Source organism: Amphiura filiformis, chromosome 13, assembly GCF_039555335.1.
Source record: "Amphiura filiformis chromosome 13, Afil_fr2py, whole genome shotgun sequence".
Taxonomy (NCBI): Eukaryota; Metazoa; Echinodermata; class Ophiuroidea; order Amphilepidida; family Amphiuridae; genus Amphiura; species Amphiura filiformis.
In genome coordinates this window covers 14,772,067-14,898,334 of record NC_092640.1, presented here as the reverse complement: position 1 = coordinate 14,898,334, position 126,268 = coordinate 14,772,067, and the positions used below count along the sequence as shown (strand labels likewise).

Below are 126,268 nucleotides of genomic sequence, written 5' to 3'. Positions count from 1 at the left end.
TGCATTCTGTCAGAAGTCAAGGAGAGTTATCACAGGGAGAATGCACGCTTTCATAGTGGTTCGTCTGTGTATTCTGCCAGGAGTCAAGAGGAGTTTTCAAAGGGGAAAATGCATGCTATCAGAAGAGTATCGTCGGAATGGGAGTGTACGCTGCACACCGTCGACGTCCTATACGATAAATATAAATTTAATACTCCGTTGGTGAGCGACGGGCGAGTGGTAGTGAGCGACAGGCGAGTGGTATTTCACTGAACGCAAGAAAAGGAGTTCTATCTGATTGGCTAGCAATCGATCGCTCAGTAGTCAACTACAAACTCATGCATTCAATTCGATTGAAATCGATTATTCTATTATTGACGAAGATAAAGAGCGTGATAGTGTGTCAATAATGTACATTGTATTGCACCTGGTTTTACCAGCATTCCTTTATAAAATAATTTTCTCAAAGAGTTGAATATTATCAACATTTTTACCCAGGATTTCAAATTTTTTACCGCGAAATTGCAGTTAAACATATCCACAGCAAAATACCGGCCCTCACTAATTAGTACATTTAATTTCCAGTTAGTACATTTAAACGAAACCTGTGATTTACGTGACAACAAATAAAATTTTCTTACAATAGAAATATCATATGGGATACTGATATGGTAGGCCGCAACCGCCACAACGTGGAGCTGCTACGCGTAGCTGACTTTTTGTTCCGTGGAGCCAAATTTACCAATCATGTTAGAGTTTTTCATTACTCGGAGGTAAAACTGACCAATCAAGTACGACTTACTCATTACGTGAAGCGAATTTAGTCATTAAGAATTTGCCAGACGAGCTTCACGTAGTTGCAAGATATCCTCGGTCACGATAGTACAAAGTAATTTATGAAAAGTACGAACCGACTTATTATTAAGATGGACATGCACTCACAAGAAACTCATACAGTATTGTACATAACTATATAGCTAGGCAGAGTGGTGGTAAACCATGCACACAATTCTGCGATCTGCATGCAGTGTATCGCCGGGAGCTGATTTGTACATCTTGCGCGGCGTGGCCTGCGGAATTCGACCTTCAGCAAACCAGTTCGGATTTACTTTATATACTAGTAGTAGGCCATACATACTGTAGTTACGGTACTGCCCGTTTTCCTATACACAATACTCAGTGCGCTCACCATTGACGCGTGACCTAGTGTATGTTAGAAGTATTATGCCATTGCCTATATGACGTCACTGTGTAAAAAATAACCAGTCAATATTTAAAGTATTCTCTGAAATTCTAGAAAATATAGTTTTGTAACATTTCCTAAATTTTTAGCTAATTTAGGTGTTTGGAAATATTGGTACTTTTGTGTTTTAGGAAGGATATGTAAACGACAGATAACACCAAAAATATGAACAAATTATTTCTAAACCGTGTTAAGTCTGCAAACCATTATGCTTCTCATTTTCAAGAACGCTGGTTAACAATAAGCAGACTATTGTCTCATTTCGTAAACAAAAGCCCAGACAGTATTGTTACCTTGCGTTCGCTTTATACTCATTCACCCAACTGAAACTATAATACCAGCTCATTGTTCATTGCACAGGTAAAACAGACACAAGTGCAGTGTGTATTTAACCAGAGAAGATCTGATGTAACATAGTTGAGCTGTTTTCATTGAGTGTTATCTTGGTTTAATAGCTTTTAATGGGGTTTAATTCCTTCAAAGGTCGTGGTGAATTCTACTGTAGACATGACTGCATCATGATTATTTTAAAGTCAACAACATTCAACAATATGATCACCGTGATAGTATGACAGTATCAGTACCGTGGGTGTCAGTGATCCTGGCCTGACACAGTAGACAAACAAACAAACACGCCACACACATGGCACATGCATGCAAGGTAACATTGACTATACACTAATCAAACAATGGTATTGATCCTGTACAACTGTTTGTGGTTTATTTACATTCGATTCATTTAAAATCCACATAGTAAACATTAATTTTGGCAAGAGTTTTCTCTCTCTGGAACGATGATGCATCAACTGGCTCCGCGTAATGAAAAGATCTAACATGATTGGTCAATTTAGCTCCGCGAAGCGAAAAGTAAGCTACGCGTAGCAGCTCCACGTTGTGGCGGTTACGGCCAGCCATATACTGATCATGCGAAAATCGTAAAACATAGAATAGAAACAGTGTGGCCGGCTCTCAAAATCTCAAATTGTATGCATAGCCTGAGTCGCACGGCCTATCTCGAACAAAATAGCTCAAAATCACCATGCGTAGTTGTTGAAAAACGTGAGGATTTATCGTACTACCACGGCAATTTTTAACACGAAGATATAGGGATGATGACGGTGTGCGCTGTCAGGGAGTTCGCCGGTACACTCCATCAGTGGGATTAGTGAAATTCATAGCAGGAGGTGGAAGCCATTAAGGGTTTGCAATGGGGAACCAATTGGAAGTGGAGCATTTAGTTACAGGACGATTGCCCAGCCGAATCACTCAAGTCAATACGTTGTAATATGGTTAATTATGCATGTAAACATTATTTTAAGATCTTCCTTGTTACTTGCTTCTATATTCTTAAGATTGGTTCGATATCATGAGTACCCAGTCTGTTCAATAGTAACAACAATAATATATACTCGCACAAGTATCCGTCAGAGCCGCTCACTGCGCAACAACGGGAATATGAACACAAAGGAGAACATGGTGAATAGAGCTTAATACAGAATATAATTATACAAAATACCATATTAAGAAAAACCTTCTACACTACAAGTCAACAGCAAAAGCGATATTAAACAGATGTGTTTTTAACAAAGAGTTAAAAGTGTACAAAGTAGTCCAGTTGCTTGATCTTGGTTCAAGTATCATAACAGCCTCTTTCTCTCAATCTTTCTGCTACTTCTTGGTAATTTGGTGAAAGCAAGGAACTCGGTACCGGTTGTTTACCCGTTGTTTTAAACGCTACTATACTGGAGAAAGAAGTTACATACTGCAGTTACTGTCCATTTTCCTTACACGATACACAGTGCTCTCACCATTGACGTGTGACCTCTACAAACAGTGTATGTTATAGGTGTAGGGCATTGCCTAGTTAACGTCACTGTGTGAAAACTAACCGGCCAATATAGTTTTGTAACATGTCCTAAATTTTTAGCTAATTAGGATGTTTAAAAATATTCGTACATTTGTGTTTTAGTAAGGAAGGGTACGACATGGCCTGCAAAATTCCTTGTGTAAATCGAATGCAACTTTTTATCACTCATTTTGTGGACCGCTCTCTTCCGAAGGGCATTAAAACTAAACCACTAGACGGATATTTTTTGTACTTGCTGTCAATCAAGAATAATGTATACATTACATGTAAGCTAAATACTGAGTAGGTGGGGCATCTGCAAATGGTCGTACCTCCCTGATATGTAAATGACAGCAAAAACAACTCCCAAATCTGTCCATAAATTTGGTCAGTGGAGAGAGTCAGATGATTTCAAGTGGGTGATTATTGATTAGCAAGTGACATATTTGGGCATAAGTGCAGCCCACCATTCAATGTGGAGGATGGACTAGACTTTATAGATTGATTTTGCTGGAGTAATTCCCTGTTAACCTGCTTTTCCTGTTAAGTACTGCAAAGATCGAATCATGCTTCCTGTGCAGCTTAACTGCACTATGAAGGGTTAGTTTGAGATCACAGTTCTTCCCGACTTTTCCTGTAAGATATTGAGAAGCTAATAGACATGATTGTTTTGATTAATGATTAAATAAAGATTATACGATAACTGTGAAAGTAAATCAAAGTGTCGCTGCAATTCCTTTTGGGTCCGCTCATAGTCTCCTCAAGAGCTTTGCTTGATTCCAGCTCCAGCAAAACCCACTTACAAAATCACTTGCAACGAACATAAGTACCAAGACGCTCGGTACCGTCACAATATTTTAACATATAGAATTTCGTTGAATATTAACAACACATCAACATTTTAAAGAAAAAAAAAATTAAAATTGTATGCGTATTGCCTTTTGGAATTGTTTGTATCTTAATGAGTACACAAATAGGTTAACGACCGAATTACACACAGGCAAAATGTATTTTGAGATAAGAAAATACCTGTAATCCAATGAAAAGGCATCAAAATAGTTAGGGAAATAGTCAAAGAAAAGCGACACTACTTGCAATGGTGTCAAGAAGGCTATGAACAAAACAGTGACAATAAGGAGATTGCTGAGAATATTCTGACGCGCGTGTCGAATATTATTTGACCTCTGATCAGACGTAGAAACGGTTCTTATTGTTTTTAAACTTGCCAACATTCTAGTGTAGAGACAGACAAGCGTTATAACTGGAATTGCATAGCTTATACAGAACTGTAGTCCAAAGAGTGCTATTGTTCCTGACGCATTCACCGCCTTTTCATACATGTATATACACCCTTCCGTTTCTTCATCATGATACAACACAAACACCGCTTTAATTTCAGAAGCTAGTGCTAATATCCACTGGAAGGCAATGCAGATTCTTAGTCGTTTAGAGGTAACAATATAACGATAATGTAGTGGATAAACAATGCCAATGATTCGCTCACCAGACACTAAAACAAGAGCGAGAGCTGATGAAGTTGTCGAAATCCAGCGCGTCAGTCCCGCGTAGTCAAGCTTGCATAGTATTACCTTCCCAAAGGAATTAAAAAGTACCCAGTTCTTTATAGCAAGTCTGAAAGTGATTACTTCCAAAATTGCGAATGTGCATACGAAACAATCAGTAATGGCGATAATTTGCAATAAGGTAATTTGTATTCGTATGAAGAAATGTTGTCTTCCAGATAACGTAACAAACAAAGATATTACCAACTATCCCGATGACGCTTAGCCCTACAGTACAATTGTCTAGGGTCAGGAATTGCCCCTCTGCAATGAATGACGAGTTACTCATCATTCTTAACGGCAGTGTATTTCATTTGAAGTAGGTTCTCGACTGTTATTCAATCATAATCTTTTAACTGCTATGGCATGGGTTTGCTTTTTTCAAGTTTCAAGCTAGTTTTTTTCAACTAGGAATACTATAGAAAAATCACGCATTTTAAAGAAGTTTAACAAATGAATTTCCGGGTGAATTTCTCACTGCATGCAATTTAAATCATCCAGACAGGTTGTCTGTATCCTGTGGCTGCCTTAATGTCAGAACTTCAGCTGCTGTCATGATGCAGTCATGTCTACAGTAGAATTCATCTCGACCTTTGCAGGACTTAACCCCATTAAAAGCTATTAAACCAAGATAACACTCATTGAAACAGCTCAACTGATTAAATCGGATCTTCTCTGGCTGTGCACATGTGACTGTTTTCATGTGCGATATCGCAATAAAGTTTGCGTATTATAGCTTCAGTTGGGTAACCGATTATAAAGGAAACGAAAGGAAACAATGGTATGTGTACTTTTGTTCACGAAATGAGACAAAGACCTGCTTTTTGTTAACCAGCATTCTTCAAAATGAGCAACATAATGATTGTTGACTTAACACGGTTTGGAAATAATTTCTTCATATTTTTGGTGTTATCTGTCGTTTACATATCCTTCCTAAAACACAAAAGTGCGACCCTCTCCAAACATCTAAATTAGCTAAAAATTTAGGACATGTTACAAAACTTTATTTTCTAGAACCTATTTAGAATAATTTAAATGTAGCTTTTACCGTTTTTTGTGGCATCCTTCAGAAGTGAGCGGTCCGATACAAATATTTTCGGTCAAATCTCCATTCAATTAACACGGGGAGTTGGCTAGCTATGCCTTGCCCTCACTCATATTTTACAAAAGTGCGACCATTTCTGAACATCTAACCTAGCTGTAATTTTAGGTCATGTTAGAGAAATATATTTGCTAGAAGTTTTGGAGAATAAATAAAATATTGGCTGGTTATTTTCACACAGTGATGTTAACTAGCAAGTGTCCATTCTCCCAACATACATCATTTGTACAGGTCACGCGTCAATGGTGAGAGCACTGTGTATTGTGTATAGGAAAACGGACAGTAGGCTGCAGTATGTATTACCATACCACACAAACGCGTTAGACCGCCCAGTTCCATTCTCAGAACGATTATAACTAAATTTGAAGCTTACTACAAAATATTTGTTATGCTTCATTAGTATTTCCGCATGTAATTCAGGCAAATTTGATCATTATTGTGAAAGACGTCATTTTAGCGAGTCCTATTTTTCAAAATAAATACGCAGTGCACCCATGTAATTGATGGATATTAAAAGCTGCGTGTTGGTAATTGCATCTATTTTTCTACTCCGTGTATCGTTTTTATTCTGAGAAGTAATATAGCGCTGAATATCACTAATATAGGATATTTATTTCTACTCAAGCATTTTGTTTAGCTTCATTGGAAAATTTAATAACACTGAGGTACGTGATATGAATAAAATGAAAAATACCAATTTTTAGTTATATATAGGTTAATGAACGGGTATTTCTTGTTGCTCGGGGAATCATACAAAATAATGCACTTGCGCTGATGTTGATGCGTCTAATGCACGAGCCCCGAATTTCTCGAGCAACAAGTAATACGCCTTCATTAACCTATTTCATACACTAGAAGGAAAATACACGTGACTTTTGCTGTTCACTAAAAATGTTGAAAATAGAACCAAATATAAATGTATCAACCCGCCCGAAAAATGGATCAAACTTACGTGTCGCGCACCCGTGCGAAAAGCACTGCGCGTAGTACACGAAGTGCACATTATAGACAATCAGTGCACTCCAAGTACTTTTCCAACCTCTTTTCTGATTGGCTGCTTTGATATAGAAGTGTCTGAAAGCTTGAATACTATCTAACAAAAAATGGTTTTAAAATTCTAACAAAAAGAAAAAAGGGGCAACTTTCACCACAGAGTGATATAGTATATATATGGCTATCAGCTACAGAGAATCGAGAGCCCACAGTAATTTTAAAGGATTTCATGATCGGTGTTTTAAAACAAAGACAAATTCAAGGTTTTCAATCTCATAATTCATTGTACTTGGTATCATTTGACGTGACTATCCCCGTTAAATAAAAGTAAGTCAAACAAATCTCATCACTGGGCATGTAAAAACAATGATGTAAACGGCTAAACAACAAGTCATGTTATAGCAGATTCGATTCATCGTGGGACGTTTTCCCAACAAATCCAGGCTGCCGGTCAATCTGTGCCTCGTCTTTAGCGTGATATGCATGATCGCCCGGTAGCCTGAATTTGTTTGGAAAACGCTATAATAAAATTAAAGGTTCAACTGGAAATAGTAGAGACATGTACGAGGGTCGGTCAGTATGTAATGAAAGTTTATATATTGAACATTTTAATTTTAATTTCAATTAGACCAACCGAGGGTTCTTCTTGGTTTGAAAATGTACTTAGATGTGCCACAGTTTAGGGGTACCTTTTCAGCAATTATGGTAAATCGATGGGTTTTCAGTGGAGACCAACGCGGGCGCAGTTGGGCAAAAGCATGTGTAAATGGGGGGGGCGGTGGCACGTCAAAAATTGGGGCCAAAGGAGGGAGGTGCCAGCGATTTTTGGCAGACCATTTTAAGAATACACCACCCCGAGAGTACACATAATCTGGCCAATGGCCAATCTGGACGATTTCGACCTAAATACCACTACAGCATTGGTAAAGGTTACTGATGACTGGAAGAAAAATAAAGGTAATTATATAACATCTGTATTTTATTGACCTGAGAAAATTCTTTGATACCAAAAAAATTACAATATTTTAAATGTCAAGTTAAAAAAATGACAGTATTAAATACGCCGAATTGAAATCTTACGATAATTCAGTATGTTGTTATTGATAATGTTTTCTCAAAACCATATAATATAAACTTACACAGGCGTGTCACAAGGATCTATTCTCGGACCAATATTGTTTCTTCTTTTCATTAATGAGTTTTAATTGTAATATTGAAATGTATGCTGATTAGATCTCAATGTATTTTCATGGCACTGATTTAAATAAGATAAAACATGCGTTAAGCAATGAACTCAATGGATGGATGTCAATGTATCTAAAGCTAAAATAATAATGCTACTTAAAGATGGGTGACCCCCCCCACACACACACATTTTTTTCCTATCAAAATAAAGATTTTGACATCAGAAGAAAGCTCATTGTTTTTCTCATATTCCCGATGAAACTCAGATAATATGAACGAAAAAGAGATAGCCTCATCCCCAATTTATGGCATACCACACATACCGTTCTGTGGGCTGTTGGGAAACAATATCAAAACGGCTATTGCAATTTACCAACAAACTTGGGAATTGGATTATTTTGGTACAGGCTTCAGTGTGAGGTACAAAATACAATACGAAACAATTCTCGCGATTCCAAATACAGCGCGCCACCAACGACGGCAGTGAAAATTGGCATTTCCCGTGTTTGGGGTCGACATCCTTTTTCATCAACCATAGCTGACCATGTTTGTGATTACCGGTATTACTCTAAAAACACAATGTTTTGTAGTACTTTTTGACATTTTTTGAGATTTTCTGTGTTGAAGTGAAATATTGCAGTTTGATATTCACAGATGTCCTTTTCTAAAACCCGCAAACTTGATGTTGATACTAGGTGTTAACTTTTTGTTATCCCATTTTCTAAAACCGCCTTTTTTGTTTTTAAACTTTACGATGCTTTTCAGCCCGATACGCGCGAGCCTAGTCAATGCGAAGTAGGCCTAGGCCTGTCCTTTTTTTTAAATGGAAAACGCATAGGTTTTATTTTGGTCATTAGAATAAATTGTTTTAATTCTTTCTGAATTTATTGTTTGTTCAATACGATAATAATATAACACCAGCATAGGCCTACTTTAGAACATCCATACTATTATGTGTTGCGTTTTTGTAATCGGCCTACATTGTCTAAAAATGGGGGGTTTTTTTGCACGAAGGCGCTTATAGCGGCCCGCCGCGCGGGATAGGCCTACAGCAAAGTAAATTTTTAAAAGATTCTTTTCTTATAAAATGCATCACATTGGTTTGCCGTTTTTGTTATTATTGTAATTGTTTGATTTGTCCTTATTTTATTTTATTTTTAGCCTAAATTTGTATTTTTAATTATATTACTATCAAACATTAAAAAAATTACGATCATCGCAATAAAAACACTTTGTAGGCATAGCCTACCGCATAAAAATAACATTTATTTTTTGTTAATATTTCAATTTGAGACTTTAATGCATAAGTTCAACAATACCTCATAGAATTCTAGCATTATAATAAAGATGAAGAAAGTTTCAAACTGCAAAAGAGTACATGAATTTTAAAAGATCATTATTTTAAGGCATATCAAGAAAATATGCATGAAAAAACTTCATAACTTTAGAACCAAGTATGCTAGACCTTTGGTTGTTTTCAGTTTAAAATGATAGCCTATTGTACGTGTAATGTATAATAATTACAGTAACAGTTAAACACATTTTTCAAAAATGCCTCCTTTGGCCCCCATGAACCAGATTGTGTCACAATTAAGGTTTAAATTTGACAATTGTCATGCCCGATTTAATATTAATTCATGTTTCTTTTTCATATTTTATTTTTACTTCCGCTTTCTTGCATGTCATACCATCTTTATTTCATCTTTCCCCTTTAACAATTCATAACACAAGGAAATTTACTCTTAATGTAGGCCTAGGCCTACTCCCAAATAGCACACGTTGGTTGGAATGAGTTTCTTTTTAGTCATATTATCGGTCGGCACAACATTGAAAAATCAAAAACTTTTTCGACTAAATATTCAATTGGACAATTTTAAACACCTAGGCCTATACATGTTTTTTAAAAAGAAAAATTTCTCATGAAATTATAAGTCAACACTGTGAAAAGAACGGAACTGTAGTGTAGCCCAACCTTTACGGCAGTGTGGACTTTGGCCAAATTGGAAAGGTTTAAATTCGGAGGGTCGACATTTCTTGCATATTAAATAATGGATCAGGCCCATGGATCAAGGACTCAACCTACAAAGTAAAGAGGTCAAATCTGGGGATGGACTTTATTGGAGGCCGGGTGCTTAGGCCTGCTTCATTTGAGACTGAAGGGGCGAACCGGGACACCCCCCCACACACACACACAGATTTACGGTGAAGGATATAAGGGACAATTTGCAGTTGATGTTTTTGACAAAAACAAGATAACTTAACATGCTTAACAATGTAGTTTGGAGGCCATTATAGGCCTAAATGAAAATGAAAACGTGCCCATTCATAGGCCTACAGAAGGGTAGGCTTATTCGAGCCCCCGCACCAAATTTATTGAGGGGGCTGAGCCCCCAGCCCCCGGTTCATAAGCCTATGTAATTTTGTTGACAGAATTGCACCACGAGAGTTTATTTTAAAAATTAACAGGTTTATTTGTTTAGTGCAAGTATATATTTTCTCCCGACATTATACATTGGGGCCAAAGTGTTTTGTTTATAGGCTATATAGAAGGACATAATTATGGCTTCTAAATTTACGACCTTTCGTGATCATACAGTAGGCCTACATCATGCTACAAAGAGCGTTTCAAAACGTCACACGAAAAATGCTTTAGAACAATTAATTCATATCTATTCAAGTTTGTAAAAAGGTTATAAATGTAAAACATCTATAGGCCTAGGTTAGGAAAAAATAATAAAAATAAGACAAGCGTTCAAAACATTTATGAAAACCAAAAGCTTTTATCTTAATCATGTATCACGCATGGTAGTAATTATGGGAAAAGTTATCCAAACAAGAAATAAAAAAGGCACAAATTTGCGTTTTAGATTAAATTTCCTGTTTGAAATTTTCTTGCATCAAAAGCATAATTTGCTATTATAGGCCTCCCCAAACTCGAAAATTGACATTTTGACATCGGGTTTATAGGCCTAGATGGTCGATCAGAGACATCAACATTTTTGACATTGAGTTTTAACCGTAGATGGTTGAATAGGAATAGAGTGGGCCTACATTTGAAATTCGAAAACGTTTTAATCGTATACATGTATTTAAAAAAATAAATGCTTTACGCTGTCCATGCTGTTAAAATATGTATTGAATATTTCGTTATTCTAAATATTGAGAATTCGGCCTACTTTACTTAAAACAAACAAGGTTTAAAAATTAGGTTTTTTTTAAGGATATATCTTTTCTTGTAAACGAGAGCCTAAAGTATTTTCCCAAGCGCCTCGGATCGGGTTCAGAAAAGTTTGAAAATAAGGATTTAATTGATGCCCATTATTTTGTGTGGGAATAGGGCTAATACTCTGAACATTCACAGAGGTAGGCCTAAACCATGACTGTCGAAATTAACTTTAATAAGGAGGCAGAAAAAAACCGCATTAAAAAAATAAATGCTTTAGGCCTACGCTGTCCATGCTGTTAAAATATGTTTTGAATATTTCGTTATTCTAAATATTGAGAATTAGGCCTACTTTACTTAAAAAAAACAAGGTTTATATATGCATGAGGGTCTAAGTAGGCCTATCCCCAATCATATTTTTTTAAATTAAGTCTATTATAGGCCTACTTACAATAAAGCTTAAAGACCTGAAAGTGTTTTCTTTTCTTGTAAAGGAAGCGCCTCGGAAAGTTCGGAAAAGTTTGAAAATAAGGGTTTAATTGATGCCCATTATTTTGTGTGGGAATAGGCCTATAACACTCTGAACATTCACAGAGGTAGGCCTCATGACTGTCGAAATTAACTTTAAAAAGGAGGCAGAAATGAAAAAAAAAAAAATCGTCGAAGGGTTGGATCAACAGCTGATCATCATCAACGTAAAGAAACAAATTTGAGTAATCGATAGCAACACTCGTTTCCGTTTCCAGGGTCGATGGTTCATCGATCGTCGACGACCACACGGTCGACGACTCATGGATGTCGACTTTTACCCATGATGCTCTGCGCGAAGTAGATCAGCCAGGCGTGATCGTAGGTGGCGCGCTGTATTTGGAATCGCGTCAATTTGACCACCGACCTTTAATTCAAGAGAAAAAAGCGTAATACAATGGAATTTCATATATTTAAATAATATAAGACATTATTCTAGCCTTTGGCAAATTTTCCATAGTAACAGCTACACACTATAGTTTGATCAGCTCCCAATCGGCGGGCCTTGTGAAATTGCGGATTAATATTTTCATTTCAAGAGTTCACTTGTGACATCACATAATTATTATCAATTAAAGTCCTATACTTTTGTATACTTTCTTTAACACGCAAAATGTAAACCAGACAAGTCAACTTTATCACTCTTCGTGTGGGTCTACTTTTTGGCGTAGTAGTAGTAAAAGGGTAAGTCCATATGATATCAAGGAGGTCCCCACCTGACCCCCTCAGATTTGCTTTATATTTTAGTCATATGTTGTACCTGTAAAAATATTAAAACCTGCAAATTTGAGGTCTGTAGCTCTTACGGATTTTCTGTGGCAGCCATTTAAAGTTGAAGTATGGGGTCTAAATTTGGACTCAAAAGTTGCCCTTTAAATAAATGTCATCTTTGGGAGTCTGTGACTTCTTTACAAAAAGAGAGAGAGGTCTGAAACCTTGTATACACACTAACTGCATGACAATTTGTCAAAAAGTAAAAAAAAAAAAAAATCTGTAATTGCGCGTTGTGTCACGGGGTCATTAAATATGCAAGAAAAAATGTAATGTTTTGTAAACTGGCAAGTTTAGCCCTCTAAATTCACATTTTTGTCAGATTAATTATTTTTGTTGTCACTGATGCTAAATATAGGATAAATACAATACATATCCAAACAATTGAGGTCACAACTCATTTACATTTCGAACAGCGCCCTCACGAAGATGAAATTTATTGCAAATTCAACATTTTCAGGGGTCCAAAGTCGATGTGGTCCACCTTCAAAATTTATAAAACATTTTTTTATATGACTACTAGTCTTATATTACAACTTTGCAAAGTCTCAGTAATTGTCTAGGTTGACTTCATATAAAACGACAAGCCCAAAGTTGACCATTTTCTTATGATTGCATGTACTGCAAAGGTGCCGAATTTGGAAGGCTTAAAGTCAAATTGGCCCCAATATTGAAAATAAAATGGAAATTAAAGTAAATAGGGCCAATAACTACGCATCTAGTCATTTATTTTCAATATTGTGGCCATTTTGACTTTTAAACCTTCCGGCAAATACAAACCTTTATACAGAAAACTTTAGAAACTGTTTGCTTTTATAACACGTTTATAACGTTTTAAAAATATGTTGGGGCCCATCAAACGCAAAACACTGTACAGAAAACGTTTAAATGTAGGGTAAATGTATGGTATACAACGTTTTAGAAACATTCAACAATATTTCAAAAAAACATTCTAACATAAATGTACGTTATTAGACCAACACCTAAACATGTGAATAATACGTTAATAACGTTTTTACAACATTTAAGGGGCCATTTATAATTTTGGTAACATCTTGAATGTGTTCAAGGTTCATCTAATGAGTCTTGGTTGGATTTAGTCCAGGGGTGCAAAGCATACTTAAAGGGAGTTTCCGGCAATCATAACATTATGCCTTATATGTTAGAAAAATAATTATCAAGCACGAACCACGTAGTTTTATTTAAAACAAACTGATATTGAGCATAAAAACGAATAAAAACAGTCGGGTCTAAACACGCGATATTCAAAATTCCCGCGCCGAAATTGTCTAAGTGCAATGACGCAATGGTTTGTGCTTATTTGTCGTCAGCCTTCTATTTGAGTTTGTTTTAAATAAAACCATGTGATTCGTACTTGATAATTATTTTTCTTACATATAAGGCATAATGTTGTGATTGCCGGAGACTTCCTTTAATCAAACAATCAACTCAGTAAAACACAACTACTTGGTGTTGCCAACAACGGCTGGTCGTTGCTATTCAGCACGTACCAGGTTTGGGCTATTTAAAAAAAATACAATAAGTTATGGATCCCATTTCAGGGATTAATGCTGGTTTCATACTTCCTGCCGCTTGCCGCTGAGCGGCGTGACACTTCATCATGTTGCTTACACTTTTCTGCAATGACTCTGAAAGCCAATGTTGCCGCTCTACATAGCTCCAAAATCGTATTTTAATACGTCAGAGCGGCATCGCTCCGAGTTGACTTGAATTCAACTCCTAGCGATGTTGCCGCTTGGGCAAAGCGACGGAGTGATAAATATACCGGCTTGCCGCTGGTCGCTGTCATCGTCAGAGCGACAAAGCTTCAGGAAAGTATGAAACCAGCATAAGTCAAGGCAGACCTACGGTCACCTACCCAAGGCAGCATATATGGATTAGTCCTATATCGCCATCCCTGTACTGATAGGTACCGATACACATCGTCTACACTAGGTAAATAATTCTTTTGTATAGGCAGTGAAACGAACCGGTCTATAAATGCTCCGCCAGCTGCCGAGGCCGAAAATAACTCCACGCGGTAAGCGATTTGTATTGGTATCTCATTGGCTAAAAATCCCGGCTAAAAATTAATCTGTCTTTCAAAACACCCAGGCAATATTGATTATTCTATTGTTGAATGTCGGACAATAAAGCTTGTATATACAGTCTCTATAGAATTGATAACTCAATGAATAGTCCGAATCGACTCGCATTTCTGAAGCACATTATAATTCTACATATATAGCTACATAGGCCTGTGCTAATGTGTTTACTATTGATAAAATCTCAAATTCTTGAATATATTTCGTTATTTTTGCTATTTGAACAAGATTTTTGTAAGGCTTGCACGTGAATATATGTGCTGAAAGAATCTGATAACCTTTATTCTGCGTATTGAATTTCTTGCTTGCGTCTTGAAAACATAAACTGGCAAAAAAAATTGAATTTGCTTGAGTTAGAAACGTTAAAAGGGTTATAAGCATGAACAGATTGCAGCGGAGCTTGCGTATGTGCGTAGTGGAAAAGAAAAGTTATGTATCTATCATACAGGTGGTGTTCGTACAGGTACAGGTAGTGTGTTATACTTTGCCTGGAGTGCTCGGCCTTTTATCTCGAAACTATTCATAACTCTACATAAACAAACAAAACGTGGTGTCTAACTTATGAAATGTCACTGGAAAACGTAAACAATTAAAAAAAGAAAGAAAGTAATTTGTACTTAATATTTATTATGCAATTTCCATGCACTACCCTTCAACATGTTCAACGCGCCCCAAAAATATCTAACTCCCTTAACCCTAGAACTACGAAGGGGTGTCCCAAGGTTTTCATCCGTCATAAAAAGACGCGCGTGATTACGCCCAAACGACCTACTCTAATCGTAGATCCATCCTTTGCTCTCATTTTAGTGACAAAATTTTACCCCAGCACCTTACTCGGGGGTAATCTTTCATTTCGCTCTTATAGAAGTATTAGCTGCAGACTTTGTTTTACTCCTTTTATATTAAGAAGAAACCTGTTGACTACAATTTTTAGCCGAAAATCAATTTTGCTTATACTTTTGTAGGCTACATAGCCAGAATTTCCCAATTAATTTGCACATGGGCGTTCTCACATTATGATGTCATATCGACATTATGTACAGAATGTTTGTACATAAAACGGCATATGAAGTTTATAATTGAAAATTAAGGGTGGTTGCAACAACCCCCTTCGTCATAGTCCGTGTTATGTATGAATGATATAAAAATAAATAAATACAATTTACACTACATGCCTTCATTTGATTCTTTAGTTTAAAATATGGTCCCTAGGTGCACGACCTCAATAATGGCAATGTCTACTATTACTATTACTGTACAGTAACAGGCCTGGGCCTATAGATTTAAACACAGTCTTCGCGCTGCATTATTTGTATAACATTTAATACCAACCTCATTTTTAGTTCCGGCCAACTTCAGAAGAGTAGAGAACGTTTCAACGTGGAAAACATGTTGGTTCAATTCTGGTAAGGCAAAATTGTAAGATTTGCTAAGACAGACGCTCTCATTTGTTTAATTATGATATTTACACGATTGTAAATGTAAGCTTTTAATGAACTAAAATCACCCTGCGAAACACAAGACATTAGGTGCTGTTTTGTGGCAATATCTTGGCCGGTTCTTGAAACACGAATTCACAAGCGGTCTTGGAATTTCATCTCATTCGGTTGGCTCAACATTAAAAAGGGTACATAGTAAAATGCAGCTAACATTTTATGAAAAAACGCCTTGTTTTACAAATCTTTACACTATTGCTTTAAGGGGGTACTACACCCCTGTCCAAGTTTGTGCCAATTTTTGCATTTTTCTCAAAAATTATAGCGCATTGGTGACAAGTAAGATATGTATATTGTAGGAGCAAGGACTACAGCTACTGCACTGGAAATTTTTATTTCAGCACAGATAACAGTTGTGGAGTTACAGTCAAAAATGAGGGAAAACCAATATTTGATCAATAAATCAATAACTACTTGCCTTGAGTTGCTTAATTTTCAGTGCATTAGTTATAGTCCTTGCCCCTATAATATACATATCTTACTTGGAACCAATGCGCTATAATGTTTTGAGAAAAATGCAAAAATAGGCACAAAATTGGCCAGGGGTGTAGTACCCCCTTAAGGAAGCCATTGCCCAAATCAAACAATGGCTGTAACATGTGCAGATGTGTAATACACATTGTGTATCGTCTTTTCTGTCTATGATGACACAACTAGCTTGTTATCAATCAATATCTGCATGAATCGCCTTCTTGTATCGTTCATCTAAGTCCTCGTACTTCTTTTCTAGATCCAGCTTCTTTTTCTCCAGCTGTAAAATAAAAAAAAAGATTGTAACGTTTAATCAGACTCTTCGAATCAGACTCTACTCTTCGTGCAGTATCGAAGAGTAGTGGCGAACCTTACACAACGAATTGATTAAGGGGAGTCTAGCATCAACGCCAACATGGCCAAGGAAAAATGAAATGGGTAGCTTCAATCTATCTGCGAGCATTATTCCGGGAATCACAAATTACCATCAACTTACCTTTACGTTTAATCACTCACTGAGAAGAGCAGCTTCCTCTCTTTACATTTTATAAGAAAGAAGGTGACAAAATACTTCATAACCAGAATGGACTAAAACTAATGGACTCGTTACGATTTCTTTTACGAGAAATTTGGTGTTAATTCGGTTTTATTCAGTGTAATAATTATCCGACTGGATGCTATAAAACAAGCAGCATCAAAACATTCAATAATAGACATTTTAAGGCTTAAGGGGCCCTTGAGTAAAACATGAACACAAAGTTCTTTTAACATGGATGAATTAAAAAAAATATGAACTGGTTTCAACGATTCAAGGAGATTCCTTTAATCGTTGATACCAGTTCTCATTTTTGGAGTAAATTGCAAACCATGTGTGTAAAACGGAAATTGAAGGGTTTGGAGAAACGTGTTTGACTTGATGCAATGCCCATTGACTATGTTGTAAGAACAATCCCGTCCACAACATATTTGCCCACACAAACTACATAGACTGATAACATGGATAATGTTACATTAATCTGAGTGAATTCATGTATACTACATTCACTTTGATATAAACAATTCAAAATGTTGTTATTAGTTATTCAAGCAACACTTTTTGTCGTTCATTTTTCAGAAACAAATGATTTGATTGATTCAACAATCTGTTGAAAGTCAAAAGCAATAATGGTCAATATCTGACCCAGCCAGTTTAATCGTATCACCATATAAACCGTTCAACCGTTAATGTGAAATAGTTTATCAAAGTACCCACCTCTTTTCTGTTAACTCTACGTTGTCCCCTGTTGTGCCTCTTTGATAGATTATTCTCGGTTTCCTCCAGCTCTCTCTTTACTTTTCTCATCTGCATATAAAGTTGCTGGGAAGATTCGGATGGTCCACTGTTTGTTTGTTGCCTCGATGTATTTGATATAGTAGGATACGGCATGTCGTAAGACATCGGTTTCTTCTCTGGACTTTCCATTCCACTGATTTGAACGTTGTAGGCAACCGGCCCCTCAAAGCTGAATCCAAGATAAAACGTAACCGCTTCTTGACTCACTGGTGAACTCATAGGCCTTGATAGCCTAATGTGAATTTTTTTACCAACGCCAGGTGAATAGTTAAGAGAATTTCTACTATACAGAGTTCCCTCTAGTACTTGAAGTCTTTTCTCCAGAGTTGACTTTTTCCAGAAAGCGTCTCGATCCATGTCTCGGTCGAACTTACTGAGTTCAGAAATGTGAAGAAGCCGCTGAAGGCCTTTTCCCTGTGCTAAAAAGAAATATGTAGATGGCTTCTTCTTGTAAGGGAAATATGTTTGTTTGCTGTACTGATGTGAGCGAGATGTGTGCGGCCTGGTATTTTGAAATCTGTTTTCCCAGCGGCCCTTGAGTTCAAAAACTCTATCCGGGATAGAACTCTTCTGCTGGAAAGGTCGTCTTGTTGTTTCAGAGTAAGCCCATTCGAACATCAGCATAAAAAAGGCACTATATAGGTCATTCTCCCTGCTCTTCTCGAATAGGTCTTTCACCATTGTATGAACTGTTTCAACTTCCGGCAAGTGTTCTCCGTGTACAGATGACAGAGCTAGTGTAACGCATATAAGAATAAACAGGTCAAATCTATTTTTGGGATCATTTTTCTCCAGTAGACCCTTAACATCTCTCAGGTTTTGAAATCTTTCTCCTAGTTTCCTTTTATCTGCCCGTAAATGGTCGAAGACTTGATGGAACGTTTGTGCCCCCATGGAGATAACCTTTCGTCGACGTGCTTCATTTTTGTCCAACGGTGACTGGACTTCCAATGGCCGATAATCGCCAAACCATTCTTTGTAGGATTCATAGAATTCATCTCTCTTCTTGATGTCTTGCTGTTGTTGCGGTTTATCTCCTCTGGTTAGAACAAGGTAATCGTCGATGTGCGATAAAGCTGCATACACTCGTTCCTTGAGCTTTGACATGTAGTTGTGTATTTCATACCACGATTCATTCTTTAATAGTAGAGGAATTTGGTCGTCCAACAGATACGCCTTCAGTTGGTTGGCTCCGTTTTTCTCATTATTGAAGGGCCTGATGTAGTTTTGCATGAACTGCAAAAGCGTCAATGCGACAGAGACTTCGTTGAAAAATCCGGCATTGTTTTCATGAGTTTCTGAAAGAGCGATAACTTGGGATTGGTGGAACGTATCCATTGCTTTGTGGGCCAACAGTATAATTTCCCTCTCTTTGTTTGCTGACAACGGTTGATGCTGCACATTCGTTTTAAGGTCGGAAACCGTGGTAAACATCTGACTCTTAAATATCTGGCCTTTTGTATCCCATAAATATGAGTTCCTTTTGGCTAAATTCAACGCCTTCTCGATGTATTCAAGAGCCTTACCGTAATCTCTGTACCGTTCTCTGATGTAGCAAAGACGAGCTGCATGTTGAGCAACCATCGGATCTTTCAAGGTTTCAAATCCTTGATCTAGAATTTTGAGTGCATCATTGCCATTTGCTTCATCTGTTTTTTCGATGGCTAGTATAAGCTCCGAAAATCTGGTATTTTCTTTGTCACCGTACTCTACTTTTTTTCTTCTGATAAGGAGTTGCTTTACCATAAGATCTAGGTACTGCTTTCCATGCGAACGGGAGCGCATCAATTCCGAAGACAGAAATCCCCTTGTTATTTCATACAAGGTATGCCCATCTTCTTCAAGTTGACGAAGAATTTCTGTAGCCAAACATTTGTGGGCTAGTACAATTCCATTTGTGTATCTAATCTCTGGAAGACATTTCTCAATAAGAAGCATTCGAGCAGTAGCAGACATTGCCTTCTCCCACAACAGCTTTCCACGATGCGTACGTGAGTACACACCGTATGATTCCACTGGAGCGCGTTTTTGTCTTTTCCTATGACTCTTAATTTCATCACAGCAAGCAACAGGTATGGCCCCGCAGTCGAAATGAGTCAGGAGGGCTGTGTATTTCATCAAGCAAAACTCTTCTTCCTTGTGATTTTCATTCTCGAGAGCCATTAAGATTTCGGAGACTATTCTGGTCAGGTAGTCACGGTTAAACTCTTCCTTCATCAACATAAAACCAAGTAGTTTGTCTGGGTTTAACTCTTCATCATCCTGTTTTTGCTGTTCTAGTTCAACATACTTTTTGGCAAACCACTCTCTCTCCTTTGTATCCAGCTTCTGTGTCATGGAATATGAACACTGATGGCGTCCTTGCATCTCAGATGGATCGACATCAGCATTTCGTTGGCAATGTAATACAACGCAGAATACATTCGTAACGTCTAGATCCCAGGAAACGGCTTCTATTAATTCCTTAACTACTTGCTGAACCTCAGGTAAATCACCTTCTATGAGGACAATTATCGGTACGCGCGTGGTCTGGTTTTCGGAATAGCCATAATGATATATCTCGAGTATTTGCTTCGTTGTATCTTCTGTTACTTTGTTGACTATTAGACACCGGTACTTGCGATGGAAGTCCCATAGAATATGTCTACACATAGTCGTGCCTCCAGCTCCTGGCTGATGGGATATCGTGAACGTAACAATCGGACATTGTGAATGACTGACGTGGTGAAATCTATCCATTGCATCTTGTACTTTCCTTCTCAGACTTTCATGACTGCTTCGTTTCAATACATGATTGAAACCTTTCCCTCCGTTGTATTCTGCTTCCGAAAGCCTAAAATTCCACCAATCTACTGTACCACCTCGGTAAAATGCCAGTTCCGTTGTTTTCCTAAAGTCTTCGAAATCATAATCATCTTCTTTCTTGCTGGTATTTTCGCACTGGTTGCTACAGAGAACAAATATGTTAGTCCATTTGTCCCTCGCCCGTTCGGGTAGTGTACACTTTCTTGTAGAATCCACCAATATATGATAAGGACCAATTTCATCCACGTTAGCCATTTTCCGAATGACATTATTAACGTGATTCATGGAATCTCCCACACAACTCCTTTGATCAAGGTCCTCTCTTGAGCAAGAACGCTTAACTTCCTCAACCCATTTTGTATACACTTCTGCATTTTCGACAATACATGTGATATTTTCCAAACCTTGAAAGGCGGATGTGAACTTTCTAAAAATCTCCCCTTGGATGTCAATGTCGTCATCTGAAAGAATGAGAAATACAATCACGGCACGTTGTGACGATATTAATCCAGAGTATTTACTGATGACGCCTTCCACTGCATGGCTGCGATTTTGATTCCAGTTTTGGATACTCATTGGTTTGTGCTCATCTAAATTTTTGTCATCAGTGCGGCCATTGCAGAACATCCAGAATGGAATATCTGGTATATCCATTTCATCGTTACATTCATCTTCAGTTAACGTTTCTGGAAGTTGTAGAATGGCACATTTATCTTTTTCAAAGTATTGGCAAAGTCCGTCAGATTTTGAGTTGTGGTACAAATCCAAAACTAACGTCCAATCTATGTCACGTACAAACCTCATTTGCTTGTCCTTTTCTTCGTTAGATCCATCCAGAAAAGATGCTGAAGGTTTGTTGACTACTAGAATTGGGTAGTGCCCTTTGTCAAACAGCTGTTGATCATCGCCTAACAATAATGTTCGAAGTTGTTTCTCATAATCGTGTTCGCTTTGGTTTCTCTCGCGTGTGATTTGATTAGCCGAATCCAAATCTTGTCGCTGTCTTTGTGAGTTACCTGCATGCGTTGTCGAATTTATGTCAGGATTTGGGATTTGAGAGTATTTCTGGCGTTGCTTTGGTCGAGCTCCTCCGGGATAATCGCCTGCTGATGTCGATATCTCATTCGTGTTTGATGATTTCTGCTTGAAATGTACCTCTCCCGTTGAAACTGGTCTAGCTGTTCCAGGAAATTGCTTTGCAAGTTCCCTTTCTTTTGGATTATCGTTTGGTTCATTAGATTTTGCTGGAAATTTCTTTTGAACGGTTTCGTTCTTCTCAACTTTCACTCCATCTTCGCCCGCTGTTGCAATTGGGTTTGTAGGTCTGTTTGAAGTAGTGGCCGTCACGATTGGAGTGCGCTGCTGGCAACGTTTCGCACTCACGGCTTGTTGTTTTCTTCCGGGTTTTATTTCATGTGAAGCAGAATTTGTTATCGCTGCCTCGGGGAACGTTGGCTCTTCCCGTGTTTCCAAACATTCTTCTGATGGCGGTGGTATAAATGCCCTACTATGGTTAAGGGCTTTTGCTCTATTCATGATTTTCCTAGCATCTCCCTTCTTCAAAAATCCCCTTTCACCTCCGAAATCTGATATCAATTCATTTGCGGAATATTGCGCGAGTACTTCCCCATCAACGTTTTCTTCATGTAATCTGCTTGCGGTAGTTTCTGGAATTCCTATTTGATGTAACCACTGCTTGACATCATCCTTGTTCCATTCGTTCATTTGCGTTGGCAAATCTCGGAGAAAACCTAAAAGTAAGAGTTACACCGCATAATCAGGTACTTGGAGATAATATTTCTTTCAACTCAATAGGAGCCAGGCTTGAGCGAATTTGTATTATCTACCAAGAGAAACGATTACACATGGGTCTGTAAACTATTCAATTTCCATTAGAAATCGGGAGGATTTATACATTATGTTATATTATAGAACAAGCCATTTCTTAAAGACACTAAAACTAAAAGAGATTTCTTAAAGACACTACAACTAAAAGAATTTTGTTCTGCGTACTGCGATAGCGCATTCGGATATTTATTCCTTCAAGGCGATTTTCTTTCTTACGGCCTGACAGATTCTATACTTCAAGACTTGTGAATGACAAATTCTTCGGAACTTCTGCAAAAATTGACACGGATTTTTAAATCTTAACTCCTCAAAATTGTCGACAGTGCATGCACTCTGAAAGCAGTACTAATATATAGTAAGATGAACATCTAATATTGCATTCAAAGTTGTTTTGTGTTCTGTGCTGAATTACAAATTAAGTATTTTTCCTTACCAGTTGACACAAGTGATGACACAATTGAAGCGACGTTTGGGCGATCTGCAGGGTTGGTAGAAATGCACTGGTTAATAAGTTCGGCCAGCTCTTGTGGACAATTCTGTGGGATGCTTGGCTTCAAGTTATCTGTACAAACGCGGTATACAACGTTGACCCATTCTAAACCTGGGAAAGGTTCTGTTCTTGAGAAAATGTGAAGTGTCAACATCCCGTAAGCATATATATCAGTGTACCGCGAAAATTTGTTGTCTTTGTGAATCTCTGGGGCCATGTAACGGAATGTTCCTTTCTGGGTAGAATACGTATGTGAACGGTCAAGCTCTCTGGCAAGTCCAAAGTCAGATAGCTTCAGGATCTTTCTTTCCTCGTCAAACAATAAGCAATTGGACGGCTTAATGTCCCTGTGAATAATGTCCATGTCGTCATGGAGATACTGTAATGCAAGTGCCGATTCAGTGAGCCATTTCTTTACCAAGGAGAGAGGGAGTGATTTCGATTTATCTTTCAGATAGACTTCTAAAGAACCAAGCGGGGAAAGTTCAAAGAAAAGTATGTTCACGGGACCGTCTTTATATGATCCAATCAACTTAACGATGTGTTGATGGTCTACATTCCCTAAAATATCGACCTCTTCCTGACGAAGTTTTGGTATCACTTTAGCTGCCGCTGCTGTAAAACCTTGGACACTTTCCTTGAATGTGACACTGTAAACAGTTCCAAATCCGCCTTGTCCAATTACCTCCCCATATTCAACGTTGTCGCGGTCAAGTTTTTTTGAAACGTTCTGCTGGTCTGCGGTTTGTGAATCTGAAAGTAGAGTGTAACACATCTCATCTATGATTAATTGATGATGAAAGTCTAGAAATGACTTAACTAGAGTACATATTATATGGTAAACAGTAATTAAAAACTCAGAAGCAAAGGAGAGAAGATATTAGACATGGACAATGTGGCAACTGGCTACAAAATGATGATCCCTTGGCCATCAGTTGCAGTATTTTCACAACATGTGTCAGGTATTGCTCTGGAATCTATATACATCTATACTAAAAAAAAAAACACGCGGCCCGTGATTAGTTACAACCTGGGACAAATGATGTGCGGAGATTGCGCGGAACCTTTTATACATAAAACACACATAATAAATTATAAAACACAGGAAGCAAAAAAGTCAAAATATGAACTTATATACCCTGTCATGTAGGATTTTTTTTGCATTATGATATCTAAAATCACACAAACTGTGGCATTTTGACAATTTTGACATTTTGGTGGCCATTTTGAAAAGCGTCCTCTATCTGGAGTTTTCTACCATTTGAGCATTTCATACTTTTTACATCATGTGCTTCAAAGTACAAAAAGCACTTTCATATCATATTCCCCGTGATTTTCACCCCCACTATACATCCCCAAATATTAAATATATGTGTTTATCCAAAACTGCATAGATGTTACGGCTCAATTAGGGACCCGAGGACTAGCAACGTTTAGTCATGGAAATATATACATACTAAACATTCTATATGCTGTTACTTTCCTCCACAACAAAGAAAAACAATCATATGCGGCCCTAAAACAACCATTTCCTTTTCCTTTAAAAAGTTTTTCTATCTCTAGGTTTCATTATTATTGAGGTATGTGACTTTTTTTGATTATATATATTTCTACACGTTCATACTAAATAATCTGAAAATTGCAGAAAAATATCATCGGCCATTAAAAAAACATATGTCCGACTCGAGGCATTAACGTTGTTAACGACCAATCACGCACGCTGTTACATAGTTAGTATATATGTACGGAAGTCTCTTTACACGGAATATGCGAAAGTAAGCAACACTGGTATGAGACAGATTAGGAAATGGTTACATTACTGTGACATTGTAATACAGACAAACAAAAAACCATTTTTGTTCACATTTCATAGTGAATTGCGGGGAAAAACATGAATTTCGAGGAGCAAATGAAATTGTGCCTCGAAAATTGTTGGTCCCTGGTTACAACCATATATCCCTAGTGATAATATTTAACTTATGATCATTCTACAACTAGTCTTAAAATGATCATATGAATCATTTCAGTGCAATGATGGCACCATTATGTTGTACAAGTATTTGATACAATATCCCAGCAAACACAAAAAGTTTTCGACATCATTCGCAAGAGGTTACAAAAGGTTGTCAGAAAACGTTTAAATGTCGGATTATATAAACGTTTTCATAAAATTAAAAAACATTTTTGGATCATCTACATGCAAATATTTTAACATATTTTAAATGTTGACAAGATATTTGGCAAAAAATGATTGCAAAAATACTTTACAATAACATTTTGAACCCATTTTAAAAATATTGTTGTAGTGTGTTTTCAAAACGTTTTTAAAACGTTTTCATGACCTTTATATAACCCGACATTTAAATGTTATTAACACATTTTGTAAAACACATTTTAAGAACATTTCTGTGTTTGTTGGGTGCAAATATTTTAACATAATGTTATTTAAATGTTTGCAAAAATAGTTTCCAATAACATTTTGAAAACATTGTTGTAGTGTGTTTTCATACAAAACGTTTTCATGACCTTTATATAACCCGACATTTTAATGTTATTAAAACGTTTTCACCAAAACCAAAAGCCAAAATATAACTTCTTTAAAACGTTTTTAAAACGTTTTTGTGTTTGCTGGGATATCGGGCATGTGGCAGAGGGGGAGGCAGGAAAAACATCAAAGAAACAATAGCGATAAAGCTTAAAGTACGGGGCAGGGCCTGAAGAATGAGGGAAATTGAGGAGTAAAAATGACAAAGGTAAAAACATGAAACATGTAACGGAACTCCAATTTTGTTAGTAGTACATGTAATCACGTTAATTTCGCCTCACAATAGGGGCACCCTTGACGACAGGATAGGGTTGAGGCCACAATATTATAAACTCCAAAAGTTGATAACATCAAAAAGTTTAAAAGTCTCATAATATTCCAGCGACCGAAAAAGTTTACATCACATAATGCATAATGTTTTTAGCGAGGAAATTGTTACAAAACAGTCTCATAATTTAAGACAGAGCGAATAAGTATACATCTCAAAATGAGTCTCGCATTATCACAGTTAAAAGTTACACTGTAAAACAGTTTCACAGTATTTCAGCGGGAAACTAGCACACAATTGAATAAATAGTCTCAACGTCTCCAACTACAAATGCACTCACCGCGGGCTGTGTGGAATTTGATTGACAGGGACGTCAGAAGCGAACTCGGGTTTTATTTATGTCGGTCTTTCATTAAATTAATAGTGCCTATATATTTTTAATAATGCTGCCATAATCCTAACAGCTTCGGGAAAACACATTTGTGCGCTTTGAATTATTTTAAAAATCAAATTCTAACCTTTCTCATCCGGCCTATCAGCACCACCACGCAGTCCATTTACAAGTTTGACATGGATATTGTCATCGTGTTTTAAGCCGTGATCTTCAAGAGTGAGCAATCTACATAACTACAGATTGAACATGTTCAATGATAAAACATAAAACGAATAACGATTTGAAAAAAATTGAAATAATACAATTTTTTATCTAATTTTATAACTATGACTTTTCTTATAACTTGCAAAACCATAAAGTTTGTTCGGAAACTGAACGGGTTTTCTTAACTAAAGTCGGGATCCAATCATGCTCTACAGATCTATATATACCCCCCAATAAAAAGGAAGCGGAGAGGAAAGAGCAGAAAAGAAAAAAGGAACAATGTAACACGGTATTGTAACAGTCGAGTCGAAAGGCTGGACGGTACAGTTGTTAGTTCCAAATGTGTTAATTTATTCACTCCTGTACCCACCGCTCGCAAATTTCGACCTTCTATTTGTAGGATGAATCAAGGAGCTATAGGAAGGGGCGCAATAGATAACGTAACGCATTGTTACTTTGATGCCGATTTGATTTGCCGACAGGTTATTCATAAAAGTGGTACCATGTTTCGAACAAAGGAGTTCAGCCATTAAATTGGTCACTGACCCGACAGCATATTAACGCTTTTCCTGGCAGGTGTCTGACGATAAGTGATGAATATAAAGTTATGTGTAAACGCACCACTTGAGAAAGTGATAATATTCCCTAGGGTTTCCTGGTCATTTGGGCGCAAGCACACAAACCTTGACGATTCGCTCACGGGCAGCTCATCAGCAGCCATGGGGAAGTCAGGCATTTTGTGAGGTAATAACAGTATATAGGCGAGTGTAATATCGCAGACACTCATGACGTCCGTTTTACGTATCGCGTCCCCCGGGCACTACGAACTTACACACTATACAGCTGTATCTAAATACTCGACAGCTTTGTAAGGTCAAACTTTTCACTGTGAGGTTACCACGCTTGCGCGGAAGCTGTTTTGTGTGACATTTATGCTAATTCAGTGACCCGTGTTCACTCACGCTGCCCTGCACTTCCCGCCGTGAATCAAATCATCCTCCAGACACGCTCCATAAGATAATGCTAATGCATGGAGTACAAAGAATACTTTGATCAATACCAGTTAAACAGGTGATTGGTATTGTACTCCATGCATTTGCATGTCTTCTGGAGCGTGTCTGGAGGATGATTTGGCCGAGTAAAAATAAAAACATGTTTCTCGTCCCGGTTTAAAAAAAGGAGGAAGAGGGGCTTGAGGCCCTTTTTATTTTATTGTTCTGGTAGGTACGCCCCCGCTAGTGATCACAGAACCATCCAGAATTGTTTCTTGCATATTAGCAAGGCTATAGAAAACATCTCAACATCCAAGACATCTTTCTTCAAAAGTTTTGACTGAATTTAAAAAAACTGAAAATAAATTTGAAGCGGCCTCAAAAAAGGAAGCGGGAGGGGACGAGAAACATGTTTTATTTTTATTCGGCCTTATGATCTTCCGTGCAGTAGAAACGGGAAAATCCGAAATATTACTCAAATTTGGTCCAACTTTGGCTTAAATGTAACACAAAACTCGAAAATGTAACACGTTAAAACTTGCACAGTGTTATACTGTGTAGTTTTCCGATGATGGAAAAAATCAAAGTATTCATCGAAAAATCCAAGAAATTGTGAATCTTGCGATGAAATTTATACCTCAAAATGTTTCAGAATTGTCAACTTGCCTAAAAACTCCGATGATCAAAAACATGTGCGCTGAAAAATGTCATTATTTTCCTTATCTCTTCACCGATTTTCAAGGTTTAAAAACTTCGTGTATATTGCCATTTTGTCTAAATGCGAGTAGAAAGTTGTCAGATTCAAAACATCATTCAACCCTCAAAGACCTTTCTAAAATCCCCGTGCCGAACACACGAAGATTAAAAGTTCGGCTATCCTTCGGCAAACATCGGCAGGATCTCGCTGAGTCCACTGTGATTGGTCCAGCGGCTGGAGCATGCGCGAGTAATTGAACAAGCATTTGGATACAGTAATATTTGTAGTGCCGGGGGGTGGGCACTCAACTTAAACTTTGATAGGTTTACGGCGTGGAGTTCCGAACTTTGGCAAATAAAGAACTAATTTCGGGGGGAAAAGGGCTTGATGAACTGAGATTTCAACACTTTTGTGGAGGTCTTAAAACTACAATTCGGCCAAATTATTGGCTTTGCCGTTAATTTTTTTTCCAAATTTGAGCCTAAAGAGTTACAATTTTCAGAGTTTTAAGCTCAATAAACTGTGGAGCATGATGCAAATGTGGGTCTTAAGGAACAGCCGGACATACCCGTACCACCTGTACACGTGAGCATGGTGAGTGACCCCCGGATCGCGTCTCTTGACCAAATTTTGCTAGCCAATCGATGTAGCTCGATACTCCCAATATTTAAATGAAAACACCTGATAACAAAGTCCACTAATTGAATCGCATGACTTCATGGATATGAATGACTGCTACGTAGCCACATCGCAGCCCCTTCTAAGCTCACCACTGGTTTTAGACGCAGTATTGTCGAGGGAAGTTCTGTTTCCCTATCTAATCTCGCTGGACAAAGATGACCGTCATAAACTACATTTCTTATGTTTAATCAGGGCGTAAAAAATCCGCAACCGATTAATTAAAACTTACCTTGAAATCATTTAACCCGACGAGTTCAAAATTGTCCTTTGGTAAATTGATCTCTTCAGAAACTCTATCATGAATGTCTTCAATCGGTGTTCGTAGAGGATAGCGCAAAGTAATCGTAGAGTTCAAAGGCGTCTTCACGAAAACTTGAATGGTTTTAAGGTCACTGCAAATCAAATGGATATATATTTCGTGATATCTCTGTTCTATGGTTTCCAGAAGTTGGTCATTTACGAGCCTATTCAACTATTGATCACTACGATATTAGGAAGACCATACATGTACGCCCAATTTGGTCTCCCCATTTGGATGGAATCGCCCTTACCCTGCCTCACTGACAGATAGCGTACGTGAACCAGTTGACCTGGCAACGATCTATTTTGAAGTCATACTACATCACAACGAATTGTCTCAACAAGTACCATAGGTGTAGACCCGGGATAAGGAGATAAATCCCCCAATATTTTGATAAAGATTAAGATTAAGATATTTTTACAACTCCATCCCCCATGTCAAACAGAAACCTACGCCACTGACAAGTACTATGATTTTGTAGGTATCATCAAAAGCCTTGGGCTGTATGCTGTTAAAACTTCTATGAAGTCTATGAAATACAAACACGTGTGTCATTAACTTGACAAATTACTTTCAGTAGAACTATTTTTTGTTTGAACTCATTTTAGCTCTTATCTTTTGACTTTTTGTGGGGAAATATTTTATCCGAACCACTTTCGACTGTAAACCCTTTATTTCAGATCCCGGATTATAAGAGGCACGCTCCATTATTTAGTACATTACTTACGGCTCTGCGACGCAGTCGGAGGATTGCGTTTTCGAGCCCGAAGGTGCATTTGTTTATGTACATGGGCAAGGCGCTTTACCTCGCTTGCCTCTGTACCCCGGGTGAAATGGGGGGGGCTATTATTCTAACAATAGCAGAATTAATGTAAAGCGCTTTGATATACATTGCCTTTAAGCATAATTTTCCTACCGTGTTTGTTTTGTAGGCAGAGTGTTTATCTGGTAAGGCCGCCTTTTATACTTGGTTGTAGGTTTCTCTTCCCGTTCTTGTTTAGAGGCGTCAAGTCGTGTCAATAACGATGTTCGAAAATCCCTATGTTTTCCCCTTGCCTTTATCCTACACTTCTTTGTGACGAGTACAACTTTCGAATGGTTGTAAACGAAACGATCTTCTTCCTTCCACTCATCCCATTCCTTCAAAGTCTTCGCAGGTCTATCTCGGTATCTCCCGTCAGGGTCCATTATTCTTTAAAATAACGAAATAACATTATTTTGAAGTAATTCTAACATATGTTTGCCTTTTAACAATTAAATGTGGCGGTATAGCTCTTATTTCTTCAAACCTTCGGTTAAACTTGTTTTTTCCAAACTAAATGCATGCTGGTCAAGCATTTGAAGCTGCTGAAGCCACTTTTAAATTAAGTGGAGTTACGCTAAAATTGTTTTCCTTAAGAGATCTGTTATGAACGTTTCGACAGTATTTTTTGTGGGACATGAGAGCACATCAGCAGACTTGTAGTACCCGTACTCGAGTCCCAATTTCCGTACCCGCAGGACTACTGTACTCGTACCCATGGCTCCGGACCCGTACCCATACTCACGCCCTATTTTTGTTCAAGTTCGGACCCGAACTCATGGAATGAGACCCGTACTTGTAGCCGTACTCATGGCCTGGGACCCGTACCCGTACTCATGGTATGGGACCGTACCCGTAGCCGTACTTTAGTAAACAAAGATCAAGACTTTAGGTGCTGTAGTTTTGTCGAACGCGTATGTGTTGTTCATAACACAGTACTATACGTACACGGCGTGCGAGACACACACACACGCACCCCAGAGGATCGTACTGTACTATTACAACCGCAGGAGTAATTAACATGCATTGGCGCTAGTAGTAAATTCCAATTTTCTTTGCTTTACCTCACTTGTTTGGCTCAAAAAGGGGACATATCTGACAGTAAAAGCTAACATTTTATGGAAAATAAATACTAATCTAATTCTAAAGAAATGTCATAATATGGCTTTAATATCACTCCCCTACATGCACAAGTGTACACATGAAGAACTACATAATAATGTAACTGGTATGAGCACTTTCCACCACATGCACATGGGCTTGTGCATCTGAGTCAAATCATGAAATGAATAGAGAGTTCCTTTACCGTATAAAGTATTAATAAAACTAGAATATTATTAATTCAGATGTGCATAATTAATGATACGGATTAATAAGTCTGCTAATTTTGGATAAAAATGATATCCAATTGATGTTTTGAGATAAATAATAACCTGAATGCTACATCACAGCTAAATGTATGTTGAAATTTGTATTTCACAGTCTGTGTATCGATACACAGACATAGTTTTTTCACTTGCATCCCAAAATATGCCACCTTTAAGCTAGATTTTCTATGACCACCAATATTGCATCTCTTTTTGTACTTGCTTAATTCCACAAAACCAGTCCTACAATTTTCTGCAAATGAAAGTGCTTTTTAGCAAATAAAATTGTGTCAGCAACTCATGGCACACATATCAACTTAAAATGTATGTTGTATATGATTATGACATAATAAATTGCGGAATGTATTTATTTGTTGTGGTATAAATGGCATCAAAGAGTGTATTTACAGCAACGTATGATTGCCCATAAATTAATGTTTACAGTTTACACCGATAACGATCCATACAAGTATATGAGTCCCGATTTCCGTTCCGTACCCATTGCCTGGACCCGTACCCGTACTCGCACCCTATTTTGGGTTTGGACCCGTACCCGTACTCATGGCCTGGGACCCGTAGCCATGGCCTGGAATCTGTACCCGTACCCATGGCCTGGGACCCGCACCCGTACCCGTTCTCAATGCTCGGGACCCATACCCGTACCCGTACAAAATGTACTCATCGCGGGTCCCAATACTACAAGGCTGCACATCAGAATTGAATTCTGAATACGAGGAATGTCTGATTTTTTGAAATACGTGATATATTAAATACAAATTTGATATTTTTAAATTTTGATATTTAACAGTCTTCGAAGTAAACTTTCCAACTCTATGTAGCTGGTCACATTTCTGATATCCCCAACGCAATGGAAACAATTACATGTCGTTAATTTTATTTTTTCAGTAATGTCGGTGTCACACCCGAAGGATGAACATGTTGGATTATAATTAAAAGCAGCGGTACTGTTCACACAAATAAGAAATAGGAACACAAGACAACAGTAATTTAAATCTTTAAATGATTATTTCATTTAATATGTTCTTAGAATAGTATATCTTCTGTTGTTCTTTTATATTAACAAAATTACATTTACATTATAACATTTTAAACTACATACATTCAACTTCTTTCAATAATCTGACTTAATTGATTAGATCCAATCATAAAATCAAACAATTTAAACAAAGTATTATAGTTCAAATGATCAAAAGTTAAAGTGGGTAAGAGGTGATTATTCCTTATACTTAATCTCAACTCACATGCAACAATATAATAGGTAAGGTGTAAGGAATCAATCAGCTCTTTTTACCCTAATTGTATTTTACAACGACTGATAAATGCTTAATTGAAAACAAATTGATGTTTTCAGATAATTCAATAATTGCAACTTATCTGAATGGGTAACATTGACTGATTCACAAAGCAATTTATTTCAATAAAAAAAAAATGATAGTCGAAAATATCAAATAATACACTGACCTATTTTTGAAGTAATTCACTCAAAAATAAATTTCAGTTGAAGTATTGTGATCAATACATCAAATCTTCAATCAATGTTGTGTAATTCAAAATCACATATTAATATCCACACATATAACAATTTAAAATAAATTAAAGGTCCTAGACCATAATTAACAAAATACAAATGCTTCGTTTTGATGAGTAACTTATTCGTGTCTTTCAATATTAAATAGATAACATACACGAATAACAATTTCACATAATAATTAAATATCTTTGATAATGATGTACAAAATTCAACTGCTTCGTTCGATGAGTACCTGAGTTGAGTTGAATATTAGAGTTCTCATTTCATTTCAGTTCAAGTCCATTATTTAATTTAAAAAAAAAATCAATACCGACATTTTTAAACATATTTAGTTGGAACCATGGTTCGTATGCAGCCGTCCTGGAATTGGTTGATGGTGTGCTGACCCCGAATCTCTACAGATTGGTTTTCTTAGTTAGGGTGGCCAAACCGTCACTGATTACAGCTGATTAATTCACAGGGATTTGGTAACGGCAAACATTGTCTGGTTCATGGTTGGATGTATCGGTCGAGAACTGAAACATTTAATAAAATTACCCAAGTGGGGATAATACAAGTACCAAAGTAAATCTTGGGATAATTTTTATCAGACTCATTTTTTTAATGACATTAAAATAATATATAATTTCACATGATACTCATTCCATTCTATTCATATTACATGTATAAGTGCATGAGTATATCTCCAATTAACAATCATGTAAACATGCAAGTTCTTTGTTCTCCAATTTTGGCGGAAATCTTAAACTTCTTTGTTCTTCAAATACAATCAATTTCCACCAGTTTGTTTTAAACTTTAAAATAATACATTAAGAATAACAACATACAGTATCAAGCATGCATATAATTTAACACAATAGCAATAACAATTAAGAGTTTTATAAACTTACTTCATCCGTCAGTTTTGGTGACTTCCAATTCAGTTGCAGATCGCCTTTCAAACTCACACACAGCTGTGCGACTCCAACAGCTCTATCTTCACAACTTCATAGTGTGATGATAATAATTATGCCAACTTATACCACCCTCTGCCTGGGTACAATAATAATTGCAAAGCCTATCTTTGGCTTGGATAGGTCTTATACTGGTATAAAACAAGAACAATTGTGTTCTCACAAAATATACTGATGATGCGATCAATTTTGCAACACACACACAAAATTATTGTGTTCACTTGACCAAGTCTTGTCTGGAAGTGAGGCCTCCCTCTTCACAATGTATGCTTGCCTACAATTAGTTTAACCTTATGCATATTTGATAGTGTTCTATTGTATTATTACACTTGACATAAAATAACAATAGATGAACAGAATAAGACTGATCCATTTTAATAAACAGGTAAATCACAGGCCTATCAACTGGCAACTCTCAGCTGGTTGACCAAATCAAGCTAGCTTTCCAAAATCAAAAAAATAAGTGAAAGTTTAATTTTGGTATCTGAACTGACAAATAACTCCCCCCTTAAAAGAAAATGTGCCTACACATTTTGCTTCAACAGATAAAACAAAAATAAAATTTTCATCTAAAATGGAAAATAGCTTCGCTACAATTTTGGCTCTGGATTTCTGCATGGTTCTTATCCTGCGACTATACACCTACTCATGTAGTCTGCGCCTACGTTGTCCTGACCTTTGATGGACACAATTCTATATCTATAGGGCTGTAGAGCCAATGCCCATCTCATGATACGACCATTTGCCACAATCGATTTTTGGATGCACCGAAGGGGCTGATGGTCTGTTTCTAGAATGAATTCTCGACCGTACAAATATGGTTCAAATTTCCTAACTGCCCATATCACAGCTAAACACTCTCGTTCCATGACGGAGTATGCCTTCTGACATTTTGTAAGCTTCTTGCTTGCAAAAGCAATTGGAAATTTCTCACTGTCAAAGTCTTGCAAAAGTACTGCCCCAACTCCTGTATCTGATGCGTCTGTCCGCAAAGTAAATTGCTGGTTCAGGACGGGCAAATGCAAAATTGGTGATTGTATCAGTTTGCTCTTGAGTGTCCGAAATGCTATGTCCTGACTTTCTCCCCATTCAATTTTGTTTGGCAAACCTTTCTTGGTTTTGTCTGTGAGAGGAGATGCAACAGCAGCGAAATTTGGGATGTATTTCCTATAGAATCCTATCAGTCCCAAAAATGACCTCAACTGTTTTTTTGTCACTGGACATTTTGCATCCTGAATGGCTTCAATTTTGTCACGTTTTGGCTTCACACATCCATGACCTACCACATGACCTAGGAATTCAATTTCCTCGTACCCTACAAAGCACTTTGTGGGCCTAGCTGTGAGTTTAGCTCTTCTTAGCCTACTAAATACCTCTTTTACCTTACTCATGTGTTCTTCCCAAGTCTCGGTATGGATCAGAATGTCGTCTATATAATTGTCTAGTTTAGTTACACCCTCCAATAGAATTCTCATGATTCTGCTCAAAGTGGCTGGGGCGTTTACTAAACCAAATGGCATCATCTTGAAGCTATACAGTCCATTGGGCGTCACAAAGGCTGTGTATTTTTTTGAACTCTCAGCCATAGGGATTTGCCAATATCCCTTACTTAGATCAATTTTCGTGAAATAATGATCTGTTGCCAACTTGGCAAAAATTTCCTCCTGATCAGCAATAGGTTCAGCATCAAAAATCGTTTTCTGATTTATAAGACGCATGTCAATACAATAACGATCTGAACCATCTGATTTCTTGCAAATAACTAATGGACTAGCATATGGACTGTTGCTTCGTTCTATGATTCCCATTTTCAACATAGTTTGCACTTCTTCCTTTACCTTGTCCCTCAAAGCATGGGGTATAGGATAGGGTTTTCTCTTCACTGGTTCCTCATCTATTAGCTTAATTTCATGCTCACCTAAGTTTGTCTTTCCTGGAAGATCAGTTAAGACTTCGTGATAACTTCCTAGTAGTCTTTTTACTGCATTTGTTTGTGTCTCATCTAAGTTTTCACCTATATGTACATCACTCATCGATTCCTTGGGTTCCAAAGGAGGCAAATGCAATAGCTCCTCATTTGACATGGGTTTAAGTACCAAGGTATCCTTGAGTACCTCATCCTTCTCCAATGGTTCCGCTTCTATCACCGATGTACATACTACCTGAAAAATACCTTGCTCCTCCTGTATGCATGAGGAGGCTATCTCACCTTTTCGTCTTTGATAATATTTGAGTAGGTTGGCATGGAAAGTCTGCTGACGAGTGCCTAGATCTATCTTGTAATCTAACTGACTTACCTTTTCCACAACTGGAAATGGACCTTTCCAGTGCATGATCAGCTTATTGTGATCTGTAGGAAGGAGTAACAGAACTTCATCGCCCACTGCAAATTTTCTTGACCTGGGTTTCCTATTATAGATCTTCCTATACCTTGCCTTTGATTTCAGCAATTCTGCCCTGGCCAATTTACATGTCTCTTCAAGTCTCTCCTTCAGATCAATTACATATTGATAAACTGATTTGGTCTCAGGGTTTCTACTTCCCTGTCCACAATTGTCGTAATATGCTCATGGGTCCTCTGACAGTCCTTCCATAAAGTAACTCAAATGGAGCAAATCCGGTACTGTCCTGAGGAGTTTCTCTATATGCAAAGAGAAGTGGGGCTACATACCTGTCCCAGTCCTTGGGTCTCTCTTCACATATCTTCTTTAACAGAGCTTTAAGTGTTCCATTGAACCGCTCAACAAGACCATTGCAAGCTGGATGGTATGGAGTTGTGGTCAATTGCTTAATTGATAAGAGCCTACTTACTTCTTTCATCACATTTGATGTGAATTGAGCTCCCATGTCAGTTAGTACTTCACTTGGAAATCCTAATCTAGTAAACATGACCACCAACTCTTCTGCCACTTTCTCTGCTTCTATTGACTTCATGGGACTTGCCTCTGGATACCTTGTAGCATAATCTACAAGGACTATTATGTAACGATGCCCTCTATCTGAACAAGGATGAATTGGACCTACCAAGTCAACTGCAACTCGCTCAAATGGCGTATCAATCACTGGCATTTCTCCTAATGGTACCTTGGTTACACGTCCCTTTGGGATAGTACGCTGACAAATATCACATGAGTGACAATACCTTCTAATATCAGCTTGTGCTCCAGGCCAATAAAAGTTTGACAATACCTTATCTGAAGTCTTCGATGGCCCTTGGTGTCCACCTAATATGGATTCATGTGCAAGTTTCATTACTTGAGTTCGAAATGTCTGCGGAACTACAACTTGCTTGAATGTATCTCCAAACTCAACATTGGGTGCCTGAAATTGTCTATACAGAACTCCCTTCTCGATAATGAACATTTGCTTACTATCATTTCTTCCTACCTTCTCGATTCTCTCTTCAGCTAATGCTCTACATCTGTTTAATGTGAGGTCTTCTTGTTGTGCTCTTTTTAACTTTTCTACAGTTACCTCTTCACCATCTGGTTCTACTACCTTAAGTCCTTTAAAAGGTTTCCCTTTCTTTAGAGTCTGACTTCTAGTTTCTACTGCACAACTTACTTCAGTTTTCTGCACTTCCTTCTTCTCAACTGAGAATTGTCTCTGTGTTGTATCTACCTCTTCACTACTATATAATTTGAAATCTGGATCTGGATCATTTTCTCCTCTTGCACCTTTTATACTTCCAACTACCAACTCACATACAGGAGTTGCTGTCACCATAGCGTTTACAATACCTGTATACCACGGAGTATGAATACTTATCCTGGCTAAAGGAAACTCTCTGACTGTCATATCTATTAGATAACACTTTTCTGTTTCACCAGTGTATTGTTCTTCTGACACTAAGCTGGACTTAATAACTATACCACCACATCCAGAATCTCTTAATACTTGTACCTTGTTTAATCCTCCTACTAGTCCTTCTCCAATTGCTAAATCACTCAAATTCAAGTTGCATGCTGCTGATAACACTGGCAACTTATGTCCACAATCTAGAGTTACATAAGGTTGTCCATCCACCATTTTCACATGTGGATCTCTGTCTATCATGGGTACCATACAACAAGCTACTTGTGTTTTACCTGTGCCCTTACATGTGTCACACTTTTACACTCTCCATTACCTGTCACCTTATCCTTGGTTCCTGGAGTAGCAGGTGCTTTCTTATAAACTGTACCTCTGCCTACAGGTTGACATCCAGCTACAATGTTTTTCCTTCTTTTGGTACATTCCTTTGCCACATGACCTGGCTTGTCACAAATAAAGCATTTACGTACATTTACTATAGGAATCCGTTTTTGTATATGTTCAGTTTTGGACATTTGACTCTGGTGTTTGTTACTCTTTGGCTTATTACTTACAAGTTGCCATCCACCATGTGCTTCGATATACTGCTCTGCCATTCTTGCCATCTCTTGTGGGTCTTTTGGCTTTCTTTCTTTTAAGAAGGTGGACAACTCTATATTAACACGTTTTATAAACTGCTCCTTTAGTAACAAATCTACCAAACCTTCATAGTTCTTGTTGGTTCCTGACAATTCTATCCATCTGTTTAGGTAGTTTCTTACCCTTGTGATAAACTGTGCTGGCGTTTCACTTGTGTCTGGTTTTGCTGACCTGAACTTCACTCTAAAACCTTCCTCAGTTAATTCATACCTTTTTAATATGGCCTCTTTCAACATATCATAATTATTTGCATCAGTATCGCTTAGAGTTGCATACAATTCCAACCCCTTTCCTGTTAAAAGAGTACTCAAATTAATTGCCCACTCATCTTTTTCCAACTTTTTGCTGTTGCGTATCGCTCAAAACGATGCAAATATGCATCCATGTCATTTTTCCCTTCCTGAAAAGAAGGCAATTTTGGAGCCTTGGCTTTTTCATGATGTGTAGGAGTTGACCCATTACTATTACCTTCATTCTCTTTCTTTACATGTTCTAACTGCAACAACAATTGAACCTTTTTCATTTCCATTTCTTGTTTTTGCATTTCCATTGCAAGCTCTTTTTCTTTCATAGCATGCTCTTTTTGTTTTGCGATTTCCTCGTTCTCTAAAACTGTCTTTTCAAACTCTCTTTGTTTCAATCTAGCCTCTCGTTCCGTATCATTTTGCTGCTTAATTCGCTCGCGCTCTGTAGCCACAAAATGCTGTAGGTCTTTTCCTTCATACCCATATTGAACACCTATTTTTGTAAGTTTTTCAATTTCTAAAGTTGTTCCTGCCATGGCAATGGTTTTGGATGGATCACAACAATAATTTAACAAAACACTATCAAAAATGGCATAAAATTACAAGTAAAGAAACAAGTGGTAATTACTTTTACCCTCGCTCAATACATAATTGTAATTCCAAGCACTGGTATTTACTTTTAGTTCCAACAACAAGGAAACAAGGTGGTTTTCCTTTGTTCCCACAGGTGAAGAAACTGGGAATAATTTTACTTAACCCAAACCTACCACATCACACTTTGTTGTTGTGAAGCTAGCCTGTCTTGGTCCACAGATGAGTATTGAAGTTTGGAACGCTCTCTGCAACTGTTGAAAAATTCAATTGAATCACAAAATTAGTAACTTTGCACACAATATAAAATAACTTGTGTTCTCCACTCTTATTGTGTCTTACATACCATATGCTGTTTTAAACTCCCGGACGAGCCCCCAGAAAATGTCACACCCGAAGGATGAACATGTTGGATTATAATTAAAAGCAGCGGTACTGTTCACACAAATAAGAAATATGAACACAAGACAACAGTAATTTAAATCTTTAAATGATTATTTCATTTAATATGTTCTTAGAATAGTATATCTTCTGTTGTTCTTTTATATTAACAAAATTACATTTACATTATAACATTTTAAACTACATACATTCAACTTCTTTCAATAATCTGACTTAATTGATTAGATCCAATCATAAAATCAAACAATTTAAACAAAGTATTATAGTTCAAATGATCAAAAGTTAAAGTGGGTAAGAGGTGATTATTCCTTATACTTAATCTCGACTCACATGCAACAATATAATAGGTAAGGTGTAAGGAATCAATCAGCTCTTTTTACCCTAATTGTATTTTACAACGACTGATAAATGCTTAATTGAAAACAAATTGATGTTTTCAGATAATTCAATAATTGCAACTTATCTGAATGGGTAACATTGACTGATTCACAAAGCAATTTATTTCAATAAAAAAAAAATGATAGTCGAAAATATCAAATAATACACTGACCTATTTTTGAAGTAATTCACTCAAAATAAATTTCAGTTGAAGTATTGTGATCAATACATCAAATCTTCAATCAATGTTGTGTAATTCAAAATCACATATTAATATCCACACATATAACAATTTAAAATAAATTAAAGGTCCTAGACCATAATTAACAAAATACAAATGCTTCGTTTTGATGAGTAACTTATTCGTGTCTTTCAATATTAAATAGATAACATACACGAATAACAATTTCACATAATAATTAAATATCTTTGATAATGATGTACAAAATTCAACTGCTTCGTTCGATGAGTACCTGAGTTGAGTTGAATATTAGAGTTCTCATTTCATTTCAGTTCAAGTCCATTATTTAATTAAAAAAAAAAAAATCAATACCGACATTTTTAAACATATTTAGTTGGAACCATGGTTCGTATGCAGCCGTCCTGGAATTGGTTGATGGTGTGCTGACCCCGAATCTCTACAGATTGGTTTTCTTAGTTAGGGTGGCCAAACCGTCACTGATTACAGCTGATTAATTCACAGGGATTTGGTAACGGCAAACATTGTCTGGTTCATGGTTGGATGTATCGGTCGAGAACTGAAACATTTAATAAATTACCCAAGTGGTGATAATACAAGTACCAAAGTAAATCTTGGGATAAATTTTATCAGACTCATTTTTTTAATGACATTAAAATAATATATAATTACACATGATACTCATTCCATTCTATTCATATTACATGTATAAGTGCATGAGTATATCTCCAATTAACAATCATGTAAACATGCAAGTTCTTTGTTCTCCAATTTTGTCGGAAATCTTAAACTTCTTTGTTCTTCAAATACAATCAATTTCCACCAGTTTGTTTTTAAACTTTAAAATAATACATTAAGAATAACAACATACAGTATCAAGCATGCATATAATTTAACACAATAGCAATAACAATTAAGAGTTTTATAAACTTACTTCATCCGTCAGTTTTGGTGACTTCCAATTCAGTTGCAGATCGCCTTTCAAACTCACACACAGCTGTGCGACTCAACAGCTCTATCTTCACAACTTCATAGTGTGATGATAATAATTATGCCAACTTATACCACCCTCTGCCTGGGTACAATAATAATTGCAAAGCCTATCTTTGGCTTGGATAGGTCTTATACTGGTATAAAACAAGAACAATTGTGTTCTCACAAAATATACTGATGATGCGATCAATTTTGCAACACACACACAAAATATTGTGTTCACTTGACCAAGTCTTGTCTGGAAGTGAGGCCTCCCTCTTCACAATGTATGCTTGCCTACAATTAGTTTAACCTTATGCATATTTGATAGTGTTCTATTGTATTATTACACTTGACATAAAATAACAATAGATGAACAGAATAAGACTGATCCATTTTAATAAACAGGTAAATCACAGGCCTATCAACTGGCAACTCTCAGCTGGTTGACCAAATCATGCACTAAGCTAGCTTTCCAAAATCAAAAAAATAAGTGAAAGTTTAATTTTGGTATCTGAACTGACAGTCGGAAAAAAATATGGCACTTGGATATACCATTTAAAAAATCCTCTGGCGATAAAACTAGGTATGAAATTGTGTCTCTTAGTGTAAGGATTTTGATTTTTATAAGCCTCAAATTCGCCCGTGAGCCTTATTTGCAATTAACTTTTTGGGCGGGTGCGGCGTGCCGCACCCGCCCTGTATTCTCTGACTATTGACCTACTTTCTCACATGCCGCAGTGTTGAGAAAATATTCGTGCCGGTTATATCCCAAACACCCACAGAGGTGATAGTTTACGGCGAGTTTTGTAATTATTACTTGATTTTGATATGTGAGTAATACGATAAAGTCGTCATAGGCAGTAATGTGTTTGTATTAAAAGAAATAACAAAAATAATTGTTTAAGTAATAGAAATACTATTTGGAAATTGCAGCAAGATTTGCAGATGTTTTTATTTGAACAGTACCAGTTCACCAGTTTTGCTAGTTTTCCTAATCTTTGGGCTAAATTAATAGCATCGTGAAGGTCATATATATCATTTTATACTGATAGCTTCGGCATGTACTTAAATACAGCTTGTACGTATATGTGCATTGTGTTCAGTGTGTACATAGGCTATTTACTTTTCAAATCTTGTGACAAATAGTGCTTGATGATGCTTGTATAAGGTATTATAATTAGAATGCATATGCACCTAGAAATGGCCCAGGTTGAATAAAATAAATAAACATATGAATGAATATTTTATTCCCTGGATTATTTTTGTTGGGACAAAATAATGATATAGTTTGACGCTTTGAAATACAGTTATGTTAATCATAATAATGTTACAAAGTTAAAAAATAATATCGAAATATTGTAAAATTAAACTTTTCCCCTCATAAGTTGTATCAAAACAACATATTGAGGAAATTGATATGACAGATTTTTAAACTTTGATATGGAAAGATACCCCAGCCCTGTTGTCTCACCAGAGAAGATGAGCAGAAGTCTTTCTATCTGATGATAAAAAAAACTCTAGGTATGATTACGAAAATGTTTTAAATAACTATTATCTACAAAAGCTTTATAACAATGTTTTATATAAAATGTTAACATAAAACGTCTTCTGTTATGATGTGAAGGGTTAATATAAAAACAGGGCAAATCTGTTCCAACTGACCAGCAGAGAACAAAGGATAAGCAATAGATAAGATTAAAATCAAGGAAAATATGACACAACCTCCAATGGGGGAATAACAAACGTATAAACGTATAAAGTTAAAAACTCTTTTTAACTTTGTTTATACGTTTTGTGTTATTCCCCATTGGAAATCGATGTTGTGTCATATTTTCCCTGTTTTTAATTGTGAACTTGACTTAGTCATTCTTTCATTTCTCTTGACAATTTTTCATTTGCCCGCCCTATTCCTTTTAAAGGAATTTTTATTAGCGTTTCAAACTAATTTAGTTCGCTAACGAAAGATTTTTCCCACCCCTAAAAGGCACATCGTGGTCAGGTTTGTCAGAATGATATCCGTTTTGATTTCATCTTTTTGGGGGCGCCCGCCTTAAGCGGGTGCCACCTTATAGGCATGACTTTGTGAAAAGCTTCTAATTTCACTCTTGCTAGATTTACTTCGCAATTGTTTTGCTAAAATTATGCCCAGCTTAGAAATAAAACCACAATTTGCTTGGATTTTATTTTATTATTGTTTTCTGATATGCACGGGATAAAATCTTGTGCGTATATTCTTTGTTTAAAATACAAAATTAATGGACTTATAAAAACACCAAATAAATCGTGACCTTTGTACCGGGCTTAACCAGTTTACCGCCTCTTAGAACCCGATAGACGGTGACCAACACTATGGACCACAATAGCCTAATCTCAATGGCATAGTCCAATAACCTCAAATAAACAATCATAGTGCAAAATTTGACCTAACTTACAGAGTATGAGTTTTTGTACCCAAAGTTTCAAAGTCATTCAATGAATGTACAAATGTATGTTGTATAGTTGTCCTTGGTACAGTGTATGAATAGGCATCTTATCAAGATCAAGATAGTGATAGTGACATAACAATTAACATGCTTATCTTACCAGGGTCTTATCTATCTGCATGGTGTAATTGAAAATTATGATGTATTATTGTTTTAAGGATGAAACAACTGGCCAAGTTCTTTTGCATGGAAATTAGAACAAATTACTATACAAGCTATATCAAAAAGTTTGGTACCCAGCCGTTTTGATAGTTATTGAAAAGCCTGGTTCTTCCAATTGCAATATCGGGTCCCCCTTAAAATGATAAAATGATCAGACCATAAATCTTTTGTGACTGTTTATGGCATTAATCAACAAATTATGCGGATCCTAGATGTGTCGAGGATGTTACGTTTATGAACAAAACGTTACGTTTGTATTTTCAACATTGTTAATCATTGCTACGTGTATGTTAACAAATGAAAGTTATGTAATTTTTTTAAAACTCTTCAATGCTAAGTATTCTTTTGGATATCATCAAATTGTAAATCTCTAGACAGATTTTCAGTGTGTTAACAACTATGTATCAAAGACGTTACGTTCATGTACAAAACATTAACGTTCTTATCTTGTAAACATTGTATACCCATAGCTACTTTTATGAAGAATGAATGTTCTGTAATTGTTTTTTATCCTTCATCTCTATTAGATTTTCAGTGTATTAGCAAGTAGAAGCAATATCATCACTACAATATGCCCCCAAAACAGAACTCCCCACCCACATAATCGCAAATTGACACGACAGCTTCATTCCAATTTAATTTATTTCATCCAAAACGGTCCTGTGATACACTTTCCCCAATCAAACACATTTGCATTTGATCATCTTCTACTCTTCCCTGAGTAGATCATTATAATATCAAATCTAAACACCATGCCATGGAATTCACCATATCACGTCCAAACTCACATTGGGCGCCCCATTCCCTTTTAAAGGAATTTTTATTTCACTTGTGACTGCCAAAATATCCGAATCAGTACTTCATTTCTAAAATAACCAGCATAAATAATTGATATTTTATATATTTCTATTGTGGCTTGCAAAATCATCCATCCATGGTACATTCGCGAGTTGATTTTGACAAAAGTAATAGTCAGAAAAATGCTGCAATCTAAACCAAAATTCTGACAAAACTATGATATTATAGCCCTATATGATGTACTTTAGAAAGTTGGTCAATATATTTCATTAGCGAATTATGTTACTTTGAAAAGCAAAAACGTTGACTCCCAAAAAGCTCATGGGGCAAGTTGAAGCCTGTGAAAATAAAAATCTCACACTAGAAGCCTAAATATCATAATTAAGTTTGAAAAGGTTGAAGTTGATAAAAATATTCAGTACCAAACATTATAGTTTTTTCCTGACATTTACTGAAAAAAAAAAAAAAATAATGATGATGATAAATGGTAATGATAATAATATATAATAATTTAGAATAATTACAGTAAGGCAAAGAATTAAGCTACCAGATATGTTCACCCCTGTATATTCTAAATCTAAACAAAGAGATATATGGCAAAATTAAAACAAACAGCTAATACATGTACTCTTTAGCTTTGATTTTAAAGACCTTATTTGCTGAAATTGCTTGAGAACTAAGGGATCTAAAATGAGCGTTTATTGCGTTTCGATAGTATTTTTTGTGGCACATGAGAGCACCTCAGACCTATCGAATTGTATTCTGAATACGAAGCATGTCTTTCTGATATCAAATAATTTTTATTTTTTGAAAATCACAATATAATACAAATTTTATGACAAATTATAAAAATGTGATATTTTTCGAATTTTTGATATATAACAGTCCTCGAAGTAAATTATATACATCTAATGATATATTCTTAAAGTGTATGTAGCAGGGAGGAAAAGCCGACGGTCAATTGAAAATTTTGACCTTTCATATTGAAGATATGGATTTTTTCCCAAAAGACCTAATTTTTTTGGTGTATTGAGAAAAATAATCCATATCTTCAATACGAAGGGTCAAAATTGTCAATTGATCGTCGGCTTTTCAACCCACCTACATACACTGTAAGTATAAATCATCAGATTTATAAAGTTTACTTCAAGTACTATTAAATATAAAAATATCAATTTTTAATGATTTGCCATAAAATGTGTATTAAATTGCGAATTTCAAAATTCATAATTATTTGATATCAGAATGACATTCTTCGTATTCAGAATGCAATTCGATATGTCTGATGTGCTCTAATGTCCCAAAATAAATACTGTCCAAACGTTCATACCCCAGCCCTTAAAGAAACGGTGATCTAAAACCTAAGCTAGAAACGAAATCAAAAGTTGCACTCATCAACGGTGTATGTCTGCACTTTGCAATCATATATTGAATACAATACCGCTATTTTCAAAGATACTAATCTTACAAGTGCGAGTTATTAGCATGATGTGGTTCAATACATATGTACCGCGTGAACGTTGTAGTGCAGGGCGATATTGTTAAAATTGTATTCATCTATTACTACGGTAGTTAATCCGATTATTACGTCACTTTTACAGCGAATTGGCTGCTGGTTCAATTATGACCTATCTGTCTTTGTTTAGGATATACAAGGAGTGAACAATTAACTTAATCAATATATCATTGAAAAATAGCACTTTGATGTTTTGCAAAAGTACGTTTTACAATTAAGTGCTGTTGTTTCGGTCCTCTTCACAACATAACTCAAGAACCACAAAGGACCTACACAAGTATATGAGATATTTGAATTCTTCTACACACTCGCTATAAAATGATCAATGCAATTTTTCCAAATCGCAACAGTTTAAAATAGTTGCTAACCTTTAAATTCTTTTACTTACTGTGTATAATATAAATATAAAACACATTCGAACTTGTGGCAAGGGCAAAAGTTCAGGGAGGCGTATTGTTTATTGTTTGATACTGCATAATAGGTAAACAACGCTCTGGAATTTCCCCATATTTGCTAGGCATCATGCAACTTGGTTTTTGTTCAGGCGGCATAGGACACGCGACACGTGACGTAAGAGGTTGGTGAAAATACAAGTATGACAGTCTCATTCAAAATAGACGGTTAGCAGTTATAAATTGAAAAACAACATACTTACAGTGCGGTACATTGTCGTACCCCAACGGTTTTAGAGTAAGATAATTTTGCTTTGGCACCACATAACAAATTTAGAATTCTTTGTGAAGATTTCATGATTATGTGTTAATCCAATGGCGACGTCAAAAATGGCGATATCGCATCCACCACCGCCTGTTTTTGTTTTTCACATTCTTGTGGCGATAGTCATTCCCAGATTTGATATGATGAACGGGTGCGATTATTCTGATACTAATTTTGACATACTTTTAACAGCATTCTAACCACCCAAATATTGTGCGTCCTTTTTAAACCCAAAAGGTTAAAGCGTCCTTTTTAAACCAAGGATATCAACGTTTATATATCAAAGTTAGGAATGTTTACTGGTAATGTTTACTGAATTTAAATATGGACATCAGAGTAGGAAACAGATGAATACAGGGTATTCCTGAATCGTCGGAAATTGTCAATTTTGGGTATTTTAATGCCGGAAACAATACAGCCTGGAAGACAACCATGACAACATCTACTACATACTTTCTGAATTTTGAAAATGAACTCAATTGATTGCTTTGTTCTTGATTATATAAGAATTGTACGATAATGCCTCATTATTGAACCATTCCACTGATATTATTCAAATATTGACCAATAACCTGCACCTGAAGCACCAGTCATTGCGTCTTGTCTGTTGCCATTGATCGATATTATTTAAAGGCGGAGGCACCCTATTAGCGTTAACGTTGGATATTTAATTATATTCTTTATTTTCCACCCGACTTACCTGCGTAATAAATCAATAAAATAATTAAATGTCCAAAAGCTAAAGTAAAATAGGGCGCCCCCACCAAATGTTAAATCCCTCGAACGGATTGAAAATGAGGCATTTTTTGTAACATTCTTATATTTCAAGATCGGAGCTTGGGGATCGGAGTGGTCAATTATCAAAATTTTAGCTGTTTTATTCTTCAAACGCACCAACTATTTAGTTTAGTTTGATTCGGGCATTAAAGTACCAAAATGTTTAAGTTTCCCACGATCTGTTGTTTCAGGGACATGCACCCTGTATTACATGCGATAATAAATATCCCCCATACATAGCTCTACGTTACCGGTCAACGGATAGTTAGTTGGTTTTTATTTTATTTTGTGTTACAGCAACGGAAAACTTTCTGATAATTGTTATTAATATTATTTCATTGGGTAAAGAATAACAACATTATATTGAACGGAAATCGTATATTATTTGTTAAATGAGCCATGAGATTAATAGGAAAATATGAACTGGCCATAAAAATATGAACTTACCTTTTTACCATCATGAACTTACCCTTTTTTATGTAGTTTCCTCACGTTCGGGATAAAGTCTTGAGAACGCTAAACGAAATCATATATTCAAGTGGACTCAAGATAGTAATTATAATGAACTTCACAACAATTTAATTAGATTCCAGAGTGACACTTATGAAGTTAGCGGTGTATTATTTTTTGCACGTTGCAATTATTGAATACAGTGAATGCACCGTGAATAGTGAATACCCAGTTTATGTACGTGTATGCTCATGGATAGATTTACACAGACATAGAAATGTAATGTACAGGTCATAAGCCTATTATGATATACGGTTCATAGTCAGAATCAATGTCGTACCCGGGGGCTACACATTCAGTATAAAGCGGGTCAGCTCAGAAATTATGTCATCATCATCTGTCCTTCGGCTGAGTGCGAATCTGGCGACCACAAGATTTCTCCACACACAGCGATATTTGGTATATCAGGGCTTTCAGATCTCTATTTTGGTAAAATTCAGGGTTCTTGTGGAGAGCTTGGAGATGCGCGGTCCAAAACAGTGGGTTTTTTTCGGGGGAGCGTAACGGCACGGTCATTGGTGTTAAATGTCCTCCCCCGTGGTCCATGTCTCATTTTGCCACGAGGTGGTATAGAACGAGCTAGAGAGCATACACTCAGAGAAATATTCACACGTTATGTAAAAAAAACACGATGTAAATTAAATTATACACAATACATGTAAAAGTTTGTCAAAAACTTTTACCATGCCAGTTTGTAAATGCTTCAAGTACATACATGTATTTGAACTGTAACGAAGCTAGTTTACCTAGTTTGTGTAATCATTGCATGTAAGAAAGCAATGGCGGACACGACGTGTGTGTGTGATGGTGTAGCGCATACCTGCTGAAACTTCATTCAAATAGGTAGGTTTCGGAGTCATTAAGCTTGAACCAAACTGGAGATTCGTTCGATAAGTTATGCATGGATTTCCTTGAGACTTTAAAAATGGCTATTTATGGGTTCATTTTGATAGATTGATCAACATTAGAATTGACATGCACAGCACCGGGACATTGCAGCGATCATGTGTTACGAGCCCGAGTAGGACAATCATTACAGTACAATACTGTACTGTATACACTGCGCCCGGACTGCGTGTATTTAGCAATGTGTGTACGTGTTGAGATAGATTACAAATACCACAGGAGATCTTCTCTGGTATATAAATACGGACAGTGTAGCCGTGATATGCATTGAAATGACTTCGATAATGTAGCCTAGTGTACCAAGTGTGGGACTCGAATTAGGCTTGAAGTAACAATGCATTAGTGTACTATAGCATTGTATCGTACATGCACATGTGAGAGAGAAATGCTACATTGAACATTAACTAGATAGCGGGTGAATTGATAGAAAAGAAAAGAAAAACAAAATAAAATACTTCATGCATGAAATTGTATTGTTGAACGAATCTGACAGTTGACCAAGATCTGATGACTTCAAATCTATCATGAATTATGTTTCAGCATAAAATAAAACAGAAAGAAAGAAAGAAAGCCCCAGTCCTATCTAATAATAAAGTATTTTTTTGCTTAACTGTTATGTTTTTTACAAATTCAAGGTTGTGTGAAAATACCTATTTGTTATGGGTTCATATGCTACATAAATGTTATGTATTTTTTACATAGGTTGTGTAAAAATTACATAACAATTATGTAAAAATACCTAATAGCGGAGGTAAAAAAATCTACATTAAAGCTATGCAAATATTTTACCTAATATGCGTAGTATTTTTTTACTTAACTGCTATGTTATTTTTACATAATTCATGGTTATGTAAAAAACACCTATTTGTTTCGGAGTTCATATGCTACCTAATGTTATGTATATTTTTTACATAACCTGTGTAAAAAATTTTCTGTGTGCACTGCGTGTATTTAGCAATGTGTGTACGTGTTGAGATAGATTACAAATACCACAGGAGATCTTCTCTGGTATATAAATACGGACAGTGTAGCCGTGATATGCATTGAAATGACTTCGATAATGTAGCCTAGTGTACCAAGTGTGGGACTCGAATTAGGCTTGAAGTAACAATGCATTAGTGTACTATAGCATTGTATCGTACATGCACATGTGAGAGAGAAATGCTACATTGAACATTAACTAGATAGCGGGTGAATTGATAGAAAAGAAAATAAAAACAAAATAAAATACTTCATGCATGAAATTGTATTGTTGAATTAATCTGACAGTTGACCAAGATTTGATGACTTCAAACCTATCATGAATTATGTTTCAGCATAAAATAAAAGAAAGAAAGAAAGAAAGAAAGAAAGTCCCAATCCTATTGACCTGTCTTTTTGCTTAACTGGTATGTATTTTTTACATAATTCAAGGTTGTGTGAAAAATACCTATTAGTTATAGGGTTCATATGCATAAATGTTATGTATTCTTTACATAATTTGTGTAAAATATTACATAACAATTATGCAGTAAAATACCTAATAGCTGAGGTAAAAAATCTACATAACATTTATGTAAATATTTTACATAATATGTAAATATTTTTTACTTCCTGCTATGTTTTTTACATAATTCATGGTTATGTAAAAAATACCTATTTGTTTTGGGTTTCTATACGTACATCGAAGTTGTGTAAAATTTTACATAATTTATGTATTTTTTTCTGTGAGTGTACCTTCTAGCAGGCTCTTCCTCAGACAGATATGCCCTAGGACCCTCAGTTGGCGAGTCCTTTAACAAAATTGAGGCTCAGTGTTGGTCATGTCATATTACATGATTGTGTTTGAGACATGATCTGTCCGTATAACATTTAGCCAGAGGATGATTTAAGCACTTCCCACCACGCCACTGTGTTGACTTGCGGTTAGCACAGCTGTGTGAGTGAACATGACATGACTGCTCGCACATTTGCATTGACGGCCATGGTTAAATTTGAATTTGGACTGATATATTTACAATAAAAACGCATTCACAATGCTGGTCGATTTCACATTTTATGTTACCTACAGAAGGTGTGAATTATCCTTCATGCATACATCACTTCAGATCTGAAATCGACCAACTAATAATGACACACGCACAATTCTTAAACAACGTCTTTTGCACAGAATTCAATGGGATTTGAAAAGTAAAGTGGCAGTTGAAACTCTGGTGATAACACGTTTGCAGTGCATGATGGGGCTTCCTTAAATCATCCTCTGACATTTAGCATAATGCTGCAGCAGGAGGTAGCAATGAATATTAATTATCATTACAAGTATAATAATAATAATGAGAGACAATACATATACAAGCTACTGCACATTGCGGAATTATCAATAATCAATAATTATTATTACAAATGTAACACGCCTTATTGATCAAAGCAATATTGATTGCGTTTGCTATAGTTTTTACTTGAAACATTTACAAAAACTATGGAATATGCCATAATCGATTTTGTTATTGTTAACAATATGTTATTAATCATGGTGAACGCATTGGGGTGAACTCGAAAGTACGCAAATGTGTATCGCAAGTATTCAATAAATGTTCTTAACAAAAAGGTTCATAAGCTTAAAAAGTTACCTTTTCAGAGTCTGAGTTGAGCAAGGACGTAGCTTGCGACACCATCACGGCGTCTTCATTCAGCGTAGTGATTACACTCCTCCGGTCACCTGACCACCCGGTGGGTGTTCAAGTGGCAGCAGATCGTCATAGATGGCGGGCAGGTCGTATCCGGCATCCCTGTTGAGTGTAGGTCTTTGGGTCTTGATCTCTAAGGCTTCTCTGATCTTTCGGTTCCAGAAGTGGTCCTCCCTACCCATAACTTCAACATTGTCCAAACTGATGTCATGCTGGTGATTGGATTTATGTTCACCAACTGCTGTCAAAGGGGCTGTGGTTCTAGTGTGTTCTTTAACCCTAGTGGCTAGGGCTCTTGCTGTCTCTTCAACATAGGTGTCCGTGCACCTGCCCGCCATCTATGACGATCTGCTGCCACTTGACCACCCACCGGGTGAATTCGTGTGAATTCGGGTAAAAAGTGATTTTGGCCTTGAGTCATTAAGGCTTGTAACACTAGGGACCTCCGCAATGGTATTTACCAACTTATTGAACAACTTTCAATTATCACGTAATATTTTGCTGTTGATTGCCATTGCCAACGTTTTTGTCTGTCTGCACCTGTCATGTCGGTCTGCGTTTGCACCTCTCTGTTCTTGTCTGCTTTTCGCAGGAGTTTATTTTGTGTTATCATAGGGCGATTTTTGGAGCTTGCTCTTGTGATCGTCCTACCATCGTATTTACTCATTATAACGCTTGTTGATTATTATATATTGATGGTAAAAATGAACTTGAATTGAAGAATTGAATTAAGATAATACATAGCTGTAGTGTAAAATATTGCACATCTGTTGTGTAAAATATTACATATCTGCTGTGTAACTGCTTACACAACTTGGCTGTGTAAAGAAATTGTGCACAATAATTGTGTAGAATATTTCTCAACTGTTCTTTTAAAATGACACAACTCGGGTTATGTAAACTGTTCACACAACAGTTGCTACGTACATATATTAAACAGGGGTTGTGTAAAATTTTGCCCAACTTGTGTAAGATTTTACGCAACCGTTATAACAGTGTATGATATCATCTTGGTAACTCTGCTGCTGCATTTTTCTGGTTTTTATATAAATTGTATCTATTTGTGAAATTTATGTTAGCCAGTAGTGGTACAAAAGTTACCATAATTGTGTGAAATCGCCAAACTTCGTTTCGCGGTTCTTGTGTGTTGGAGAGATGAAAATACGCCAAAGGTGGTAGTGAAAGTCAATAGTGCTTGATTGTCTTCTCGACTCAAAAAAAGAGCGGTACCTCTTTTCTTATCATAAATAACGTACCGCTTGTCTTGAGTCACCGAAATTCCAGTGTATTAACTGAATTCCCTGCCCCTATAATATACATAACTTTTGTTTCCAGTGTGTTATTATTTTTTGAAAATATGCAAAAATAGTCACAAATTTATCACGGGGTGTAAGCTAATCGCAGATCCATCCTATGCTCTCATATTGATGATACGAATGTTAACTCATCATCTTACTCAGGGGTAATGCCCACCATCAACATCGACCATTAAGCATGTTAAGGCAGGGTTGGTGAAGCCCGTCATATATGTTTATACAGTGTATGCTTTTTATTTCGCTCTTGTCAGTTATTGTAATTATTGATATGGATATGGACTATCATGGATATGGTCTATAACTTGGGATGTTATTTTGTCAAACTTACGCGGCATTACGTACTGGAAATGATAGTACTTATTTTGATATCGCTGGATAGGTGAGACTCATAGCTATACATTGGTAGCAAATATAACAGTATACAATAAAGGGCTAATAGTAGGATGAGGGTTAAGAACGAAACTTTCCAATGGATTGATGTGTTGCACCTTTTACCAAAACACAACAAGAAATTTAAAAAGAAAAAACGGGTTTTTTTTCATATTGAATTGCTGCTTTTTCGTGCCATGTTCGAAAACACAGCAACATTTTCTTCTTCCATACCTATTATGTGGGCAACATGAATACTACAAAAAATGTGACATTCCATGCATGAAAATTAAATGGTGAACGCATAGTCTACATTAAAGTGAGTTGGAGTGGTTTGTTGTTGTTTGTTTGTTTGCCTGTTTTTTGTTTTTGTTTGTTTGTTTGGTTTTGTGCAACATGGCTTCGGGGTAAAAGAAAACAATGTAACATACTGTAACGGAATTTCCCCCCTATAAAAAATGTGCATGCTGAATTATCAGCTGTTTTGCGGCCTTCATCAAAGCATTTTTGTTGCGCTCAACCACGGCTCGTGTACCATACTTAGGTTATTTTTGGAAGTTTTGTATTGTGAAAGGCGCGTACAAGCAACGTTGATCAGGAAGCGGCATGTCCCTTTGTGATAATTTGGCAATCGAGGATGCTGATTGGTTGAAGGTCAGATGATCAAAACATTAGCGTGGGCTGAGGTGCGCGATTTCAGAAAGTTGTCAGACGATGGGACCGACTGACTGTGGACAGGCCGAGTGCCGTGACGGATTGGCAAGCCGTAGTCAGACAGGATGTTGGAAGCAATGGAAAATTCATTTAATTTTACCGTGACAATCTAAACGACCGAGCAAAATCGACAGCAGTGAATGGACAATACAAATTTACCAAGTTCGACGAGTTTTGATTGTGATTACATTTAACTTCGTAATATGCCGAGATATGGAGAAAGATTCGCATTTTTGTCCTTATTTGAATGGATATTATTGCCCAGATTGGAGTTATGTCTCCGATGAAGCTTTGACAGCTTACGACGCCAATGGACATGATATTAAGCGTATTAACGACACTTGATCAGCGAAGACGCCATTTTTGCATCGCATGTGTTTCTGCAATGGACATTTCGCAATTTAGATTAAAAAGCTGGGCAGCAAAATGTGGGATTTAAATTTCTTCGATAAGTATACTTCGCGACAACGACAGACAAGCATGGTCGACAGGCGATGACATGGGACATTGGACATGTGTATAAATTTAATGTGAGTTTGTGATTTCATGATTTTGACATGCATCTAAATGTAAACAATTTGTGCTTCTTGTGGGGGATGAGTAAAATAAATGTTTGCCAAATTGTGATGTGTTTGAGTAAAGTTTCGGTTGTATTTTCTGTTTTGGACATTGTTTTGAGAGTCAAAATGTCTGAAATTGGGTCAGAGCAGGTAAGTTCAGGTCATTGTTTGGCAGGGATTGGGACGGGCCTTGTGGAAAGTAAAGTGGGTTAAAATATTATGTTTTTGCAGAACAAGCAGCACAGATGGTTTAAATTGTAATGACATTTTGTGCACAGGAAGTTGAACTTTGTGTAAATATAGATTATAAGCTTTTTATCATGTTGATTGAAATTGTGTAGCTAAAGTATGGTGCGCCGAAAGCGTCATAATTGCGATTGTAAGCATGGTTCAGATTAAGTGCACTTAGTGTAAAGTAGGCCAGGTTGAAATAATGTGCGACTTTGAGTAACAAGTAGTTGCATAATTTACGAAATTTGTGCATGCTGATTGCGTAATCATATTTTGGTTTTGGCTAAATGCTTTGTGTAAAAGTATATAGTGCATCATTTGATTCAAGATTTGTATAAAAATATGTTTTGATAAAAATGTGTATTCATGCATTGTACATAACTTTTGTAGGAGTAGAAAACTATGTTGTGTAACTTTGGTAAATACAATTGTGTATTTCTAACTTGGTTATGGCAAGCCATTGTTGACAAAATTGGCATTGAAATTGATGATTGGTGTGTGACAAAAATAGATCATTTTAATGTTATAAATAACGCAGCCATTGTTTAAATATTGTACTTATACACTGGCTTTGTGTACCAACTCAAAAATGTGTGTTCAGTAAACAGGTTGTGTTCCATTAAGAGCCATATGCCCATGCAGACTCCTCGTGCACTTTAAAGTCTGTAGTGGTCCTAATGTGTATAAAGAGATTGTCTTTCAAGTGGAAATCTGCGCAGTGGTGCAGAATGTGTTGATGTGGCTCCCAGCATCAACTCCCGAAGGTTGTGCGCAACATAGATTTCCATGAGGACATTCGTAATGTGTGTTCGGTGTGTAGGCGTGCTATGGTTTCAAAAATAATGCTTGCAGTGTGCATTCATAATGTCATTTTGTGAAATAATTGTAAAAATGTAATATTAATGTTGGTAGGCCTAATTGCACTTTTGTGGTTGATGCATTTAAGAGTTGCAGATTAGGTGAGTTGTGAGAGAGCTTTAGTGAGAGTTTAGGGAAGCGAATGCTTGAGTTGCTCAAAAAGTGTGAGTTAACGTGTACAGTAGCGGCATGTGTGTTTCAGGATTGTGCGAGAATAAAAGAGTTGGCGAGTTGGCAAGCTTATGACGGAAAAGTAGTTAAGGGCGATACCAGTAGAAAGAAATAGTATACAGTTGTAGTAGACAAATTGGGTTCAAGAGTAAGGTAAAAGTCAGTTGTTGTGAGGTTTGGCATTTTAAAAAGTTTGGCAGGTGCATGAAGTGAAGAGTTCAGTAACCTTTGTTTATGTATTTACATGGAAATGTACTTTGATGAATGTCCTTTCACAATATTATAACGAATGTGGAGACAACGGATGTTCTCAATCTAAAAGATGCGCCTTTATTCTTTACAATTTTAATTAGAAGAAAAGAAAATAGACATAAAAACAAAAGGCAACAAACAAAACACACGGACGCTCCCAATATCACAAGACGACACATATATAACATGTATACATAGAGCTATTATTTATCCACTTAAAATATAAATATAAACCTTCGTACTCCCAAATTAAAATTTTACTTATTCTAACACCGTAACCCAGCAAACACAAAACGTTAATATGTCGGTTATACGTAATAAATGGTATAAAACGTGGTTTTTTTTCAAAACGTTTTATGACCTATAAGTAACCCGACATTTAAATGTTATTAAAACGTTTTGACCACAACCGAAACGATTTTCTAACACGTTTATAATGTTTTAAAAACATTGCTGTGTTTACTGGGAAGCTAATATAGATGTATGATATTAAACCTTTATTAATTGTTCAACATATCCAAAATAAAGTGAATGCTGGGGTGTACTAATATTGTTTCCGCTTTCTTAATATCCATCAGGTCCTGTGTATTTTCCTCTTCGTTTGTCACTGTGAGCATACAGATACCCATCGGATTCTCTCTTGACTACTTGTATGACAGAGTAAACATTTGTGTTTGCTTCAGATGCGAGAACTTGACCACGGCTTTGTAAATCATCCAAGATACTCTGTAATCAGTAAACAGGGAAACATTAATAATTATTTATGGCAAAAGGCTATTTTCATAATTACCGTAAACAAATTTTTACGGTAGTTTGTTAAAATTATTATTTTTTTCTTTTAAACTCTATAAATATCTGTGTTACAGATATTTTGCAAATTAAAATAAAAAAAAAATGAAATAGGCACAGATGCTTATTATCGATTTTTTACGGTATAATAGTATCACAACCTATAATCATGATAAATTAACAGAATATTCCGAGATATATATTATACTTCCAATGTACGAGTATTGTGTTTTAAATTTTTTAATCCAGCCTCATTAAATCAAGTTTCTTGCTTGTTTTTACTTCGCCATGGGTCTGTTTCTAGGCAGATTGCTTTAATTAATTGTGTCTCAATTGCTTCACAAAAGACATTTTCACTTTCACAGGATTAACAATGCAGAAAACTAGAAGCACTGTTAGGCGATATGGAAAACGTATAACGAACGACTCTGATACATGTACAATAAGTCAACTGCTCAGTGCCAGAAGTGGGTAGGTGCAATAGCTGCCATGTGTAGCTGCCATGTGTAAATTAGTACTATATACTGTGTTTAAATTGTACTAATATAATCTACACATGAGAGCTATTGCACTTACCTGCTTCTGGCACAGAACAGTCGAAATAAACAAACTAATGTAATTTGGACATGAGATGCAAGTTTTGTTCCACGTAAATTGAACAATTCGTTCGACAAGGTTAACCCAACAAGGATGTTATAATAATTTGAATCTTGTTCCTTAAGAGTTGTCAATGTTTCATTTTAATTCGAATGGGTCATATTAATTGTTTTTCTTTTTTTTTTATAAACTCCTCAAATATATCTCCACATTGTTTCATATCAGTGAAACCATTGTTCTTTCCTGTCAACAATGACACCTCATTTGTGACGATAACTTATTCCACTGCTGAGTAACTTTCTTTGAAAGACATAGAGGTCTCAACGAAAATGTGCCAAACTGACCATTGTCTGCGCTCATCTTATTGCTTTGAATGAATGAACGAGTGGTTTAATGCATGAATAAAAGAATGAAAAGCTGTTTGCAGTACATCATGTTGAATAAAAAGTGCTAGGATGGTTCTACATGTGGATTAAAATTTGATCAACGCAAGTCAATCTCTCTTGCTGGTCACGTCTTCATAGTGGTCATTTGCAAGAAGGCTCTAATCAGCCATGGTTCGATTTATTGGTCAGCTTGAGGTTGGGATACCTCAGAAAGGTAGTATCAAAGGTCGCTATCACGGGAACACCTATTTTCTGCTCTATTTTGGTCTTCCGATCGCTGTTTTTTACCAACTTTTCACATCAATACTCGTTCAAACTACCGTGAATCGTATTTTGGACTTGTTTCTCCACGTATCTGGTATCTAGCTCAATTATTTTGAGCTTTTCCTGTGACTACTTTCGCGAGGTTTATCCACCATCTTGGATTTTTCTGGATCAATGTTTACATTCATCATCGATCATCATTATTTATTCGATGCTGTCCGGAGTTTTTAACATGCATGTATGCATGGTATGACAGGTTTGATGCCCATACTACTCCTTGCTACCGGAACTAAGGTCAGTTACCAGTTATTTTTGACTTGTATTAGACATTTGCAGTGCCACCTTTGTGCTCTTTGTGGTTATTTTTTTGGCTACCATCAGTTTGTTATGAAACATATGAAGTATGAACACTGCCATACTAACTCATACTACAGCCTCTACAGTTGACTTTGCTGTGTCTACGTACTCTAATAACTCTTGCCTATAGATGTCATCCACCATCAATAAAACTTTTTTGTTGTCACGTGTGGCATTCTGTGTTGTGATTGTGACTCAATATGTATCACAATAGTCGTAAGCTATTGCAAGCCCCCTGGTCATTCTCAACATGTTCACTTGCAAATGATATTCAACCAAATAAGAACTTAGCGTTGATGTACTTTGCCATCCTCTTGACTATTCAAGCAAATGACGTTGAAGTATGTAATATAATATACCCCCAAGTACCCCTGTGGGGTCTGCAAAAAAGCTGTTCGCTGGTCAAAAACGAGAACAGCTGTAGCCTGTGATACGTGCGATACATGGTATCATACTGATTGTATGGGAATGTAATCTGAAGTGTATGAAAGTATTAATTGCATGTCTTGTGACACCCCAAACTACTCCTCATCAATCCTTGATACTTACCTGAGTGAATCTGACAATAAATTTCAAGCGTTATCAATCATTGACAGTTCATCGGACGCATTTACATGTAGTTCAGTTAACGCCAGTAACCTTGGAAGTCCGTCAACCACCACCAGTGGCCCTTCATCCCACAGTCGCTCATCCATTGATTCTAAGCCCAATCCTGGCTCTCCTCTTCAACAATCTTCCCCCATTAAGCCCAAGTAAAGGAGAAAGATCCCTCTTGCATGAAAATCTGCTGACGTAACTCCTATCTTTAAGAAGGGTGACAAACACAAACCTGAAAACTATCGCCCAATATCGCTCACATCAAGTATCTGCAAAACAGCTGAGCATATCATCCACAGCCAGATCATGCAACACCTCGATGCACTCAACCTGCTACCTGAATGCCAATTTGGATTCAGGAAGAAGCGTTCCTGCGATTCACAGCTCCTGATAACAATTAACGACCTGGCCAGAGGACTTCGAGACAAGCAGCAGATCGATGCAGTTCTTCTTGATTTCTCGAAGGCTTTCGATCGTGTACCTCATGAACGTCTTCTTTTGAAGCTCCCACAGTACGGGGTCCGAGGCCAGGTACTCTCTTGGATCCGAGACTTCTTATCAGGGCGAACCCAGAGTGTGATTCTAGAGGGGGAAAAGAAAAGCGTTGCCAGCGTAACTTCAAGGGTGCCCCAAGGCACTGTTCTGGGACCCTGTTGTTCTTGGTCTTCATTAACGACCTGCCCGAGTGTGTTTCGTCAAGTATACGACTCTTTGCCGATGATGCCCTCCTGTATAGACCAATTCAATCTCAAGATGACATCACTGCCCTTCACCAAGACCTCGCCAACCTTCAGGAGTGGGAGAAGAAGTGGCTAATGCAATTCAACGCTGACAAATGCGAAGTTCTCAGAATCTCCAACAAGCGAAGTAACATCTTGGGCGCAACCCCGTATTCAATCCATGGGACTGCACTCCGAACTGTTGAGGAGGCAAAGTATCTGGGTGTCACTATCCACCGTAACCTCAGCTGGAAGCCGCATGTTCAAAACATCTGCAACAAAAGCAACAGCACCCTCGGCTTTCTCCGCCACAATTTGAGGAAATGTTCCCCTAAGATCAAGGAACTGGCCTACAAGACATATGTTCGTCCCACACTGGAATATTCATCTACGGTGTGGGATCCACATACGCAGGACCTGATTGCCCAGATTGACATGGTCCAACGGCGTGCTGCTAGGTTTGTGACGGCCGACTACAACCAACAGAGCAGTGTAACCCAGATGCTACAAAGTCTACAATGGCAGACACTCTATGAACGTAGAGCCCACAGCAAAATCATCATGCTGTACAGGATAGTGCATGGTCTTGCCGCCATTCCTGCTGCTCCACCTTACTTGTTCCCATCTTCATCAGACCAGACTAGAGGCCACAATCAACAGTTCAAACAACAACATTGCAGAATCCTGTCTTATCAACACAGTTTCTTCCCAAGTGCCATCTGTATCTGGAATTCTCTACCAATCACTGTGGCGTCAGCTCAGTCACTGGATATTCTCCGGAACCGTCTGGGACCATTCACCCTCCAATAGTCTGCCACAGGGTGTTCTTCTTACTTGCACCGTGTTTTTAGTTATCTGCACATTTCGTTGAAATTTGTTCCCGTGACCAAGCACCTTTTGCACCCAAGTACGACTATACTCCACTACGGAGGGATGTACTCAATGGAAGAAGAAGAATCAAAGTGTGGCAACTTTTGGAGTTTCCCGCAGTATGATCTCCAAGCTAAAAGCCAAGTTTCATCAAACCGGAGATGTCAAAGAGAGACCCAGCAATGGCCACCCAAGAAAAACAACGGCTGCAGAAGACCGGTACATCAGACTGGCAGCACTTTGAAACCGTTTTAATGAAACAGTGTGATATTCCTTACTCATGTTTACTGATGCAAATGGCGTAGACAATGGCAGAGTTTGCACATTTTGTTTGAGACCTCCTTGTCTTTCAAAGACAATTACTCAACCATGGAATAAATTATGGTCACAAATTTGGTGTCATCTATATACTAGTACATTATGTACATACCCGAGCAAAATCCCCATCATAATGAATATCTGCAGGCAACCATTGTTGATGTATCCTGGGTTGATCCACTGCATTTGCAAGACTATGCTGACCAAAGTGTATAAACGAGAAGGCCTGGAAATCGAGCAAGATGTCAAGTTAATAATTACATATAGATTCCTTTAATGTTGACACGATACGTTGTGTCATTTTTATGTGAATCGTGCTGGAGGTGGGTGACTCGATTGAATGACAGGCTCATGATCTGCTTATCCCCCTATATTGACCAAATAAATCAAACTTGAGCTTTGGTCATCTGAAGAGAGCTCATATTACTCACAACAATATGTTTATTACAGACGGAAAAAATACACTAAGCCAAAAAAGAAACTTACAATTTTTCACAAGGTCATTTCTTAAAAACCAGTGCATCAAAATGAACCAAAATTACCCACAGGCTTACTTCAATACTCTACTCTAAACACCAGGAAGCTGTTCCATATCAGTGCATTTTGCTGTTATGTGCTTGGTTATTGACACGTGCACTTATTACATACCGGTCTTTACCTGTGGAATTGCTGAGATAATTCTGCTTCCACCTGAAGATCCAATGACCATGTACACATCGTAATTACTATCCACGATAATGACAGGTGCCATGGAGGATTGAGGCCTTTTGCCAGGGGCAATCAGGTTGACGTCAGTGGGTGAGAACCCGAAGGCATTGGGTGGGCCACCTGGTACAGCAAAGTCATCCATCTCATTGTTGAAAACTATACCAGTACGTGATCCGAGCACTTTGGAGCCAAATCTGTAATAGAAGATTTAAAAACTCTTACTTTAAGTGAGCTTAGCTTGTTACTAATCTTTTTCTATTTATTTTGTCACGGTGGGGTATAATAGAGTGCTGATGAACAGCATATGGTGTACGTGTAAGACCTGTCTGATAGAGAGCTTGCGATTTCAAGCTTTGGAAGTGATGTTTATAAGGACATAAGGGAACATACATCTTATCGGATACAAATGATTTATCAACTATCCAGTTCTAACCTCCTGGCTGTAGACATGAAATGATAGTGGGTTATGTAATTGTTTTGAGCGCCAAAAAGTTTTTGAGTGGTGCAACGTGTCAGGCATTTTAAGGGTTTTGTAACCTGTAAATCTTCATCCGTCGAACAACACGTCACTATATGACTCGCTAAAGGATTATGTCGATACTGTTGCAAAATCATACCTACCCAAAGTTTAGAGTCTGCGTAACAGACACAGCATTGCCGTCTTTGTCGATAACAGAGAGATGACTTGTTCCTCTATCATCGAGAGTATCCAGAACGTTACCATAGAAACGGTTGTCGTAGACACCATCATCTTTAATCGTTTCCCGAATCTCATCGGCCGTTCTTCTAGACGTAAGTCTATTTACAACCTGGAAAAATAAGACAAGACACTGTTTTTCAGATGTTCCTGTAAGAGTCGATTTTGCAGCACTTAAAGTCAAAGACTGAATTCGTATTGTTTGTTTTGGGATTCTCATTGTTGTCACATACATTACAAAGTTTAATAAATGTTGCAAGTCGGAATTATTGATTAGCAAAACAAAGAAAATAATTTCTTTTGTTGCCTATTGTTTTGGAAACACTTCAACTGTTCATATCATTAGAAATAAATGTTCAACATTTCAATGGAGTTTCATGTAGAAAACTGAAAATTGAATATGCCCGACTTCAGACTGATTTTGCTTGATCGCACCACAAAAGTATTGGGAGGAAAATAGGTCCCGGGTACAACCAATAGACATGTAACAACTTTCCTACTTCACTTTCACACAAATTGCCAACCATTTATATACCATTTATACTACATGTATTTGTTCTAGGACGGGAACTCCAATCATTGAGACAATACTGCTTAGTATACAGCAGAAACATAATATTCCATGGCTTCAGAATCTAGAATTTGTATTACAACATTTGGACCCCGGGATCTGGACCCTTTCCAAAACTTGTTCGTCGTTAAGTTTATGTTGCGGTGGGATATATGCACCTATTTTCTTTTATCGGCATAATATTGTTGAGCCATAACTATACGTATTATAACCTACGTCATAAACATTAACGAATGATGAATCAGCCAGGTTCCCACGTTGACCAAAACCGAATTTAAACGCTTCCACTAGTCGATGATACGTTAATCCCAGCAAGCTTTGCTCTTTGAAATAATTGTCAGCATCTGGACTACTTCCAAAAAATCCTGCGTGTGATTAAGAGAAAAAACGTATCACACTCCTTGACACATCAAATAACCCATTTCTATCAGAGTACCAGAACCCTATGTCATGAACCAACAGCGACGAGGGGCTCACTCCCAAAGTCATGTGATGATCTTTTCCTGACTGATTATAACACCCAATCACAGCCGGGGTTCGTCTAACCTGAAGGACGGATCAACAATATTGTCATTTTGATATTCTTATAGACCATTTTATTAGTCGAAACGGTCAATAGTGATGTTTTGTTATACATAAAACAATATACAGGGTGAGTCAAAAAAAAGTGCAATAGAGCAAAGAATCGATATTTATGTAAGAACCCAGTTGAACTTTCCCATTATTGAAAGTTTCTATAAATGCCACATTCAATAGTCACCTTCTGTGAAAAGATGAAGTGACTCGCTTCTACCGTTTAATTTTTATGAGTCCTTTTGCTGCGATACCCAATTTCATTATTTGTCCACGAGGTACCATGTATTTTGAATGGGAGCATACAATGCACGATAAATGCACCAGCTCTGAAACTGACTTTAACTTAAATAAGGTTGATTTTTGCGTTATTTTTATTTCTTTTTTTCTGTTCAAACAAACTTTCTAACATTACTTTAAGTCCTTCATACCTCAATCGACTCCACGTTACTCCAGTTTTTTAAATCCCAATATGTCCAACTTAGTGGATGTTTTGTAATTCACTCCACTTCAATTTGCGCGCATTTCATTTAGACATTTGAAAAACCCGCTTACAAATTTATATTGTTTTGATAGAGAATAAACATCTTTAAAATAAAGGGAAAATTAAAATAACAATAAATAATCTTTCTTCTCCTTAAACAAGACCAAGGGCAATAACACTTTGGGTGCTCCATTTCATTTCAATGCCAATGAGATTAAGAAAATGGCAGTTGTTCCAAATCTACCTTACATAGAGTGGGCTGACATTCACATTTTAGATGTCTCTTGGACAAACATTAAAATTGGGTATCGCTATAAAATGTTTCATAAAAACAAAACGGTAAATGCTAATTCCTTGACTTTTTCACACAAGATCACAAATGGATATGTTATTTATAAAATGTTTTAAAACCTGAAAGGTTCAACTCGGTTCTTAAATAAAAATGGATTATTTTCTCTATTGCACTTTTTTTGACTCACCCTGTATATATATAGGATCCACAATTATAAGTTCCCCTAACGCTTCTTAAAACAAATCGTAAAATACCATGCGAAATGTAAAAAGGTATGTCTGACCTAATTTGTTTTTCATGTTGACCAATTTATATAACCTTACACATCATTGCAGACAATCACAATGGGACATTCGTTTTAAAAGTTGCACCAGAGTCCATTCCTTATCAAACACATGCACTGCTGTATTGTTTGAGAGTTGACTCCCATGGACTTAGATGCAACTTTTAAGACGGCCTCTTTTTTACATAATGTAAAATTGATAGTGAGCGCAATGAGGTGTGTTATTGGTCCACATTATGGCTAAATGTTACCGTTTTACATTTCGTAAAATATTTTTCAATTTATTTCAAACAGTGTTACGGGGACCTTTTTGTTTCCTGGAACAGTCTTGATGAATTTATTCAAGAGTATATATTTTGGTTTTGTTCAGAAGAAATCTTTTCATATTGACTTCCAACAAACCTCCCAGCAAACACAAAAAACGTTTTTAAAACGTTTTAAATAAGTTATATTTTGGGTTTTGGTTTAGGTAAAAACGTTTTAATAACATTAAAATGTCGGGTTATATAAAGGTCATGAAATCGTTTTAAAACGTTTTGTATGAAAACACACTACAACAATATTTTTTAAATGTTTTCGAAATGTCATTGTAAACTATTTTTGCAAACATTTTTGGCCAAATATTTTGTCAACACTTATGTAACATTATGTTAAAATATTTGCATACAGCAAACACAGAAATGTTCTTAAAATGTTTTATACAAAACGTTTTAATAACATTTAAATGTCGGGTTATATAAAGGTCGTGAAAACATGTTAAAAACGTTACTGTAAATATTTTGGGCAAACATTTTTTGCAAAATATTATTTCAACCCAAAATAACATTCTGTTTAGAATGATTTGTACCAAGTTTTCAAAAATGTTTTTGGAATGTTATTAAAACGTTTTTATACCCTTTATATAACCCGACATTTAAATGTTTTCTGTAAAACATTTGTGTTTGCTATGCAGTAAATTACCAACAAATGTTATTTAATGTTATGAAAACGTTTTATACCATTAATGTACCCTTTATATAACCAGACATTTAAACGTTTTCTGACAACCTTTTATAACATTTTGCGAATGATGTCGAAAACGTTTTATGTTTGCTGGGCTGATGGCTATATCAAATGGTATCGATGATAATAATAGTTTAAACACTTTAACGATTGTTCTCATTTTTTGGGAATCGATGTGAACCTCCAAGCTCCTCCAGGGTTTAAATATATTTATACATACCGTCTAGAATATTGAAGATTAGAGAGACTACAACCCCACTAGAGGGTGGAGGTGGTGTGTACACTTTGAAACCGCCATTCAATGTAATACTAATCGGGTTTCGTCTTCTGACGTTATATTGTCTAAGATCTTCCCTCGTTATTATACCACCTGCAAAAAAACCAATATATTCATTAGGAACCAACCAATCTTAGTGCCACTACAGATACCGAGTATTTGACTTAGAATACTCGATGTAATATGTCTTATATCTGGAGTAAATATATCATTGATTTTACGTCATCAAACATTCGTTAGAACTTAAATGGTATCAAAATGTTTTGATTAAAACCAAAACACGAATATAACACGAGTATGACGTTTAAAAAAACATTTTGTGTTCAGCTTGGGTCATTCTCTTGACTACTGGTGCTTTAATCCCGCTGTGCGATCCCATCCGTGATCGTATCCTGGCAGAAAACGGAAAGATGTTCCTAGCCATTGTTTACCAAATATCTCTAATATGGTATACTCGATGAGGAACACCACTAAAGCAGAATTTATCGCAATTATAGCCAAAAGGTTACACATTTCTGCCATTTGTTTGCCTTGGGAGCATTCTTAGAAAATAAATGGGACAACTTAGACCCTTTTTGTCTCTCAAGGAGAATCATCAGGAAAAAATGTTCTCCAAGAGTTCTTTTTATAACCAATAGGTTCTCAAGCCCTCTTTAGACGCCTTTGGATAACATTTAATGGTTCTGTGAAGAACCTTTTAACCCCTGGACATTACTGGTTATCTAACAGCATTTCTGATTGGTTGACAACCAATCATTGATCATTTCAATTGCCAATTAGGAATAGGCTTTCAACTATTTATAGTAAAACTTGCATTTGCAGATGATCTTATTAATACCCTCCTTGATTGGTTCAACATTGTGTACATTATTCATTTTGGCCAATCGGCAGGTAGTTATCATAGGGTTAAGGTGCTCCCTGAAAGACAGCCGAATATAGAACCCATGTAGCACCCCTTAGTGAACAAAACACATCGGCAGCGAGGACGTAGTCTTAATGTTCCATCTATTGGTTAGACTACCCCGTAGTCCACTTGCCCATTGTGCATACTCTGGATATTGTATTTAAGCTTAAAACTCTGATTTAATTAATGTGTGCACATTATTGATAGATTTTCACATCTGATTTTTTCAGTCACCCTACTCCCTCTGTTTGTTAGCTTCCCGAGTTTTAAATTTTTAACCTGGAATTTCGCGATTAAACTGGCAGATTCTAAAATCAGAATTGTTCAGTATTGAAGTGCCAGTACAATTATGACATTATGATATGTTGCATTCAATAATATAAGCCTACATACACTTTACTTTTACTGTGACTAATATAACTATATAAACTTTTTCATAACAATTTTATACTAGTATTTTGATGTAATAAATATCAGTATAATTTCGAGTTGAACTGAATGCTTTCATCATGATTAACATTAATAACATGCTTTTATCTATCAAAAATCGACTATGGCATAGTCTATCTATTGGTGTGTGTGATTTGTAGCTTACCAGCGTCTTCTATGTCTCTTACAATATCATCCGCCATCTCATTATAAAAGTAGTCCCCACCATTCTCCGCAATGGCTTCCAGCGTGTCAGCATAACGAGGGTGACGGAATGTATCACCTTCAGCAAGGAGTTCACCATTTGATTTTACGAAGAGGTTTCTGAAATAGAAAAGAATTGTATAGAAATTAAAAGAGATATGTGAACTTTAGAATAGTGATGCTATTGCAGGCCGTAATAATCCATACCCGGATCATTTTCTAACCCTAGAAACTAACGTAACCCCTAGTTCTAAACATATAACCAAACCACAAAATTATGCCATGTAAGAAAAAATAATTATCAAGCACTAATCGCATGGTTTTATGTAAAACAAACTCAGAGTGACCATCAAAACGAATAAAAACATCCGTCTCTCATCACGCGATATTCAAAATTCCCGGGCGCTAAATTTGTCCAGTGCAATGACGTCCCAGTAATACAATGAAGGCTCTTTAAATATCGCGTATTGAGAGCGGCCTGTTTTTATTCGTTCCTATTATATGGTCAATTTGAGTTTGTTTTAAATAAAACCTGTGATTCGTGCATGATAAATTTTTTTCTAACATATAAGACATAATGTTATGATTGCCGCAGACTCCCTTTTAACATCGATTGGATCTGTGGATTGTCCTTATGTCTTTACCACTGTATTTTTTACCTCATGTTTGGCTCCTCTCGAATCACCTCTTCTCTGCCTGCAATAGCGCCGCCTAGGTCATCGGTAACAGCGAAGCCATCCCTAGCTAATCTGATAGATGGTTCAAATAGCCTTTTCCAAGGTAGTCTGCCATGGTCCCTATGAACTTCGTAGTAGCCCTTCACGTCGCCAGGTACAGCGATAGCCAATCCCCCTGTTTGTGGTTAAAATGAACAAATCAAATGTAACCTAAAATGTTAAATACAGGATATCATTGGTAACCATGCTGCTGAATAATATCATTAGTAAAGAAACTAGTAGTGCAATCACTCTTCTACAAACTACGTTGTTTCTTATAAAGAAACTAGTAGTGAATCACTTTTCTACAAACTACATGTTGTTTCTTATAAAAAAACTAGCAGTGCAATCACTATTCTACAAACTATGTTGTTTCTAATAAAGAAACTAGTAGTGCAATCACTCTTCGACAAACTATGTTGTTTCTTATAAAGAAACTAGTAGTGCAGTCACTCTTCTACAAACTATGTTGTTTCTTATAGAGAAACTAGCAGTGTAATCACTCTTCTACAAACTATGTTGTTTCTTATAAAGAAACTAGCAGTGTAATCACTCTTCGACAAACTATGTTGTTTCTTATAGAGAAACTAGCAGTGTAATCACTCTTCGACAAACTATGTTGTTTCTTATAAAGAAACTAGTAGTGCAATCACTCTTCTACAAACTATGTTGTTTCTTATAAAGAAACTAGTAGTGCAATCACTCTTCGACAAACTATGTTGTTTCTTATAAAGAAACTAGTAGTGCAGTCACTCTACAAACTATGTTGTTTCTTATAGAGAAACTAGCAGTGACATCACTCTTCTACAAACTATGTTGTTTCTTATAGAGAAACTAGCAGTGTAATCACTCTTCTACAAACTATGTTGTTTCTTATAAAGAAACTAGTAGTGTAATCACTCTTCTACAAACTATGTTGTTTCTTATAAAGAAATTAGTAGTGCAATCACTCTTCTACAAACTATGTTGTTTCTTATAGAGAAACTAGCAGTGTAATCACTCTTCTACAAACTATGTTGTTTCTTATAGAGAAACTAGCAGTGTAATCACTCTTCTACAAACTATGTTGTTTCTTATAAAGAAATTAGTAGTGCAATCACTCTTCTACAAACTATGTTGTTTCTTATAAAGAAACTAGCAGTGACATCACTCTTCTACAAACTATGTTGTTTCTTATAAAGAAACTAGTAGTGCAATCACTCTTCTACAAACTATGTTGTTTCTTATAGAGAAACTAGCAGTGCAATCACTCTTCTACAAACTATGTTGTTTCTTATAGAGAAACTAGCAGTGTAATCACTGTTCTACAAACTATGTTGTTTCTTATAGAGAAACTAGCAGTGTAATCACTCTTCAAACTATGTTGTTTCTTGAAAGAAACTAGTAGTGCAATCACTCTTCTACAAACTATGTTGTTTCGTATAAAGAAATTAGTAGTGCAATCACTCTTCTACAAACTATGTTGTTTCGTATAAAGAAACTAGTAGTGCAATCACTCTTCTACAAACTATGTTGTTTCTTATAAAGAAACTAGTAGTGCAATCACTTTTCTACAAACTATGTTGTTTCTTATAAAGAAACTAGTAGTGTAATCACTCTTCTACAAACTATGTTGTTTCTTATAAAGAAACTAGTAGTGCAATCACTCTTCTACAAACTATGTTGTTTCGTCGTATAAAGAAACTAGTAGTGTAATCACTCTTCTACAAACTATGTTGTTTCTTATAAAGAAACTAGTAGTGCAATCACTCTTCTACAAACTATGTTGTTTCGTCGTATAAAGAAACTAGTAGTGTAATCACTCTTCTACAAACTATGTTGTTTCGTATAAAGAAACTAGTAGTGCAATCACTATTCTACAAACTATGTTGTTTCTTATAAAGAAATTAGTAGTGCAATCACTCTTCTACAAACTATGTTGTTTCGTATAAAGAAACTAGTAGTGCAATCACTCTTCTACAAACTATGTTGTTTCGTATAAAGAAACTAGTAGTGCAATTACTTTTCTACAAACTATGTTGTTTCGTATAAAGAAATTAGTAGTGTAATCACTCTTCTACAAACTATGTTGTTTCTTATAAAGAAACTAGTAGTGCAATCACTTTTCTACAAACTTTGTTGTTTCTTATAAAGAAACTAGTACTGTAATCACTCTTCTACAAACTATGTTGTTTCTTATAAAGAAATTAGTAGTGTAATCACTCTTCTACAAACTATGTTGTTTCTTATAAAGAAACTAGTAGTGCAATCACTTTTCTACAAACTATGTTGTTTCGTATAAAGAAATTAGTAGTGTAATCACTCTTCTACAAACTATGTTGTTTCTTATAAAGAAATTAGTAGTGCAATCACTCTTCTACAAACTATGCTGTTTCTTATAAAGAAACTAGTAGTGCAATCACTTTTCTACAAACTATGTTGTTTCTTATAAAGAAACTAGCAGTGCAATCACTCTTCTACAAAATATGCTGTTTCGTATAAAGAAATTAGTAGTGTAATCACTCTTCTACAAAATATGTTGTTTCTTATAAAGAAACTAGTAGTGCAATCACTTTTCTACAAACTATGTTGTTTCTTATAAAGAAACTAGTAGTGTAATCACTCTTCTACAAACTATGTTGTTTCTTATAAAGAAACAAGTAGTGCAATCATTTTTCTACAAACTATGTTGTTTCTTATAAAGAAACTAGTAGTGTAATCACTCTTCTACAAACTATGTTGTTTCTTATAAAGAAACTAGTAGTGCAATCACTTTTCTACAAACTATGTTGTTTCTTATAAAGAAACTAGTAGTGCAATCACTCTTCTACAAACTATGTTGTTTCGTATAAAGAAATTAGTAGTGTAATCACTCTTCTACAAACTATGTTGTTTCTTATAAAGAAACTAGTAGTGCAATCACTTTTCTACAAACTATGTTGTTTCTTATAAAGAAACTAGTAGTGCAATCACTTTTCTACAAACTATGTTGTTTCTTATAAAGAAACTAGTAGTGTAATCACTCTTCTACAAACTATGTTGTTTCTTATAAAGAAACAAGTAGTGCAATCACTTTTCTACAAACTATGTTGTTTCTTATAAAGAAACTAGTAGTGTAATCACTCTTCTACAAACTATGTTGTTTCTTATAAAGAAACTAGTAGTGCAATCACTTTTCTACAAACTATGTTGTTTCTTATAAAGAAACTAGTAGTGCAATCACTCTTCTACAAACTATGTTGTTTCGTATAAAGAAATTAGTAGTGTAATCACTCTTCTACAAACTATGTTGTTTCTTATAAAGAAACTAGTAGTGCAATCACTTTTCTACAAACTATGTTGTTTCTTATAAAGAAACTAGTAGTGCAATCACTCTTCTACAAACTATGTTGTTTCGTATAAAGAAATTAGTAGTGTAATCACTCTTCTACAAACTATGTTGTTTCTTATAAAGAAACTAGTAGTGCAATCACTTTTCTACAAACTATGTTGTTTCTTATAAAGAAACTAGTAGTGCAATCACTTTTCTACAAACTATGTTGTTTCTTATAAAGAAACTAGTAGTGTAATCACTCTTCTACAAACTATGTTGTTTGTTATAAAGAAATTAGTAGTGTAATCACTCTTCTACAAACTATGTTGTTTCTTATAAAGAAACTAGTAGTGTAATCACTTTTCTACAAACTATGTTGTTTCGTATAAAGAAATTAGTAGTGTAATCACTCTTCTACAAACTGTTGTTTCTTATAAAGAAACTAGTAGTGCAATCACTTTTCTACAAACTATGTTGTTTCTTATAAAGAAACTAGTAGTGTAATCACTCTTCTACAAACTATGTTGTTTCGTATAAAGAAATTAGTAGTGCAATCACTCTTCTACAAACTATGCTGTTTCTTATAAAGAAACTAGTAGTGCAATCACTTTTCTACAAACTATGTTGTTTCTTATAAAGAAACTAGTAGTGCAATCACTCTTCTACAAACTATGTTGTTTCGTATAAAGAAATTAGTAGTGTAATCACTCTTCTACAAACTATGTTGTTTCTTATAAAGAAACTAGTAGTGCAATCACTTTTCTACAAACTATGTTGTTTCTTATAAAGAAACTAGTAGTGCAATCACTTTTCTACAAACTATGTTGTTTCTTATAAAGAAACTAGTAGTGTAATCACTCTTCTACAAACTATGTTGTTTCTTATAAAGAAATTAGTAGTGTAATCACTCTTCTACAAACTATGTTGTTTCTTATAAAGAAACTAGTAGTGCAATCACTTTTCTACAAACTATGTTGTTTCGTATAAAGAAATTAGTAGTGTAATCACTCTTCTACAAACTATGTTGTTTCTTATAAAGAAATTAGTAGTGCAATCACTCTTCTACAAACTATGTTGTTTCTTATAAAGAAACTAGTAGTGCAATCACTTTTCTACAAACTATGTTGTTTCTTATAAAGAAACTAGCAGTGCAATCACTCTTCTACAAAATATGCTGTTTCGTATAAAGAAATTAGTAGTGTAATCACTCTTCTACAAACTATGTTGTTTCTTATAAAGAACCTAGTAGTGCAATCACTTTTCTACAAACTATGTTGTTTCTTATAAAGAAACTAGTAGTGTAATCACTCTTCTACAAACTATGTTGTTTCTTATAAAGAAACAAGTAGTGCAATCATTTTTCTACAAACTATGTTGTTTCTTATAAAGAAACTAGTAGTGTAATCACTCTTCTACAAACTATGTTGTTTCTTATAAAGAAACTAGTAGTGCAATCACTTTTCTACAAACTATGTTGTTTCTTATAAAGAAACTAGTAGTGCAATCACTCTTCTACAAACTATGTTGTTTCGTATAAAGAAATTAGTAGTGTAATCACTCTTCTACAAACTATGTTGTTTCTTATAAAGAAACTAGTAGTGCAATCACTTTTCTACAAACTATGTTGTTTCTTATAAAGAAACTAGTAGTGCAATCACTCTTCTACAAACTATGTTGTTTCGTATAAATAAATTAGTAGTGTAATCACTCTTCTACAAACTATGTTGTTTCTTATAAAGAAACTAGTAGTGCAATCACTTTTCTACAAACTATGTTGTTTCTTATAAAGAAACTAGTAGTGCAATCACTTTTCTACAAACTATGTTGTTTCTTATAAAGAAACTAGTAGTGTAATCACTCTTCTACAAACTATGTTGTTTGTTATAAAGAAATTAGTAGTGTAATCACTCTTCTACAAACTATGTTGTTTCTTATAAAGAAACTAGTAGTGCAATCACTTTTCTACAAACTATGTTGTTTCGTATAAAGAAATTAGTAGTGTAATCACTCTTCTACAAACTATGTTGTTTCTTATAAAGAAACTAGTAGTGCAATCACTTTTCTACAAACTATGTTGTTTCTTATAAAGAAACTAGTAGTGTAATCACTCTTCTACAAACTATGTTGTTTCTTATAAAGAAATTAGTAGTGTAATCACTCTTCTACAAACTATGTTGTTTCTTATAAAGAAACTAGTAGTGTAATCACTCTTCTACAAACTATGTTGTTTCTTATAAAGAAACAAGTAGTGCAATCACTCTTCTACAAACTATGTTGTTTCTTATAAAGAAACTAGTAGTGTAATCACTCTTCTACAAACTATGTTGTTTCTTATAAAGAAACAAGTAGTGCAATCACTTTTCTACAAACTATGTTGTTTCTTTTTATTTAGATTTTTGTGTTACAAATCCAATAAAATATACTCACTGACTTGAGCTTTCGCCATCCAGGCTGATGGCTTGATCACAAGTGATCTGGTCCACTGCTTTTCCCGCGGTGTTTGGATGCACTCTCACTCCTCGGGATCAAAGTTTGTTTTAGCAGTGGATCATATACGTGACTCAGAGAAAAGAGCCGTCATCGCGGTTGATTGCATTAGCCCCTTCTTGCGGATCTGAATTGATTCTCGGATTCTTCTTGAAACAGCATTTGAGTCTTTGTCTAGTATGCTGGCCCCTCCCAATTGATAACATGATTTTCTTGGGCGACGTGATCTGTGATCGCTGACTTATGTTGTTCTGATGTTGACGCTTTCCTATTTGCTCTGGTGAACTTTGTGTCTTTGACCGTTTCAGAGTCTTTTTGATGTTCTTTTAGACGGACGCCGAATTGCCTTCCTGTTTCTCCCACATACGACTTATCACAACCTTTACAGGGGATTTCGTAAACTGCGTCACTGGTTTCTAAGATGTCTTTCTTGTCTTTGGGATGCACAAGAATGCTTTTGAGTGTGTTTGTAGGTCGCATGGCTGTTGAAATTTGGTGTTTTGAAAAATCCTTTGGAGTTGTTCAGAAAGGCCTTCGACATAGGGGATCACAACCATACCTTTTGATGGTGTGTCGTCGGATTTCTTAGGCTTTTGTGGCTCTTTGGTTTTCGCTTCCATCTGGTGTTTGACTCTGTCAAACGCCCACTTGGGGTAACCACATTCCATTAAAGCGTTCTTGATCTTTCTTTCTTCTTCCCTTTTGTCTACTTCTTCCGTCACTATATTATCCTTTCTGTCCATGAGCGTTCTAATTACACCGAGCTTCTGGTGGAGAGGGTGTTGGGACTTGAAGTTAAGATACTGATCCGTATGGGTCTTTTTACGGTACACGAGCATTTTTACCGAACCATCTTCCTTGCGAACTATTAGAGTATCCAGGAAGGGGATTTTCCCCTGGTCTTCTTCCTCGTGGGTAAACTTTATGCTGCCCGTAGGGTCGATGGTGTTGAGATGTTCTGTAAGCTTGAGTGTGGTATCTTTCTGAATGATCTCTAAAACATCGCCAACGTATCTCCTCCAGTACTTTGGCTTACAATCTAGTGGTGCTGTCATTATGGCCTCTTTCTCTAACCACTCCATGAAAAGATTAGCCACGATTGCGCTGACCGGACTTCCCATGGCTGCACCGAAAATCTGGCGAAAGATTTGTCCGCGAAAGCTGAAATATGTGGTTGTGAGGATAAATTGTAAGAGCTCGATGATGTCTTCCGTATTTAATTTTGTTCTGTCTTTGAGAGTTTTGTCATTTTCTAGCCGTTCCTTGATGATGTCAAGACATTTTTCTATGGGAGTGTTGGTGAATAGGGAAACGACATCATGTGAATTAAAAATATCACCATCGTCGATGCATATCCCCATCATCTCCTCCGCTAGGGACTTCGAATTAACCACATGGTGTTCCGAGGTGCCGACTAATGGAGCGAGACTTTCAGCTAATGCTTTGGAGGTCTGATAGCCAATTGAACCTGTATAGTCAACTATGGGGCGGATCGGATTCCCCGTTTTATGAATTTTGGTGGTGCAGTAGAGCCGGGGGGTGTTTTCAGCTGTGGGGTATAACAATCTGTATTGACCTTCGTCGATCTTATTCTCCGATTTGATCATTTTCATGATGTCTACCAACTTTCTTTTGTACCTAGGCGTGGGATCTTTGCTCAGTTTTTCATAGGTGTTTTGATCACTGAGCATCTCATTAACCTTCTGTTCATAATTATCTTTGGTCTGAACTACAGTGCACTTCCCTTTGTCAGCACCCATTATTAACAAATCATTTGATTTCTTAAGCTCACCTAACGCCACTCTCTCCTCCTTGGTAATGTTGGATTTCGGGAGTTTTGCCGACTTCAAGGTACCAACTACCTCTGCTCTAAGACTCTGTGCTTCTTCCCATGCCAATTTCTTACACGCCGATTCACACGCAACGATGTATTCTTCGTGTGGGATCTTGTTTACAGACACAGCAAAATTCAAACCACGCGCGAGCAACTTTTGCTGTGGATCCGATAAGGGTTTATCGGAAATGTTTTTGACCCACTTTTCTCTCCATTTCTTCAACTGGGACCCGCTTAGGTCGGGTTCTGAAACGTCTGCTTTCTTACTACTGGCTTCATTTCTAGTTTTGAGATGGTTTAGCTTTTCCTTATGTCTCTCTTTGGTTTTGTTTTCGACTGCTTTTCGTTTCGTATCCAAGTGAGATTCAACATGGCCGATGACCTCGGGGTCGATGTTGAGTGTTTCTAGATTGTTTTTCTGTGATTCTCGCTTTCGTTGTAAACCTCTAATTTTATTGTTTACTACACGAATTCGCTCACCGATTAGACCTTTCTCCGCTTTCTTGATGATATTCCTCGCTTTTTCCGTGTTGATCGGGCAGCGAATTTTGAGGCTTGACGGCGTGATGCCATTATCCTTACAGCGGTGGGTGAATGTTAAATGTTGACGGTGCCGGGCCAATTTTTTCTCTGTATTCTCTAGGTCACGTATATGTTTTACTGCCGGTTGTCCATAACGATTTCTGACTTCCGTAAACAGATGCACCGGTAGGATTGTAGATCAAATTATTTAGATTTTTGTGTGACAAATCCAATAAAATATACTCACTGACTTGAGCTTTCGCCATCCAGGCTGATGAAGCGATCACAAGTGATCTGGTCCACTGCTTTTCCCGCGGTGTTTGGATGCACTCTCTCTCCTCGGGATCGAAGTTTGTTTTAGCAGTGGATCATATACGTGACTCAGAGAAAAACTAATGCAATCAACCGCGATGACGGCTCTTTTTCTCTGAGTCACGTATATGATCCACTGCTAAAACAAACTTTGATCCCGAGGAGTGAGAGTGCATCCAAACACCGCGGGAAAAGCAGTGGACCAGATCACTTGTGATCAAGCCATCAGCCTGGATGGCGAAAGCTCAAGTCAGTGAGTATATTTTATTGGATTTGTCACACAAAAATCTAAATAATTTGATCTACAATCCTACCGATGCATCTGTTTACGGTATGTTGTTTCTTATAAAGAAACTAGTAGTGTAATCACTTTTCTACAAACTATGTTGTTTCTTATAAAGAAACTAGTAGTGTAATCACTCTTCTACAAACTATGTTGTTTCTTATAAAGAAACAAGTAGTGCAATCACTCTTCTACAAACTATGTTGTTTCTTATAAAGAAACTAGTAGTGTAATCACTCTTCTACAAACTATGTTGTTTCTTATAAAGAAACAAGTAGTGCAATCACTTTTCTACAAACTATGTTGTTTCTTATAAAGAAACTAGTAGTGTAATCACTCTTCTACAAACTATGTTGTTTCTTATAAAGAAACAAGTAGTGCAATCACTTTTCTACAAACTATGTTGTTTCTTATAAAGAAACTAGTAGTGTAATCACTCTTCTACAAACTATGTTGTTTCTTATAAAGAAACAAGTAGTGCAATCACTTTTCTACAAACTATGTTGTTTCTTATAAAGAAACTAGTAGTGTAATCACTCTTCTACAAACTATGTTGTTTCTTATAAAGGAACAAGTAGTGCAATCACTCTTCTACAAACTATGTTGTTTCTTATAAAGAAACAAGTAGTGCAATCACTCTTCTACAAACTATGTTGTTTCTTATAAAGAAACTAGTAGTGTAATCACTCTTCTACAAACTATGTTGTTTCTTATAAAGAAACAAGTAGTGCAATCACTTTTCTACAAACTATGTTGTTTCTTATAAAGAAACTAGTAGTGTAATCACTCTTCTACAAACTATGTTGTTTCTTATAAAGAAACAAGTAGTGCAATCACTTTTCTACAAACTATGTTGTTTCTTATAAAGAAACTAGTAGTGTAATCACTCTTCTACAAACTATGTTGTTTCTTATAAAGAAACAAGTAGTGCAATCACTCTTCTACAAACTATGTTGTTTCTTATAAAGAAACAAGTAGTGCAATCACTCTTCTACAAACTATGTTGTTTCTTATAAAGAAACTAGTAGTGTAATCACTCTTCTACAAACTATGTTGTTTCTTATAAGGAAACAAGTAGTGCAATCACTTTTCTACAAACTATGTTGTTTCTTATAAAGAAACTAGTAGTGTAATCACTCTTCTACAAACTATGTTGTTTCTTATAAAGAAACAAGTAGTGCAATCACTTTTCTACAAACTATGTTGTTTCTTATAAAGAAACTAGTAGTGTAATCACTCTTCTACAAACTATGTTGTTTCTTATAAAGAAACAAGTAGTGCAATCACTCTTCTACAAACTATGTTGTTTCTTATAAAGAAACTAGTAGTGTAATCACTCTTCTACAAACTATGTTGTTTCTTATAAAGAAACAAGTAGTGCAATCACTTTTCTACAAACTATGTTGTTTCTTATAAAGAAACTAGTAGTGTAATCACTCTTCTACAAACTATGTTGTTTCTTATAAAGAAACAAGTAGTGCAATCACTTTTCTACAAACTATGTTGTTTCTTATAAAGAAACTAGTAGTGTAATCACTCTTCTACAAACTATGTTGTTTCTTATAAAGAAACAAGTAGTGCAATCACTTTTCTACAAACTATGTTGTTTCTTATAAAGAAACTAGTAGTGTAATCACTCTTCTACAAACTATGTTGTTTCTTATAAAGAAACAAGTAGTGCAATCACTTTTCTACAAACTATGTTGTTTCTTATAAAGAAACTAGTAGTGCAATCACTTTTCTACAAACTATGTTGTTTCTTATAAAGAAACAAGTAGTGCAATCACTTTTCTACAAACTATGTTGTTTCTTATAAAGAAACTAGTAGTGTAATCACTCTTCTACAAACTATGTTGTTTCTTATAAAGAAACAAGTAGTGCAATCACTCTTCTACAAACTATGTTGTTTCTTATAAAGAAACTAGTAGTGCAATCACTCTTCTACAAACTATGTTGTTTCTTATAAAGAAACTAGTAGTGCAATCACTTTTCTACAAACTATGTTGTTTCTTATAAAGAAACTAGTAGTGCAATCACTCTTCTACAAACTATGTTGTTTCTTATAAAGAAATTAGTAGTGCAATCACTCTTCTACAACCTATGTTGTTTCTTATAAAGAAATTAGTAGTGCAATCACTTTTCTACAAACTATGTTGTTTCTTATAAAGAAACTAGTAGTGCAATCACTCTTCTACAAACTATGTTGTTTCTTATAAAGAAATTAGTAGTGCAATCACTTTTCTACAAACTATGTTGTTTCTTATAAAGAAACTAGTAGTGCAATCACTCTTCTACAAACTATGTTGTTTCTTAAAGAGGCTATTATTCCTATGTTATTATTTTAACTATATCTTAGTATTCATTTTATCTTATAAAAATATGTCATTGATCTTTTGTAAAAAGATACAAACCTTGGTGATTTTTAGTGTGCTGTGCCTAACCTACAAGACCGCCGCACAATTACACCAACCACCGTGGCCAAAACGGGGGCCAAAATCACTCCATGAGCCGTTAAAAAAAGTCAGTGACCCTTGATATGCCATAATAAACTTCCTCAGTTTCAGCTCCCATAGTGCTGCAAATGTTACGTAATTACACCGGGAATATGTAGTCCTAAAAATTTAGCTGTGAGGTTTGGTCTACAAATCTGCTAGCTGCCTAATTCCGGAGCCTCACATTTCACGAGGGTAATTTAAACGATACCGCATGGGCTACCGATTGAGATAAAGTATATGTAATAGTGACTCTTCTTCAGTAAATAATATATATATGACAAATTACCTCTTGTGGACCGTCCGGTGGTGTCATTCACAAACATATCTTCAGTCGCTGCTAAAGGGGCTACTTCTCTTGCATCATACATGGACACTTCCTTTCGACCAGCGTTATAGTGCATCAAGAAATGACCACCTCCTATGCCAATGTTATTAGGGTTCATGGTACCGATGCAAAGAAGACTACCAATGGCTGCATCTACTGCTGATCCCCCTTCCTCTAAGATCTCTCTGTTCAAAAGTACATAAGTGAACGAAATACTTTCAATAATTCATTTATTTACTGACTTAATATGGGTCATAAATGCTGGAGAGATATCATGATCTGATGGCGGATTTAGCGAGGATTTTTATTAACATGAAATTTTTTGACATTTGTGACGCGTCATAACATCATAAGTTATCTTAAGTCGAAAAAGCCTGCATTAAGATATAGGTGAAATAAACTTAACATAAACTATGAATAATAAGAAAGAAACAAAATAATAAGAAAAATATAACATAACAAAAATATCACCTCAAATTATTATCATATTAAAGCTAAGACTTTATTGGGTTTTTTTTTTTTTTTTTTTTGTTTTTGGGTTTGTTTTACTTCGTGGCCATTGTCAATGTGATATCGAAGATTGCCACACACAGTCATACATGGAATGCATAATTATTTCTATATCACAAAATCACTTTATACCATGCTCAGGATATTATGAAATTCGGAAATGGCAATGTGTATGTCTACACTTTTGCTTTTTATTTATAGTAACTCTTGCTCATTTTATTTTATTTTTATTTTTATTTATAACATTTAGCACAAGGCCAGGCAGATCCAATATTGACTTAAACAATAAATTGAAGGATTGACGCGTGTTTCCTTTTCTATGTATGTAAAAGAATAGTCTAGCAGTTGGTACTTTGTGTTGCCTTTTTATTTCTGATTTCAATGACTATTCAATGTATTAAGACCAAAAATAAAAACATATACAGACAAAAAAAACCTTTTGCTCATTTGATTAGCATAACATGTCCCTTACACAATAAAACACGTGTATTAGAAATTCTATGTAAACAGAGGAATTAAATAGGAAATTAACTGAATCGCAGGAAGAGTTTTCAAATCAAAAAGTAAAAATAGCAATATTCATGAACACGTAAGACAGGTATGTAATGGAGGGGAAAAAAGGCCATGGAAAAAATGTATTCTTTATCTGTGTTTATTGTGTCATCTTGTAAGTATTCCCATGCTTCTAAGACAACTTGAACCATGAAAATATATGTACATCATTTTAAGTATAAATAACGTTCCTCAAGATTTGGCTTTTGTTATAGGATTATTAGCATCGCTATTTACGTGTTGATAACACCGAATTTCATATGTTAAATTGCATAACTTCAATAAGTGACACAATTAATTTACACTTGAACTTAATAGTTTAACTAGACCTGCAATGCACACAATATTATGGTAATATTTATTTGAATTTGATATATTTAGGAAAGATTTGACCTTTCAAATACAGCACACAAATATTTTAACCTGACCCTGCCCTGCTTACAATGCGTATCAAGGCACGTATTGTCACAATTAAATTTTGAAGGTAAGCTTACAAAAGATCCAAAGTAATTACTCTCTTCTCTTGACCACGCATTTCGTGATTTTCTTTATTCTTAAATATTATTCTCAAATATGTCTAAAATATAGTAGTAACAAGCGGCCTGATTTCGTTTTAATTTCTGTATACGTTTCTGACGTTTCTTGCCTCACTTCGTTACTACTTCTTGAGTTAAACTTGCGACTCTTATGTCTTTGGTCGTTCAAATAATTGCTCATTACACCTTTTCCTACCAACGAAGAAACATTTCCAAAGTTTGGAACGTTGCCAGGTGCAATTGCAGCTCTAATTATGTTCAAATGTATTCTGATTTTGAAATGAAAATTGATCGAACACAATGTCAGCTTATATAATACAGTCATAAATAGAAATACGTTAATCCAGATTCAACTCCTTATTGTCATTTTACTCCCAGTTTAATTATTGTTCAGCAAACAATGACCATTAAGACGATGCAGTGGCGTAGCAAGGGCTTGTGTCGCGCTATAGGCAAGGGTACAGAATCCCAATCCCCCTTTCTGAACACATAGCGCGCTGAGTGTGCAATATAATCTTGATAAATAGGCCTACCACTAATTTGCTTACAATCAAGTTTCGGATTATTTTGAAATATTTCCCGATATTGAAATGCGCGGGAAGCGCGCGAAAAGTTTGCCTTTCACAGCTTTCAGGAGGCGCAGAATCGATCTATAATCTTGGAAAAAAGTCTTGGAACGCTTGCGTGTAAATAACAGAACACTGTCACCCCCTTTCCCATACAAGGTTGAGAAATGCCAATGTCTTCAGCGGTTTCCCAATGTGTCCAACATTGATTGATGGGGAGGGGGAAGGGTAAATCTTTGTTGTAGATGTCCTGTTTGTTCCCCAGCACAATATACATTATTTTTTCATGATCATACGAAATTATGATGTGACACACCCAATGGGGAAACAACACAAAAGGTATATATAAACAAAGTTAAAAACCTGACATTTCAAAAAGACAGAACTTCTCTTTTTCAAGGAATAAAATTAAAGACCTGCTCTCAATATACAACTAGTAGAGACCACATCTAATTATGGAACCGTTAATTACGTACCTTCCAATTTGCGAGCATGTCGCGGAATCTGACGCTATGGCCGCATTTTTATACCGAAATTGTGACGATGAGTCTCCTCCAGTATCATCGGGCATACCACCATCACCATCATCATCACGACCACTACCAACGAACAGTGGTGATTGAGGCAAATACAAGAGGAGTAGGAGTATAATCCCTATGGTTATTATTAGGAATGCGATTCCTAGCGTCCAGAGGGTATTCCGTACACCTTGGCCGGGTGTGAAGTTTAAAGTTATACCAGCTTCTTGGTTTCTGTAAAGAAAAATTTAAAATTGAACTCATTTTTTAGTATATTTATAGCAATTTCAAGCAAATAAAGCAATGATTAATTTGGGAACAACTTTTGGATTGCTTCATGAACACAATTGACTGCAAACCTGAAAGAAGAAGGACTCTAAAATGTTCCCCATTGGTCCCCCAAAGAGGTTTCTACCATGGAGCTATTAAAGATGGAGAAGCAAAAGATTATGTAACGCATTGTTCACTTGTGCCGATTTGAAATCTGACAAGCTATTCATCGAATGGTACCTTTTGTTCGGGACAAAGGGCTTCCGCCATTAAATCGGTAAGCTGACCTGACAGTGTATTAACGCTTTACCTACTGACAATAAGTGATCAAACGAAAGTCGCGTGAAAGCGCCTACACACATTATAGCCGCTGATGTACAGTTCGTTGTCACCCCACTGACCTTTAGGTGCGTCATTTAAATAAATTGAATGCGCTTGCTGAATGATTACACATCAAGGCTGCCATATCCGCATGTGTATACATGTAGTACTGTATAATGGTAATAATAGCTACGTATACATGTAACATATAATAAGTATACCGGTATAGGCCTATATAAAAGTTGTTTCACAAATTGACATTTTATTTTATTTTAAGAAGGAGAATGGCATAAGCAGTGGCGTACCGAAGGGGGGCAGCTCTTCTGTGAGAGGTCTTGGGAGGGGATGAGGGAGGAAGAGGTGGAGGAGGGGATATGAAGAATGAGAGGGGGACTGGAGGAAGAGAGAAAGAGGAAGAAATGAAGAGAAATAAATAAATATAAGTAAATAAATAGAAGGAAAAATTATAGGATGAGAGGGGACAAAAAGTAAGAGGGGATGGAGGAGGGAGGGAGAAAAGAAGAGAGAGGGAGTGATACTTTAGCAAGGAAAGAATAAGTACAGAGAAAGGAAAAGAAAGGAATGACAAATAAATGTAGGCCTTACATGCATGTATAATAATTATTATAGAAACTAATTTCGCCCAGTCACCCAATTTCGAAAATTGGACGTTAAATGTACACTCTCATGAATATTGATTGGCAACATTGTCCAATATGTCAGCGCTCAAATCGGACACAATAGAACAATAGACCATTCAGTGCGTTGGTTTCTACAGTATCGTTTCAGCAGAATCTATTTTTTACATTTTGAAACAGATACCAAGCAAGTTCTTTAAACTTAAGGATACACGATGTATTGTTGGTCGAAGCAGCAAAAACAAAAGTAGTTCACAGCATCTTGCGAATGGTAGTGAGCTTTAGCAAAAATTGCATTGCTCAATTCATAGCGAGCGTGTAGAAGAATTCAAATATCACATATAACATCAAAGTGTTATGTTTCCATAATATATTGATTCAGATAATGAAAATCGATTTTTGTTTTTGCTGCTTCGACCAACAATACCTCGTATGCCCTTAATGATTTTAGTATCCTCTTTTTAGGGTATATGATTCAAAGATATCCACAAAAATCCAAAATTTGAATTGATTCGGAAATTTACTTTGTATGGAGGTACTCGTACAGTCACTGTAAATGTCATAGAACACTTGACACTACTAGTGTTCTGTCTCTGTTTCCAAGATTAGTTATGAAAAGATGTCTGCATATCCATACTAAAATTTGCCTTGAATGGCGTCTCCTTACCTAGCACTATTACAAAAAGGAAACATTATTACATTAATATTTGATTTTGAAAAATAAGACAACATTTTCAAAACTTAGAACACATATGTAACACCTTTTGAACACTTGACACGTGTTCTTATTTTCCTTATGTTTATGTCTTTCTTTGTTTCACTGATGTTCTGAATTATTTTAGAACACTTATTACACATGTGTCATGTGTTCAACTGTATCTTATGAACACGTCTCATGTGTTCACACTAGTGTTCTCTTAATAAGTTGAACACGTGTCATGTGTTTTAAAAAACCGTTACATCAATGAACGCATTCATGTGTTCTGGCCAATTTACAGTGTAATTAGATGTATTACATAGCAAAAAGGGTATTGTGTTGTCATTTCGTACACAGTCAGGATGTATAGGAATGTTTCTGATGATATAAAGATCTCATCATTTTTGGATTAAGATGAGCCTGTAGATCACGAAGTGTGTCTTTAAGGGTTGACGAAGTATTATTGGTTGAAGCAGCAAAAAATAATCGATTTGCGTTATCTAAATGAATATATTATTGAAAAATAACACCTTGATATTGTGCAAAAGTTCGTTCTACAAATCATATAATCTAAATATTTGCTTGATTTCTTGTTGTTAATGAGCTATGTACGTTATACAAAGGTGATGTTATTTCAGCCCTCTTTACAACATAACTCAAGAACCACAGGAGCTTCAAAAGTATATCTGTGATATTTGAATTCTTCTAGACGCTCGCCATGAAATGATCAATGCAATTTTTGCCAAAGCTCACTACCATTTTGCAAGATGCTGTGAACTACCAAATCACAACAGTTTAAAATAGTTGCTTACACTAATTTTAAATGGTAAGTCTAAATCATAACACTAATACTAACCGTAACCATAAATCATAACCCTAATTTTACCCTAACCCCAAATCCTAACCCTAGAACGTATAATTAATAAACATCTCAAAAAAGTAACTAACCCCCTTAAATAATGGCCATTATTCAAAAATAAGCTATTGTATTACAAATCTGTCAAATGCCTTGGAAGCAGAATTTATTTCTGCGCATTTTGACACCTCATTTGATACGATAGCCCAGAAAACAATAAAATACCGGCCAATTTAATGTAGTGAGGTCCAGATTTGAAAGTTGCACTTACATGCAATACAAAAACACTCAGATATCATTACACAGACTTCCTCCCATTATACTCTACAAAATCAAAAACAATTTACTGCAACTTTCAAATCTTGGGTTACATTGTTTCAAATGTACGCTGTGACGTCAATATTTAGTCAATTGCTACAAATGAGGTGTCAAAATGTGCAGAAATAAATTCTGCTTTCAACACATTTTTACATTTTGAATAATGGTCATTATTTAAGGGAGGTTAGTTACTTATTTTTGAGATGTTTAGTATAGGTCCACTCACAATGTTTTAGTCAATCTACGGTCATCCCTATTACTCCTATGCCGGTAGTAATCATCGTCATCACGGTCACGGTACCTATCTGGTGAACGGTGCCCACCATGGTGATGTCTCTGGTACTCATCCCGGCTCTGATGAAACATATCAAAGCCACCAGGTTCAAATCCCCTCCGGTGTGGCGATGGCGATCGTCGCTGAGGCGATGGCGAACGTCGCTGCGGCGATGGCGAGCGGTCTCGCCGATTGTAATCCGCCATGATGGTGCGCTTACTGGCCTTTTAACTACACTCCAGCTGGACACTGTTATTAGCGTAGTAAATCTGATTTTAGTAAATTAGTGAACCTGAACTTAGACACCGCCCGCGCCTGAGTAGTGGCAATGACTTTCACTAAAACTACTCACGCGTGTTACAATGACCTAATTATATCTACTTATATTATGAACCTGTTTTAATATATTGTCGTGCTGGTGCAAGAAAGTCGTTCATGTATGAACAATTCTGGACATTTTGCAGGAGAAGTCTTTTTGTGTTTCAATACTTATTATTATTTTTAAGGCTACATGATATATTGTTGGTCGAAGCAGCCAAAAAAATCGATTTTAATTATCAAAATCACTATATTATTGAAAAATAACACTTTGATGTTTTGCAAAAGTTCATTCTACAAATCATATATTTTGAAAACTTGCTTGATTTATTGTTGTGAATAAGTTATGTACGTTTTACAAAAGTTTTGTTGTTTCAGTTCTCTTTATAACATAACTCAAGAACCACATGACCTACAAAAGTATATATGTCATATTTGAATTCTTCTTTACACTTGCTTCAAATGATAAATTCAATTTTTTCAAAGCTCACTACCATTCGCAAAATACTATGAAATACAAAACCCCAAATCACAACAGTCTAAAATAGTTGCTAACCTTAAACATAGTATTTAAGTAAAAGTTTTAAAGGGACATTTCCTGATTCTATTACTATGGTATGGTTCAATAGATATCCACGAAAAAACAAAGAAATTCCAGTTGATTCGGACATTAAATTTGTGAGTTTATGTAATTCACCTTTTCGGTAAATCCCATAAGCCTTTGCGAGTACACCTGAGAATTCATCATTTGACGTCACGCCGACTTGCAATGCGCAGTAACGATGTTCGATAAACGATGTGCGCATCGGTGCAGATCGGCGTGACGTCAAATGACGAGGTCTCAGGTGTACTCGCAAAGATTTACCGAAAAGGTGAATTACGGTGTCTCATCAGCCAATATGGAATTTCGTCGACAGCCCAAAAATACACATTGGACGTCGACGATGTCTTTGTCAAGTCTAATTCATGTTGTGTTTTTATTCTCCGTTGAAGAGAGGTAAAAATGCAAACCAATCCGTAAATTTATTTTATTTTTTTTTTTATTTAAAGCTAAACTAACAATCATATGAAATTCAAGATACATATACATATACCTCTCTCTTAGCTGAGAATCTACAACTCTCTTCTTGTATCTCAAGGACCTGGTCACTCCATAATGCTCAATTCATAGTACAGAAACCACCAAAACTTTAAACGACTTGGTTGTAATTATTACAAACTATTTTAAATAACTACAAGAAAAATCCAATTTAGCATTGCGTGTGGAATGGGTTTTATTTACTGAGGACTGGTTTCTTTTAACTAACCTAATTTGAGCAACAAATAAAACTGGATCAATTGATCACATATTTATTGGCCGAGCTATATGAGTTATCAAATATTGGACAAGACCAATACTTGATAATTATATATTTTGGGCGTAAAGCATCTAATTTTATTATTATTTTTATATGCAATTTTTTCACACACTTACATGACTTAGATTTATCAAAACATAATAATGTGCAAATATTTGCGAGACTTGGAGCGAATTGTAAACTATGCCATAGTCGATTTTTGATATTAAGGAGATTTCAGCAAGAAAATATCACACACAATTTCCCTGGAGAATTTACGTTTATTTCAGCCTCAACATTATGTACATGAGAAGTAATATATGAATTGTAATTAATTTTATATCTTGGATAACCCCACATAAGTCCAATATTATATTCAACAAGTCCGAAGTTATTACTCACTTGACCCACTCTTGGTGTGTCTTCTTTATCCAGTGATACTAATATACAAATATTGACTGCTATGATGGGCATGGTTAAAATTATAGGCCCAAGGTGATCTCAAAACCATGACTATGCCCCGAGGCGTAGCCGAGGGGCATAATCATGGTTTTGAGATCACCGAGGCGTAGCCGAGGGGCATAGTCATGGTTTTGAGATCACCGCGGGCCTATAATTTTAACCATGCCCCGAATTAAGCAGTCAATATTTGTTTTATATACCAAATCTTAATATTCTTGTCATCTGGTTGGTTTAAAAGCATAGATTTTGGGAAGAGAAATTAACAGTTTCAATGCGAACGACACAGATTACAATATGCGATTTCCGCGTAATTATAACGCGCGAAAATATTAACGCGTGCGTAATATCATTTTACGCTGGGAACAACGCACACTCAGAACTATGCCCGGGGAATAGTTACTTTTGCGGGCATAGTCAAAACTATGCCCGCTCTTTTAACCAATCAGATGGGAATCTTTAGATGAGGTATATAAATAAGTATAAACATTGCACACGTAATATCGCTATGACGTCATGCATCATGTTAGCGCCCTTGCACATTTAGGAAATTCTGGCTATGAACAAAATATCTCTTGGAATAATTTTTCAAGAGTATCCGAAATTCATGGATATTACTGTAGAAACGTATGGTGGGCCTCCCCATGGTCATTTTTGACGGTCGATCCTACCACCGAGTAAGGTCCTGTGATTAAAATTTTATTACTAAAATGTGCACAAAGGGTAGATATACGATTAGCTTACGTCGCGTCGTTTTGACGTAAATAAACGCGTTTTTTTTTAATGACAGATGAAAAACCTCCCCTTCCTTTCGTAGTACTAGGGCTTGGGATGAAATCAAAACTCGACTGGCGGTTGAGCGCTGGTTCCGTCCTGTTTCTATTGTTCTAAACAATGGAAGCTGGACGGAACCGGCGGTCCAGCGCCAGTCATCCCTTAAGGTCATCTTCCATAGGGGGTGTATCATGGAAGAGTCCATTACTTCAACTGAAAAGGTAATCAGTGAATATTGAATACAAGCTTATCAAAATGATTGGTACCCATCAGTTTCCATTGATATTGGATGAGTCTGACCCATAACAATTCAACACGTGATCCACATAATTTGTAGATAAATTGTATAACTAGTCATAAACTATATTCCGCACATTTTTGTATCCATTGTTAGATTTGGAAGATGCAGGCTGTTCAATAAACATCAAAATTATGGGTACCAAACGTTTTGATACATCCTGTATAAAGCAACTATCAGAGGAATTGCACTGGCTATGGATTGGTGCATCAATTAAGACATCTTTATAGTGACGAGAATTTGTACCACAAAAAGCTACGAACAGTATTGAACACCTATATTATACACACCAGTCACGAAGAATTTATTCTAAGATCGTAGAGAGTCCATGAACAGCAGAATTGTTCTGGAGACTTATTTCTTGCCATAAACTTGCTCTACACTAGGTTGCAATCCTTTCGCCTTGTTGATTGCTTCCACATCTAATAGTAGCCGATTAGAGAGAAAGTATGGAAATAAGGTACCCAATGATACCAGAAAACCCCCGCCTTTACCAGATACGTATTGTTCACGTGGTTTGGTAGAAAGTAATGCGTGTGCTACATCGTTAACAACTGGTGAAAAGTCTGACGGTAGACCATCTGATGCAGGCTTGCCAAACGGAAAGTAGAATCGTTGGATTACGGTATCGAAATACTTCTGATTATAGAACAGTTTTTGGTCTTCCGTCAGATTGGCATTGATTTCTTTAAAGTATGCTTCCTGACCTTTGGAGTTAGTCACTAGATCTGCGGTAATGGTAAGAAATGTTAAAAAGAAATCAGACAAACGCATAGTTATTTAGTTACGACACGTTGTATGACATATGGTAGAATTTTGCTGAAACATTGAGAGTTCTTCAAGTTCTTTTCCTTAGATGTGAGAATATGAAGTTGCGAAGAATGGCTTATGTACAGGAGTATGTAATTTATGGTTATTTTTAACTTTTTTTTCTTTTTCGGGAGCATTGGGGAACTGATCGTTTTGCCCCGAATTATGGCATTATACTTTTAATCGTTGAATGGATTGGATGAAGATTGCGATGTGATTGGTGGGCATATTGGTGGGCATATTTTAAAAAAAAAAATCAGAAAATTTGCACTCTGGCTGAAATACATTATGAAAATAATAACAGATGAATGTAATATAAACCGGTATTTCAGACACTTTCCTCGGGAAAGCTTCTACTTTGAAGTCTCATTGATAAAGAATTATCTGTTTATCTTAAAGCTGAACTTCGTCTTGCTATACTCTGCTACGTTCTTTTTAACAAGGCAGAATTAAAATACAGTTTTAAACATGTTAAATATGATAATAAATATGATACTAGACAACACTTACTGGTAGCAAATCCGGATGGAAGAACTGTCGAAACTTTCATTCCCCATTTCATCAGCTCCAATCTTAAACATTCAGTGTACATGATTACAGCTGCCTTCGATGCACAGTAAGCTCCATACAATGGCATGAAACAGCGCCCTGGACGTGGTAAAGTGTAAAGAAATGTAAATATCGATAATATAATAATGACAATATTGTCAACCTTGCCGTGAAAATTCCAAGGTTCAATTTATTCGCGCACAGAAGATTACTCTACAGGCATGTGGAAAGTACTACTAGCAAATGTAGATGTAGCTTCAAACCAGGATTTGTAGCGGCTCGCTGGCGGGTGGTTAATAGCTATCTAGGCGCCAGCCCGTCAGCGTTACTAATTATAAATAGACACCAGCTGCTAATGCTGAGCCTTGACATAAAGAAATATGTTACTCCTGTAATTTGTATGTAAATAAAGATATTTAAAGTCATACACGCCATCCCCGAATTTTGAAACCAAGCGGGTATATTATTATGTTCGTGCTTTTTTGACATTAGCAATCTAAGCATTGTACAAGACATACGGACAACTCATCGTATACATGATAATTTATACCTAATACAATGGCCCAGTTCATCAATTCTTAAAATTATTTTATCGCGTTGGCATCATCCATTGTCCATAGAGTACCGAAGTGATGATGTCACAGAAAACTTTTTTTGCATTTCAGCGTTTTGAATACCATGTATCGGTGGAGCATGATGAAAAACATCCACAGTCCAAATTTGGTGGGAACCGGATCATGAGGGCCCGAGATATGGCCGCATGAATACCTAATTAGCCCCATTGAAATCAGTGTAAATTGGCCTGGTTCCAAACATTATGAACCAGGCCAATTTACACTGATGCAGAAAAACGTTAAGAGTCCCACGTTACATCGCATGGTAAAAAGTGAAAAGAAATTGAACAAAAAGGTGTTGTTCAACGATGTTATAATATAAAGTACTTTTGTACGAAACGTCAGTGTATTATTTTATATTAAAACATCGTTGAACAACACCTTTTTGTTCAGTTTCTTTTCACAATTTACACTGATTTCAATGGGGCTAATTAGGTATTCATGCGGCCATATCTCGGGCCCTCATGATCCGATTCCCACCAAATTTGGACTGTGGATGTTTTTCATCATGTTCTACTGAAATATGGTCATGAAAATGCTGAAATGCAAAAAAAGTTTTCGTTTTCTGTGACGTCATTACTTCGGTACTCTATATGTATCCCCATGTGTTTCCGTGTCTGCTAAGTATCTGATCACTACAGTGCAACAGAGCATAAATGCCCAAAACTGAATTTTGGACAGATTGACACATAATTTAAAATCTAGATTAAAGTGAAAGATGTCACTTACAACATATTTTGATCAAACTCTGATCTTTAATAAGGTTGAAAAATTTGACACGTTTTCGTTCATTTTCATATAATTAGCATAATAAAAAGAAATGTATGAAAAAAATGAATTAATTTTTTTTCGTCAAAAGTAAATATGTTATAAAAATCAAACTTACAAGAAAGATTGACTCTTGTCAAATCCTACAATTCTGTCAGAGAAAATTTGCATATATGTATTTATTTTTTTAATTAATGGACATAATATTGATTAATTTGCGATAATAAATATTTTTTTATGATTTACCATAATTCCACATGTCAAGCAATATGTCAAATTAAAGCTAATGAAATGCTTTATAGATTTGTCAGAGCACATTTTGCAAAATGCATTTAGTATTTTAGTTACAAAATTCCAAACATTCTATTCCAATTTTTGGCTATACACGCACAGGAGCTGTTCTTTTAAAATCCGCGCCTAATCAATAGTGAGTCTTTCATCCTATTGTCAAAGTACTGTGTTCCCTGCAGCATTATGGAGTGACCAGGTCCTTGAGTGTGATGCTTTTGTAGCAGATGACAGTGCTCATTCAAGCCTATCAAGGTCATTTAGTAGCAACTTGCTGAATGGCTGGGCATTATCAGCTATCAAAGAGATGCCTTATGCAGCTGCCAATCACAGTAGAGGTTTGATAACATTTTGTTAAAAACCCAAAAGTGATATAAGGACAAAACTGTGCATGTTGGTACTTGATTGTTAGGATTCTTATATGTTGAAAATCCCATGTAGTAATATTTTTTATGTGTAGTGTATATTGTTCATAAATTATATAGCTTTTAAATTTTGGGCATTAATGCTCTGTTGCACTGTAGTCTTCTTGTAACTCAAACGATACAAAAGCAAAACGTCTAGCTGGTTTGGTATCATTAATAACAAGCCTGATTGCACTCAGTACGCCACTGACCAGCTTCTTTTGTTAATACGCATAGTCGCGCTAAAAGTCGATCGATACATGTTAAAAACGGCACAATTCAGAGATACACCTTTTTGCTATGAAATTCATTTTCTCGGTCAAATAAAAAGCAATATTTTTTCAGTAATGTCAGTTAAAAACGTAGTGCTTGGATATACTTTAAAAAAATCCTGGTGTTAAAAATAGGCATAAAATTGTGTGTTTAAGTGTAAGATTTTTGATTTTTACAGGCCTCAACTTCGCCGGCGAGCTTTTTTGCATTTAAAACTAATATAAATCTCTAAAGAAAGATATTTCTCACCTCTGTAAGGCACATCGTGTGGGTCTATATATTATAGTTTTGTCAGAATATCCCTTTTGATTTCACCTTTTTTTCATTTGCGACTGCCAAAATGTCCAACCAGTGCTTCATTTCTAATATAACCAGCAGAAATAATCGATATTTCTATTGTGGCTGTCAAAATCATCCATCTCCTGGGTACATTCGTTCATAAATTATTAGTCGGAATAATGGTGCAATCAAAACCGAAATTCTGACAAAGCTATGACATATAGCTCTATATATGATGTGCTTTAGAAAGTTAGAAAATTATCTTTCCTTAGCAAATTATGTTCCTTTAAAAAAAAGCAAAACTGGCTCTCAGTCCTCGATGTATTTGAATAGGGTATCAACTTTGTCAATACTGCTATTTTCCTCACTTTTCAGTTAGCAGCCTGGACAACCGATTCTTTAGAAATGCTTAGTCGCGCTGAAAGTCGATCGATACATGTTAAAATCAGCACAATTCAGAGATACACCTTTTTGCTATGAAATTAATTTTCTCGGTCAAATATAAAGCAATATTTTTTTCTTCAGTAATGTCAGTTAAAAACTTGGTGCTTGGATATACATTTTTTAACAAATCCTGGTGTTAAAATTAAGCATCAAATTGTGTCTTTTAGTGTGATATTTTTGATTTTTATAGGCCTTCAGTTCGCACGCGAGCTTTTTACGGAATTCATTTTTAGCGTCTCAAACTAATATAGTTTGCTAAAGAAAGATATTTCCCACCTCTGTAAAGCACATCGTGTGGGTCTATATATTATAGTTTTGTTAGAATTTCCGTTTTTATTTTACCCTTTTTCCCTTTATACTCCGAAAATGTCTAACTCAGTACTTTTATCTCGAGAGCAACCAACAGAAATAGTCGATATTTCCTTTGTTGTTTATCCAGGTCAATTTTCCATTGAAAGCAAATTGCCCGACCAGCGATTTGGTAGCCCAAATCCCCAATTGTTCTGGTTAAACATGATCAGTAGGAGCGCTATAGGCCTGGGAATTTCTTTGCTATATTGAAGTTCTAGCAACACTGTAGCCATGCCGGTATTCCTATTAAACCCAGGGATATCGATCCACAATGCTAGTATTAGCCTTAGATTTCACTCGTTGATTTTGAAAAATGGTCAGCCGGCAGTTAAAATAGTGAAATGAAAACGCAAATTCTGACAAAACTATGATATATCGCTCACGGTGATGTGCGTTAGAAAGTTGGGAAAAATCCTTCATTAGCGAACTATCTTACTTTGAAAAGCTAAAAGGTTGATCCAAAAAAGGCTCGCGGACAGAGTTTAAGCCTATCAAAATCGAAAATCTTACACTAAATGACTAAATTTCACGCCTAAGTTTAACACTAGAATTTGAAAAAAAAAAAAATACAGTATCAAGCACTACAATTTTTCCTGACATTTACTGAAAAAATGAAAATGATTGCTTTTCATTTGGCCGAGAAAATTAATTTTACATCGAAAAGGTGTAACTAAAAATTTAGCTCATTTCAACACCAAATTCGATCGTTTGTATTGCCTCATTAAATGACTGAGTGAGCCTTGCCAAACAAAAGAATCGGTTGTGCAGGCTGCTAACTGTTTTGCCAAAGTTTTCATTGCAAAAATACCTAAAAACAATATTAATGAGTTATCTTTCACTTTTACGCAACTCGTACATAATTTTGCTTTCTTTTAATCCGTCGCCGGGATTACTGAATGGGCCTTTAATGAAACCAGGCAAGATAAGGGAAGTACATGAAGTGGAAATAATTCAATCTATACATCATGTATTATTATGTACCTAACGTGTATAATACGCTATGATCTGACATGATAATACGGTATGTTGTTTAGTTATCATGCCTTCACGTCTATTCTAAACGTGATTAAATTCATCCTGTCAAGGGTAGTCACGTTCTCAGATTTTATTCAGACCCCAATCATATTTATCGCATGTACAGTGATGTATGTGGCCTTCGCTTGCATGTTACACGTGCAAGTTTTATTTTTGGTTACTTCACGCGAGATCTCAAGAGATATGTTAGAAAAATAATTATCAAGTACGAATCACATGGTTTTCTTTAAAACATATTATTGACCATAAAAACGAATAAAATTAACCGGCTCTCAACACGCGATATCCAGAATTCCCGCGCCGAAATTGTCTATTGCAATGACGTAATGGTTTATTTGTGTTCATTTGTCGTCAGTCTTCACTGTATTCATACCGCGGAAACATGGCATGTTGCCTTTAGGGATCGACCCTAGTTGAGAGACGGCTATTTTTATCCATTTTTATGGCCAATATGAGTTTGTTTATCACGTGATTCGTGCTTAATAATTATTTTTCTAACATATGCACCATCAGGCACAAAAAAAGAAACTCGTCAGTTATAGTCATCCTTGCTGTTCAACATTAACCTGATAATTTTGGATTATTCTGAAATATACATTTTGTTTACTGGACTTTGCTTTCTCATTTGACACCCTGTTCTTAAAAATCGAGCAAGAATTGACCACGATATGCGCCTCCAAATGCTCAATCCACAAAATCAAAAGTGGCAATTGTGTGCTTTATTGACTGTCCCGTGGTGCTTGTGTGCAATACACCGATGAGTTTCCATTGAAAATCGTTGAAATTGTAACTTTTGATCTTGGGGTTTGAGGGTTTGCATAACATATCTGAAAATGACTCCGATTTTTCCGTGTTTACATCCGATCATAAACATCACTCAAAATTTCACGTTTTATTTTCAAATTTGTTAATATTGTACCAATTTGCACAATGTTTATGCAAAGTTGAGACTAGACCTGATAAACTTTTGCCGGGAACCGCTTCACAGGCGGATTTAGTGGTTTATACCCTTGAGCAATGAGTGTCCTAAACGCACACACACTGTAACGAAAAGAACTCGCTCACTATATAAGTCTGTATACCTTTCTCAAGTCAGTAATTTTGATATTGTTTTTTATTGTATCTTTAAATGTTACAAGTATATAAAATTATATATTTTCAGAAAGTAAATAATGCAAGGAATCCAACAGATTCTAAACAAAAAATGTGGATTCGAGTGCCGTGTAGATAAACATCTCAAAAAAAGTAACTAACCCCCTTAAATATTGACCATTATTCAAAAACGGGTGATTGTTTTACAAATCTGTAAAATGCGTTGGAAGCAGAATTTATTTCTGCACATTTTGACAACTCATTTGCAGCAATTGACTAAATATTGACGTCACAGCGTACATTTAAATCAATGTAACCCAAGATTTGAAAGTTGCAGTAAATTGTATTGATTTTGTATTCAGTGTATATGGAAGGAAATCTGTGTAATGATATCTGAGTGTTTTTGTATTGTAAAAATGTGTATGTAAGTGCAACTTTCAAATCTGGACCTCACTACATTAAATTGACCGATGTTTTATTGTTTTCTGGGCTCTCGTATCAAATGAGGTGTCAAAATGCGCATAAATAAATTCTGCTTCCAACGCATTTTACAGATTTGTAATACAATAGCCCCTTTTTGAATAATAGCCATTATTTAAGGGGGGTTAGTTACTTTTTTTGAGATGTTTATTTTCTACTGTAATGGATACTCATCTTAGGAGATCGCATTGACTAACGTTTTAATGAAGACCCCGCTCTTGTGGGAGTCATTCATTATGCCGTAACATTCACTGGTTCCAGCAAAAGTGCAAACAAATTAAAATTGTTTATAAATTGGATAAAAGTGAAGGATAAGTCATTTAAATTGTCATTAGGTATCTTTGAAATAACAAATTTGGCAAAAACAAAGGAAAGCAGTATCCTCTGGATGAGCAAATCACTGAATGGGCCTTTAAATGTCCCATCTCATCAAAACGACATTCAACATCGGTTCTAAAGCAATTCTTTTTATAGTTGGCAGTTCAGTCAGGTAACTTGACAGCAATCGATGACATAGCTATTATATATAAAAATATATTTATTCGCTTTTTTATGTCAAGGATATCTAGAATTAGATTTAAAGAAACAATTTAGAACATGGAACTGACTAATTGCCAAAGATGGTGCTTTCCACTTGCACATTTGTTTGTGTGTGATGCAAAACTCACCATTTGCGCTTGCGATATTCACGATGCGTCCTTGGCTTTGCCGTAATAATGGTAAGAATGCTTGTATCATCCGAACTTGTCCCAGGACATTGATATCGTAAAGTCGTAGCCATTCCTTGATAGGTGTTACTTCAACATCACAGAATGACATAATGCCAGCGTTGTTAACTAAACCCCACAGTTCTGTGGAAGACGTTATTGATACGGTAAAACAAGATGAAGGCATTATTATATTGATGCCCAATGTAAGATCAGACGTGGTGGTAACCATGGTAACTAAATAATCAGATAATTAGATGATAATTACTGTCTAATCATATTTGATTTACTACTACTTCAAATAATGGTCTAGAAACATCATAATGATCATACCTTCTCCATTAAGCTTACGCCTTACTTCAGCTTCTACATTCTTCACCTGGTCGTCCTTAGTGATATCCAATTGAATTATCTCTAATCTTTCGGAGCAGGTTCTCCTTATCTCTTGTGCTCCAGGACCTTCGGCAAACAAACATCCAGCGAATACACGCATACCTTGCTTGTCTAGCTGTTTGGCGAGATCATGGCCAAATCCACTGTCACATCCTGTAGAATGTATGATATAAGGTGGAAAATAAGAAACAAGAAAGATCGTAAGGTCAAGTAAAACAAGCCTTTTCTTGTTTGTGTACGAGATACTTAAATGTGACGAATACACGAGATTTTGAATCGAGGCTTGATTGTTGGGAGTTACGAAACGTTCCCACTGTTGAGTCTTTCTTTGTTTGAAGACAGCTCATGGGCAGTGGTATGTCCTTTGTGTGTGGGACAGAATTGAATACAGAATACGGCATAATTATGTTCCTATTCACAAAGGACATACCACGGCCAATACAGGTGTCTTCAAACAAAGAACAGCCAATCAACAGTTGACACGTCTCGAAGCTCCCAACTTACGCTCATTTCGTGGGAGCAGGTCAAATGACATTGAAATCAAAACAGGTGTTATACTGGATGGTTTTTTTTGTGTTTTTTTTTTTGTTTTGTTTTTATGCTATTGCATTGGTTAAATGTCTTTTACCTCTTTCTCAATCTTTCAGCTAAAACGTTGATAAAATATGGAATTATATTGGCTAAGGAGTCTAGAAGTTTTCTTTGACTATACTTATAAATACGTATTTATAAATACGCATGTGACCCATGGGCGCGGTATACCAAGGTCACCAATTTGACCAAATCCTCATGCAATTGACCACTATACAGAGATGATATGATTTTTTGAAAATAAATTTCACTTTAAGTTTAACTTAACTAAGAAAATTATTACACATTGGGGATTCCGAACTTTTGATATGTTATGAAAAACAAAATTTTGAAAGTATTTGCCGGCGGAACAGTTAACAATAACATCACAAAGTTACACAAAATAGACAATTTTTGCTGCACAATCTGATGTCGTTTTCCGTCGTTGCATTCAAAATATACAGGAATACCACCTGCCGTGCCGAAGGTCACTTCCAGACATCCTGTTTAGAAGCTGTTATGGCAGCGCCAAGGTGGTCACATGCATATTTATAAATAGGTATTTATAAATATAGTCGCAGCGCACTGTCTAGTGGTCCAATGGAATTAAGAACAGTACACAGAGACAGAGAGGAATGATTAAACTCGCAAAAAATGCTATCGTTTTATCATGTAAGAATGTACCTGTAATGAATACAGCTCTTCCCTTTGGTTTTAACATCCTTCCTCTTGTTATCAATGTCAATGCAACACCCGCTGTACCAAGAGACACCAAAATGGCGGTACTCGAAGTTGAATCCATTTGTACCCATTGTGTAACAACAGCTCCAAGTCCAACAAGGGCTGCTGTTTTAAATAGTCCAGTGAGCATTTTTTGGATCTGACGACGGATTTTTCAGCTGTATCTGTTTCCGCTATAGAACTTTTATGTGATTTTTACAAGCACGAATTGTCGTGATTCATAAAGTTAAAACTGAAGTTCAAATACATTTAGTTACCGGCACTAATGTCCTTAAAATGGCATACCAAGCAGGTCATGTACCAAAATAGTTAATTACCAGTCGCTGCAAACAAGTTTTTAAATATAACTCGTTGAAGCTATATATGGTTGTTCTTATCAAATATGATAAGCTATCTAAAGATTAATAAGTTGGTCTGCAGTTCAGTGATGAAGCCACAAGTTGTGTTCACACGGTAGTAATTCTTGGCGTAAACGTTCGCTAACAGCGGCACCAAATCCGCACGTCCATTTTCTCAAGTTCACCACGTGTCCGATACTATTACTAGCCTACTCCGAAAACTTACTCAAATCACCCGCTTCTGGTCGGAGAAAGCAGACAAAAAATACTTGCATTGACCTAGTATTCAAAGCGTGCGATCGATGTAAGCAAACGCTTAAGCAAATAAATCGAATGACATTATTATCTACTATAGTTTTCGGCAAAGTACTTCAGCGATCTGCCAATTTGGCGCTGTTTATAGCGTAAACACGGACGTGGGGTTCTGATTGGCTAATTGAATCACCTCTTTCACCGATCAAGCCGAGTAGCAACGCGTGACCTGGTTCTTTTTACGCAATAATCAAGAAGAGCAGCGCCTAATACTATAATCTAACAACGAAATAACAATAATACGCCGGGTGCCAGGCGTAATAGCGTTGAGACGCGGTCATTTTCTTTTGGTGTGATGTACTATGATAGATAGTTGCAGTGCCCAACTTAACCTGATAATTGTCAGGAATAAATTGTAAGAAGTACGAGTACGATCTATGTGGAAATCATTACAGAATTATTTCTGAAAATGACTAAATTGCTTTATATTTGTTCAAATAATTTAATCAATATCTAATGCTTCCAGATAGATAGAACAGTTTTACTGGGTGCTGTGTCTTTTGCACAACAACATTGATACATGTTCAGAGTAGCCTTCATATCTAGACCCTTTTCCATAGGTTGTTGACTTCGATCGGGTATGCACTTGTTGCATGGTTCAAGTCGTATTAATTAGTTATTAAAATCATATAAGTCGTATGCACAGTTTTTGTATTCTGTAAGTATACACAATGTTAACACACTGTCCATCTCATTTCCACGTCAAGATGCACCCATTGCTTAAAATAAAGATGTAATTACGACTCACTCTTAAACGTCATCCAGTCGAAATCTGACAAATTTTACCAACATTTTGTGTCTCTATTAAACCCTTCGATGTTTCTTCTCGTATAAAACATATTTACACAGCCGTGACGTTTTTGACCGATTTTGACCTAACTTGGTCACAACCATCATTGACCATGCCCCTACATGTCATATGAAATTCGTGGGGTCAAAGGTCACGCAGGGGTCATAGGGGTCAAAAACGTGATTTCAACTCAAAATGCTTCTTCTCTCACAGATTACGTAGGACAGTGACACCACTTGCACACATGCATTGTTATTATCCAGTGTCTATGGGGTCCTCACAGATTTGAGGTCAAAGGTCATTAAGGGCCATTTCAGGTATAAAACGAAAAACCTTCAAAATTTTTATTTGCTAAGAAAAACATAGGACAGTAACGGTATGTTCACACATAAATTATAGTTACCCTGTGTATATGTGGTATTTTTTTATTTAGGGTCAAAGGTCATTAAGGGGCCACTTCCTTTTTTTTTGTATTTCATGCCCGAAATCGGGCTTTTATTTAAATCATTTCATGCGTTGCAAATAAAAACAGTACAATAATAATACAAGCACAAAAAGAATATACAAAAGAATATACAATACAGATAAGTTCCAGGGGGTAATATAAAACAATACAATATTCTATTCCAGTACACTTTTATGGAGTTAAGGATTTAAGTCGGCACCACACCCCCTTACAAACCCGTGACCATCCTTGCATTCCTCTCAACAAATTTGGAGAAAAAAATGCAAAAATAGGCACAAAATTAGCCAGGGGTGCAGCACCACCTTAACGGTATACATAATATACAATACAATAAAGGCTACTAAAATATCCAAGATATAATGCATCACAACAAGTTCCAGACAAGCATATAAATGGGGTCATGAAATTAATATGAATTTTCAACAAACAAATTCTAGTACACTTTTATGGAATAAAGGATTTAAGGCGGTACCACACCTTCTGACAAAACCAGACCATCCTTGCATTCCTCTCAAACAAATTTGTAGAAAAATGCAAAAATAGGCATCAAATTGGCCAGTGGTGCAGTACCACCTCAACCGTATACATAAAATGCAATAAGGGCAAACTGAGATATCCCAGATATCATGCACTACAACAAGCTGAGAAAGGGATCCCACTTTTTAAAATGTAAATCCAACTTCAATTTTCTTTGTGCACAAAAATGTTCAAGCTTCAAGGTATCAACAACAATATTTTTGAAACCATTAAAAGATAGCTTAGACTGCTCACATCTACACTTGTAAATATATCTTCTAGCAATGAGCATAATTTGATTAATACCTGCCCAGTAATTAACATTTGTATCCAGTAAACCAAATACTTTACTAAATTCATCGAACTCAGGTATGAAATCAAAATAAGTCTGAATACTTTGCCAGAAAGAGTTCACAATATTACAACTACCAAAAAGATGTACAATGGTTTCCTTCTCTGTTTTACAAAAGACACATTTATCATTGTCAACCAAACCAACTTTGCACAGCCAGTCATTAGTTGGCAAAATGTTATGAGTAATTCTGTACTGAAGCCATCTTAATTTCACATCTAGCGTAGCTCTGAAAGGCATTAAATACAACTCGCAACATTCGGCTTCGGTCATATTATAAACTCTTTTTAATGAAAATTGGCTAACAGGATCAGTTTTAATGCTATCAATATATGACTTATAAACATCCCTGGACTTCAGTTTCAGAAGTGGAACACTTCCTCTCAATAAGTTGATCACTATGCCTAAGTCCTCTGGAAGGGTCGTCCCCTCCTTACGAATCATGTCACGCCAACTTTTTGGAATTGCATTAATCAGTCCAAACCATTTAAGCACATCAATTCTATTATAGTTATCACCCATCCTGTTAGCAAAATTCTTAAAATTGCCTTTGTCATCAATGAAATCGTAAATTGTATGGAAGCCTGCTTCCTCAAACTTAGAGTAGTACACCGACTTTTTACCAATCAGAATACGCTTATTATTCCAAATCACTTGTTTGCAAACCTCGATAGCATTTTTTGGCTCATCTGAATTAAACTTTGACCATAATTTGAATGCATTCAAATAGAATGGGGGAATAATTCCTGATAGTGTTCGAAAATCAAAATTACACTCCAGAATACCTGTGCCACCCAGGTTACTTAGATAAAATATTAAGATACTTTTCCAACCAGATTTGTTTGGCATAATTAGTCTCTTAAGCCACATAACAGATTGTGTTTTGATTTTTGCTTGTAAGTCAACCATTTTCAAACCACCTTCATCTAATTCTCTACACAAAACAGACCGTTTTATTTTATCTGGGCCATTCCAGATGAACTTGTAAATAATATCATTAACCTCTTTTGAATACTTAATGGCATACCAATCATTGCTGAAGTATAGAGAAGTTTTGATAAACCAAATGTTTTAATCACCAAGATTTTGCCAATTGCTGTTAAATCTCTCTGTTTCCATAAATTTAATGTACATTCCAGAGATCTTATTCTATCATTGTAGTTCAGATTTATCACCTCTTTTCCTCATATGCAAAGTAAATTCCTAAGATTTTTACAGTCTTAGTCCACTGTACATCCAGCGGTTTGTTTTATTATCCCTGACACTTCCGATCCACATTGCTTCGGTCTTATTATTATTTACTTTTAAACCAGAACATGACTGAAACTCCTTAACACTTTCATAGTACATTTAACTGAATCAATATCCTTAACAAATAGACACATATCATCTGCATAACAAGACATTTTCACCTGTGTACCTCGATCGCTAGGATCGATTTGAATGCCCACAATGTCCTCATTATTATTCATCTGAATACAAAGGACTTCAATGGCCAAATTAAAGAGCTGACAGCTCAGGGGATCACCCTGTCTAAGACCACGATTAATGGGGAAATACCCGGTCGACACACCATTATTCATAACACAACTTGTGATATTATTATAAAAAGTATCAATCCATTTCTGAATAGAACTTCCAAAATTAAACTTTTTCATTACATGTTGCATAAATTTATGATCTATTGAATCATATGCCTTTTCAAAATCTATACACAGTAAAATTCCAGGGATGTCTCTTTCTTTAGTAAAATATAAAATATCAGCCACAGTTCTTACAGCATCCCCAATATATCTACCAGGGACAAAAGCAGATTGGTTACAGCCGATTAATTTTGGAGAAACCTTAGCAATCCTTTCGGCAATGACTTTTGACCCAATTTTCAAATCCACATTAAGCAAAGTAATGGGTCTATAATTCTCCACCTTACGTTTGTCTTTATTTTTTTTCAAAATTAATGTTATGACACCTTGTTTTTGAGAATTTGTTAATTCACCCAAATTATAACTTGCATTCAAGCAGTCAACTAGGAAACATCCAAATTCAACCCAAAAAGTTTTATAAAATAGAACTGTGAGACCATCATTACCAGGTGACTTGCCATTTTTCATACTGCTAAGTATTTTATAACATTCCTCGATCGTGAGCTCACCTTCACAGCTCTTTTGGTCATCATTTGACAATTTGGGAATTGAATCATTAAAAAAACGTTGAGATGATGGCGAGTCAAGATCAACTTCTTTAGATGAGTATAAAGTAGAGTAAAAATGTTTAATCTCATTCAAAATATTCTTTTCATCAACACATTCTGTACCGTCTTCACTTAGCACGCATCTGATGGTGCTTTTGCTTTTATTTGACTTTTCCAGATTGAGAAAGAACTTACTATTTTTCTCCCCTTTCTCCAACCAGTCTGCTCTAGATCTTACAACTACTCCTTGGGTTACATACTCATAATGATCATCAAGATCAGATTTCAACTTCTCCCAATTAGTATTTGCTTCATCACTAGGATTGATATTAAGTATATCTTCAGCCTGTTTGAGCTTCTTTTCCAAGTCATTAACCTTACAATTTCTTTCTTTAACTTTAATTTTACTGTACAACTGTGTATAACAACGAATCTCATACTTTATTAACTCCCAAAGGATTCTTTGATCAGTCACATCACTATACTTTTCAATCCATTCTGATCTTTTATCTCTTAACTCACCAATAAACTTAACATCATCACATAAAGAATCATTAAATTTCCAGTACGAAGGGCCATGATTATTATTATCATTAGGTTCCACATTAAGATGAATTGAAGAATGATCAGTATTAATTGCAGGGCAAATATCACACTTTTTAACCCAATCTTGTAAGTTCTCGGAAATAAACCAGTAATCAAGTCTACTCTGAATTAAGGGATTTCGTTGGCGCCAAGTATATTTTCTAAGGTTTGGGTTTCGAACCCGCCAGATATCAATAAGGTTTAACTGATCCATTAAATTCAAAACGGCATCAACAACACAGGCTTTTTGGTGCAGGTTACCCCCGCTTCTGTCAAGATGATAATTCAACATCACATTAAAATCCCCGCCACAGATAATACATTTATCAACACTGTACAAATCAGAGAGAATGTCTTTTAATTTATTATAAAATGGCATTTGCTCCTGAGAATTTCTACACGGAGCATACACATTAACCAAAAGTATGGGGTTATTGTTCACCTTCATGTCTAAAATAATATATCTTCCTTCGGTGTCAGTATAATTCGAAATAATTTCAAACTCCACATTGTTCTTTATCAAAATTGCAACGCCTTTGCTATGATTTGTCCCATGTGATAGAAACACATCACCATTCCAATTGTTTTTAAAGTATTTTTCCAACTCTCTTGTACTATAAGTTTCTTGTAGTAAAATGATATCAGACTGCTTTTTACTTAACCAATGAAGCACTTTCCTGCGCTTGTTTATACCTCTGATGCCTTTAACATTTAATGACATCAAATTAACTTTCAAATCAGTTATTCCAGACATTGTTGACATCATAATTATAATATGTTAATTTTGGATACCAAACACAGGTGTCCGTACGCGCACTCGCACCCTTGTTTACATTCCACAGTATTGTACAACCCATCAACTTGATGGTGAAACCAGTACATGTACATTCACTACAACCTCTGGGTAATCTGTATAAACACAACTGCACATTCATATACAACCAAATTAAAAACAACCAACACGCAACGTCTTTTTGATAACAACATGTATACATAATATTTTCCAAGTCCATTGTCGTTTCCAGTTCCAAATTCAAATCCTTATGATAATTAGACTCGCTGAATTTCGAGCGAGTCTCGGCTAACCACCCTCGCAAAAAAAAAGGCTGAAATAAAAACTCACCGGGCGAAATCAGATTTCACCTCAAACACGTTTCAAATTAAAAGAAAATGTATTATATCGGGCTTAATGAGAAAACCAAAATTGGAGGAAACAATAATTTAAAAAGAGCATTTTGCCATGGTCTCAGATATTGGTGATGATAGCATACAAGTGATAATCTCAATTACAAAGCGAAAAATTCCACCAAAGCTTACGAACAACTTTTAAACATTGTCAACATTTACCATACATTATGCAATTTTTACACAACTGACAATATGCAGATGTCACTCACATGACAAAAAAGAGTTTATATGTTCCACTCAGTCCAAATAATGTTCATTAATAACTGGTAACTCATCTCATATTATAAATGAGATAATAAAACGAAGTGAAGACACTGATTGTCGCTTAAAAGTCAATTTCTTTTAATTTAATATTTAAATACACTAACATACCAGCGATCCAGATGTCTCTTTTGTCCGTGACTTCTCTCAAAAATACAGCATCTTGTCAGTATGATCCATCGAACAAAAACTATAATTATAATCCAGCTTTGGAAAAATTAACACTGCCGAAGTTTAAAATCCTTCCAAATAATCCAAAGTTATTCTGAATCTGATGATGACGATGCTGCTAGCGTGTCTCCGGGACTCATCCGTACCAAGGCTCCGCTCTCGTCCTCGCGCAGGAGAATCGGCGGCACAACATACGGGATAAACGCTCGTCTCTTGGGGTACTTGCTCTTCAATTGCTTCTTGAGTTTCACCAGTATACTCCTTTGCTTTCTGACCGCGAATGTCACATCGTCGGAGATATAGATATTGAAGTCACCCGGCCTTCCCTCCATACGAAAAGGGTTGTCTTTCAGGGCTAGAGGGGCTTCTTTCAGCGTTGTTAGTCTATCCCTGTATCTCAGAAACTTCACCGTCACTGGTCGAATACGGCCCATTCTGGGGGGACCTGTTGGCGATCTGTGGGCTCTTTCAATTTCCCACTGCCCAGCATCTTCTATTTTCATGTGCTCTACAAGAAATTTCTTAACAAACGAAGAACAGTCATAAACATTTTCTCCTTCTGCTCCTTCTGGAACATTGTGCATTACAATATTATTCCGTCTAAGTCTGTTAGCCAAATCCTCAGTTTGATCAGTCAGATTTTTTATCATTTCAGATGTTGGGCTCGCGTTGTCAACTCTGTCTTCCAAATTGAACAGTTTTTCAATGTTATCTGCCACTTGGGCTTGCATTCTTTTTATCTCTTGTTCTTGCGCTGTCAGTCTTTTATCCATACTGTCCAGTTTGTCATCCATGTTATCTAACTTTTTCATAATGCCGTCAAGTTTGTCCAGTTTATGATTTATTTCTTTCAGCTCATTTCCTCCGGCCATCTTGTCCTGCAGCTGTTTTGCATGTACATGCACACTAGGGTATGCAGCGTTCACAGTATCATGAGTATGTCCATTCGCCGACGAGGCTCTTCTCCTTCTTTTTCGTTTAGTGTCAGCACTCATCACCCTAAAATCGACCCAAAACGTTCCTGAACACCACCATTCAACTATACCATCGTCAAATTAAAGAAATTTTCTCCAAAAACGGCCATAAGACATCTCCAAAAGATGATTTTCTCACCCGCACAGAAAACACGTGTTACCCGAGCATGGTTGCCAGTTCAAAATCTCAAGGGGCCACTTCCGGTATAAAACGAAAAACCTTCAAAAATTTTTATTTGGTAAGAAAAATATAGGACATTAACGGTATGATCACACATGAATTGTGGTTACCCAATTCATATGTGGTATTTTTTTATTTGGGGTCAAAGGTCATTAAGGGGTCACTTCCGGCCTGAAACGAAAAACATTCAAAACTAGAGTCAACAGACGCTGAATACAAGCCGCAATTTGACCCCTATAACTTGACACCTGGGTTACGGATGGGGTCAACTGCTCTTGCACTGTGCTTAGGATGTCATAAGAAATATTCCTGGTGAATTTCAGCTTAATCGGAACTTATACATGGATTTTGATTTTTGAAAATTTTGATTGACCTTTTGACCCCTTTAATGACCTTTGACCTCAATGTAAAAAAAACCTAATGTACACCGACAAAATGCATTGTTTCAATTTTAATTAAAAAATTCTAACATGTTCAGTTCTTGAGATAAAAATTCTTGAAGTTATTCAGCTAAAAACAGAAAGTGACCCCTTAATGACCTTTGACCCCAAAAATAAAAATACCATGCATACATCAGGGAACACTAATTCATGTATGTTGGTTATATTATTCTGGTCTGTTTACATTTTGAGATAAAAAATTTTTGAACTTTTTTGGTTTTTGACCGGAAGTAACCCCTTAATGACCTTTGACCCCAAACCTGTAGGCATCCTAAAGACCCTGGCTAGTAGCAATGCATGTGTGCTAATGGCGACTCTCTGCTATATATTTTGTAAAGACAGTGATTTTTTGAATATTTTTAGCTTTCAGACCGGCAATGCCCCCCTTAATGACCTTTGACCTCAATTCTTTTTAGGAAGTTTTAAGCACTGCCACATGTTGATTCATATGCATGAGTCACATGATCATTGCATGAAATTTGTGGAAGGAGTAGCATTTTTTGTGAAATCACATTTTTGACCATTATAGCTAGGTCAAAGGTCACAGCGAGGTCAAAGTCAAATGGAAGGTTTGGCCTAGCCCAGTGGTAATTTGGGTCAACTTTGGTTGAAATCTGTCAATCCCTTGCGGAGCTTCATGCAGTTGATTGCGGTTGCCAGAAGAAAGAAGAAAGAAGAAAGAACTAGATCTGGTTACAGATCTGGACCTAGCCGGGCCGGAAATGTCAGTCTTAACTTAAAGTTTGACCTTTGACCGGCTATTATGGACATCTCACACCATTAATGGTGCATCGCTGTAGCATGTAGGGGCTTAATCCGTCTTTAATAGGCTGAGATACAACTACTTTTCCGTAATTTTAAACATTTTTTTGCAAATTTGACGTTTTGACCTCCTTAATGACCTTTGACCCTAATATAAAAAACCCTCATATACACCGAGAAAATGCATTGTTACAGTTTAAATTTAAAAAATCTACTATGCTTAGTTATGGAGATAAAAATTCTTGAAGTTACTTAGCTTAAAACCGGAAATGACGTCTAAATGACCTTTGACCAAAAAAAAAAAAATACCGTGCATACATCGGGTAACACTAATGCATATATGAAGTTTATGTCACTCTGGTCTGATTACGTTTTGAGATATAAAAAATGAACATATTTGATGATTTTTGTTTTTTTTCCGGAAGCGACCCCTTAATGACCTTTGACCCCGAAACTGTAGACACCCCAAAGACCTTGGTTGGTAGCAATGCATGTGTGCTAATGACAACACTCTGCTATGTAATTTGTAAAGACAGTGATTTTTGAATATTTTAGCTTTCAGACCGGAAATGACCCCTTAATGACCTTTGACCCAAATTCTGTGAATAATTTATAGGCACTGGATATAGCCGATGCATATGTGCAAGTGACGTCATTGTAGGATGTAACATGTAGGAGAAGAAGCATTTTGAAGATATTTGGTTTTATACCGGAAATGACCCCTTAATGACCTTTGACCCCAAATTTGTGAATATCCTATAGACACTGGATATAGCCGATGCATATGTGCAAGTGACGTCATTGTAGGATGTAACATGTAGGAGAAGAAGCATTTTGAAATGTGTTGCCAGAAGAAAGAAGAAGAAGAAGAAGAACTAGATCTGGTTACAGATCTGGACCTAGCCGGGGCCGGAAATGTCAGTCTTAACTTAAAGTTTGACCTTTGACCGGCTAGTATGGACATCTCACACCAATAATGGTGCATCACTGTAGCATGTGGGGGCTTTAGCCGTCTTCCATAGGCTGAGATACAGCTACTTTTCCGTAATTTTAATTTTTTTTTTGCAAATTTGACGTTTTGACCTCCTTAATGACCTTTGACCCCAATATAAAAAAAAACCCTCATATACACCGAGAAAATGCATTGTTACAGTTTAAATTAAAAGAATCTGCTATGCTTAGTTATGGAGATAAAAATTGTTGAAGTTATTTAGCTTAATACCGGAAATGACGTCTAAAAAAACTTTGAACAAAAAAATAAAAATACCGTGCATACATCGGGTAATACTAATGCATATATGAAGTTTATATCACTCTGGTCTGGTTCCGTTTTAAGATATACAAAATGAACATATTTGATGATTTTTGGTTTTTGACCGGAAGCGACCCTTAATGACCTTTTGACACCAAAACTGTAGACACCCCAAAGACCCTAATTAGTAGCAATGCATGTGTGCTGATGACAACACTCTGCTATGTAATTTGTAAAAACAGTGATTTTTTGAATATTTTTAGCTTTCAGACCGGAAATGACCCCCTTAATGACCTTTGACCCAAAATCGGAGAATAACTTTTGTGTACCTGTAATAGCCAATGCATATGTGTAAGTGACATCATCGTACTATGTAATTTGTGGCAGAAGAAGCATTTTGAAGATATTTGCTTTTATACCGGAAATGACCCATTAAAGACCTTTGACACCAAATTTGTGAATATCTTATAGACACTGGATATAGCCGGTGCATATGTGCAAGTGACGTCATTGTAGGATGTAACCTGTAGGAGAAGAAGCATTTTGAAATTTGTTGCCAGAAGAAAGAAGACGAAGAAAGATCCGATAGCATCACAAGACCTAGCCGGTGTCCCGGCTAGGTAACTAGATCTGGTTACAGATCTGGACCTAGCAGGAGCCGGAAATGCCAGTCGTAAAGTTGATGGACATCTCATACCAATAATGGTGCATCACTGTAGCATGTAGGGGCTTTATCCGTCTTCCATAGGCTGAGATATAGCTACTTTTTCGTAATTTTAAACATTTTTTTTTTTTTTTTTCGTTTTGACCTCCTTAAAGACCTTTGACCCCAATACAAAAAAAACCTCACATACACCACGAAAATGCATTGTTACAGTTTAAATTAAAAAAATCTGCTATGCTTAATTATGGAGATAAAAATTCTTGAAGTTATTTAGCTTAAAACCGGAAATGACGTCTAAATGACCTTTGACCAAAAAAATAAAAATACCATGCACACATCGGGTAACACTAATGCATATATGAAGTTTATGCAACTCTGGTCTGGTTACGTTTTGAGATTAAAAAAAAAGAACATATTTGATGATTTTTGGTTTTTGACCGGAAGCGACCCCTTAATGACATTTGACCCCAAAACTGTAGACACCCCAAAGACACTGGTTGGTAACAATGCATGTGTGCTAAAGACAGCACTCTGCTATGTAATTTGTAAAAACAGTGATTTTTTGAATATTTTTAGCTTTCAGACCGGAAATGACCCCCTTAATGACCTTTGACCCAAATTCTGTGAATAATTTATTGGCACTGGATATAGCCGATGCATATGTGAAAGTGACGTCATTGTAGGATGTAACATGTAGGAGAAGAAGCATTTTGAAGATATTTGGTTTTATACCGGAAATGACCCCTTAATGACCTTTGACCACAAATTTGTGAATATCCTATAGACACTGGATATAGCCGATGCATATGTGCAAGTGACGTCATTGTAGGATGTAACATGTAGGAGAAGAAGCATTTTGAAATTTGTTGCCAGAAGAAAGAAGAAGAAGAAGAAGAAAGATCCGATAGCATCACAAGACCTAGCCGGTGTCCCGGCTAGGTAACTAGATCTGGTTACAGATCTGGACCTAGCCGGGGCCGGAAATGCCCGTCTTAACTTAAAGTTTGACCTTTGACCGGCTATTATGGACATCTCACACCATTAATGGTGCATCACTGTAGCATGTAGGGGCTTAATCCGTCTTCCATAGGCTGCGATACAGCTACTTTTCCGTAATTTTAAACATTTTTTTTTCAAATTTGACGTTTTGATCTCCTTAATGACCTTTGACCCCAATTTAAAAAAAAACCTCATACACACCGAGAAAATGCATTGTTGAAGTTTAAATTAAAAAATCTACTATGCTTATTTATGGAGATAAAAATTCTTGAAGTTATTTAGCTTAAAACCGGAAATGACGTCTAAATGACCTTTGACCAAAAAATAAAAATACCGTGCATACATCGGGTAACACTTATGCATGTATGAAGTTTATGTCACTCTGGTCTGGTTACGTTTTGAGATTTAAAAAAATGAACATATTTGATGATTTTTGGTTTTTGACCGGAAGCGACCCCTTAATGACCTTTGACCCCAAAACTGTAGACACCCCAAAGACCCTGGTTAGTAGCAATGCATGTGTGCTAATGACAATACTCTGCTATGTAATTTGTAAAAACAGTGATTTTTGAATATTTTTAGCTTTCAGACCGGAAATGACCCCTTAATGACCTTTGACCCAAATTCTGTGAATAATTTATAGGCACTGGATATAGCCGATGCATTTGTGTAAGTGACATCATCGTACTATGTAATTTGTGGCAGAAGAAGCATTTTGAAGATATTTGGTTTTATACCGGAAATGACCCCTTAATGACCTTTGACCCCAAATTTGAGAATATCCTATAGACACTAGATATAGCCGATGCATATGTGCAAGTGACGTCATTGTAGGATGTAACATGTAGGAGAAGAAGCATTTTGAAATTTGTTGCCAGAAGAAAGAAGCAGAAAGAAAGATCCGATAGCATCACAAGACCTAGCCGGTGTCCCGGCTAGGTAAGAAAGAAGAAACTAGATCTGGTTACAGATCTGGACCTAACCAGGGCCGGAAATGCCAGTCTTAACTTAAAGTTTGACCTTTGACCGGCTATTATGGACATCTCACAGCATTAATGGTGCATCACTGTTGCATGTAGGGGCTTTATCCGTCTTCCATAGGCTGAGATACAGCTACTTTTCCGTATTGTTAAACTTTTTTTTACCAAATTACCGTATTGACCGCCTTAATGACCTTTGACCCCAATATAAAAAACCTCATACACACCGCAAAAATGCATTGTTACAGTTTAAACTAAAAAATCTACTATGCTTAGTTATGGAGATAAAAATTCTTGAAGTTATTTAGCTTAAAACCGGAAATGACGTCTAAATGACCTTTGACCAAAAAATAAAAATACCGTGCATACATCGGGTAACACTTATGCATATATGAAGTTTATGCCCCTCTGGTCTGGTTACGTTTGAGATTTAAAAAATGAACATATTTGATGATTTTTGGTTTTTGACCGGAAGCGACCCCTTAATGACCTTTGACCCCAAAACTGTAGACACCCCAAAGACCCTGGATAGTAGCAATGCATGTGTGCTAATGACAACACTCTGCTATGTAATTTGTAAAAACAGTGATTTTTTGAATATTTTTAGCTTTCAGACCGGAAATGACCCTCTTAATGACCTTTGACCCAATTTCTGTGAATAATTTATAGGCACTGGATATAGCCGATGCATATGTGTAAGTGACATCATCGTACTATGTAATTTGTGGCAGAAGAAGCATTTTGAAGATATTTGGTTTTATACCGGAAATGACACCTTAATGACCTTTGACCCCAAATTTGTGAATATCCTATAGACACTGGATATAGCCGATGCATATGTGCAAGTGACGTCATTGTAGGATGTAACATGTAGGAGAAGAAGCATTTTAAAATTTGTTGCCAGAAGAAAGAAGAAACTAGATCTGGCTACAGATCTGGACCTAGCCGGGGCCGGAAATGCCAGTCTTAAAGTTTGACCTTTGACCGGCTATTATGGACATCTTACACCATTAATGGTGCATCACTGTAGCATGTAGGGGCTTTATCCGTCTTCCATAGGCTGAGATACAGCTACTTTTCCGTAATTTTAAACATTTTTTTTGCAAATTTGACGTTTTGACCTCCTTAATGACCTTTGACCCCAATATAAAAAAAAACCTCATATACACCGAGAAAATGCATTGTTACAGTTTAAATATAAAAAATCTACAATGCTTAGTTATGGAGATAAAAATTCTTGAAGTTATTTAGCTTCAAACCGGAAATGACGTCTAAATGACCTTTGACCAAAATAATAAAAATACCGTGCATACATCGAGTAACACTAATGCATATATGAAGTTTATGTCACTCTGGTCTGGTTACGTTTTGAGATTTAAAAAAATGAACATATTTGACGATTTTGGGTTTTTGACCGGAAGTGACCCTTTAATGACCTTTGACCCCAAAACTGTAGACACCCCAAAGACCCTGGTTAGTAGTAATGCATGTGTGCTAATGACAACACTCTGCTATGTATTTTGTAAAAACAGTGATTTTTTGAATATTTTTAGCTTTCAGACCGGAAATGACCCCTTTAATGACCTTTGACCCCTTATCTGTGAACACCCTATAGACACCGACCAAAGTCAAGTCACATGTCCTAAGCATGTCACCATCACATGCAATTTGTGGAAGAAGAAGCATTTTGAAGATATTTGGTTTTATACCGGAAATGACCCCTTAATGACCTTTGACCCCAAATCTGTGAACACCCAATAGACACTGGATATAGCCGATGCATATGTGCAAGTGACGTCATTGTAGGATGTAACATGTAAGAGAAGAAGCATTTTGAAATATGTTGCCAGAAGAAGAAGAAAGAAGAAGAAAGAAGAAAGATCCGATAGCATCACAAGACCTAGCCGGTGTCCCGGCTAGGTAACTAGATCTGGTTACAGATCTGGACCTAGCCAGGGCCGGAAATGCCAGTCTTAACTTAAAGTTTGACCTTTGACCGGCTATTATGGACATCTCACACCATTAATGGTGCATCACTGTAGCATGTAGGGGCTTTATCCGTCTTCCATAGGCTGAGATACAGCTACTTTTCCGTAATTTTAAACATTTTTTTGCAAATTTGACGTTTTGACCTCCTTAATGACCTTTGACCCCAATATAAAAAAAACCTTATATACACCGAGAAAATGCATTGTTACAGTTTAAATTAAAAAAATCTACTATGCTTAGTTATGGAGATAAAAATTCTTGAAGTTATTTAGCTTAAAACCGGAAATGACGTCTAAATGACCTTTAAACAAAAAAATAAAAATACCGTGCATACATCGGGTATCACTAATACATATATGAAATTTATCCGTCTTCCATAGGCTCAGATACAGCTACTTTTCCGTAATTTTAAACATTTTTTTTTTTTTTTTTGACATTTTGACCTCCTTAATGACCTTTGACCCCAATATAAAAAAAACCCTCATATACACCACGAAAATGCATTGTTACAGTTTAAATTAAAAAAATCTACTATGCTTAGTTATGGAGATAAAAATTCTTGAAGTTATTTAGCTTAAAACCGGAAATGACGTCTAAATGACCTTTGACCAAAAAATAAAAATACCGTGCATACATAGGGTAACACTAATGCATATATGAAGTTTATATCACTCTGGTCTGGTTATGTTTTGAGATAAAAAAAAAAATGAACATATTTGATGATTTTTGGTTTTGACCGGAAGCGACCCCTTAATGACCTTTGACCCCGAAACTGTACACACGCCAAAGACCCTGGTTGGTAGCAATGCATGTGTGCTAATGACAACACTCTGCTATGTAATTTGTAAAAACAGTGATTTTTGAATATTTTTAGCTTTTAGACCGGAAATGACCCCTTAATGACCTTTGACCCCAAATTTGTGAATATCCTATAGACACTGGATATAGCCGATGCATATATGTAAGTGACATCAACGTACTATGTAATTTGTGGCAGAAGAAGCATTTTGAAGATATTTGGTTTTATACCGGAAATGACCCTTAATGACCTTTGACCCCAAATTTGTGAATATCCTATAGACACTGGATATAGCCGATGCATATGTGCAAGTAACGTCATTGTAGGATGTAACATGTAGGAGAAGAAGCATTTTGAAATTTGTTGCCAGAAGAAAGAAGAAAGAACTAGATCTGGTTACAGATCTGGACCTAGCCAGGGCCGGAAATGCCAGTCTTAACTTAAAGTTTGACCTTTGACCGGCTATTATGGACATCTCACACCAATGGTGCATCACTGTAGCATGTAGGGGCTTTATCCTGTGTTCCATATAGGCTGAGATACAGCTACTTTTCCGTAATTTAAAACAATTTTTTTGCAAATTTGACGTTTTGACCTCCTTAATGACCTTTGACCCCAATATAAAAAAACCCTCATATACACCAAGAAAATGCATTGTTACAGTTTAAATTTAAAAAATCTACTATGCTTAGTTATGGAGATAAAAATTCTTAAAGTTATTTAGCTTAAAACCGGAAATGACGTCTAAATGACCTTTGACCAAAAAAAAATAAAAATACCGTACATACATCGGGTAACACTAATGCATATATGAAATTTATGTCACTCTGGTCTGGTTACGTTTTGAGATAAAAAAAAATGAAAATATTTGATGATTTTTGGTTTTTGACCGGAAGCGACCTCTTAATGACCTTTGACCCCAAAACTGTAGACACCCCAAAGACCCTGGTTAGTAACAATGCATGTGTGCTAATGACAACACTCTGCTATGTAATTTGTAACAACAGTGATTTTTTGAATATTTTTAGCTTTCAGACCGAAATGACCCCTTAATGACCTTTGACCCAAAATCGGAGAATAACTTTTGTGTACCTGTAATAGCCGATGCATATGTCTAAGTGACATCACCGTACTATGTAATTTGTGGCAGAAGAAGCATTTTGAAGATATTTGGTTTTATACCGGAAATGAACCCTTAATGACCTTTGACCCCAAATGTGTGAATATCCTATAGACACTGGATATAGCCGATGCATATGTGCAAGTGACGTCATTGTAGGATGTAACATGTAGGAGAAGAAGCATTTTGAAATTTGTTGCCAGAAGAAAGAAGACGAAGAAAGATCCGATAGCATCACAAGACCTAGCCGGTGTCCCGGCTAGGTAAGAAAGAAAGATCCGATAGCATCACAAGACCTAGCCGGTGTCCCGGCTAGGTAAGAAGAAAGATCCGATAGCATCACAAGACCTAGCCGGTGTCCCGGCTAGGTAACTAGATCTGGTTACAGATCTGGACCTAGCTGGGCCGGAAATGTCAGTCTTAACTTAAAGTTTGACCTTTGACCGGCTATTATGGACATCTCACACCATTAATGGTGCATCGCTGTAGCATGTAGGGGCTTAATCCGTCTTTAATAGGCTGAGATACAACTACTTTTCCGTAATTTAAAAAATTTTTTTGCAAATTTGACGTTTTGACCTCCTTAATGACCTTTGACCCCAATATAAAAAAACCCTCATATACACCGAGAAAATGCATTGTTACAGTATAAATAAAAAAAATCTACTATGCTTAGTTATGGAGATAAAAATTCTTGAAGTTACTTAGCTTAAAACCGGAAATGACGTCTAAATGACCTTTGACCAAAAAATAAAAATACCGTGCATACATCGGGTAACACTAATGCATATATGAAATTTATGTCACTCTGGTCTGGTTACGTTTTGAGATATAAAAAAATGAACATATTTGATGATTTTTGGGTTTTGACCGGAAGCGACCCCTTAATGACCTTTGACCCCGAAACTGTAGACACCCCAAAGACCCTGGTTGGTAGCAATGCATGTGTGCTAATGACAACACTCTGCTATGTAATTTGTAAAGACAGTGATTTTTTGAATATTTTAGCTTTCAGACCGGAAATGACCCCTTAATGACCTTTGACCCAAATTCTGTGAATAATTTATAGGCACTGGATATAGCCGATGCATATGTGCAAGTGACGTTATTGTAGGATGTAACATGTAGGAGAAGAAGCATTTTGAAGATATTTGGTTTTATACCGGAAATGACCCCTTAATGACCTTTGACCCCAAATTTGTGAATATCCTATAGACACTGGATATAGCCGATGCATATGTGCAAGTGACGTCATTGTAGGATGTAACATGTAGGAGAAGAAGCATTTTGAAATTTGTTGCCAGAAGAAAGAAGAAGAAGAACTAGATCTGGTTACAGATCTGGACCTAGACGGGGCCGGAAATGCCAGTCTTAACTTAAAGTTTGACCTTTGACTGGCTATTATGGACATCTCACACCATTATTGGTGCATCACTGTAGCATCTAGGGCTTTATCCGTCTTTCATAGGCTGAGATACAGATACTTTTCCGTAATTTGAAACAGTTCTAGGCAAATTTGACGTTTTGACCTCTTTAGTGACATTTGACCCCAATATAAAAAAAACCTCATATACACCGAGAAAATGCATTGTTACAGTTTAAATTAAAAAAATCTACTATGCTTAGTTATGGAGCTAAAAATTCTTAAAGTTATTTAGCGTAAAACTGGAAATGACGTCTAAATGAACTTTGACCAAAAAATAAAAATACCGTGCATACATCGGGTAACACTAATGCATATATGAAATTTATGTCACTCTGGTCTGGTTACGTTTTGAGATATAAAAAAATGAACATATTTGATAATTTTTGGTTTTTGACCGGAAGCGACCCCTTAATGACCTTTGACCCCAAAACTGTAGACACCCCAAAGACCCTGGTTGGTAGCAATGCATGTGTGCTAATGACAACACTCTGCTATGTAATTTGTAAAGACAGTGATTTTTTGAATATTTTTAGCTTTCTGACCGGAAATGACCCCTTTAATGACCTTTTACCCAAATTCTGTGAATAATTTATAGGCACTGGACATAGCCGATGCATATGTGCAAGTGACGTCATTGTAGGATGTAACATGTAGGAGAAGAAGCATTTTGAAGATATTTGGTTTTATACCGGAAATGACCCTTAATGACCTTTGACCCCAAATTTGTGAATATCCTATAGACACTGGATATAGCCGATGCATATGTGCAAGTGACGTCATTGTAGGATGTAACATGTAGGAGAAGAAGCATTTTGAAATTTGTTGCCAGAAGAAAGAAGAAGAAGAAGAAGAAAGATCCGATAGCATCACAAGACCTAGCCGGTGTCCCGGCTAGGTAAAGATCCGATAGCATCACAAGACCTAGCCGGTGTCCCGGCTAGGTAAGAAGAAAGAATTGAGAAGAGACAGAACAAGCCGACATCCGTCGTCGGCTTGTAATGCCCCTTCTGCCACAAATAACATAGCAAAGTGATGCCACGTGCACCCATGCATTGACATTAGCCAATATCTATGGGGTTTTCATATATTTTGGGGTCAAAGGTCATTAGGGGTTACAACACGGCTGTGTTCGTGGTCTTAGACCACAGCTAAGTCTAGTTCTTACAAGCCGACGACGGATGTCGGCTTGTTCTGTCTCTTCTCAATTCTTACAAGCCGACGACGGATGTCGGCTTGTTCTGTCTCTTCTCAATTCTTACAAGCCGACGTCAAACGTCGGCTTGTGCTGTCTTCTTCCAATTCTTCTTCTTCTTCTTCTTACCTAGCCGGGACACCGGCTAGGTCTTGTGATGCTATCGGATCTTTCTTCTTTCTGGCAACACGTGCGTGACTTGCCACGTTTCGCCCTAGCTCTGTTATGCTTTGACAGTTTTTGACCATACTTGGTCACAAACACCACTGACCATGTCCCCACATGTGACATGACATTGAACTCCATTTGACCTTTGACCTGCTCACAATGGCAAAAATGTGATTTTTACTCTAAAATGCTTCTTCTTCCACAAATAACATGTGATGGTGACATGCTTAGGTCATGTGACTTGACTTTGGTCGGTGTCTATAATTTATTCACAGAATTTGGGTCAAAGGTCATTAAGGGGTCATTTCTGGTCTGAGAGCTAAAATATTCAAAAATCACTGTTTTTACAAATTACATAGCAGAGTGCTGTCATTAGCACACATGCATTGCTACTAACCAGGGTCTTTGGGGTGTCTACAGTTTTGGGGTCAAAGGTCATTAAGGGTCGCTTCCGGTCAAAACCCAAAAATCATCAAATATGTTCATTTTTTTTTTATCTCAAAACGTAACCAGACCAGAGTGACATAAACTTCATATATGCATTAGTGTTACCCGATGTATGCACAGTATTTTTATTTTTTTGGTCAAAGGTCATTTAGACGTCATTTCCGGTTTTAAGCTAAATAACTTCAAGAATTTTTATCTCCATAACTAAACATAGTAGATTTTTTTAATTTAAACTGTAACAATGCATTTTCTCGGTGTAAATAGGTTTTTTAATATTGGGGTTAAAGGTCATTAAGGAGGTCAAAACGTCAAATTTGCAAAAATGTTTAAAATTACGGAAAAGTAGCTGTATCTCAGCCTATGGAAGACGGATAAAGCCCCTACATGCTACAGTGATGCACCATTAATGGTGTGAGATGTCCATAATAGCCGGTCAAAGGTCAAACTTTAAGTTAAGACTGGCATTTTCGGCCCCGGCTAGGTCCAGATCTGTAACCAGATCTAGTTTCTTCTTTCTTCTGGCAACAAATTTCAAAATGCTTCTTCTCCTACATGTTACATCCTACAATGACGTCACTTGCACATATGCATCGGCTATATCCAGTGTCTATAGGATATTCACAAATTTGGGGTCAAAGGTCATTAAGGGGTCATTTCCGGTATAAAACCAAATATCTTCAAAGTGCTTCTTCTCCTACATGTTACATCCTACAATGACGTCACTTGCACATATGCATCAGCTATATCCAGTGCCTATAAATTATTCACAGAATTTGGGTCAAAGGTCATTAAGGGGTCATTTCCGGTCTGAAAGCTAAAAATATTCAAAAATCACTGTTTTTACAAATTACATAGCAGAGTGTTGTCATTAGCACACATGCATTGCTACCAACCAGGGTCTTTGGGGTGTCTACAGTTTTGGGGTCAAAGGTCATTAAGGGTCGCTTCCGGTCAAAAACCAAAAATCATCAAATATGTTCATTTTTTTTATCTCAAAACGTAACCAGACCAGAGTTGCATAAACTTCATATATGCATTAGTGTTACCCGATGTGAGCATGGTATTTTATTTTTTTGGTCAAAGGTCATTTAGACGTCATTTCCGGTTTAAAGCTAAATAACTTCAAGAATTTTTATCTCCAAAACTAAGCATAGCAGTTTTTTTTTATTTAAACAGTAACAATACATTTTCGTGGTGTATATTAGGTTTTTTTTGTATTGGGGTCAAAGGTCATTAAGGAGGTCAAAACGTCAAATTTGCAAAAAAATGTTTAAAATTACGGAAAGTAGCTATATCTCAGCCTATGGAAGACGGATAAAGCCCCTACATGCTACAGTGATGCACCATTAATGGTATGAGATGTCCATAAACTTGAAGACTGGCATTTCCGGCTCCGGCTAGGTCCAGATCTGTAACCAGATCTAGTTCTTCTTTCTTTCTGGCAACTCGTGACATTTTGCGTGACTTGCCACGTTTCGCCCTAGCTCTCTTATGCTTCGACAGATTTCAACCATACTTCAGCCAAATGACCACTGGACTAGGCCAAACCTTACATTTGACTTTGACCTGACTGTGACCTTTGACCTTGACCTTATGGCCAAAAATGTTGATTTCACAAAAATGCTACTCCTTCCACAAATTACATGCAATGATCATGTGACTCATGCATATGAATCAACATGTGGCAGTGCTTAAAACTTCCTAAAAAGAATTGAGGTCAAAGGTCATTAAGGGGTCATTTCCGGTCAAAATCTGAAAAATTTGTAAAAAATATTTAAAAAATCACTGTCTGTACAAATTACATAGCAGAGAGTCGCCATTAACACACATGCATTGCTATCAGCCAGGGTCTTTAGGATGCCTACAGTTTCGGGGTCAAAGGTCATTAAGGGGTTACTTCCGGTCAAAAACCAAAATTATCAAAAATGTTCAAAACATTTTTATCTCAAAATGTAAACAGAGCAGAATAATATAACCAACATACATAAATTAGTGTTCCCTGATGTATGCATGGTATTTTTTATTTTGGGGGGGTCAAAGGTCATTAAGGGGTCACTTCCTGTTTTTAGCTGAATAACTTCAAGAATTTTTATCTCAAGAACTGAACATATTAGAATTTTTTAATTAAAATTGGAACAATGCATTTTGTCGGTGTACATAAGTTTTTTTTTTTTTTTATGTCAAAGGTCATTAAGGGGTGAAAAGGTCAATCAAAAATTTAAAAAAATCAAAATCCATGTTTAAGTTCCGATTAAGCTGAAATGCACCAGGAATATTTCTTATGACATCCTAAGCATGATGCAAGAGCAGTTGACCCTTTCCGTAATCTAGGGGTCAAGTTATAGGGGTCAAATTGCGGCTTGTATTCAGCGTCTGTTGACTCTAGTTTCTTCTTTCTTCTTACCTAGCCGGGACACCGGCTAGGTCTTGTGATGCTATCGGATCTTTCTTCTTTCTGGCAACACGTGCGTGACTTGCCACGTTTCGCCCTAGCTCTGTTATGCTTTGACAGTTTTGACCATACTTGGTCACAAACACCACTGACCATGTCCACATATGTGACATGACATTGAACTCCATTTGACCTTTGACCTGCTGACAATGGCAAAATGTGATTTTACTCTAAAATGCTTCTTCTTCCACAAATAACATGTGATGGTGACATGCTTAGGTCATGTGACTTGACTTTGGTCGGTGTCTATAATTTATTCACAGATTTTGGGTCAAAGGTCCTTAAGGGGGTCATTTCCGGTCTGAGAGCTAAAAATATTCCAAAAATCACTGTTTTTACAAATTACATAGCAGAGTGCTGTCATTAGCACACATGCATTGCTACTAACCAGGGTCTTTGGGGTGTCTACAGTTTTGGGGTCAAAGGTCATTAAGGGGTCGCTTCCGGTCAAAACCCAAAAATCATCAAATATGTTCATTTTTTTTTATCTCAAAACGTAACCAGACCAGAGTGACATAAACTTCATATATGCATTAGTGTTACCCGATGTATGCACAGTATTTTTATTTTTTTGGTCAAAGGTCATTTAGACGTCATTTCCGGTTTTAAGCTAAATAACTTCAAGAATTTTTATCTCCATAACTAAACATAGTAGATTTTTTAATTTAAACTGTAACAATGCATTTTCTCGGTGTAAATGAGGTTTTTTTATATAGGGGTCAAAGGTCATTAAGGAGGTCAAAACGTCAAATTTGCAAAAAAATGTTTAAAATTACGGAAAAGTAGCTGTATCTCAGCATATGGAAAACGGATAAAGCCCCTATATGCTACAGTGATGCACCATTAATGGTGTGAGATGTCCATAATAGCCGGTCAAAGGTCAAACTTTAAATTAAGACTGGCATTTCCGGCCCCGCCTAGGTCCAGATATGTAACCAGATCTAGTTCTTCTTTCTTTCTTCTGGCAACCAATCAACTGCATCTAGCTTCGCAAAGGATTGACAGATTTCAACCAAAGTTGACCCAAATGACCACTGGGCTAGGCCAAACCTTCCATTTGACTTTGACCTCGCTGTGACCTTTGACCTAGCTATAATGGTCAAAATGTGATTTCACAAAAATGCTACTCCTTCCACAAATTTCATGCAATGATCATGTGACTCATGCATATGAATCAACATGTGGCAGTGCTTAAAACTTCCTAAAAAGAATTGAGGTCAAAGGTCATTAAGGGGGTCCTTTCCGGTCTGAAAGCTAAAAATATTCAAAAAATCACTGTCTTTACAAAATATATAGCAGAGAGTCGCCATTAGCACACATGCATTGCTACTAGCCAGGGTCTTTAGGATGCCTACAGGTTTGGGGTCAAAGGTCATTAAGGGGTTACTTCCGGTCAAAAACCAAAAATGTTCAAAAAATTTTTATCTCAAAATGTAAACAGACCAGAATAATATAACCAACATACATGAATCAGTGTTACCTGATGTATGCATGGTATTTTATTTTGGGGGTCAAAGGTCATTAAGGGTCACTTCCTGTTTTTAGCTGAATAACTTCAAGAATTTTTATCTCAAGAACTAAACATGTTAGAATTTTTTAATTAAAATTGGAACAATGCATTTTGTCGGTGTACATAAGGTTTTTTTTACATTGAGGTCAAAGGTCATTAAAGGGGTCAAAAGGTCAATCAAAAATTTTCAAAAAATCAAAATCCATGTATAAGTTCCGATTAAGCTGAAATTCACCAGGAATATTACTTATGACATCCTAAGCACAGTGCAAGAGCAGTTGACCCCATCCGTAACCCAGGGGTCAAGTTATAGGGGTCAAATTGCGGCTTGTATTCAGCGTCTGTTGACTCTAGTTACAAGCCGACGTCAAACGTCGGCTTGTGCTGTCTCTTCTCAATTCTTTCTTACCTAGCCGGGACACCGGCTAGGTCTTGTGATGCTATCGGATCTTTCTTTCTTCTTCTGGCAACAAAGCGTGACATTTTGCGTGACTTGCCACGTTTCGCCCTAGCTCTCTTATGCTTTGACAGATTTCAACCATACTTGAGCCAAATGACCACTGGACTAGGCCAAACCTTACATTTGACTTTAACCTGACTGTGACCTTTGACCTTGACCTTATGGTCAAAAATGTTGATTTCACAAAAAATGCTTCTCTTTCCACAAATTACATGCAATGATCATGTGACTCATGCATATGAATCAACATGTGGCAGTGCTTAAAACTTATTTTAAAAAATTGAGGTCAAAGGTCATTAAGGGGTCATTTCCGGTAAAAGTCTGAAAAATGTGTAAAAAATATTCAAAAAATCACTGTCTTTACAAATTATATAGCAGAGAGTCGCCATTAGCACACATGCATCGCTACTAGCCAGGGTCTTTAGGATGCCTACAGTTCTGGGGTCAAAGGTCATTAAGGGGTTACTTCCGGTCAAAAACCAAAATTATCAAAAATGTTCAAAAAATTTTATCTCAAAATGTAAACAGACCAGAGTGACATAAACTTCATATATGCATTAGTGTTACCCAATGTATGCACGGTATTTTTATTTTTTTTGTCAAAGGTCATTTAGACGTCATTTCCGGTTTTAAGCTAAATAACTTCAAGAATTTTTATCTCCATAACTAAGCATAGTAAATTTTTTAATTTAAACTGTAACAATGCATTTTCGCGGTGTATATGAGGTTTTTTTATATTGGGGTCAAAGGTCATTAAGGAGGTCAAAACGTCAAATTTGCAAAAAATTTTTAAAATTACGGAACAGTAGCTGTATCTCAGCCTATGGAAGACGGGTAAAGCCCCTACATGCTACAGTGAAGCACCATTAATGGTGTGAGATGTCCGTAATAGCCGGTCAAAGGTCAAACTTTAAGTTAAGACTGGCATTTCCGGCCCCGACTAGGTCCAGATCTGTAACCAGATCTAGTTACCTAGCCGGGACACCGGCTAGGTCTTGTGATGCTATCGGATCTTTACCTAGCCGGGACACCGGCTAGGTCTTGTGATGCTATCGGATCTTTCTTACCTAGCCGGGACACCGGCTAGGTCTTGTGATGCTATCGGATCTTTCTTCTTCTTTCTTCTGGCAACACGTGCGTGACTTGCCACGTTTCGCCCTAGCTCTCTTATGCTTTGACAGATTTCAACCATACTTGAGCCAAATGACCACTGGACTAGGCCAAACCTTACATTTAACTTTGACCTGACTGTGACCTTTGACCTTGACCTTATGGCCAAAAATGTTGATTTCACAAAAATGCTACTCCTTCCACAAATTACATGCAATGATCATGTGACTCATGCATATGAATCAACATGTGCCAGTGCTTAAAACCTAAAAAAAAAATTGAGGTCAAAGGTCATTAAGGGGTCATTTCCGGTTAAAGTCTGAAAAATTTGTAAAAATATTCAAAAAATCACTGTCTTTACAAATTACATAGCAGAGAGTCGCCATTAGCACACATGCATTGCTACTAGCCAATGTCTGTAGGATGCCTACAGTTTTGGGGTCAAAGGTCATTAAGGGGTTACTTCCGGGCAAAAACCAAAATTATCAAAAATGTTCAAAAATGTTTTATCTCAAAATGTAAACAGACCAGAGTAACATAAACTTCATATATGCATTAGTGTTACCCAATGTATGCACGGTATTTTTATTTTTTTTTGGTCAAAGGTCATTTAGACGTCATTTCCGGTTTTAAGCTAAATAACTTCAAGAATTTTTATCTCCATAACTAAGCATAGTAGATTTTTTTATTTAAACTGTAACAATGCATTTTCGCGGTGTGTATGAGGTTTTTTTTATATTGGGGTCAAAGGTCATTAATGAGGTCAAAACGTCAAATTTGCAAAACAAAAGTTTAATATTACGGAACAGTAGCTGTATCTCAGCTTATGGAAGACGGATAAAGCCCCTACATGCTACAGTGAAGCACCATTAATGGTGTGAGATGTTCATAATAGCCGGTCAAAGGTCAAACTTTAAGTTAAGACTGGCATTTCCGGCCCTGGTTAGGTCCAGATCTGTAACCAGATCTAGTTACCTAGCCAGGACACCGGCTAGGTCTTGTGATGCTATCGGATCTTTCTTCGTCTTCTTTCTTCTGGCAACAAATTTCAAAATGCTTCTTCTCCTACATGTTACATCCTACAATGACGTCACTTGCACATATGCATCGGCTATATCCAGTGTCTATAGGATATTCACAAATTTGGGGTCAAAGGTCATTAAGGGTTCATTTCCGGTATAAAACCAAATATCTTCAAAATGCTTCTTCTGCCACAAATTACATAGTACGATAATGTCACTTACACATATGCATCGGCTATTACAGGTACACAAAATTTATTCTCCGATTTTGGGTCAAAGGTCATTAAGGGGTCATTTCCGGTCTGAAAGCTAAAATATTCAAAAATCACTGTTGTTACAAATTACATAGCAGAGTGTTGTCATTAGCACACATGCATTGTTACTAACCAGGGTCTTTGGGGTGTCTACAGTTTTGGGGTCAAAGGTCATTAAGGGTCGCTTCCGGTCAAAACCAAAAATCATCAAATATTTTCATTTTTTTTTATCTCAAAACGTAACCAGACCAGAGTGACATAAACTTCATATATGCATTAGTGTTACCCGATGTATGTACAGTTTTTTTATTTTTTTTGTCAAAGGTCATTTAGACGTCATTTCCGG

At 36.3% G+C, this 126,268-nt stretch overlaps 3 protein-coding genes across 3 annotated transcripts; all 3 read right to left on the bottom strand.

The window, feature by feature from the left end:
• Positions 1 to 12,715: 12,715 nt before the first annotated feature.
• On the bottom strand, positions 12,716 to 48,035 carry LOC140168029 (sterile alpha motif domain-containing protein 9-like). The gene is made up of 7 exons (XM_072191333.1): positions 47,841 to 48,035; positions 29,919 to 30,194; positions 28,931 to 29,093; positions 26,252 to 26,360; positions 22,864 to 23,673; positions 17,697 to 22,333; positions 12,716 to 16,724 (listed from the first exon to the last, which is right to left on the bottom strand). Exons 2-7 carry the CDS (start codon positions 30,188 to 30,190, stop codon positions 16,638 to 16,640), a joined length of 6,078 nt encoding a protein of 2,025 aa, XP_072047434.1. The 5' UTR covers positions 30,191 to 30,194; positions 47,841 to 48,035; the 3' UTR covers positions 12,716 to 16,637.
• Positions 48,036 to 51,014: 2,979 nt separating this feature from the next.
• On the bottom strand, positions 51,015 to 51,791 carry LOC140167435 (uncharacterized). Its single transcript, XM_072190742.1, has 2 exons — positions 51,486 to 51,791; positions 51,015 to 51,044 (listed from the first exon to the last, which is right to left on the bottom strand). The coding sequence occupies exons 1-2, from the start codon at positions 51,789 to 51,791 to the stop codon at positions 51,015 to 51,017; spliced, it is 336 nt and encodes a 111-aa protein (XP_072046843.1).
• A 4,472-nt stretch (positions 51,792 to 56,263) lies between these two features.
• On the bottom strand, positions 56,264 to 85,623 carry LOC140167434 (glutathione hydrolase 1 proenzyme-like). Its single transcript, XM_072190741.1, has 11 exons — positions 85,520 to 85,623; positions 82,152 to 82,427; positions 79,473 to 79,696; positions 67,905 to 68,097; positions 67,208 to 67,365; positions 65,652 to 65,801; positions 63,014 to 63,162; positions 62,151 to 62,338; positions 61,480 to 61,723; positions 60,934 to 61,047; positions 56,264 to 56,650 (listed from the first exon to the last, which is right to left on the bottom strand). The coding sequence occupies exons 2-11, from the start codon at positions 82,244 to 82,246 to the stop codon at positions 56,489 to 56,491; spliced, it is 1,677 nt and encodes a 558-aa protein (XP_072046842.1). The 5' UTR covers positions 82,247 to 82,427; positions 85,520 to 85,623; the 3' UTR covers positions 56,264 to 56,488.
• Positions 85,624 to 126,268: the final 40,645 nt, after the last annotated feature.

Coding starts and splice junctions, on each gene's coding strand:
- LOC140168029 (XM_072191333.1), bottom strand. CDS start 30,190: ATGGACCCTGACGGGAGATACCGAGATAGACCTGCGAAGACTTTGAAG. Junction 26,361..28,930: donor TCGGGTTAAATGATTTCAAG/GTAAGTTTTAAT, acceptor TTCAATCTGTAG/TTATGTAGATTGCTCACTCT. Junction 16,725..17,696: donor GTAGAGTTAACAGAAAAGAG/GTGGGTACTTTG, acceptor TTTATTTTACAG/CTGGAGAAAAAGAAGCTGGA.
- LOC140167435 (XM_072190742.1), bottom strand. CDS start 51,791: ATGGCGGGCAGGTGCACGGACACCTATGTTGAAGAGACAGCAAGAGCC. Junction 51,045..51,485: donor AACACCCACCGGGTGGTCAG/GTGACCGGAGGA, acceptor CTCCTGCTGCAG/CATTATGCTAAATGTCAGAG.
- LOC140167434 (XM_072190741.1), bottom strand. CDS start 82,246: ATGCCCGATGATACTGGAGGAGACTCATCGTCACAATTTCGGTATAAA. Junction 68,098..79,472: donor CACCGGACGGTCCACAAGAG/GTAATTTGTCAT, acceptor AACCACAAACAG/GGGGATTGGCTATCGCTGTA. Junction 61,048..61,479: donor TTATCTCAGCAATTCCACAG/GTAAAGACCGGT, acceptor CTCGATTTCCAG/GCCTTCTCGTTTATACACTT.